The sequence below is a fragment of the Vanellus vanellus genome (genome assembly GCF_965231255.1).
Source record: "Vanellus vanellus genome assembly, chromosome: 15".
Taxonomy (NCBI): Eukaryota; Metazoa; Chordata; class Aves; order Charadriiformes; family Charadriidae; genus Vanellus; species Vanellus vanellus.
Window position 1 is genome coordinate 13,384,304 of NC_138920.1, and position 140,592 is coordinate 13,524,895.

Below are 140,592 nucleotides of genomic sequence, written 5' to 3' on the forward strand. Positions count from 1 at the left end.
TCCCTGACTCACTCAGCGGTCTCAGTGGAGGGAAATAAACTGCAGCACAGGGGAAGATACCAGCAAGATCCTCTCCGTTTCCAGCCTGCACCTGAACTAATTCACTGTCCTGCAGCAACCTGCAAGTCTGCTGTGGGACAAGCAGCACTGCGGCTGCCTGTGCCTGCATCTGCTTCCAGTTAAAGCCATGCACAAAACAGCAGTTTCTGCGAGAAAGGCATCACAAAGCTCCCCGCAACTCACAGCTTTACCCGCAGGTTTTCAGCTTGCAAAAACCCCAGTGTTTTTCTGCACTGCATTTCGTGCAGTCCTGTGTGAGTGACTAGAACCAATAACGAGTATAGGCTGAGCTGTGTGTTTGGGAAACAGCTCGGGGAATCCCGCTGGCAAACCTGGGGACAGTATTTGCATATTTATTTTGCCACATATCAGGCCATTCACAAGCATTTCGAGCTTCATCACATGATTATGGTAAATTTGAAAAAAAAGAAATTCCTTAGAAATAATGTTCTGCAGAATATTTAATCTCCTTTTAGGTGGCAGGAGAAGCTATTTCAGGGAGGAAGAAAAAGTCCAAAGGGCTGCTTTTTGAAGACGAATTTTTCTGCCTTACATTTTCTGCTGCCTGTTCCTATTATTTCTCCTTGCCCTCCTGGTGCCAGGGCGGTACCACTCAACCCTATCCGGTTACGGCGGGAGGCAGACCGCGGCGATGCCGGAGAAGATGCCAGGCTCAGTTGTGGGTCAGGAATCCGCCACCCCACCGCGCTCCTCCTCCTGCCCGGTTGGGATTAAGCCGCTCGGGGCTGACGCACGCCGCGGCCTGCTGACCCCAAGCGCAGGGGTCACCTCCATGCTGCTCCACAATCCCCACGGGCATCTCTGATCAGCAGCATTAGAGAGTGCTGCCGCCGCACCGCCGGGACGTGGCGTGACCTTCATGCTGCCACCAGCAGTCCCTGGTACCCCGGGAGCACCCTTTCATCCCACGCACTTGGCTGTGCATGAGCCAAGCTGGCAGCCCCGGCGGGGAAGGGGCACCAGGAGGGAGCCGGCTGCGGCAGCACCGGCACGGGGCGACGCCAAATGTGGGGGAATTGGGTCGCTCTCCCGATCGGGCCAGCCAGGCGCTGGGAAACACAGCGTGACAGCCATGCCTTTTCTGCACAGCGTGGCCCCGGCTTTGCCACCAGCACACGGGGTGATGGCGAATGCCCAGACCCCCACACCGGGACTTGGCGAGCGCAGCCTGGCACAGCTGTGAGGAGGGCTGAGCTGGGAGGGAAGGGGCTGCCACAGTGCCCATTTTGCCCGGCTTTCCAGGCGGCCCCGCGTTACTCAGTGCGCTCTGCCTCTTCCGGCTGCCTGTCAAGCCCAGCCAGCCGAGAGCTAATCTCCACGGGACAGCGGGCGCAGGGGAAACAGGGGCCTCTTACAGCTTGGGGTGAAGCTAACCGTACTCCTGCAGTGGTTTGCCTCCCCGAGGACTTTCCCGGCCCATTTCCCTGGGGGCAGCTGTGCCGCAGCCCCCTCGTGCCTGCCCAGGCCCCCCGCTGCGGGAGGAGACATGGGCTTTCCCGGCTGCAGCACAGCCCCCAGTGTGGGGCTGCAGTGGGGCAGGAGCAGCTCTGCCGTGGCGAAGCTGCAGTGCAGTCACCCCCTCGCATGCTTAGATGCTCGTGCAGCCCCACTCACTGCAGTGGGGGCTCTCTGCCACCTCAGGGACCACCTTATTACACCCCGGGCTGCCAGGCAGTCTCTCCTGAACCCGGGGGATGTGGCAGAGCAGTCCCCAGGAGCCAGGCTGCAATGGGTCCTGTGCTCCCGGGCATCCCACACTCATCCCTGCCAGACTCCTGCAAAACCGCACCAGAGACTCAGAGGGGTCTGTCGCTTCCCGGCACCGATTCAATACAGTTGTGATTCTCAACCGTGGCAGACGCTAATGACCAAGGGAGCCGGAATGTGTTTGGATGCAGCATCTTCTCCTCACTGGAAACAGAGATGCTGTTCCCTTCACGTGTGAAGGAGCCCTCCAAGCCCCGAGAACAAAAGCCTCGGCAGCGCCTGCCGCCCTCCCCCTGCTCGGAGGTGGTGGAGCAGACGCAGGCTCTGCTTCCGCCTCGAGCCCGCGGGCCGGTGGGGAAGGAAGGAACCGGGGCTCGCTGCCTGCTCTGCCTGACCTTGAGCAGGTCGCGTGAGAACCAGCAGAGCTCCTGCAGGAGCCCTCGGCTTTCACAGACCTCGCCGGGAGGCGCCCCACGCCAAGGACTTTGCAAGCTCCGTCTTTATCCCTGTCCCATCTTTCCTGTTTGCAAAACAGGGTGACAAATCTCAGGGTTGGCCAACAGTTGGGAATGAGCCGTGGCAGGAGAGATGAGCTGGGGAGAAGAGCCAGTGGGCAATGGTCCTAAGAGCAGCCCGGAGGTGAGCCCCATGCCAGGCAAAGCCCGCAGCTTGCGGTGAGGCTGCAGCAGCGTGTGCAGGTGCTCGGACCCGGCGCAGCTGAACGCCGGCCCTGGGAGAAAGGGAAAGGTGTTACCTCCATGACGGTGTTAATCCCACACACAGCAGCACGGCTGAGGAAGCCAGTCCTGCCCCACACTGTTCCCCTCCCCAGTTCCTCCAGGTTTTGGGGCCATGTGGCACCCAGGCTGTCACCAAGCAAAACCATCAGCTGCAAACCGCAGCTCCCAAAATTTGTCTGCCTGGGAACAGCAGTCCTGAGCACTTAGGAGGCCCCAGGGCAGAGCCACCACCCTGCAGTGCCATATGAGTCCTTGGGGACAGGGACCTGCAGGGGGTGCATGGGGCTACCTGGGGCTCCCATGGCCAATGCTCCAAGGAGAGGCCCTCAGCGTTTGCGTCCCTTACCGGGAGCGGACAGGCGAGCACAGTGCTCGGTGCAGCACTGTGGCGTTGCTGAGGGGACGCTCCCCAGGAACACACTCCCCAAGGCTCAGCCTGCCTTGGGAGAGGCTTCTCCTGGGCCCACCCTGCTCGGGACATGCAGGGAGGCATCCCACCCTGCCTGTGAAACTGAGCTGCTGCCTCTCAGTCTTGCAGGAAAGAGGGGAGGGTGTGTGGGGGGGGAACTGGTGGTGTCCAAGGCAGTGGAAATATTCCTAGCATGTCCTCGTCTCCTAAGCCTTGCCATCTCTCTAGGCACTTCTTTGTCCAGGCACACTGGGAACAATTGGGCTTGCTCAGCCAGACCGCAGGCTGTCGATCAGCAGAGGGAATGAATGCTGAGGCATAAGGAACCCATCTCCTCCCGCAGCACCAGGAGGTGGCCACCAGAAACAGGGCCTGTGGCACAACGGCACAGGCAGCAAACAATTCCTGGGCACCAGCGCCTGTACCAGCCCCGAGAAGGACAGCGGGAGCTCACCAGCCCATCCGAGAAGCAGCAGACCAGGAGGGGATCACCGGGCTTCCCCAGACCCCACTGCGGGACTGGGGGCTTGTGGCTGCGCATTTGGCATGACATGGGTGCCCTGACAGCTGGTGCCAAGGTCCCTGTGCGCACCCACGTCGCCAGCCCTGACCCCAGCCCTGAGCACCCGCTCTGCAGTGGCTGAGGAGGAGCAGAGTCTCAAGGGCCATTTCAGAGCCCAGCCCAGAGAGGAGCCCCGCAGGCTCTGGGGTCGGGGCTGGGCTGGCGCCTCACAGCACCCTTGGGGCAGCCCTATCCGGGACTGGTAGCAGGCATAGCTTCATTACCAGCACCCAGCCCCGCTGTGACAAACCCACCCTGTCCCCACTGTCCTGGTCCAGCTGCTCCCTTCCGTGACACCCCGAGCAGCCGCCGGCTCATGCATGGCAGGGGGAGTGCCCTGCCAGCCGCTAGCCGAGGCAGCTTGGCTACCATTTCCCAGCGCTCCCCTGCAGCGCTCAGCTCCATTTTATAGGGCTGCTCTGTCCCAGGGGCATCACTGCCGCAGCGCAGCCGCTAACGAGGTTATCCCCAACCTCCACCAAGTTCGCCATGGAAAGAGAGGGAAAGCAAGGTTAACCCTTGTGCTGCTGAGACATCTCACAGCTCTGGGGAATATCTTTGTTTGAACGCAAGTCGCAGTGATGATCGGCTGCTGCAAAACACCAGGCGAGGAGCCCCTGTGCCATACCCATGCCAGCCTCTGCACAACAGCATCCCCCCCTCTCAGAGCATCCCCCACATCTGTAACAGCACTGAGCACTGAGGCAGTGCCAGCCCTTGCACATGGTGCCCTTGGGCTGGGTTTTGGGGCAGCAGACCGAGGAAGGACTGAGCCCAAATCTTTCCCTAAGCTTTGTTTCATGCCGGTAGTGAGTGGGATGGTGAATAACGAGCCGGGCACTTCCAGCCTGCGGACAGGAGGTGTTGCTTGACTGAGGCCGCTGGGAGCACTGCTACCCAGAGGCACCAATGGCACTGCTCCCCTTTCTGCGTGGAAATCTGGGGGCTGCATGCAAGGTCAAGGACCCTTCCCTTGCTGGGACACTGCTTCACACCACCACCGGGCTGGCCAGACCCACCGTCCCCTGGGGATGGGGACTGTCCCTGCCCACTCACCCCGTGGCTGCGGGGTCTGGGTGGGATGAGCGGTGGGTGGGTAAGCACAGGCAGCGCTCCCCAGGGACCACCAGCCGGAGCAGCCCCATTTTCCCCACTCAGCATCCCCGCGGGACCGGGTTTGGGGTGGGGGTCCCCAGGCAGAACCTCTCCCGCCTTCCTCTAGTTTCCCCCGTGCCTCACATCCCCGCAGAGCCCCTGCAAACTCACGGCACCGCGGTGAACCGGGCGCTGCTCCCCGCATGGCCCCCCCTCCCCCCCGCCGCGGTGCGCAGCGCGGAGCAGCAGAGGGCGCCAGAGCACCGCGCAGCACCGCGGCTCTCCCGCCCCCCGCCCGCTCCCCCCCCTCCGGGCATCCCGCCCTGCGCCCTCCATCCTCCGGGCATCGCTCCCTGCATCCATCGCTCCCGTCTTTCCTCCCTCCCTCCCTCCCTCCCTCCCCGGGGCATCCCGCCCTCCATCCCTCGGGATCTCTCCCTGCATCCCTCCAACCCCCGGGCATCACTCCCTCCCACCCATCTCCCCTTTCTCTCCCCACGTTGCCCCCCCCTCTTCCCTCTGAGCACCCCTCCCCTGACCCATCCCTCCCCTAATCCACCACCCCGTCCCCCCCTCCTCTGCCCCATATCACCCCTCCCGCTCCCAGCAGGCACGACCCCCCTCCTCCCGCCCGCCCGCCCCCCCCCCCCCTTCCCCCGCGACAGTCGCCAGCATCATCTCCTCCTCAATCCCCACAAGCGCTTTCCCAGCCGGGAGCCCCGGACTCACCCCGGGCGGGGGCGCCGAGTGTCACCCCCGGACACCACCAGGCTGGACCATCCTGCATCGGGCTCCTGGACACCCCCAGAACTGCCCCCGTAGCTGTGACAGCCCTGACCACTGGCACCCACTGCCCCAAGCTGAGCGCCCTGTGCCCACTCAGCCACCAGGCTGGAGGCAGGAGCCATATCACGACAGTGCACACCCCCCTACACCCACATTCCAGATTTACTCGGAATGCAACAATACTGAAAACTGATTGTCACCGTTCCCCACCATCACCTGGGGATGGTGCCTGAGTGGGCCCTGTCCCACCCCACGCACCCCATGATGTGCCACATCGGGGCGGTTCATCAGTGGTGTTGGCTTTGCTATGAGCAGATTAAAAATAATAATAGGGAGAAACATCGCCTTGCTGGGGGCCACCTCACAGCATCTGGTTACCCAGCCAGGCAGGTCGGTATTTTTAGCTCTCACTATTGAGGAATTGGCCGTGTGTGTATATGTATATACATAAAAGTACCGACTCACCATCTACATGGGGTGTGTGGGACACCAGTGGGTGTCCGAGCCCCCAGCTGCCAGTGGCCTCTGCAGGGCCAGGCCCTGAGGACCGCAGCAGGAGCACAGGATGAGGGGGCAGGCGGGTTCCTGTGGGATGCTGGACCCTTCGCAGCCACCCCTGGCTCAGAGTGGAGAACCCCTGGGGTCAGGCAGAGCCCCTCAGGCTGGTCCAGCCAAGGTCCCGCTGGGTGGGGAGGGACACAAGGCCCACGGGGCTGGAGCTGCAGAGCATGGCAGGAGCGGGAGCAGGAGCCCCTCCACGCAGGGCTGTGGGTGCAGAGCGGCTCTAGCAGAGCACTGCCGGAACAGGTTAAAGAGAGGAGGAGCACACGCCTTTTCACCAGCTTTTCTACTTGATCCATCTCACATATAAGGGAATTCTGAGCGCACAATGCAGTTATTGAATAAAATTATGCTTTTTTTAGTACTTGTATGCATGTCATTTTTAAGGCTCTGCCTAGAAACCACCCTTACAGCCGGGAGCAGAGAGACTGGAGGGAAAAGCCAGGCCAACCCTGGACCCCACGCCGGATTCAGAACATTGTGAGATGAGTGATACAAGCACAGCACCACCGACAAGAGCAGCTTCCAGGTGGCACACCCATCCCTCGCAGGACACAAGCCCATTGCTCCTTCTACCCCAGGGAAGGAGGAAAAAGCACTGCTGGCTGGGGCAGGGATGGGGCAGGGAGGGCAGAAGCCACAGCCAACCCAGGGGCTGCCTCTCCTCTCCCCATCACCATCTCCCATGGTGTCAGCTCTGTCCCCCTCCCCAGTCCCCTCCCACAGAGCTCTGCCTGCACCCGTGAGGACGGGTCCTGCCTTCCCCTCCGCCATCTCGCTCACCCTTCAGGCAGCAAAGCTGAGGCACCGGCAGCTCCATCTGCACAACACAGCGAGCACCGGGCCAAGGGACAGGACCCGGCAATCACATTTTCCTGGAGCACATTGTGCTCCCGCCTTGCTGAGGGTGTTAGAAACTGGTGGCTCTAATAATGGTGCCACAAATAACTGCAGCTCACTCACCGCAACCTCCCAGCCTGCTGCATGCGCCTGCTCTGCCTCCAGCTCCTTATTCCCGAGGCTGTTCCCTGCCATGATGTGCCCCATTTTCCAGCCTGCCTTATAGCCTCCTGCCCCAGCCCAGGTGCCCGCAGTTCCCAATCCCTCCCACCCAAGGGCTCCCCTGTTAACATTTCCCCCCCTGCAGCTGGTTTGGCTTTTATCTATCTCACTCCTCCCAGCAGGACTCCCTGAGCTGGGGGCACAAAAAAAACCCAAAACAAACCCCAAAAAGAGGATCTGCTGCCCCGTGATAGACAGCATTGCCTAAACACGGTGCAACACAAAGGGCTGCAGAGCTGTTATTGCCACTGATCCCTGTGCCACTACCCCAGAGCTGCCTGGAGCAGAGGCTGCCCTTGTAGCTGGAATTTTACAAACAACCCTCCTGAGGGGTCCTTGGAAGGACCAGGGCGCAGCTCCCCGCTCCCCGCCCCGGCAAACCGGCTGGAGGGCAGCAGGTACTCCTCTGTCCCCAAAACCGGCTGCGGCAGTGCTGGCTGCAGTGGTGCCATCTGTTTGGCAGGCACAGCCCCGTGTCACGCTGTGCTGCAGGAGCCATGCCAAAGTGGCCGGACCCCGCTGGGGTACCCACATGGGAACTGGGGTTTGAGAGCGGTGACTGATGCGATTTTCAGCCCTGGTGAAAAGACAAGGGCACGGATGCCAGCGGCACCTCCCCCAGTCCTGTAGATGAGCCCTGCTGGGTGGGGTGGTGGGTGCTGGGGCTGTGGGCACAGCCTGGGGGGGGGAGAGAGGGGCTCTGGTGGGGGGCAGCTCACCAGCCCACCCACAGGTCAGGAAGGTGGGCATCTTGTGGTGTCCCTGTGGCAAGCGAAACAGCGACGTGTCCCAGTGAGGGCACAGCGGTCGCAGGGCTGGGAAGCCTCACGCCAGGCTCCGTCCTGCTCTGCTTGCTCATGAGTGAAAGGATTTGTCAACAGGGAGCTGATGAGTCTCATGGGGCCGCCAACTCGCCCGCCTCCCAGCACCTCCTGCCCTGCGGGCAGCCTCCTGATGGCACACGGCACACACAGGCACCAAGCCGGCTGGCCACGAGCAGCCAAGTGGTCCCGGGGGTCTGCACCCAGTGTCCCACCAAACACCCCGGTGTGGGGTCCCAGACCCCGCTGCCAGGGCAGCACAGCCTCTCTGGAGGTGCTGACCCCACAAGGTGTTTCTGAAAGATGCTCACTGTGACCTGGGAAGTGCTTGGCACATGGAGCAGCCGCACACCGCAGAGAGAGGAATATTCTTTCACCCGGAGAACAAGAAGAGCCCTCTGATGGCTGCCTTGTCCCTTGTAAACACCAACTTTGAGAGCATCAAATTACAGCCACTGCAGAGGCTCCAAACAAGATGGTAATCGGGAGTGCGGGAGGCACTGTGCCTGCACAGGGGGTGCTGCCGGGCAGCGGGGAGCACTGGGACGCGGCCCAGTGGCACTGCTGAGGCCATGACACTCGCCCCTGCACCGCAGTACTGCTGTGGCCCAGTACGAGCAATGGTCCCACTGCCACCTCGACCCCACAGAGTGCAGCGGCTCAGCGGAGCCCTGGGGCGTGCGGGAGCTCCCCTGCCCTCTGCTCCCGGCCCAGCTGCCAGCCCGGGTGGGACCATTGCCTGCATACCCCTGGGCACCCGGATGCAGACGCAGAGGATGGTCGCGGTGGGCACAGGGCCCTCATGGCAGGGGAAGCACTGCGGCTTGGCTGCGGCCCCGTCAGGCTCTCAGCAGCCGTGGGTGTGCGGCTCACATGGCGAGGGCCAGGGTGGACCAAGCCCCCGTGGGACAGAGCTCGGTGTCTTGCTGCCGCCTTCCGTCCCGGTGTCACGGCTCGGGAAATACACCGTCCCCGCAGCCTGGGGGTGGGGTGGGGGTTGTCTCCAAACCCCACCCGCAGCAGGGCTGGTGCCGGGGTGCAGCCCTTGCGCCATGGAGAGCTCTCTTGCCGAGCAGAGCAGACCTTTTGCGGGCGGGCACAGCCTGGCAAGAGCGGAACCATGCAGCTGGCAAAGCTGAAGGCAGCTGCCTGCAGCGCAGGGCTCCCCCCTCACCTCTGCCTCATCCCTCCCTCCCTCCCCCCCCCCCCGCGGCTCCCCGCCGGGGTCCGGCCCCGTGATGCGGCGCTGCCGTCCCCGCTGCGAGCGGCCGCGCTCCCCCACCCGCTCCCCGGCTGCGGGGAGGAGGAGAAGGAGGAGGACGAGAAGGAGGAGGAGGAGGCAGCCGGTACCGCCCGCCTTCCCCCCCCCCATCCCCAGGGCAAGGACCGAGCTCTTCCCTCCGATCCCGGTGCCTCCTCCATCAGCCCTCCCAACCCGGGATGCTCGGTGCCCGCGGGGGACACGCGGGATCGTGGCTACCGCCTATCCACGCCGGTCCCCCAGCTGCCCACGCTGCGGCAGCTGGCGGGGTGGGCGGGCGGCGGATCAGCTGCGCGGTGAGGCCGGGGATCAGCTGCGATCCGCTCCGGCGGGGCCCCCCCGCTCCGCTCCCCGGGGAGGGGCCGCGGCCCCGGGAGCGACGGGGCGGGAGGTGCCCGGCGGGGGACGGGGGGCCGCGGGAGCGGCCCCCCGTCCCCCGCCGGGCACCTCCCGCCCCGTCGCTCCCGGTGTTGCCCGCCCTACCTGCCCGCCGCCCCTCCCGGCCCTCCCCGGTGCTGCTGGCTGCCGCCCAGCCCGGAGCTGCCCTGCTCTCCTTCCTCCTCCTCCTCCTCCTCCTCCTCCTCCTCCTGCGGGCGCTGGCAGCGGTGTGCGCAGCCCTCTCTAATCTCACGGGTGTTTAAAAAAAAAAAAAAAAAATAATAATAATAAAAAAATCCACTTTGCGTCTTTTGCCGGGAGGAGCCGGAGCCGTTCCCCGAGCGGTGCCGGTCTGCGAAAAAAAAAAAAAAAACAACCAACAAACCAACCCCGCCGGTCGGAGGGGGAACCGGAGGATGGAGAGAGAGAGAGAGAGAGAAAGATGCTCTCCGGTGGTGATTATCCGGCCGAACCCTCCCCGCATATCGCAGCCATAGCAACAGCGATGGGCTGTCCCAGCCGGAGTCTGCAGTGCAATAAAAGGAGAGAGAGGGACGCAGGGAAAGAAAGAGCCGCGCGTTGCACTGGGCAATCTCCTAAGGGGTTGGCACAAACAAACAGCAACTGGAAGCAACTGGAGCCAATCCCCCGGCTCCCTTTGTAATGCTTTCTGACACAGATTCCCTCTCCGTGGCTGACTTTGCAAGTTTCCCCATCCTCTTCCCCTCCTTGCGCGGCTCCTTTTCATGCGACTAAATTATACACGAGAGGAGGGACATGCTGGAAATTCGAGTGAAAAAATAAAAATGTGCAGGTTTGTGCAGGCGGCTGCAGCCTGGCCGCCTCCAGGACTCCTCCCGCGAGCGAAGAGGGACAGGACCTGGTCCCAGGTCAGTAGCATTTAAAGCCCGTGAATTTTGAAACCACCAAGAAAAAGGCTTTTCCTGCGGAGAGCAGGAGAGCAGCAGCGTGCAGACTGGGGCCGTGCCTGCGGCGAGCCCACGGTGGGTGCCGGGACTGCGGCCCCTCCACGAGCAGCGGCTGCTGTCCCAGCACACAGCACCCTCGGGGACAGAAGACTATGCATTCACTTCCCCTGAGAAATGTCTTGTTTAGGGGCCAGTAAAAAATATGCAAATCTGGCAGGGCTGGGCCTCTGAGCCTCTAAGGCAGCCTTCCTCCCCCCATCACTGTCATGCGATGGGAGCTGAGCCCTGAGCAGCAGAGGGAAGGGAAAAGGCAGGGCCGGATGGAGCGTGGGGGCGGCGGGGGTGGCTGTAGGCTGAGATTTGGGATGCCATGGAGCAGGATGGGGACATGTGCGCGGGATAGCGGCTCCCCCAGACAGCGGGCATGCGGAGAAGGCTCCTGCTCCCTGCAAGCCCGGGTGGGTGGAGCGTGCTGTCACTTTTTGGTGCTGGGCAAGCCCGGCATCGCTGTCGCAGAATTGCTGCCTGTGCTCTGATGAGTCAGTAACGGCGCTGCCACGTTTTCCTCCTACCAGGCAGCATCCCGTTGCGGGTCGGTCATGCTCCGCACTGGGATGCTCCCGCACAGGCGGTGCTGGTTCAGCTCCGGAGCCACGTGGGTGGGTGAATCTCCAGCAGCGACTCTCCGGGGAAGTCCCTCTGGAGCAAAGGGCTGCGCAGGGCTGAGGACACTGACCTGCAACTTGGGCGAGACGCGGAGCGCCTGGCTCAGGCTGCAATCCCACAGGACACGGGCATGTTCCTGTGCCTGCGTCCCACCTCCTCTGCCAGACAATGAAACACTGCCCTCCTTCCCAACTCGCGGCAGAACAAATAAAGCAAGCGCCATATGGTGCCAAGACATGTTGGAAATGGGGCCAAGCCCAGGAGGTAGGGGAGATGGCAAGCCTCCATCCCCACACCAGTCCCCATCTCGAGCTCCAGGCCAGGACTGGCCCTGGGGGAGCACTGGACCCGCTCCTCCTCTCCCTGCAGCCACTGCCCCACTCCCCAGGCTGCCGGGCACAGCTCTGCATTTCAGCCATGGCTTTGCAGTGACTCACTCACCCTCCTCCCTGCCTGCAGTCTTGGGGAGAATGGAAATGAAAGCTGTCCCCAAGAGTTTGTTTTCCTGTAAGGGCTGGGCTGGGGACACAGGAGTCACCGCTGGACTGGCACTGAGGCACTGTCAGGAGAAAACACCCCGCACCCTGCCACAGGACAGCGCATGTCCCCTTAGCCTTCCCCCGGAATTATGAATAGGAGCAGAAGGTGCAGACAGCTTGTCCCCTAAAGCCCCTGCAGCCCTGGGGCTGGAGGAGAAGCTTCCCCACAGCTGCAGGACACCAAAGAGACAGGACCCTCCTGTGAGCAGAAAGTGGCATCATCTTTCTACCTGCCACAGCAATCATCCCGCCTGGACAGGCTCCCAAAGACCTGCAGCTCATGGATGCCCCGTGTATTTTCAGGCAAGTCACCTCCAAACACATGCACCTAGATGTGAGATACCTCCAAGCAGAGCTGGGCATCCCGATGGCTGGGCTTTCAGAGGTGCTGAGCACCTGCACTTCCCTTACAGCCAGCTCTCTGGAGCAGATGCACATACTCCCCAAGCACCCAGTCCAACCTGGCTGCCTGAGGCTAGGGTCTGGCCCAGGACAGCAGATCCCAGAGCTTCTTCGAGAGCTGGATGTGATGAGCTCTGGGGGGGAAGAGGGGCCCCAGGAGTCCCTTCAAGCTCTAAAAGATTCTTCTTCAGGCTTAGCAAGCAGCCGCCAGCCTTGGCCGTGCCTGGGAGCTCCCTTTGCAGAGCCAGCGTGGTACATACCCGCCTGCCACCCTCATTTGCCCCATTCCCTCTGCAACAGCCTCAGAGAGGGGAGCACTTGGCTCTGCCCTCCAGGCCAACTGAATCAAAATTAGGATCTCTTGAAGGTTTTGTAGCCATGGGGCTCAACTCTATCACTTGCTAATGTGAGCGGATCATTTGCACCTGAGTCATGCCGATGAGAATCATGTAAGTTGTGCAAGCAAAGGAGTTTATTGAATCATACACAAAAATGTAGGGATGATAAGGATCAAACAGGACCGGAGCAGCCCACAGTTCTCTCCCTGCCATCCTCCTTTGTTTAAAGAGGCAGCTCTGCCTCACGGAGAGTCCCACCAACCTGGCCCTGGTCCCTACCTGCCACCAGCCTCCGGCAAGGTGCTCAGCCTCTGGAAATGCTCCGCACTGACTAGTGCTTGCGGGGTGCTCTGCAGATGCGAAGCGCTGCATGAAAATGTTCTGCATTATTATTTATTGCCAGTGTTATAGGTAATGGGAAAAGCAAGAGGCAGCCTTGTCCTGCACAGCCTACCTGGACTTCTGCAGAGGGAACGTGGCCCCGGCGGAGGGCCCTGGCTGTGATGCTGTTTGTTGGCCGGCGGCCGTGGAGGTCTGCGGTCATCGTGGTCCCGGCTCCACTCAGACTTCCTACCCCACCACGTGCCGATAAACAGAAAAAAAACGTACAATAGATGCATTGAAGTTCATAGTTGAGCAGAGTACAGCAGTGTCTGGTCAGAAGGGGAACTTCTGCATTATTTTTTGCTCTATTAATTCAGAGGTGGGAATTGGCTGAAACAAGGACAATCCACAGGGATGGATCTGGATTTTTTAACACCCCCAGGGTTAGATCCAGGGCAGAGTTAAATGTCAGAAGGCAAAAGAACAGCAGCAGCACCAGGAATAAAGGGGATGTGGGTGTTGTGGGCAGACGTTAGTTGCACAGGCTGACTCCTAGGAGCAGAGGGAAGAGTTGCCAGGAGGTACAGGGTCAGGGCATGTCATGTCCCCTGAGATGGGCATCACTGGGAAAGCACGTGCAGCTGCAAGGTGAGGCTGGGAATCCCGGGTGGACCACCAGCCAGCAGCTGGCAATGGGCTCCACCAGCACTGCTCGTGCACCAGAGCCATTGAGGAGGTCATGGTCTGGAGCACCTCTCCTATGAACACAGACTGAGAGAGTTGGGGGTGTTCAGCCTGGAGAAGAGAAGGCTCCAGGGACACCTTAGAGCCCCTTCCAGTGCCTAAAGGGGCTACAGGAGAGCTGGGGAGGGACTGATGATCAGGGAGTGGAGCTATAGGACGAGGGGGAACAGTTTTAAACTGGAAGAGGGGAGATTTAGATTAGATATCAGGAAGAAATTCTTTCCTGTGAGGGTGGTGAGCCCCTGGCCCAGGTTGCCCAGAAAATCTGTGGCTGCCCCATTCCTGGAGGTGTTCAAGGCCAGGTTGGACAGGGCTCTGAGCAACCTGGGCTGGGGGGAGGTGTCCCTGCCCAGGGCAGGGGGGGGTGGAACTAGGTAATCTTTAAGGTCCCTTCCAACACTAACCATTCTATGATTCCATGATCACCCTGCAGAGCAACCGCCCACCTTTCCGCAGCGGTGCCCCGTACCTGGGGCACGTACCAGCCGGTCATGGCACTGACACCGCAGCTGCACGCACAGGACGGTGCCTGGGCACTGCAGGGGTGAGCAGCGTGCACAGCGCAACCCAGCAAGTCACCGAGCTGCAGGCGGTGGCAGCACAGGCAGGGAGTGCAGGCAGCTCTGCTGGCAGCAGCCAGGGCTGCAGGCAGCAGCCTACCCAGGGGGGAGAAGCCAGGGAAGCCCTGGGTCCATGCCACGTCCCGGGGACCTTGCAGCTTCCAAGGCCCCTGACTGGTGCAGATGGTCCCGAAGGTGATGGGGTTTGCACCAAGCGATGCGTGCGCCCCAACACGGCGCCAGCCGGATCCTGCTCATCAGCAGACAGTCCCGGGGCCTGCGCCTGGCAGGAGGTATCGCAGGATTGGGCGCAGAGCAATCTGTTCAGATAGAGGTGGGTGGTAAATTAATGGAAATGGGAGAACAACTCCCCTGTAGCTCCAAAGCGGGGCGTTATCAGCGAGCAGAGCTCTAACAAGCCACAGAGAAGGCTGGAGCCCTCCGTGCCATTTCATTGCTGCTGCTCTGCGTCGGATTTCCCAGGAGCCCTGCAGCCTTGGCCTCATTAATTATGCAAATGAAAAGGTGTTGCCAACGCGCCATCCCTAGGTAGGATCCCTGTGACTGAAGTTGTGCCCCGAATGGCGGCTGCTCCCCCTGCGTTTGGGCAGGGAGGGTCCGGGAGCACATCAGGCAGGATGGATGTTTGCAATAATTATCCAGTCATCCCCTTCAAGTGTACTGCAGCCATAGCAACAGACAGATGTTCTGTCCCAGCCAGAGTCCGCAACGAGCTGGGGAGAGAAGCACAAAAATTAACCCGTTCAGCCCCAGGACGATACAGAATCCACTTTATTCTGGGACCAGACCAGACCTCAACATCCCTGAGAAAATTCTAGGAAATCGGGCAAAGAACCAACCACACACCTCCCAGATAAAATCGCCAGAAATTGCCCCAGCATTCACTCAGCCACTGTCTGACCCAAAAAGTTGAACGAAAGAAGCAGCATCCTGCAGGCTGGTGGCCTGGCTCTGCCGAGAGCCACGGTGCCTCTCCTCCCGTTACGGGTAACGAGCTCTGCTCACACTCAGCGTCTCCCAGGGGCGATGCTGCAGGCGAGGCTCTCTGGGTCTGGTGGTAACGAGCCTTTGGAGACGTACGGCACCGGGGAACCTGTTCAGGGACAGCCACCAGCAGCACGTTTTCTGCGGTCAACATCCACACAGCGGCCACAGCATAGACATCACTGGGCACCCAGCTGGGCAGAGAAGGGGACAGATGAGCCACAGGGATGAGCATCCACTGCTAAGTTAACAGCTGCGTCGAAGCGTTTAAAGTATTAGGAGGTGGGATACAGCCAGGCTGAAAAATAGCCGACATTTCATTATCCCGCTGCCGCACGGGTTTCCAGGATTCAGCTTGAGTCCATTAAATCCCACCCAGAAACATCATCGCAAGGGCCCTCGTGCCCACCAGCACACCAAAAATTTAAACCCAGCTTCTCCTGGGGGCCCTGATGAGCAAGTAGCCCTCCCCAGGCACAAGGTCTCTGCTGCCTCCTCCCTTCCCCACCAGCCAGTGATGCCTTTAAGCACTAGCATTTAAATGTTTTAAGGCCACACCCCCACCTCGCAAAAGGATCTGAGCTGCCCACCCTGGCCAGGACTCACCTCTCCCCTTGGGTGCCAGCCGTGCCCAGAGGTCCCGCAGAGGCAGCGGGGATTCCTCAGAGCCCAGAGCAATCCCCTGACCTCAGAGCAGCGTAAACAGGCTCATGGGAAAGGCCCGTCCAGATGTTTGCAGCTGCAGATGCTGCTGGAGCGCACCCATGGTGAGGATTTCAAAGGACGATGGGACCGGGGGAGGACAGCCCAAGCAGATGTGCCTGGAGGGACAGATTACACCTGGAGGAAAGGAGATAACCCTCTCCTCTCGGCTGGTGGAGCAAGACAACCCACTGCCCTGCACATAAGCACAAGTGTGAGGGGTCACAGGAACACAGTTTCACTTCCCAAACCGTAAGACTATTTTTGGTTCATATTACTTCCCTTCTTGTCCTCTGTCACACAGACAATGAGAGCTCCAGCTTGCAGAGGGCATCCCGTCTCCTCAAGGCTCGCCTGGTGACAGCTTGTACTGCGTTAGCACAGCCTATCCTGGAAATCTGTGGTCTCCCCGTTGGGTTTTTTCTTCTTTCTTCTGAAGGAGAGAAAAAAAAAAAAAGAAGCAGAGAAGGGTAAATTTGCTGATCTTGAGACTGAGGGAGACGTGGCATCATGTGCAGTCACAGAGGATGTGGGCAGGTGCCATCAGACTTCCCCACGCAGCTCTGGAAATGTAGCTCAGTCCTGATCTGCAGCTCCCTGGCTGTTCCTGTCCCGGGCTCCCACACAGCCCTGGCAGCTGGTGGGTATTTCGGTCCTCACCACAGCGCTCAGGCTACTGCACTCCTTCTGTGTTTTTTTCCCCCAAGCACATCAATTGAGCATCCACGTGGTTGGATTCCCAGCCCTCTGAAGCCACGCTGGAGACAGAATAAGAAGGTGAAGAAAATGTCTATTTCCACAAATGCCCATTCAGTTTGTAACTCCAGTTCCTCCGCTTGTGTCCGTCCCAGGCCTCTCCCGAGCGAAAGCCACACCAAATAATGTTTTGGTGCTGTGACACGGACAGAAATCCTACAGCCTCCAGAAAGAATTCATGCTTTTTGCTGACTACCCTGAGCTGCTTTGACTTATTATCTGACCTGGATCTAAATTAGGTTTTGATTAAAGTCAAGAATAATTCTACTTGGAAAAATCCCACTGTTTAGGTTCAGAGTTAGCAAAAACTACAGGAGAATTAAAACTGATTTCTCACTTTGGGGACAGAGACCCCGCAGGGACCTTAGACAATGCCCCGTCACCCGCTGCGAGAGGCAGCCACACTGTGCCATGTCATTCATAACCTGACCATGCTCTGTTTTCACAGCGGCCACGTTCTCTCCCCACTTCTCCTCTGAGATCACTCCCGTAGAGACTGACGGCTCTGGTGCTTGGTCAGCATCTCCTCATTTCAAGCGTGGGTTTATCCACTGTGTGTTTATTCTTATTCATTCTTGTGCCAAAGTGGTACCATGGTTTAGTCCGTGGCCCTCCCTGGTGTCTTATCTCTTCATTGTCCACAAACGTGTCTTCTCTCAGCATTTGTTCTCCTGAGATCAGTGAGCCGAGTCACCTCTGTAAGACACTCTCCTTTCTCCTGAGCAATCCAGCAAAACACTCTCTCTGCACTAGTCTCAGCCTAAATTCTCTCAATATGGCTAACCAGAACCAGACAGGAGACTGGAGCTTCACCAGAGCCTTTATACTTCTCTGTACCTCTCTTGAAATGACTCTCCTGAAACAATTTGGGATCGTTCCCCTTTTTCTTGACCGCATCCTCTTAGTGGATCCCAGCTCTCCCATTAGTGGATCACAGCTGTCCTGCTAGTGGATCACAGCTCTCCCAATGGTGGATCACAGCTGTCCTGTTGGTGGATCAGAGGTCTCCCATCCAGCCTTGGGTAGGCGAACGTCTCAGACGCAGACTGCGTGAGACACGTGGGCTCCCTTTGTGTTTGATGGAAAGAATAAGGCAGCTCCAGTGAGCGATTCATCTCACTCCACAATAAGCGTTTAAAGCACCTTGATGAATGGTTTTTGAAGGTGCTCATCATCGTGCATTGACTGTAGAGGCAGTCGAGACACCCAGGTAACACCGGCTGTCCGGCTTTGAATGACTGAAGTTACGAGAGCCAAACACTCATCCATAGTGGTCCCACAAGTACATTTCTCTATCCTTTCCCAAGGAAGCACTCCCAGCTCCCAGCAGAAGTGATGGTTATTAAACCCTGAGCTCACTTTGCACTGCTCGGTACCACGCTACGTCCACTGATGGGTTCGGTTCCCCCGTACCCACCCCTCTGCCCGCCTCTTTTATCCCACCCAGCAGCACTCAGGGGTATGTGGTAAATGGTTCCAGTTTGGGTCCTATTCAAGTGAAAATCCAGATGCTGACCAACAAAACCAGTGTAGCTGGGGACACTGCTGGGCGCCCACTGGCACGGCACCTTCTTCAGCTGGGATCTGAGGGGCACTTGCTGCTGGCCTGCTGTACATGACTTTTTACATGGTATCTGGCTGCCTTCATTTCCAGCTGATAAACTGTGTTTAAAACAGCTTGGAGGAGCAGGGTACTTTCCAGTTATCACTTTCCCATATAAGCTCTAAAGGTAACTGTAGGGGTGTCCGAGGTGACGGCTGGAAAGCGTCCACCACTGCCACCCCCACATCAACAGGCAGATGCTATCGGGGTGGATGGGAGAGTCCCTGGCACGGTCCCGCATGACTGGAGGGGGGGTCACCGCTCCCACTCGGCCCAGACCCAGCTCTCCCACCGCCCTGCCCCACCGAGGCGCGAGCCGGGCTCTTGGGGAAGGAGCGGGAGCCGGCAGCCGAGGGCTCGCTGGGCTCACGGTGCTGAGCGCACGGCGAGGACCGACTGCTGCCGCTGCTGAACAGGACGGCTGTGGGAAACACGGGGAATGCGGGAATACGGCTGAGCTGAATCAGTCCCTCCGGACTGCTGTGCTGTCCCTGCCCCGATAAGCATCAGACACTTCACAGGAAGGCCCGAGTGCTACAGTGAAAAACCAGGGAAGGAAATATCCTCAAAGGAAGCATCCTTCTCACTCCTAACCATCAGTTTTAGACTTACCTCTAAAGCAGGAGTGCTTATCTCGCCCTTTTCTTTCTTAAATGTGTGCCTTCCCAGGTGTTTCTCCTCCCGATGGGCACCCGGTCCTTTTGCACACACAAACACTCTCTGTGGTGATAAATTCCGCCGGTTAGCTATAAGATGGGTGAAAATGATCTGGTTTAATCAGTCTGGATGACTCATACTTCTGATGATGGTCCCTTTTTCTTGTACCTTGAGAAGGGACCTCTTTGCACACACCATGTACCTTCTCCGGACACTCACCACGCTACAGAGGCACCGCAGCCTTCTCTCTTCAGCTCCCATCTCGGCTAAGCTGCCCTGATATTTCCAGTTAAGCATTTCCTGGCATTAGGATTGCTAATTCCTGATTTCCTTGCTTTTATGTATGTGAAAGAATAATCACAAGCCAATACAGTAGTCCACGGTCTGGAGTACCTCTATCTGAAAAATATGTGACAGAGAACTAATGTCTAGTTTATATTTGTTGGAAGTTACTAAGAACAACTTTTATTTACACAGTATAAATAGCAATGGATCTGGTGTTACCACTTGTTTGTCTATAGGAAAGCCAGCAGCAGACACCCTGTGCTGTACACCACCCAGTACCTGTCATCCAGAGCCAACAGTTTAAGGTCCAGTGCCACCAAACACTTCCACTTCCCCCCCCCCCCCCCCATCTTTAAGGACAAGAGTGGCCTCAATAACACACGTTACAATCTGGCATGTCATGAGATTGCTCATGCAGTGCAAATGAAAATCTTGTTGAATCTTGTTCTGCTGGATTGGGACCTAAAACATTCACCTGAATGCTCAGCCCCCTGTGTGAGTGGTCTTCCCAAAATCCTCATTCAGGGGACAACAGTTCTTGGTTTGGCTGGCCTTGCCTTCCCAAACTGGGGAAACTCCTGTCCATGCTCTCCAGAGAGTAACCCTCTGTATCGCTTTCTAGGTGGGCCCCCAGACCTTCTTAATAGAAGGACTAGACAGATTCAGCTACTCACATCAAAGGGCAGACAAAATATTTAACTGCAACTATTAACAAACCAAACCAGGTGGAGGAGAGAAGAGACCTAGTCAAAGGAAAGGCTTAGCAGGACATAGCTTGCCACATCTGGCGGACCAGGACGCAAAAACATCAAGCCCCATGAGTGCTGTACCCCAGACTAAGGTCATTAACTGGAAATACTGCAGTTTCCAGCAATTTTCTACAGAGGACAGTCACTGTGGGTGAGAAGACCACTGGAGTCCTTTCCTTCCATCAGCCATGCCTACCGTGTGGCTGGAGCACCTGGCTCACCCCAAGCCAGGTATGTGTCCACCAAAACAAACTGCTGTCTGTTTGCAGGCTCAGGGAGTCTGTGACCAACTGACTACCACACGTGGCCCCTCACTCCTCCCTGAGCCCCTCTCCGCCAGTTCCTTCCTCTTTTCTGGGGCAGGCTCAGGCCCTTCAGCTGATGTCTTACTCTGCAAAGCGCCATTCATGCCAAGGAGGGGTGTCTATTAATCATTAAGGAAAATATAATGCGTATCACTCCACTTCGCACTGATGGAGCTAATGTTTGATGGTCATCACAATTTGGCAGCAATAAAACCCAAACTGGTGCTGTTCTTGTGGAAATATCCAGATTCAATGGACATGCAATCTCCTACCTCAGCTTCAAATGGGTGGGCTGAGGCAGGAGAAGACTTCTGTCCATGCCTACGGTGGTGTGAGAGGACGTTCCCTTGTCCCTTGGCTTCTGAGTGGTTGAACTGCAAGGTGGGGAATTCAGTGATTGCCTCAGCCAGGAGGTCCGATCACAGTGAAGAAGGCAGCACCACCCCTGGCTGGAGCAACTCCTCAAAAAAAGCAAAGTGTTCTTTTACTGTCTTCCTCACTCAACATCTCCTGCAAAGCAGCTGGACTCCAGCGCCGAGTGCTTCCCTGCCACTCCTGGACAGCCAACTGCCACCACACCTCCTACGAAGCCTATTCATAGGAAATCCCACCCACCCCTGTGAGCACCCCAGTGCCAGCCGGTTCTGGACACCGAGTTCAGCTGGTCACTGTGTTGCATCATGCAGGTGGGATGCCCACGTGCTGTAGCAGGCTAAGAGCTGAGCCCGACTTAATCTGCAAATTCTTTGTTGAGAAAGTTGCCCACCAAGCCCCAACTGTGCAGAACATCCTTATCTTTTCTGCCATTTCCATCCCCCCAACTGCTCCTTGCAGCAGTCCCCTGAGAAAGCTGTGCTTCCATGGCTGACTGAGGCTTGAAAGGATGTCCATCTTATTTTTAGTGGTCAGCAAAAATACTGCAGTGCACTGGCAAGTTCCTGTAGGCATCCTGTGTTATGTGGTAGAAAACCCAAAACAAGGAAGACCTTCTGCGTTTCACGATTCCCTCTCCATCAGCATCATATTGGGCCCGGTACAAGCTGGATGGTAAGACTGGGAATTTTTTGAGAGGTGTCCAGAGATCCATTGGGGTAGAAAGGGTCAACATGATTTACAATGGTGTATTTCAATAATTAATTTCAATGCTCCAGTGTCACAGACATCCCCTGTTTTCACCCTACCCCCTCTGCCATGGCTAACCCATGGCTCAGCTCCTGCAGCATTCAATTCCCTCCTCGGGGATCTGTCGGATGGGCAAAGTGCGGCTGGCATGGGGCAAGGGAGAGTGACAAAAACTGCCCTTTGGCCAGTGAAGCACCCTCACCTGCCCCCCTTCCTTCAGCCCCGGGCATGTGGCACTGGGGCCACCAGTGCGCTGGGCAGCTCTGCCACCACCATGCACTGCACCTCCAGCACCGGCCTCAGACAACTCCCTGACACATCAAATTCCTCTTTCAGGTTCCCACAGGCTCCCAGTTCCTGCTCCTATGTCCTCACACTGGCCCTACCGCTGCTGACAACACAGGCAGCCCTCGGTATGCACCACTGCCGTGCCCCCATCCGGCATGGAGCAGGCCTGGGGCTCTGCCAGGTGGGCACAGAGCACATGCGTGGCACTGCCAGGAAGGCATGGAGAACACGTGTGGCTCCACTGGGCGGGTATGGAGCACACGCATGGCACTGATGGACAAACTGGGAGCACACGCGTGGCACTGCCAGGTGGCCATGAAGCACATACATGGCACTGATGGACAGACTGGGACCACATGCATGACATTGATGGACAGGGACCACGTGTGGCACCGATGGACAGACCAGGAGCACACGCATGGCATTGCTGGGTGGGCATGGAGCACACATGTGGCACCAATAGATAGACGAGGAGCATACATGTGATACTGCTGGACAGACGGGGACCACATGTATGGCACTGATGGACCTATCAGAAGCACATGTGACACTGATGCACAGGGAGCACACACATGGCATTGATGGACAGATTGGGACCACGTGCATGGCATTGATGGACAGGCCAGGAGCACACACATGGCACAGCTGGGTGGGCATGGAGCACACATGGGGTACTGATGGACAGACCAGGAGCACACATGTGGCATCAACGGACAGACTGGGACCACATGAATGGCATTGATGGAGCACACATGTGGCACTGCTGGGTGGGCATGGAGCACACACGTGGCATCGATGGACAGACAGGGACCATGTGTATGGCACTAATGGGCAGACCAGGACTACATGTGGCACTGATGGACAGGGAGCACACGCATGGCACTGATGCACAGCCTGGGACACCATGCATGGCATTGATGGAGCACATGCCTGGCACTGCCGGGTGGGCATGGAGCACACACGGGGTACCAATGGACAGACCAGGAGCACACACATGGTACTACTGGACAGACAGGGACCACATGTATGGCACTGATGGACAGACCAGGACTACATGTGACACTGAGGGACAGGGAGCACACGCGTGGCACTGATGCACAGCCTGGGACCACATACATGGCACTGATGGACAGCGAGCACACGCATGGCACCACCAGAAACACGGCACATGCGTGTGACTGCCGGGGAGCCACAGCTGCCGACTGGGACTGGCGGCCCCATCTCGCCCCCCCCGGACCAGCTGTGACCGCCCACCACCAGAGACCCCTCGGAGACGGAGGAGTGGGACTGTCGCCCGAGCGCCCCCCCGCTCCCCTGCAGTGGCGGGGCTCGGTCACGCCGCGGGACAGCTGCCCGGCCGCAGCGCCCCCCCTCCCGCCGGGACACAGCGAGGATGCTCTCCCGGCTCCTGCCCGGGGAACAGGCGCGGAGGGCGGGGGCGGCTACGGGGCGAGCGCAGCGAGGCACCGGGGCCGGGGTCCGGCCTTTGTCTCCCGCTCCGGGGTTGCCCCGGGGCCGGATTCGAGGCGGGGTGCGGCTCTCCCGGTCCGGCGGGACAAACCCCAGTCGCTCCGGTCAGCCCCGATCGAGGGCGCTGCGGGGCGATCCCGGTATTCCCTGTTCCGTCCCGTTCGTTCCAGACCGTTCCGGCGGGGCGGTAGAAACCTTCTACCGTTACCGTTACCGCTACACACTCCCCCCCCACCCCCCCCCATCCCGCGGCTCCTCCCCGGTTCTGCGGCGGCTCGGCAGGTGCCCGCCTCCGCCCCCACCGGCCCGTCCCGCCGCACACGTGCGCCCCGCCGGCCCTTTGTCTGGGACCGGCACCTGGACCCGCGCCCCTCGGCTCGGCCGGTCGCCCCCCTCCCCTCCTCCCCTCCCCGGCCCGTCCGGGCCGGGGGAGCGGGGAGGGGAGGAGGGGAGGGGGGGACCGGCCGAGCGCATCCCACCGGCGGCGCTGCGGGAAGCGGTGGGCGGCCGGTGCGGAGCACGAGGGCCGGGGCGGTGCGAGGGGGGGTGGTGGTGCTATTGGGGGGGGAAGCGGTGGCCCCGGGGCGGTCCGACCCGGGGGAGGGGTTGGGGGGGGTGTTGGGGGTGGGGGGCCCGACGGCGGCGGAGCGGCCGCTCTAACAGGTGGGATCCCGCTGAGAGGAGGAGGCGGCCGGAGGGGGGCGGAGGAGGCAGGGACGGGCAGGCGGGCGGGCGGAGGGAGGGAGGGGGGACGAGCCGGAGCCGCCTGTGATCCTGTGACAGGAGCGGCTGCTGCTGCTGCTGGCGCCGCCGGTGCCTCCCTCCGCCCGGCTCGCCGGGTCGCTGTCCGAGCCCCCCGGCCACCCTCCCCATCCCCGCCCCCCCCTCCCCTTTCCCTTCCCTCCCTCCCTTCCCTCCCTCCCCGCTCCATCCCGACCGTCGCCCCCGCAGACCGTCCCGGGCCGCGCCGTTCCAGAGCCGGCCGGGCTCACCGCGCCGCCCCGGCTGCCCCTCCGCCCGCTCCGGGACAGGGCGCGGGGCCGGGCGCCGCCGCCGCCGCTACCGCCGCCGCCACCGCCGCTAACCGCCGCCGCCGCCGGCCGGGCGATGCCGAAGCCGCCGTTGCTGCTGCGGGGGAGCCGCCCCGGGGACAGCGAACTGGGGCGGCAGTTCCGGGACTGGTGCCTGCGCACCTACGGGGACTCGGCCAAAACCAAGACGGTGACCCGGAGCAAGTACCAGCGCATCGCCGAGGTGCTGCAGGGGGGATCCGGCTCCGGCGGCGGCTCCGGCGGGGGGGAGAAAGGCAAGTTCCAGTTCTGGGTCCGGTCCAAGGGCTTCCGCCTGGGAAACGGCACCAGGGAGGCGACGAAGATGGGTCAAGTGGTGGTATATGTGCCGGTGAAAACGGGAACGGTTAGTGCGCTCCGTGCCCCGGGGGCTCTGTGTCTGTCTGTCTGCCTGCCTGTCCGTGTCTGTCTGTCCTCCCCGGGGGTTGCGGGCGGGGAGGTGGGTGCGTGGGTGTGTGGGGGGGTTTACCCGGGGCGGGGGCGGGCACCCCCGGGGCCCCCCGTCCTCGCCACCGCCACCGCCGCGCCGGCCCTGTCCCGTCAGCACCGGGCGGCCCAGCCCCGCCGCGCCGCCGGCCGCCGGGAGCGCGCATGCCCCATGCGGGGCGCGACGCGGGGCCCGACCGCTCCCGCAGCCCCCGCCGCTCCCCGGGGCACCCGCCGCGCCCCCGCCGCCCCGACCCGCCCGGGGATGCGGATGGGGAGAGGCGCCCGCCCGGAGCCTCGCACCTTCCGCCGCCCCCCCTCTCCTTTCCCCGTCCCCGTCCCATCCGGTGCGGTCGCCGTCCCCGGGCGCTGCCGGCGCGGGGGGGGGTGGTGGCGGTGCCCCGCGCCCGCCGCCGCCATGCACCTGCCCCCGCGCCGGGGGAGGGGGGGGGTGCGCCGCCGCCCGGTGCGGGCCGTACCGCCCCTCACCCCCCCACCCCCCCCCCGCCCCGTCCGATCACGTTCGCCCGGCATTTCCCATCCGCCCCACAGCCGGGGACAGGTCTGCAGTCAAGGGCAGAGAGCGGCGGGGAGGGGGCGCCGGCACCCCCCGCCCTCCCCCGCCGCCGCCGCCGCGCCCTGCCCGCCCGGTCGCCGCGCCGAGCGGAGCGGAGCGGAGCGAGCCCGGCCCCGCTGCGGCTCGCCCGGCCCCGGCGTCCCGCGGCGCTGCCCGCCCCGGCGCGGCCGCTGCAGCCGGTGCCCCGGGGAAGGAGGAGGCGGGGGGGGGTGGGGGGATGCGGGCAGCGGCAGAGCCCGGATTAGGGCAGCCGCTCCCCCCCCCCCCCCCCCCCCCGCGCCTGCCCGCGGGCCGCCGTCCCGGGAAACTCCCCCGCCGGAGCCTCATTGTTCGGCGCCCCGCCGGGCCGGCGGCGCGGGGCGCACCGGCCGCCTCCCTCCCTCCCTCTCTCTCTCTCTCTCTCCCTCCCTCCCTCTCTCCCTCCCTCCCTCTGTCCGTCCGTCCCTGCCGCCTGCCTCCCCGCCCCGCCGCCGCCCGGGGCTGCCCCGCCGCCCCATTGTTCCCGTCCCGAGCGCGCTCCGCTCCCCGGCGCGGAGGGAAACGCGCAACTTTAGCGGCCCTACGCGCAGGGGTGCGCCCGGCGCGGTGGCGATGCCCCGGCCCCGCTGACCGGGGATGGGGGGGGGGGGGCGGACGGACGGACGGACGGATGGACGGACGGTCCGCCGCCCCGCCGGGGGACTGCTCCGGGCCAGCGGGCACAGAAGGGCTCCGGGAGGTTTTTTTTTTTTTCTTCCCCCCCCCCCCCCGTCCCCCCCCGTCCCTCCCCTCCTCTCCCCGCTGCTGCTGCTGCTGCTGCTGCCGCTGCTCTAAAGGGTGCAGTGTTTTCTGTGCACACACAGACTCCAGCATTGATGTGGCTGGAGGATGCTTCCATTGAGGGCAGCCCATCTGTGGCAAATGCTTCTAAACGCACTATTTACCTCCCATCTGGTCTGCCTTATTATTGGGGGGAGGGGGAAGGGTCATTATTTCTCCTTTTCCCTTCGTGGTGCTCAGAGGCGCCTTTCTTTCTCCCCTTGCAGCCCCCCTCCCCCATGCCATGCCCCCAAAAAAATTCTTCGCGATTTTTTTTTTTTTTTTGAGACCTCTTTGCAGCCTTTCTCTCCCGCTTCTCCCCACACACACACCAAAGAGCCCCCGCCGAGGGCGGATTAGGAGCGGTACCCCCGTTCCGCGCTTCCCCCGGGTCCTCTCCATCTAAGCCGGCGACTCTATCCCAGATCTTCCAAATGCTGCAGAGTCATGGTACCCCAGAGAGGCCGAGCCAGACTCCCTCGACCCTGCTGCTAGCTAGACGCCCCCTCCCTTTTGTCCGTGAGGGGGTCCCTAGGGTCAGCAGCTCAACCAGGCCGGCGCAAGCCCGCATATTCCCAAAGGGCTTCTGCACAGATGAAGTTTCAGCAAGGAGCATGTCTAGGCCCCCGCATCTTCCGTGGCAGAGTCCCTGCAGGCTACAGATAGGCGATACACCCCTGCTCCCGTAAACCAACAAACAAAAAGCAGGCATGCCCTCGGGGGACAACTGAATTTTCCGAGGGGCAATACCGCTTATTTCCCAGCGCCCTGCGGCGCCTGCCGGACGTCAGGGCTGGGAGCGCTTTACAGAGCCACTGGCTGTAGGGGGTACCAGTCGTTGCGCTCCCCCAAATCCTCCGGTGCTGGTTCTGTAGAAGTTGTTGCCTCTGTCCCGGCCCTCCCCAGCCCACCTTGCCCCTCTCTGCCGGGAATCCCGTGGACAGTTTCAGATGGATGCAGTTGCTGCCTTTTGGGTTTGCCTGAAGTGGCTCTCAAATTTAGAGATAACTTGACAGGGATTTTCTTCAGCTCCTGATAATTCAGTGCTCTCCTTGTCCTCGGTGGTTTGGGCTGGATTTGTGGGTGTATTTAATTTCTCCCATGCATGCAGTCAAATAATTCATGAAGCTGATATGAGCCTTTTGCTTGACAGTAAAGCGTGTATTGTGGTTTAATGCCTGTTTAGCTGCTTTTCCCAAATACTTCTGGAGCGGCATTTCAGTTGCTTTCTCCTGGCTGTGCTCCTCAGCAACCTGATACCGCTCGTCCTGTCCGCTCGTCCTTCTCGGAGCACATCTGCCGGAGAAGCAGCAGCGTGTTCGGGACTGTCCCACCGCCAAAGAGTCAGGCAGAGCACAACACCCAGGCGGGTGCAGTGCGGGGGGAGGCGGGGAGGTGCGCGCCGCTGCGCCGTATCTGCAGGTCGCTACAGGAAATCCGAGGTACCGGGAGTGCAAGCTAGAAGAGAGGTGGTAAAGAGCGTGTAGAGGGCAGCAGTGGGGATAAGATCTTTCCTTCTCCTGACGGGGCTGGGGCCACTCCTCCTCTGGAAAAAAAAAAAAATAAAAACAATCCCAAATGCAAAAAAGAATAACCCCCCAGCAGCAAGATGGTAGATTTTTTTCCTTTTGGCTTACACATCCTGAGCTGGTTTGTGTATTTTCTGCGCATCTGTAGCGCAAACATAATTAACATGTGGTTATTATTTTCTCTCCTGAGTAACTTTCCCTTGCCCTCCTCCAGGCCTCTCAATCAGAACAGGCCTAATCAGATTTGGGTGGCTTGAGAGCTGGGACTGTGCACTGAGAAGGGGGCATCTGCCTTAGGTGGTGGTCAGAGCAGATGGTGGTCTTCTCAAAGAATGCACTGGGAATAGGAACAGCAGTGCGGACGGATGTCTGGCACAGAGACTGTTCAGATTTCTTTTTCCCAGATGAACGTCCCAAAGATGCTGGACATTTAACACATACAATTAAAAAACCCCTACGCAGATAAACACGTGAGGTTTAGCAGTGTAGGACATTGTTGCCTGACAGCCCTATTCAGGTACGGGCTGGATGCTGCATCCTTTAGGTCAAGGAGTTGAAAAAAAAGCACATTTAGGCTGTACTGAGGAGGAGGGTATCTTTGTGTGCTACTGCAGCACAGACAATGGATACAGCCCAAAGTGCCCAGGTCTGCCCTTCTTTCACGTGGATAATGCATGCTAAGGTGTAAAACACCTCGTTACCTTCGGGCTGGACTGAACCCTGGTACTGAATGTGCAGCGCTCTCCCTTCTCCCCAGATTTGCTAAGAACTGTGGGAGAATTTGTTTGTGACAAGGTGCTAAGATGCAGTTCATTATAATCTCGTGTCCCTCTTGTCCTAAGCATTTAGCATCATTTAGACAGTCTTTCTCATACAAATGTAGAGTGAGATGGAGACACGGCGCAGGGAAATGGACAGCGCTTTGGTGACAAGGGACGATGCAGATGGATGTGGCTGTAGCAGCAGGGTGTGCAGGGGAGGGTTTGCCTCAGACTTCGGTTCGGGCATTAGCTGCGGGAACGGTTACGCACGGTCTCTAAATCAATGCCGTACTTCGCCCGTGCGTGCTTGTCACAACTCCGGAGCGGTGGCCAGCCTCGCAGGACGGATTCATCCTGGCAGGCCGTGATGCAGGCTGGAGGACTGCGGGATGAGGCAGGGGGAGCCCGGTGTCAGACCGGCCCTTCGGGGACTGCGCGGAGGCTCGGGCATCGGGTAGCCTCTTCAGCGCTCGCCTGCATTTGATTTTGCTTTCCTGCTCTCTCCCTGTCCCCGGCAGAGCTGACACGAGGTTCTGGGGTTCCCGTAGGCATTACTGAAGGGCTGAGGACATTCGTGCGGGTGGGTTGCTGGTGTTGTACAAGTACAGTTCACCTGTGCTGGCTCCCCCAGAGCCACCAGATGTTCGAAATTATTTCACTGTCATGCCTGGTGACACTCACCCGAGGAAAGATACTATCGCAGGGGGAGTGCTGTAAAGAGAATTTGATGAGGCCAAAAAGCAAAATGGATGGAGGCCTTTCACCGACAGCAGGAATAGCGTCACACGGGACATGGGATAAATCTCACAGTACAGCCCATCCCTAAATACATTTGAGCTCCGGAGACAGGGAGCGTTGCGATGCGAAAGCCGCGGTGCCAGGCCTTGGGACAGCACGGCACAGTGGCAGAACGCTTGAGCTGAGAAGCCGGGCATGTTGGAAAGATGCTGCTCCAACAGCTAATAGAGGCTACATTTTTCCTGGTACAAGTACCCTTCAATGCCCATATTCAGTGCCCCCAAAAGCTGCACATCTATAACCTCTAAGAACATTAGTCAACAGAAGGTTTTCACTATGTGAATAACCACTTAGACTTTCTGTGGACTTCAAGTGATGAAAAAAAATAAATCAAGCCCATTCAGAAGAGCCTTAGACAAGGCAAATGGGCCTGAGGGTATTATCTGAGAAACTGTCTATTAGTTCTATAGCACAAGCCTTCCTTAGAGCACGCAGAGCCTTCACCTGCTATGAAATAGCCCACCCCTGCGCACGCGGGGCAGCGCAGCCTTTTCCAAGGAGCTGAACCGATGGCAGGTTTACATTTCAATGTGCGCTTAGGAGACTGGCACGATGCTGGCCCGGGTGCTCGGTCCCATCCAACCCCGTCTAGAGGAAATCTCCTACATCAATATCCCTTCCAGATTCAGCTCCAAGTTCGCACAACATCAGGACCAGTTTTTACTTCTGAAGCTGCTCGTGGTACAAGTCACAGCGGTGACACCCAGTCCTCCGGGCCCGAGAGCTGGCAGCAGCAAAAGCCTCCGGTACCTTTGCAAGGTGAATTTAAAGAGCTCTGACGATCTGCAGTTACGCAGACTGGCAGAATGAAGTTCCTTGCTGAGCTGGGAGCAGGAGAGTTGGCAGCGGAGCCCATTTCCAGCTCCTGCCCACTCCCACCCCTCCGGGACAGCCTGCTGAAGCCATTTCTAGGGATAAGGGGGGAAAACAGCATCTAATTCAGTCCTTGCTTTCTTTTTTTTTCTGCCAAGGCTCCAAGCCTGACTGTAAGGCAGCCCCACCATGGTTGTTGGTGGTGTGATACAGCGCACATGGCGCAGGTCCAGCGGGAGATACCACTGTCCCCAGACAGCCTCAGCCTCAGGGACTGGCTTTGGTCACCGGTCCTCGCAAGACCTGTAGTTGCATCAGCAAAGGTCCTGCATCCCATCTCTCATCCCAGTCCCTCGATACATGTCTGACTGAAGAGTTTCTAAAAGAATAATCTCTCTCTACCATCTACACTGTATGTCCTACGTGATTCCAGAAACACCGACAGCATTGCTGATCCGAGAGGGACAGCGTTTTTTGGATAACTTTCATCCAAAAGTTATCTCCCTCACCCCACAATTGCTTTCAGGTTTGTGGTTCTTGGTGGGTATTGTTCTGAAGAAGGTAAAAGAGCAAACAAACAAAGCACAGCTCTGCAAGGCCTTGTTAAATGAAGCTAAAATGGAAAGAAATCCAGGGCTGATGAGGTGCCGTTATTCCGACTCTTCAGGTTACGTCACCCCTTTGCAAAGGAAGAGGGGTCCAAGCACTCAGATCCCTGAATTAAAGAGGAGCGCAGAGGACTGTCTGTAAGAGCGACATGTAGGCTGTTCTCACCTCTCCTCATGGGCTGTGACTCAGAGGGGAATTCAGTCGCTGACCAAGGACAGCCGCAGAGACTCGGAGAGGTGACCACACTCCTTTCAGTGAGGACTTTCTCAAGAATCTCTTTGTCCAAACCATTCTCAGCAATAAGCTCTTGCTAATATAATTTGTACAGTTTTGGTTTTGCACTTACGTTAGGCCTGATATGAGCAGTCTGTGAATTTATGTTGTGGGCAAACAAATGGCGGGGAAACCACAGAGGCGTGGAGGAGGAGCATCGATGGGATGTCCATTCACCTGTCCCGCGCGGATGCTCTGGCTTCCCAAAACCTTGTCTGCATTGCTGTGACAGAGGAATTCATATTCCTCTCTCTTTATTTAGTGCAAATTAGCAATTACCTTCCCCGTATCTGATATTAGCTGTGCCCCACCTCTAAAGAATTGCATCAAGATGGGCCAAAGCCACCACCGAGTTTCGGTGCCTGGTTTAATTAGCTGATTGTAGCGAAGGCCGGTACCTGTCGGCCAGAATCGTCATCTTTGTTGGAATGCTGCTGATTTCCACTTCTGTGGCTGGTGCCAAAGAGTAGCAATTTATTTGAGGAGAAATAGCTGCAGACTGTGTGTGCGTGTGTATGGCAGCAGACAGTGAGAGCAGAGGTTTGGTGTAAGGGCTTCTTCCCTGCGTCTCTGAGATTAAGGCAGCGGAGTTAAGTTAAGGGGAGGCCAGTTGTGTCCTACCAGTGCAGTACAGGGCCCTTCATGGAATGACAGGCGGGAAACCGAGCTGCTGTGTGGATGGTTTCTCTCCGCCCATGCTCTGCTTCGGCTCGGCAGCCCAGAGGAACACGTTTCCCTTCCGACACGCAGGCAGAGGCGATGCCGGTGGCTCAGATGGACCCGTTCCTCACCGAGAGGGAGGGAGGCGTTCTGGGGAAGATGGGGTAACGCACTCTCTTCGGCTCAGAGTTTGGGCTTTCTGCTTGCCAGCTACGGTGATGGGTCTCTGTTATAGGAGTCTGTGGGCTAAAAATGGATTTCAGACTCATCAGGAATCCCCCCCAAAAAAAGGAGAATAAAGTTTGGGACTCCTGGCTGGCTTGCGTGTGAAGGAGTGATCTCAAAGCAAACCCTGAGTCATGCACTCATCCACGCTGCCGAGACATCCCAAACCTTCTGGGTTTTGGTGCTGCAAGTACCGTCCATACTGGTGCCCAGTTACCAACGGGGCATTCCAGTTTGCTGTCTCACGGCACTGGGACAAGCAGCCAGCCCGGGGGAGCTGGTTCCTTGGGGCTGCATTCACGTTTGTCATTCCCATCAGTCGTTTGGATGCCGGTCGTGCGGCTCCCTGAGCCGGGACCGGGCATCTTTGCCGGGCTGGGAGGAGGCCTGCCTGCTGCCACTCACCTGCGTTGGGCGTTTTGATCCAGCAGAAAGCCCTTGAGCTGGTGACAAAGGTCTGGATGTGGGCTGGAAAGTACGGTCCTGTCTCTTAGCAACTGGTTCCTACCTCTGAGCTCTCGGAGCCGTGTGTGGGACAGAGAGCATCAGTCACGCTCCCGCTGCAGCAGCAACGCGCCGAGGAGGGGATGGGGGATCAGGCCGGCTCCAGCCACCGCCAAGACGCTTAAAGAAGCTCAGGCATTTCTAACACAAGCAGTCATCTGTGAGTCCTAATCAAAGCTTCGGTTTAATTGCTTTCCTCGTGCCCTTCTCTGCACGGGGAACGGAGCGCCGATTGGCTGGCCGCGGCGGCTGCCTGCCAGCTACCTCAAGAGGCTGCTCCGCACTGCCCCGGCTTTTTTGGTCACAGGGGTGGGGACCAGGGAGGGAGGAGGAAGAGGGAGGATACGGCCCATGTATTTCTAGAAAAATTAGATGTCATAGGGTCCTTCCCTGAACTCCTCTGCACTGCACTTGGGAATCCCCCGTCCCTCTTACAGATGTTTGCATTGCTATTTTCTCTCTCGGTGCTCGGTTCTGCTGTTTCACCCTCATGTTTCCTCCTCCTAACCAAAAGCAACTCCTCTCTGATGAGCGTTTCTCAGAGGCTCCTTTGCCAAGCACCATTTCATAAACATTTTCACGAATCCTCAGCTTTGTCCTCCTAATTAACCATCCAATTGGCCCCCAATGGAGACTTCACCTCTCCTGTGAAGATCCTGCTTGCACAGATTATAACCTGTCAGCTGCCAATTTATTCTTCATGCAGAGGGCAGGTTATATTAATTTTCTGGCTTCCCTGCCCCATTTGGTTTGCCCTCCCTTTCTTCTGCTCCCAGTAGCATCCCTGTTTGGAGACACAGACTCACAGAAAACCAGGGGGACACAGATGTGAAGCAGCTCCATATGACCCATGTGTCCAACCTGCGGTGATGCGGCTGTTAGACCACATGTGGTGGGATGTTGCTGACCTGTGTCAGACCTGGGAGAGGAGTCTCTATGGATGGAGTCCCATGATGGAGCGTTAAACAACATGTTTGACTTCTGCTCCCCCCATGTGTAGTCTCAGTCAAGAGCTCAAGAAAATCCACGTGGCCATCCCAGGTTAACGTGGAATCCTTCCTGGGCATTATTTACAAGTCAGAGCTCAGATTTTGGAGAGTTGGGGGTCCACCTTGTGCGCTTATGTTGGAAACATCCAGAATACAAAGGAGGGTTTACCTCAATGCAGGGAGAGACCTAATGGATTTCCATCAACATCTCTCCTCCATGCCCCCTCAATTCCCTGTGTAGGACACCCCACCCCTGCAGAGCCGCATGCGCAGCCCAGAATAAATGCACATGGTGACAACAGTAGGTGCCTGCTGTCACCGAGGGTAGCTGCCTTGTGTTTTGCTGGGTTCCCATGGTGGGAAAGGGGATGATGGAGTCCAGCATGACCGTCATGGTTCATCACCAGCCGCATTTAAGGCACAGTATTCTTGAACCCAGCGTGCGCTCACAGGGAGCAGCAGTGAGCGACGTGGTGTTGTAAAGCGGGACATCGGCATTTCCAGGCAACGGCGCCAGGGACGGGCTGTGCTGAAGGCACCGTGGCACGGCAGGGCTCAAGTCCTGCAGTGCCCTTACCTGGTGAGGAGGCTGGGTTTTGGGACGGAAGGGCGTGCAGGCATTTTACCCCCCTGTGAACAGCTGCTGAGCTGTCAGCATTTTCCTAGAGGCACATCTTGCTGTTCCTGTGGGAGTCTCCGAGTGTGGCCCACATACTCCAAATTGCCAGGGAGCAGGGAGCTGACACCAGGATGCCGTGCATCCCGGGCTCAGCCTCTCAGCCCAGCCTGACCTTGATTCACTGTAGCATCATTTGTAACTTATTTTACATAATTTTGCTTGCCACTGACGAGCTGAACTGCCGCTGCTGCTCTATGCCTCCTCCTACTTAGTTTCGTTTTGACATCCCCGTGTCCTCACTGTAGGTCTGGTGATGCCGCGTGGCTGCCCAAACTCTGCTGGGTCTATTCCCAGGAAGAGAGGGGTCACCTTGCTGTGACAGGTAACCTCATCACTTGTTACAGTGCCTTGTCCCCCTCCAACTTGAAAGGTTTTGCTTTGGTAGTGATCTTTGTTAGATTAGTGCCTCGGTGCTGTGGAGATTGCTCACAGTGATAAGTTACTTCAACAAAGAGCCATCTCTAAACGTGTTCTGAGTTTGTGTTACAGGTATATATTTTCAATATTTTTTAGATTTCTAGTTTTAGATTTCTTTCAGGACACTACGGAATATAAATTCTCTTCTAATTATAAATGCAGTCTACTATTTTCCCCCCTTCTTCCCCCCCCTGCAGCATATCCCCCCCAATAATGTAAAACAAGATCCAAATGACATTAAGCAATAGCTAGCCATCTTTACAGATTTATTAAAAAAAACCCAAGTCACATTATAACTCTACCTATTTCAAAATAGTAAAAAATACTGCAACATTATCATAATCCACAAATAATATTGTCTGTGACACCTTCCCTGTTAGCAAGCTACCATGCGACGCTTCTTCTGCGCCGGTCATGGCACACCGCAGAGCCAAGCAGTGCCGTGGTTCCCAGTTGACGGGTGGGAAGACAGCGGCCCCAGGGGAGCGATTTTCCAGGCAGGTCAGTCGGGTGCTCTGCTCACGAGGCCACAGCAGCCTTTCTCACCAGAACTGAGAGAAACGGTGCTCTGACAGCAGCTTAGGCTGCTCCACGGCACCCAGTGTTTTGCTACCCTTCAAACAGCCTGCTCGCCTGCCCTGTAACGCTGCCCGCAGGCAGGGCAGCGCTGGCTCCCCGCTCATTTCTGGCATGCAGGCACGGGGTCACATTTATTGGGGACCGCTGCGCTTACCTCTGCGTGCCAGATCCAGCGGCTCCTGCCGGCACACAGCCCGGTGCTCGCAGGGAGGCAGCTCTGCTCTCCTGCACAGTGCAAAATGTCCTCTGCCTCCCAGGCAGAGCAGGCATCCCAGCAAGCCTCTGAGCAGGCATCCCAGCAAACCTCTCTGCCTGCCGGGCTTCTCCTCCAGGCCCCAGGATGGATGGCAGCCCCGTTCCCCGGGGGAGCAGCCATCCGCCAGACCCTGCTGCCCACCCGCCTCCCCTCGGCACCGGCCAGCGAGGAGCCCCCGCAGCAAAGCCCGCAGCCCACCTGGGCCCTCTCGGCGGCTGGAGGCAGGGCTGCCATTTCCAGGCTCGCCCCTCCCAGGCCGCTGTGTTTTCATTCCCAGGGCTGGGAGCCGGGAGAGGAATAAGTCGAGGTCAGAGCAAAGGCCTGGACCCATCTCGACAGCTCAGCTGCGGCTGCTGAAAGAGCAGCTCGCTGGTAAGAGGCGCCTGCCCCCCACTGAAAGACATACACCTCATCTTTGTTTGCCATCTAAAAATAATGCGCCCGGCTCCCCCTCACAAGGAAGTATTTACTTTGCAAAAAAAAAAAAGTATTGTGTACAGTCCTGGATAGAGAAACAATGCGAATGCACCCAGCGCAGGCTGGTGGCTGGGGCCCTCGGGCACACCGGTCCGCCGGCTCCTGGCCTGAGTCAACGCGTAGCTTTGGGCAAATGACTTCTTCTTTGTGCTTTGGTTTCCCCTGGAGAAATTAACTCTCCTGGGCCGGAGTGAAGCTCATCTGATCAGCAGAGTCAGGGCTGTTTTTACTGCAGTAAGTAGGGCTGTAGCTGTAAGCACAGGATGGGACTTCATGTTTGCTTGGTGGTTTGTGCAAAATGACATAAATACTTAGCACAGAGAATCATCATCAACATTTCAGCAACGGCTTTCCCCCAATTTTTCAACCAGAAATTATCAGAAAAATTTCCCAGCAAAATATTACTGGGAGGAAAAAAGAGCAAAATCTGTAAGTGAGAGCATTTCCCATATTCTTCTGATGGGTTCTTTTTATTATGAGCAATACAGCTGATATTGTTCTCAGCCTAGCATTTCCCCAGTGCCTATTTCTAAGACATGCACTGTGCCCGTGGCATGAGGGACAAGAAGAAGAGGGAAGTTCGAGGAATTTAGCTCTTCTTTCTCCTCGCAGCATTAGCAGAGGGAGCCTGCTGTGGTTTAACATATCCCCCGCAAAAGCTGCTTTCATCCTACACCTAAATACCATGAGGAGTGAACTTCCTAAAGCCCTGGAGAAGTCTAAATATAGAAGCCAATCAAGGGCTGACTTCCCAGAGATGAGAAGTACCAAGAACAGTTTCTTGATCAAAAGTTGTAAGAGTCCATATTGAAATAAAACGTCTGTTTTGGTACTGAAGCCTGTGCAGGAGGAGTAATTGCAGAGGTGGGCTGTGCTGCCTGTGCTCGCCGCTCTGTCTGCCAGTGGTACCCACAGCACCGGGCGCAAGAGGCGGCCGGGGAGGCGGTGGGCTGCCCAGGGAGATGGACTCGAGGTATCATCTCTGAAGCACCTGACAGGGATGTCTCTGACAGCACGGCAGGATTTCATCCCTATCTGTATGTCGCAGTTTTTGTCCAACTGCTTTTTCCTGTGCACGTCCGCTCCTCCTTACAGCTGATAATTTTTTTCTAAAGAACAGAAAATTCCTTAGAACAAAATACAAGTTGTAGAAATTGGAAAGGCACCTTAAAGAGAAAAGAGAGCAGAGTGCTTCCGGTAAAACACAAACACAAGTTTGCTAATCTCAGAACAGGTATGTGATGGCACTTTTGCGAATGCAGCAGAGGGAACCACTGAGGGTTTGCAGTGAGGGTGAGGGACGGCTGATTGCCGCAGAGATAGCGCTGTCGGGCAAGGGCTGGGGAACCCGCGGTCGCGCCGTGGGGCGGCTCGCTCAAGCGTGGGACCGGGGAACCCCAATCCTGACCCGTCTGGGGGAAGGCGGTCGTGCCCCACTGCCAAGGGGCAGCAGGAACGTAGGCTGAGCGAACGACGCCGCGTCTCTCCTTCGTGCAAGGGAGGTGACCTTGAGGGGCAGCTCGATACAGATAGCCCCAAACCTCCAGTTCAGGTGGCTCAGGGATGAGGATGACAGCAGCCCTTCCAGACAGCAACAAGAAATTAGAGTTTAACGTACTGGGGGGGAGATGCTGTGGTTGAGAGATACAGAGATGAGAGCTTTCATGTGAGAAGTTCGAGAAGAGGCGAGGGCAGAGGGTCTGCTCCCCGGCCAGAGAACAGAGTGCGGCCATTATCAGGCAGGGCTCTGCCGGCAGGAAGCAGCTTTTGACTCACAGGAAACTGAATTCGGCTGGTATCAGCCCCTCGCGTGAAGGCCAGGGGAGCATTTTATCTGCCGTTGAACACAGCAGATGGGGAAGCAGTCGGCACTCCCTCCCATCCTTCTCCTGCTCCAGCAGCCCCTGCCCGATGGCCCTCCTGTGTGTCCCCCTCTGAAAAGGGCAGCTTCTCTGTGGACCAGCGAAGCAGGGCCAGCTTCCCGGTCCCCAGGAGAGCTGCCAGCGCCGCTGGAGGAGGCAGAGATTGCTCCTGCCAGCCAGTGCCAGGGCAGAGCCAGGACCCTCCAGGCCTTTGAGCCCAAGCCCATGCAGGTAGCGGCTCCTCCAGCAGTACCCACACAGCGGAGCTGGGAGCACGCAGGCTTTGGAGAGCTGGCTCCCTGGCTTGCAGCTCACATGAAATCCTCCCAGATTCTCCTAAATCAGAGAGTCTGCGGCAGGGAAGGGCTCGCAGGGACGGGGATCCCTGTGCACAGAGCCTGCTGCTCGTCCCTCGGCCTCGGCGTGGAGAGTCTGGTTTCGCACGGGGTGGTGGCAGCTCGCAGGGTCTCAGGGTGGGTGAAGGTCACCACCGAGGGGATCGGATGGCAGCTGCTGGCCTTAGACCTGCTGCCCAGCAGAAAACCTAGCTTGCTTGTCAGTGCTGTAGTTTAGCTGCAAATCCCTCTGGTTATGACAGTTTTCACACACACGCGCCGGGGCAGCTGAGGAATGGTGGCAGGGGCCTGTGGAGACCCGCTGGGAGCGGGAAGGAGCCGGCTTGGGTGGGGGGAGGCCGGCCATGGAGTCGTGCGGATGCCGCTGTCGGGCTGTGAGGCAGGGAACGTCCGTGTGGGAGCCATGGCAGGGCTGCCGTGGGGGGTGAGGAGAGCGGCAGGGAGAGGCGGGATGGCTGAGGCCTGGGGGTAATGGTAGCCTGCCCCGTCCCCGCGGCCTTCCCACACCCAGGGTCTGCAGGGTGCCTGCGCCCCGGGGACCACCCGCAGCCGGGAGTCGGGCATGTCGGTGCCCTGCCCATGCCCGGTCGGTTCCGGGAGTGAGGAGGAGCCGGCGGCGGGCCCGGCCCGGCCCGGCCCGGGGGAGCGGATTACCGCCGGCAGCGCGCGGCCCCGCCGGTTGCCATGGTTACCCCGCTACCTGCCGGCGGGGCCTCAGCCCGGGCCGGGCGGGCGGAGCGGGGGGGCGGCCTCGCCTCTCCTCCCTCCCTCCCTCCCTCCTTCCCCGCCGCCGCGGCAGATGTCACCGGGCCCCGCCGCCGTACGGGGCTGGCCGGACCCCGTCCCCTCATGGCGAGCCGGTCCGCCCCCGCCCTGAGGACTCGGCCCCGGGCAGCGTTGGGGCTGCCTGCGGAGCGGGACGGAGGGGAGAGGGCGGGAAGGGGGAGCGGGCCCCGGGGGACGGGGGTTGAGCAGGCCCGCCAGCCGGCAGGAGGGAGGGCAGGCCGAGGGCGGCTGCCGAGAACAAAGATACCGGGGCAAGGGCTCGGCGGGCGAGGGCTGCCAGCGCCATGGCCGGTCCCCACGCCTGTGGTGGCGCAGCCCACCCTGGTGCCTCGCCCCAGGACATCTTCTCGGCCTGAAATGGCTGTCGCCTCCTTGTTGCTCTTCAGCGGCCTCGGTGATGACGGTCACTGCTTGCCGGGCGGTGAGGTGACCCCGGCCCCAAACAGCCCCTCCCAGCACTGCTGTGGGCTATAAATAGAGCCCGGTTGCCCGAGAGCAGGAGGTGGCTGCGATGCGCAGGAGAGCGGGAGGTGCGGGAGCCGAGGGGGCAGGGTGGGCGAGATGGAGCAGGGGAGGCTGAGGAGGCACAGGAGGGACGGAGGCACCAGGGCCGTGCAAGAGGCCAGAGGGGGCGGCTGCAGGGGGCTGACGCGGGGGCCATAGGGATGTGGGGCTACAGGGGCTCATGAGGCGTATGGAGGAGGCAAGCGAAAAAATGTGGGACTGGAGGAGATGGGAAAAACAAAGGTCACTGGGAAGGAAAAAGACCTGATGGGGAACGTGGAGGAGAGGAGGTGAGAGGAGAGAGAGTGCTACCAATGCTGGGAAGGTGGGGAGGAGGCAGGAGAACAAGACCTGTGGGACAGGGAACGCAGAGATGGAAAAGGAGAAGAGTCTGGGAAGGGGGAGAGACAAACTAATGCTGGGCAAATGTAGGGAAAAGGAGGATGCCTGTAAGGTGGCAAAGGGACTTCCTCAGCAGCACCCGAAATGCCATCTGCGCCCAAGCGCTTATCTCAAGGCTGAGCTTTGCTCCTGAAATTATTTACTCATTTTAGGGGCAGGTGACTTCCAATACAGCCCCAACACCAGGAGGGGGTGAAAGCATCCCTTGTTCCCATCTTTCTTCCCAACGGAATTTTTATTGCTTTTTAAACCTCAGGGTTTTTAAGCCTGAGATATTATGGGCTCTGACTCATGCCTTGAATACTCGTGAGCAATCCTGGGTGTGGAAGGAGGAACCAGAGGGGAGTGGGCCCTTCTGAGAGGTAGTCTGTAGTGTGTGTGTCCTCTTAAATCCTAGGTCAACATTTGGTTATATTGCCAGATATAAACCTCTGTAATCCTAGGAGCACTGACTTGATACAGCTTCTTATATCCAGTGGCTTTGATACCGCATGCACCTCACCTGCTTCCCAGAGCTAAATAATCATCACGGGGAGAGAAGTCACAAGGCTGACGAGGGGATGGAGAGATGCGAGGAGTCGGGGAGGGTCGCTGCAGGGAATGGGATGTCGAGGAGGCAGGTCCGGCATCCAGCCCGGCATCCAGCCGGGGTGAAGAAGAAGGCAGCGCTGGATGAGCAGAGTGGCTGTAGCGATTCCCAGACCTTGGGGTTACCTTAACTGCATTCGTTCTGAAATCGAGGAGGAAACAGGGAACCACTGGTTATGCAAGGAGGAGGGGGTTAGTTGGTTTGGATGGCCCTGGAAATAGTGATTTGCGTATGGGGTTGGTTACAACCTTAATTTTGAAGGCTCTGCTTGTTGCATCTGACTGTGCTTTTCTCCTGATGCATTTTTCTTTGTCCTGTTTCTGTAATTATCCTCATTTCAACCCCGCTCTGAGGATTATTGGTCAGTAGGAAGCCTCCTAATGCCCGCTTCTCCTTGGCAGGGGAATACCCATGCCCTCGATTAAAGTGAAACTCCCTGAACAGTGACAGAAGGAATTAGATCTATATTCCTCAAAGACGCTCCCTCAGGGGAAGTTTCCCGACCCTCACCATGGCAGCACTGCCACCCTGCCCCTTGTGTTCGTTCTGAATATTCTCTTTGTTACAGCCACCTTTATGTATGGCTCAGGGCTCCCTGGGGAAGGCAGAGGTGGTTTGTGTTGGAAAATCCTCATGCCCGTGTCCTGAGTGAGCACACCGACCCGTCCCACTAAAGTCCGTGCCCAGTATGGCACTCTGTTCCAAAATTGGGGTGAGGAGCCAACTTAAACAGGCAGCGCTTTACATTAAAAGTCTGCTTCCACAAGAAAATAGTCTTTAGCAGAAGGCGGTCCCTCTAAATGATTGATTTTTGAGAGTCCCTTGACTGGTGGCTTAAGAACAGCATTTATTCAATCTATAGACTGTATAAGAGAGACAGAGCCCAACCTCCAATAACAACAAAAAATAAAGGTTAGGAAATTGGGTGTTCCCTTTGCATGCAGACACCTACCAGTCTCTGCTGGTGTTCACAGATGTGTGAATGCACGTGAAAAAGATAGTTTGCTGGTCATTGAGATGTGCGGGTTGCCGCTCACCAGCCTGGTGTGTACCAGCTGGACGGCATCCATGCACACCTTTTCAGAAAGCAGGCCTCAAAGGGGTGTGTTGTGTGTGTGTATATATATATGTATGTATATCTGTATATAATATATATATACTTATATATACACAGCTGTCTATGCAACAATGGCGTTTTTTCAAGGAAGAAGCTAAGCGACCTCCCGAAGCCTTGCCCTTTTTCGGTCTCCCCTGCCATTACAGTAGCCACCGACTGTCTCCATTAGCACTCCCCGCTCTGGTGCTCTGTGCCGGAGCGCCGTTAGCAGCTGCCGGGTACCAAAGGCTGCCTCCCCTTCCTGCCGCGCACCCTGCCAGTATGAGCTGACACCGTTGGTGCCAGTCAGCTCGGAGGAGCACTGCTCCCCACACTTCCCACTCCCACCAGTCTGTCACCACTGCCGTGTGGCAGAATTACTGCCTCCTGCTCTCCAGCACATCCTAACACACAAAGAGCTCTGCTGCTGCTGCCAGCGCTCAGCTGCTCTGCGTATGCGAGAGAGGGAGGGTGCCTTGGAAAGGTCAGTGCAGGGAAGGAGGGCGATTCTGTCTCCTTCCTTTAAGGGCCGTATCCTGGCATCACAGTGAAACCTTGTCCTGCTGGCTGATCCACATCCACAGGCACTGCAGCCAGCGAGGGTGCCTCTTGTTGTGGGGCTTCCCAGGATGGTTTAGCACCATGTGCAGGTCCAAAGAGCTTCCTCTTCCTGTTCCCTGCCTAGCAAAATCACCCCAAATTATGAAAATTTAATTTCTTGATTGGTTGTGACTCCACTCTGGACTCTTCCCTTGTTTTTGTTCCTGGCCCAATTTCACTGGCAGCTTTAGCAGCACAACAGCAGCAGCCGCCACTGCCCTGGCTACAGCAAGATCCTCCCTGGAGCACTGTTTAATTTATCCCCCGCATGCCCCATGCCCAAGGCAGCCCGGGGCTGGAGCACTGCAACTCTGCCCCCTCCAACCGCATTAGCCCCGGGCCGATCTTGTCACCCCTGTCACCCATCGCTGACACTAACTCAACTTGCCTGCACTGTTGTAGGGGGCAGATGGACTGTCGGAGCCCGAGGGCATCTCTCTGAAACGCGTGGCTGTGGTGGAAGATTTCTTTGACATCATATACTCGATGCATGTGGAGAGCTCGTCGGAGCCGGGCAAAGCACCCAAACATGCCGGGCAGAAGAAAACCTACCGAGCGGTGAGACTCCCCCTTCGCGTGCTCCGGGCAGCGAGGGGACGGGAGCGAAGGGGCAGAGGGGCTGTGGGAGCGGACATCGCACAGGGATGGGCACAGGGATGGGAGGGCAGGTAGGTAGAAGCAGAGCCGCTGGCGGGAGGCAGAGGCAAAGGACAATCCTGTTTGCCTGTGCGGAGAGGCGTGAGAAAGCAGTCATTTAAAGGCAGAGTAGCTCTGCTTGGGAGACGGGAAACTGGGCTGCAATGGCAGCACAACGGTGCAGCTGCTTGGAGAGGAGAGACCCAAGCAAATCACACAAAGGTAACTGTACATGTACATAGGGAAAAAAAGAAAAGAAAAAGAGAAATGCTCAGTATTACTGATGGGCATGGGGATGTTTGCCCAGTCCCTGTGCACTCTGCCCTGTGCCATCTGCCTCCCTGTCTGTCTCGGCCAGAGGGAGATGTCTCTTGTGGGCCTTGAAGGGCAGGAGCAGCCAGAAAGGGGGACAGACAGAGCCTGCCCCTCTTCCCCAGTCGGGTGGAAGCTCTCACCAGCCCATGGCTGGGCTTCCTCCGTTACAAAATGGAGGCAGGCACCAAGCTAAGTCTCGTCAGGTGCTCCATGGATGCTGAGAACCAGCTCTATCCATCCTGAAACCACTCTAGTTAGGTCAGGAATAATTTAGCTTGAAGTGTGCTTCTCCAGGGAGCTTGCTCTTCTCCTGACTCTGCACAGCCCTTCGATGCAAACGTTTGGGCTCTCCTTTTACAAGAAGAGCTGAATTTACTGTCCAAAACTGAGCTACTCCCTTGAATCCTACGGCCCTAAGGACCAAGTCGCTTGGAGACAGAAGTGGCTGGCTGGCAGCGCGTGTCTCTGGTGTATACATCATCTTGGAGAGGTCTGTGCAGGCTGCCCTGGTCTCTGCGATGATGCCTGAGATTATGCAGGGCTCGATGTGCTGCCAGAGCTGGCTCAGGGGTGGAGTCTGTCCTGCCTGTCCTGCCCGCGTATTACCCTGGGTCCATCCACGACTGTGGTGGTGATGCCGGAGGTGCAGCCCAGTGCCCTGCAGACCCGCCGGCATGTGGTGGGAGCCCCCAGGGAGCTGGGCTTTGAACACAGAGCTCGTGGCACCGCTCCATGCCCTGCGCACTCAACTCCTGCCCCTGCGGCACAGCCCCTGCAGCCAGGGGCAGGTGACCTCTTTATAGTACGGGGGGGGGTCAGCCCCACCAGCACGACCACAATTCAAAAACTTTCCACTCATTTCCCCAGCAGACCGCTCCGACCCTCCCCTAATTCCTTCAATTCAGCTCTCTGGAGGACTAATCTGTGCCCTGCACAGCCTCGGGGGAGCAGGCTGGATCCGTCTGTTTTCCCAGGCCTGCTCGCAGCAGTCAGAGAGCTTCACGCTCCACCCCTCCGTCTCCCTCTTGAGCTGAGATCATCACATTAGCAGCGTGTATCCCCTCCTGACCTGGCAGGACGCTGCTGGCTGGGCTGGCTGGCCTCGCTCATGCCCTGTCTCCCTGGAGCGCCTTTGCAGCCGGGTCTGGAAGGTGAAATGCTGCATAGCGCACCCCGCGCTGTGGCTCGGGCGCACAAAAGGATGCTGCTGGGCGGTCAGCTTGGGAGGTTTCAGTGTCCCCTGCCATTTCTCTCCCTCTCCCTTTCCCCACCATTTCTGATTAGACGCACCGGAGAGTTTGCCCTTGTCCATGACCTCCGGAGGGAGGCAATCAGAAAGGGAGTTTGGATGGGAGATAACTCATCAAGGAAGCTGTCTGCTCTGCAGAGCATCAAATCAGCTGAGAAATAACAACTGTATCACTAAAATTAGCTGAACATTTGCAGCAGCGACTATGGGCTTGCTGGAGCAAAAGAGATGGGGAAACTGGCCTCAGCCCTGCTGGCAGCACCGAGGGACGGTTCCCTGCCTACGCCACAATACCATGTTTGCCACCAGCAATTTTCAGGCCCCTAATTTCAGTGTTTCTGTGGGAGTCCCTAGTGCTTGCACATTGATAAATATCGCACAGAGGCAAAGGCTGAGCTGGGCAGCCGCTCAGTCACAACAGAGCTCGATGGGGCTGGAGCTAAATAGAAGGAGAATCCCGTGAGGACCAGGCACTGCATCCTCCATTTGAACGGCTGGGACAAGGTCCCTGCCTGAACTTTCCACCCATCTGGCATTAGCATGCATGTAAAACCTCGGGCTCTGCTGCCGCTCAGTGGAGATAAATGTCTCTCCCTCCCACCGCAACGTCGGGTCATGGGGCTGCTTTAGCCATGATCCAGCAAACCCTCTCCCCTCTGCCCCATCGCACGCCTTCGATAAGGTTATTTTATTCCAAGCTTAAGCATCACCCTTTCCTGTAGGGTAGAAAAAAGGCTTGGAATTTAGGTATTTTTAGTTTTTATTAACAAAATAAGGTGGGAGAGTGATGCCCACTGGCCAGAGGAGGGGGACTGGGACATCCTGGGCTGCTCTCCTGGCTCAGCCGCATCACCAGCCGTCACTGGCGAGGTGTCTGGTTGCAGCCCTGCTTCCCGTTATGAGCCCCACTTCTGCCGGGCTTGCAGCCCCAAGGACTGGCACAAACAATTGAATTTCTGTCTGCTTTATGACCCCACTTGTAAGTGCTGTGACCCCTGCTGGGGTCGCGGCCCCTGGTTTGGGAACCGCCGTGCTAGGACAAGTCACTTAGACCAAACAGGATGGGTGATTAACCGTAGGAACAAACCCCAAAGTAAGAGGTGGACTCTCCACCTCTCAATGCCTTCCAATTAAGACCAGATGTCTTCCTGGAAGATGTTTTAGGCAAACCACAGGGCTGCGGGAGAACCTGGATGAAGTTCCCTGACTTGTGCTACACAGAAGGTCATACTCCATGATTTGATGGTCTCTTATGGCCTTAAAGAAATCTACATTAAAATTGCTTCATTCCTTCTCCAAAGAACCTAGTCTTGATCTTTAGAAATACTGTAAAATTGCTGCTGGCAGGGATTAATTGGAATAAGAGGACTCTGTGATAGTCAGGCACCTTCTGTGGGTGCTTAGGTCTGGATATAGTGTTTAACTTCAGGCATCCAAGTTTTAAATATTTATACTTAACTTTTCCTCATCTGTAAAATACAAATATCCCACAAAGGTTCAGGAGACTTAATTCATTACTGTTTGTAAAAATGTTTTCAATTCCCTAGATAAAATATGTCACAGAAGTGCAAAGTATTATTAACAGTAATTGATTGTCATTGTGGGAAAAAGTGACCTGCCCTTACAAAAGATTAATGGATTCTTCAGGTTACTGGTGTGATGGTAATTAACAATGCAAACAGAGCTGACGAGACCTTACTCTCCCATTTGATTCTTACACGTTTGTAGCTTTGCTCTTCCCAGGCTTCGAGGGGGAATGGAAAGGAGTTTCTGGAAAGGAGTGGCTACGCAGGGAGTCCAAAGGTCTGTTCATTTGTGTCCCGGTGCCTTTCTGACACACCAGTTACCCTCCCAAAATGTTCCTCCATCGACACTTGTTCCAGAGGCGGGGATTCAGGGATTCCGTGACCGGGCTGAAGGGAATGGTGTGTTGCTGTGAGTTGTTGATGTTCTCGACTAGGCTGAGCAGGCGAGGCGGGAGGGTGCCCGTGGCATCCCGTAACCTCCGCCCGGCTCTCCATTAGACATTCTCCCTCACCCGGGACATACAGCCATCTCATTGTTTTCCCAGATTGCAGAGACCTATGCTTTTCTCCCGAGAGAGGCTGTGACCAGGTTCCTGATGAGTTGCACCGAGTGCCAGAAGAGAATGCATTTCAACTCCAACGGACTGGAGCCCAAAGGTAAAGGCAAATGAATTCTGCTAGCAGAGCTGACGCAGCATTTCGTACCAGCATGGTATCACTGATAGCTGTCAGGATAATGCCCCATCGATGAGATACTTCTTAACCTAACCTGTGTTATTTTTCATGCACTTTTATAGCCAAGCTGAAATAATTGCTTAAATCTGGTTTGTCTTTCACTGTTTTCAGCTTAGAGAGCAGAAGCAGTCTAGCTTTCTTTCCGAGCTTCCCCAGTGCAACTGTACAAAGTTTGGGTCAAAAATATTGCCAATGTGCCTGCAATCAACCTGTAATAGTATGTAGGTGGACACTTTGATTTCTGAAAAAAACATGACCTGAAGTTTTTCCTTTAAACTAGTAATTTTGTTATGAAAGACACTGAAATAACTGAAGTTTCTGATAAAGAAGTAATTTGCAGTAATTAATAGATATGCACATCATGATCCTATTTTTGATAACAGAAAGTGTTTTGGTAATCACAGTTATATTATGCCTGTGTATACAACCAATTAGTGTGGCCATTGTGGTGGTTGGCTCATTATGGTTCTTTTGTAAACCAAACCAATCTGTAGCTCCTAGGCCTAAAAGATATAAGCGGTGCATAAGATGGGACCAGGTTTTCTTCCAGAGTAAATGGTTCAAGTTGATGTTTGTGTAGTTTTTTTCTGAATTACAAACATGATCAAGTGCAAGGCATCAAACTGACTTAGAGAGGTTTCACCTAACAAAATTGCTTCTTTAAAAAAACGTAAGCAAACTGTGGAGAGTTAGACTATTTCAAAACTGTTAAGGCAAACAGGCTCCTTTGCCAGCTCTTATTAAGCAGAGAAGCAGAATTAAATGAACAAAGGACCCAACAATAGAAAATTTCTAATATTAAATACAGATTTCCGACTGTTTACTGCTAGGAGCAGAGATAGGGACAGCCCAGAGGTTCCATTTAAGTGGATTATGTGTGCCAGCTATCCAAAGCTAGTGACTGAAATGCTTTGTACTTGTTATATTTTTTAGAAACTCTCCAAATAATCCTATGTGACATTTATTAGTCTAAGCTCCATTACCTCGGCACTTCCCACTGCCGGCTAAGGGCCCGATCCCTCTTTCCAATTAGGTCAAGAGAAGTTTTGGCCTTTGGCCTCACTGGGAGCAAACCTGACCTTTACACTGATTGCGCCGCATCTGTCACGGGTGACATTCCAAGTACTGCGGCTGAAGCCGTTGGCTCAGTGGACGGGAAGGGCCATGGGATGAGTTAGACCAACAAGGATGTCATGTCACCTCTTGGCTTGACCCAAACCAGGACACTGCACTAAACGCCTGGCACTAGCCGAGCCGTCCGCCCTGGAGCTTGGGATCCCTTTTCAGGAGGCAGCTGATGAAAAGGGTCATTGTTCCTTCAGGGACTCCCTCCTGCCCACCCACCATCCCCATGTCTCCCATGCCTCCCCAGCGACACAGCACCGGCTGCTGGGTGCCCTTCCCAGAGCTGACCTAGCTGTGGAAACTGTGATAAGGCCTGAGATCTGGCTGTCCTGAGCAAATTTATAATTTAATATCAATTGTCAATTACTTTCATAAAGCTTTCTCCCTTAGCGATTCTCTTAAAAATAAATCAAACGGGAAAACAAAGGATCCCACAAGTAAAAAGTCCTGCTTCTTACCCACCAGGACTGGAAGGACAGAAGTGCCTTTCTGCTCAGAATAGTACCTAAATAGTGACTAAGTACCTGTGAAAATACATAGAGTAGATTAGATAAGGTAACTTTTACTGGGGAAGAGTGTCTGATTTCACTAATACATATTCAGGAATTTATCGAGAGCAGATCACCTAAAAAAACATTGGGATCATAGAGGAGTTCCCTAGGTGTATGCACATGCATACGCACATACAAATATATATAGGTAAAGTTTAATTCAGTAAGATGAAATAAATTTAGTCATTCCCATCTCTTGTTCATTAAACAAATCTCAACGCATTTCATTTGTGATCACAAAAATCCCTAATTAAACATATCTGACATCAAACCCTACAGGGCACCCACATAACTCATAAAAGCAAATCGTCTTGCTTATGGGAAACTTTGAACATCACTGGACTTCACTGTGATCTCTTTACACTGTTATTAAATTAGGACTAATTCCGGTGGAGTTATACAAGTGTGGAATTAGGATCGAAACTGTTTTGCTTTAAAGCATTCTGCCTGTTCCATCTGTATGTCAAACACAGGGGGCATGTGATATAGATAACTTTTTGAAAAATGAGCTACAGGATTCCAGTAGCCCCCTCTGGTGACGTAGGATATGAGGATTGTTCCTGTGGAGTCCCCCAGGCCTTTTAAAACAAAGGTTTTCTTTCTTTTCCAGTTAGCTTAAAAAAGAAAAAAGGTTTTGGTTTCTCAGGCTCAAGCTCTTATCTGTTGCTGTTGCACAAATTCACAGTAAATTTGTGGCTGCTAATGGGATTATTCCAGATTTACATCAGGATGGTTTCAGGCAGAATCTAAGCACCAAAGATCTTTTACCTCCTTCTTCCTCCCCTTGTGAGGATGCTGAGCTGCTTCTGTTGAGCCTCATTCATTTCTGCAGGGCTGAACTATTAAGCAGGGGATGGCAGGAGAGCAACATATCATCCTCAGAGGTCTGAAAGACTCACCTCATTCACACCTGCGCTTCAAGGAAAGAGCAGCTCTATCTTTGTTACTCTTAGCAAATGCTTTCTTAAGCTCTTCTTAAAGACTCAGATATTGATGACTCCAGCCAGCCTGGGTAGGTGGCAGATTTTGTTGCTGGGAGCTGTTTCCCCTTTCACTACAGCACCAGACTGTGAGAAGCACCCGTTGCACTGGGATTTTAGCATCTTTTCATCACAAAGTAACATCCCTGCACAGTAGAATAATCGTTTATTTTGGGTGCTTAATAGGTAGAGATGTAGAACTGCTCTTAATTAATCTGTAGGTCAAAGAATGACAGAGACCCCTGACATACAGCCAAGAGAAAAGAAGGGAAGAATTAGTTTATAAGGTTCCTAAAAGCTTTGCACTTTCATATTTGAGCGAGCTGGTGGGCTGAGTAGCTCTGGCCACCCTTTCCTGCAACCACAGGCAGGAATGCTTTGGGTGCCCAGGGACGTATTAGATGGACCTGGGGAAAAAAGCACTGTATTTCCATGGACCCACTTACCATCTTGATACAGAAGATTTGCAAAAACCTATGTGATGTTTAAGTCAGTTACAGACAGTTTTTGAGTCAGGTCATTTCTTTATCAGATGTGATAGATCCGGTATTTCCAGAGGTGTGGAGTGTCTTCAGGTCTGCTGAGTTTCACTGGGGTTTTTTGATATTCAGCATTTCTGAAAAGCAGGCCCATTATGTTTGGGTTGATGGGTTTTCTAAGGTGCTGTAAAACATTTTGTGAAGGCTCTTTCTCAAGGGGCTCTGTCAGAGGTGCCTGTGAAACCAGTGACCCAGAAAATGCAAGCCAGCCAGGGAGATTCGGAGACGGGAATGGAAACCTCCCACCATCGGTTCACCTTCAGCTCCTGGAAATCCTTCTTCCCTGTCTGTTGTTGCATAAGCTCACTTTCCAGTGGACACCACACATCCCTTCAGAGTCTGCTGGAAGGCTGGATTAATTCTCCACACTTGTGTCTGCCTGTACTGAGGGCAAAGAAATCCTCCTTTTAGCCGGCAGCCATCCCTGTGGGAAACGGCAACTTTCCTCTTGAACAAACCCCTTTCACAAGCCTGTAAATTCAGTGTTAGATGATCCTAACGGTCTTCGTGTCCTAAGTGGAGAGCTCATAAGCTCCACAGTGATGATGGCAGAGCTGACAAATCTTTGAGGATTCAGAAAAATTATTGAGAATTTGCGTTATGGGGAGTCCTCTGGTCTGGCTAGACAAAACGATCTGCAGGAGCGGTCTGAATCCAGAGTGATCTCTAGAGCTCAATATGATGCAGCCAGAGGAACCAACAGGAAGAATTTAAATTAAAGTTCTTTAAAATTAAGTTTGTATTTTAATGAGTGTGTTAAAAATAATCTTCATCACCAGATAGAGATACTTAATAAGTTGCCTTAATGTTAACTCCTACCTGAGGGAATCCCAGCAAAACTGGCAAGACTTTGCAATGCTAAAGCAAGCTGCAAATATATTCTTGTTCATCAACCTCTGCATAAATCCCATTTGCATGGAAGTGCTTCTGAGGCATCAGCAAGACTCAGTTCCTTTCTCTGCTACATTCTAGTTTGGTAGACTGAAAAATCATATATTATGTGTAGTCTTTTCTGCAGGTGACAGCAATGCTTTTTTTTTTTTTTTTTTTTTCCAAAACAACATCTGTTCTGTAATTATGTTCTTGGTGGGGTCGTGTTCTTATAGGAACCTTAGCTCAGCGGGCACCAGCTCTAGCTAGGGATTTTAAGTGTTTCTAAATACATATGTTTAACGATTATGAGAACACATCATAGCTTTTTGCTTCCACATCCCTATATCTAAATAAAGGTTTTCGTCTGTTCTTCAGAGAGCGAACCACCTTCCTCTTTGGTTTCTGGGATCATTGACTACAACATGCCCCTCACCTCTACTTACCTGAAGCAAATGAAGCTGCGAGTAATGAATTCCCAGGAACAGGTGAGTCACGCTCCGGGCGCAGGGTGCTGCGAGGTGCAGAGCAGGTTTCTGCCCGTGCTGAAGGGGTGAAGGGAGTGACTGGTGGTGGCACATCGATTTTTGGAGGATGCTTTTGGAAATGGCCAGTTTGTTGGGGCGGGTCAGGCTCTGACCCAAGTTCAGCAAGTGTTGGTGCATGGCAGTTGGGAGGGCAGCATGCCTCTCATCTTCTGGCTCAGAGAAAGCAAAGAAGGTTACTTCAGAGTCGTGTCAGTGGAGGGGAGCAGAGATGGAGTTGATGCAGTTATTGCTTATAACAGTCTGCTTGTTCTTTAGACATATAGTTCTTCTAAGAAATTGTCTTAAAAATAAATATGGCAAATAGGAATTTGTTTCTTTACCTCCTCCTAATTGCCTGGGAGCTTTAGCAGATGGGGTCTAAAACCCAAACCTTGCTTCAGTTGCTCTGGTGCTCTGTTAAACTGATTGTTAACTTGAGGCAGTTCAACGGCAGCTACTCAGCTCTCGTGTCAAAGTGGGAGAAGGCTCAGTTGTTTGATGAGAGCGTTAAGCCACTGGATTTTGATTTGGGAATGGATGGGGCAGAGTGCCACAGGATTATACCCGGGCTGTGCAATTTTCTGAAGTTCTGCAGCTGCAGAATTAGCTATGGGAACCTCTGTGCACCATGGAAACAGTCTATAAAAAGAAAAGTATGTTTTACTTGCTCCCCACAATCTGCACTGGAAGCCAGTGTTGGATTTTCTTTCCAGCACACTGAAACCTGAATCTGATCTCGTACATTACTGCCAGTTGCAAGAAGTGCAAGAGTTTGTATTGCGTAGTGGTAGAAAACACTGCTGATAGCTTGAACTGTGAAGTTGCGCCCAGTGGGTACTTTTATCTAAAGGGACATGGGTTAGAGCATCCATTGCCAGGGTGTAAAATGCCAGATGGGGGTTTGCTGTCAGGAGCTGGAGAGATACCGAGCTCCTCCATCGCTTCAGCAGTGAAACCTTCTTGCTGGAGGGTGAAATGGAAGCACTTCTGTGTTTTGGAGCTTTTTTCCTTTGCGCATGTTGGACGCTTGAGTGTGTTTAAAGTTTTGTTTGCAATAGATTATGTTATAGGCTTTTGAAATGTGAATGACTGCGATGTGCCAGGTTTTGTGCTTGGGCTGGATCAGGTGGTAGAACTATGGAGGGGTGGCTGGACTGGGGTAAACTGGGCTGAGCTGGGATAAAGTGAGCTAGGCTGTGCGGGCTGAGCTGTGCTGTGCTGGGGTAAACTGGGCTCAGCTGGGCTGGGCTTGGCTGTGCTGGGGTAGACTAGGCTCAGCTGGGCTGGGGTAAACTGGGCTCAGCTGGGCTGGGGTAAACTGGGGACGTGGAGTGGATGGATGTGCTGCTTTGTGGCATCTGATGGCTGCTTCAGGACCACTTTTGAATAAATAGGATTGAAAGTTGACATATTCCAGCCACCTTTGGCTTGTGCAAAGTGTTTGCTGGGTCTTGGTACAACTCCTAGCAGAGAGGCGTTGAGACTGCAGACCCTGCTGTTGTCTGTACCAGTGAGTATCAACCTGTTCTTCACCAAGGTTAAGGACTCAGTGGGCCATGAAGGCTAACTGTGCTTTTCAGCATTTGAGGCAGTTTGATGTATAAAAAAGGATGGTCTGAGAGGTTTGTCTAGTTACCATTTATGCATTTTCTAATTCCTCTTGGCTCCAAGCCTCTGTTCAAGAGATGTGTGTTATGAAGCTTCATTAAACTCCTATACCCAGTTTCTACAGGTAGAAAACTGGACTTGCAGTTTGATTTTACTTCCATAATAAAGAACACTCCAGGAGCTGGCAGATTTTAGGACTGAATCCTGAATTTTGAAGCTGCGTGCTTAGGGATGCTTGTTCTGAGAACTTTCGTTGGTAATTTTGAGATTTGAGAAGTTTATATGCTGAATTTTGGTTTAGCAGTTTGCACTGGAGCTATCGCTAGATAGATAAATATAATGTGCTGCTGACATGAATACTCTTGAAGCTAAGATCAGAATAGAAGCATATGTCATATGGGAACAAAAAAGGGACCAGCTGAGGCAACCAGCAGTTGTTGGTTTAGATCATAAATCAAACGGCTTGATGTTATTCCCTGCCTCTAAAGTTTTTCTTTTCCTGAGCTCTCATTGGTATGTTGCAGTGCAGCTTTCTAAGCTTTTCAAGCTGTAGCAGCTAAGGGAAAAACCTATTTGGAAGAAGTAAAATTTGCTGTTCGGTGTGTTATTGAAACTGATTCCTGAGAGCAAAATAACAAAAGATCAGACTTCTGAAGTGTTAAAGCTTTCCATCAGATCTAGAGTTAACAATCTGGAGAGGATACAGGTGGTTGGACCTGGTGGAGAAAATCCAGTGGGACTTGGGTGCTGTCCATTCTGAGCTACGGGACGCTCCCCGACTTCTCCTGCAGAAACAAGTGCCGCACTCCTAAGGCAGCTGTGGCTGTACCTGGAGCTGCTAACGCTGAAGTCTGTGTGAAGGAAGAGAGGAAAAGCAGATTGAGCCCCGGAATTACCTGTTCAGCAGAGCTCAAACCATGCTGTTTCCTATTGCATGTGATAATATCAATACCAGACTTCAGTTCCCCCCACCAAGCATTTTCCTGCAATTTTTTTCCATCTTCATACTTTGCACTAGAAACACAACAGTACCATCCTTTTTTCCTGGAGGATCCTGGCAGTCTTTGTGGAGAACGGGCTGTGAAACGCAGGCTGCTGCTCCCCCTCTCCCCAGGGAGGGAGCTTTAGGGTTAGAGGGTTGCAGCTGTTGGGGTTCCAGGTGTTTATGAACTGTGAAAGTCTTCTAAAGATGATAGAAATAATTGTGACTTTGCTACAAATGCAAAACAGGCAGAAAATACAACCAGCTTTTAAAGTTTGTTTGCACTACACAAATATACAGTGTGTTTTTTATATATCAGCATTTACAAAACGATGTTGGTTCCTCTCTAGCTCAGCTTTGCTGCTGTGCCACCTTACTGCCTGGCACTCACCAACATTTGGTGGTGATAATAGAAATAAATTACAAAACTGCCTTGTGTTCTACTCAGCTTTTGCCAAAAGCAATTATTTGTATGCAGCAGCACCAGGAGGAACTTGCTTCACTTGGGGTAACAATGAATGAATTTATGCCAAAGTGGCCTTTTAACTTTATTATTCAGGGGAAAAAAAAAAAGTGTGCGTGTAACTAATTTATTAGTGCTGTTAAACATGTCAGTATTAGGGCAGCAGTGTCTCCACAAGGAAGCACAGCCAAAAGAACCTTAGAGAAAGCATTTTATCTCTGCTTAGGGACAAAAAACAGTCAGGAGAGGAGCTCTTTACATGGTTGCTCACAAAATGAAGAGTTCCTGCAGAATATATTTCAATATATTTCTTGGAGTCAGTACATTTATTCTGGCATGATGGAAAACAACTGTGACCCATGTTGCTTAAATTGGGTTCACTAGAACACGCAGGAGCTTCTGGGGTGTGAGTCTTCCTTCACTCCCGTTTTCTACCAATTCTCACATGTGTGAGAAAAATCAGGCCCCTTATCCTTTCCACACAGTGTCGAATTAGCCACATTTCAGGGTATCTGCTGAGGCATTAAAACATCTCTGAACTTCTGACCTTCCCAATCTAGCAGCAAAAAAGAATGAAAAGAAGATATTTGATATTTGCCTATAATGATCCTTCCACCTCATTGTTAAACTATAAATATTAGCATTTTTAAATGATTGGTTATTCGAGTTTATTGCAGTCATTTTCCAGACAATCTTTTCTGTCTTATTCAAACCCAGCCTTGGATTTATTGTTCATGCCACACTGTTGGGTGTGATTTCCACTGATGGCTGGTAGAATATGAAGATTTTAAAAGAAGAAATCCATTAAATGCCAGGCTCACTCTCTGCTCTGGAGATGTTGCTGCTACCTTGGCAGACACAGTCCAGGGCCAAGTAAGCAGGTTTAAATGATACAGAAACATTTTCAAAGGTTGCTTCAATGACTGCTGACAGAAGGTCATGCAATCAGTGAATGGCAGGAGCTGCTCTTGGATGGGAAATAACACAAGCGCTTTTCTTGTTGCTATGGCTTTGCTACACTGACTTGTAAGTGTTTGAAAGGGACAGAGCCTTGTCCTGCACCGTCACACATTCCATCCGTCCAGCAATTTCCCTGTAAACCTGGAGTGTGTGACGGAGTGTGGATGTGAAGTGGTTTTCAAAACATGATTTCAAGCAATGTTTTAACCCAAACAGCAGAGTAAAGGGGCGTCAGGGTGTTCAAATCCCACAGATGTACAGGGAGTTGGCTTCATCTAATGCTGGTGAGGATGGAGCCTCCTCTACAGGATTTAGGAGCTCACGGAGCCTTGTGACCAGAGGCTGGTTTGCAATGTTAAGTCCTCCTCCTTCCACTCTCCTTTCTCCCTGGCCCACGCGTTATTGTGCTCACACACTTCAGTGTCTCAGAGGGCTCCGGTATTACCAGAACAGCTAAGGTGCATCTTCCCCTGGCAGCTCGCTTGCTTCCTTCTGCTTCAGATCCATCTCCAGGCTAATCCTGGGGGTGCAGGACTGGCACAGGCAGGCAGCAGAGGCAAGGAGGGGAGCGAGCGGCTAGAGAAGAAAGCACGCTAGAATTTAATTTTCAGTCTATAAGTTCACTAGTGAGAATTTCAGACATCTCTTTTCACATAGTCCAGAGACCAGAACCAAATCTGGCAGAGCTGGCAGCTGCTGTGTGAGATCCAAGACCTGAATTTATCTGTTCGAGTGCTTAGTGAAGGGATCCTGAAGAAACTCTGTATGTGTTCATAGATGTGCAGAGAAGGCAGAAGCATGCAGTCAGTATTTGGAAGGAAGTGGGATGATGCGTTTGCATCACATGAGGGTGATAAGGTACTTCCCAGTCCATTAAAGAGGGTGTTGAACATCATCAGGAATAAATATCTCTAAATCAACCTGACAAGATAACTCTTATTCAAGAGGCCTTTCCTTGGCTTGGAAAGATCTTTGTTTCCTGATGTTAATTTTTAAGACATTCTGGAGCACTAGAGAAGTTCCCTAAATGCACCCTAACACACAAAAGAAAAGGGAATATTTGCTGTACGCACAGAGTGAGGCACCGTGACCATAGCTGTTTGAAATACAGATTTAATCTATGTGATAAAGGCTTGCTCGTAGATCTGCATCAGCAAAGCCCTCTAGTGGAGATGCAGCTTCTGCTGGCAGAAGTGGGCTTTGCCTGATAAATTTAAAGTCTGCCCTAAATGAGAGACTTTGTCCAGGCAAAAGCTGGGGAGGCAGGTCTGGCCGTCATAACGGCGTTCTTTACTGGTAAAGACAGTTTAGCAAAACTTTCATCCTTGGCCTTAATGGCTCATGAGATGCAGGAGGTCAGATGATCAAACCATTTAGCCTGGTTTCAAACTCGTGTGAATGGTTTGCTTTCAGTGAAGGTCAACTCATTTCTGTTATTGGAATTCACTCTGATGTTCCCAGCTAGTAAAAACTTAAGAGCTTTTATTTCCCGTTGTGTAGATCTTTCGGTATTTTTCCCAGAGTAGCTGCATTACAGGTGAGCTTTGTGTTTGTTCAATCCAACACTCGATGCAAGCAAACAATTTGAGACCCTGACTTGGACAGGCTGGGATAAATTCTGCCACTGCATCTTTCATCTTCAAATGAGATGGGATGGCAAGGCCCCGACTCTTTGCAATTTGGGGGAAAATCACGTTATTTTCTGTAAGAAAAGAGGTGTTGATTTAAATCAAGTGGCATTACCCGATTCCAGTGATGCTACGCACAATTCGTCCTTCTCAGCTGCTTGGGTATATTCAGTTGCTGCATGCAACTGGTCTGGTCCATTTTCCTCACTGGCCGCTGTGCACCAGTGGAGAGAAGCCGGTCCCTTTCTCACTCTCTGTTCGCTTGCCTGTGATGTTGTGCAGCTTAACTAAGGTCCTGGAGAAGTGGCTGGGGGATGTTTACAAGTTTCTCTCACTCTCGGTGGAGCTGTGGTTAGTGAGGGTTAGGTCAGATCAAGCAGGAGCAGGACATGGCAGACCACATGTGAACTGAGCAGTAGGAGCCTGCAGCGGGAGTGCCCAGGAGGAAGGACGGGTCGGTGGCACTTGGCTGGGCAGCGTGGAGTCCCCTGGACTGGTGACAGTGACTCCCCAGAGCTCAGCACTGCACAGACATGGCCAATAGGTTCCATGTAGACTGGCCCACGCAAAGCCCGTGTGGGTTCCCTGCTCGCTCCGCAGCAATGCTCTTCTGCACTGGGGCTGATCCACCCGTGGGGGATTGGCACCGGTTGCCCTTGGTGCATGTTATCCAGCCTGCTAAAGCCAAGCTGCTTGAGCCTGTTTCTGGGAACACTGAATGAGTAGGGCCAGAAGCCACATTATATGTCTTTAATTCATCATTTATTCAAAGTACCTCCCCTATCGGTGAGGAGAGACGCTGCCTGTTCCCTGTGCCGTAACCAGTATCAGAGGCAGCTGTTCCCAGTAGAACTGGAAACAAAGTTTTGGTTCAGGTCCTGTAAAGTGGGCCTAGGAAACATTCCCAGGGGGAAAAGTAGAGGCCTGAACCTCAGGGTGATGAAAGCATTTAACATCCATGGAATAATCTCATGGATCCGGTTAAATTTATCCCATATCTACGGAAAGCTTTGCACGGTGAGGTTTTCTGCATCATCTTCGGGTGCTGATGTGCTGTATGTTGACTTTGATCAAGTCACACAAATGGCTGTTTCTTAATTGCCTTCTCCCTTTAAAAAGGGGATAATACCTTAGAGAGACTTCTGAGGTCTCACTCACTAATAAAGCTCTTCAAGAGCTTGGATGGCAACTACTTTGAGAGTGCAAACTATTATTAATGATTTCCGTTATTACAGAAGATGAAGCTGTGTGGTTCAGCTTTTTAACCTTGAATCATGTACTTGCTTTTGTTTCCGCTGCTGTTAAACCTGCGCAGGCAGGCATGCACCTTGTCTGGTTGCACAGACTCGTCGGACCCACATTGTGAGCCTTGTGTGCGTGAGAGGAGTGTGTGTATCTCTGAGGAGTCAGTTCTACCCACAAAGATGGATACTGAAAAACGCGGTATGGCTTGAGAATGGCTAAAATTGGTTTAGTGGTGGTTCTGTTTAGGTTGACTCGATTTGGATTTGGGTGCCCAAGAGATAAGCTGTGAGGGTCATCTTCAATGTGTAACGCAATGCAGACATTTCTGCCAGTGCTGTGGGTTCAGACTTTGGCAAGAAATGTTAGGGGATATTTGACTACGATTGACCCAGCCCTTCAAACGCCCATTCCCTGTACTCCAGAGGAAGGTACATTCCATCCATAGAAACAACTCCTTTCCTACTCCTTTACTTGGCAGTGACTGGTGTAACCCGTGAAGTACAGAGCTGTATTTCCTTTCCATCTCTTGGTCTTGGCTCCTGGGAAAATAAACCTTTTATTCATGCATATGCCAGATGCTAACAACTGCTGCTTTTACAGAAGGAGCGACTGAGATGAAGTGGGAATACAGCCCTCAGCCCACAATAAATCTGGTCTATAATAAAGTTTCCTAAATCTTTACTCTCCTTTTTTTACCTGACCCTGCTCTAGATGCCAGATAAGTTAAAATACAATGTTGATAAAAGCTGCATATCCCCCTTGTGCCATGCAACTGGGGCCCTCCTTCAGCAGCTCTTCTTGCCCCCTTTCCTTACTGGCCTCACCCCTGAGATTCGCATTTTAATGCTTTTTACCCAGTAGAATTTGATGCTCACGGAAAACCCGATGCAGGAGGTCCCATTTGTTATTTAACCTACTTTGCAGAGGCACAAGAACATCAAGTGACTTGCACAAGGTCGCCCATGAGTCAGTGACTCCTCTGGCGTGATGGCCGGATCCTGCTGTCCTGCAGTCCCCTGCTCTCACCACTTGATCACTGTGCCCACACTCCTCAACAACACAACTATTCAATTAAGCTCCTACAGTGCCTTAAATGTAGTTTATTCCTGGGTTTGACAGCAGCCCTGGTATTCTTGCAGAGCCTTGCCTTAGGAAATTACAACAGATGAGGTCAGGGCATCGTTAGCGATGCCCTTAGAAGCATCACTGCCTGGTACACAGGCCGGCTGCACCGTGCAGGGGCCATTACAGCCACAGGGCATGGCTCTTCTTGGGACCTGCAGCTCAGGCTCTGGTGGCATCTGACAGGACCCTGTGTGGGAAGCAGAGCTTGACAGGGAGCCCCAAGTTTTCTGTATGGGCAGATCTGTGTCCCTGTGAAAGGGGTTTGCAGGGACCAGAAGTAATGAACACATTGCAAGGAGAGAGGGAAGGAAGCAGCTTATAAATAATATATTTGATGTGTATTATATATATAATAACAGTAGTACTGGTTTATTATGGCTTTTTTTTTAACATGTAATCCCGTAAGGCACTAACCCCTGTTCCTGACAACTTGATAAATTATTATTACCAATTCTGTATCTAATTGCCAGTTATTTCCCCCTAGATAATTTGAATCCAAAAAATACCCACTAGAAAGGAGCTTGGCATGCCGTTCCCCAAAGCTCTTTCTGGAGGCAGCCCCTCTTCTGCCAGTGAGCCCCATTTCTGCCAGCCTCGTGACCCCGAGCGCTGGCACAAACAATTGCATTTCTGTCAGGCTCATGACCCCACTTGTAACGGCAGTGACCCCCCCTGGGGTCAGGACCCCTCCCCTGCCCGGGGAAAAGCTCCTGCCCAGCAGCTATTGCTGAATTGCTGTCCCTCCCTCGCTCCCTGTGTGGACGCGGCTGTTCGACACTAAGTTTGCCGATGTGAAATTTAGGTTAATCCATTTCCAAAGTGGATTAACCTAACCCACACAAAGGCACTTAGTATAAAATAAGAGTGTCCACATGGTGAGGCAGCACAGAATAGTAACTGAGCTTCCAACTCGCACCCTGGCTGGTTTGTGTCCCCTGTGAGCTCCCCAAACGGAGGGGCGGGCTCCTCACTCCCAGGGGGATGTGCTCTCCTAAATGGCTTTAAGCCCGTCTAGCTCGAAGCTGAAGGGAGCGCAAGGAGTAAACAAAGCCCGGCAATGGGAAGGGGTTAAAAGCCCGCTCCACTGAGGTCCACGGCAAGTCTCCTGTTCACCTTAAATGGTCAGGATTTTATTTTAGCTTCAGGGAGGAGCAGCAGCCATTGAGCTGGAAGTGAGCGCAGAGCAGGCCCCCAGGCTGGGGGCTCGAAGCCCGCTGCCCTCCTGGCCGGCTGCCCTCCTGGCTGGCCACTTCCTGCGGGAGCGCGGGAGGCCCCCAAGGCTCTGCTCTTGCCCTTCAGCCGCTGGCTCCACTGAGCAATGCAAAGGAGATGGAAATGAAATACCAAGTGATACCCATTTTCACCTCCAGCCTCCAATCTTCCTGAGCCGCCCCTCCTCCCTAGCACGCTTTCCCTGGCAGTGAAGTGGTTAACGCTGGAGTAGAAAACATCATAATTGGACATCCGCACTAACAAGCCATAAACACGAATGTGGCAGTTCCCATCCTCGGCTCTGGCACTGGCCTACCGCAGGCTCCGCCGCCAAATCCGTTACACTTGGTTTATTTTGTAAAAATTTCCTTCATAACCATTAAACAGCGAGAGACATGAGATAGGCTGGGGAGGGGGATGCTGAGACGCTGGCATCCATCGCAGCGATCCCTGACCGGGCAGAAGGTCACCGACCCGCTGCCCTCGGGGCCCTGCCTGGGAGCGGGTACCATCCTGGGAGATGCCAGGACACCACACGATGGCTGCCTGGAGCTGGGTCACAGCATCCCCATCCCTCCCAGGGACATGGCAGCACAGTGCCCTGCATAGGGCTGTGCTGGGGGCAAGGGCCGAGCTCAGTGGGCGGCCTTGCTGTCAAGGAGCTGCCCTGAAGAGCCGCTGATTTAACAACAGCCGAGATCCAACGTTCAGACTGCAGCATTGCGTGATGCTGCTGCTGGCAGAGTAGGGTCCTCTTCTGCTCCCACGGTGCGAAAGGGAGAATCATCTGAAACAAAAGGATTCAGCAGAGGAGGAGGCAGCGCTGGGCCCGGACACCGCTGCACCCACCAAGCACAGGGGAAGGGGGGCTGCAGGACACCCACCCCGCTCCCCGGGGACTCACTGCCGGGGGGGTCCCGTTAAGTCGCGCCCCGCGGCACGGCGTTCCCGACGCTACCGGGGCCGGGCTGAACCGGAGGGTCCCCGGGCGGGCTGCGGGTCACCGAGACGTGCCGGTTACATCCCCCCACCCCCCGTGCTGTGCTGAGCTGAGTGTCCCCGGGTCGGTTGCGACCCCCTCCGGGCCGTGCTGAGCGCAGGATGCCCGGGCGGGTTGCATCCCCCCCGTCCCCCGCCTCCCCGGGGCCGTGCCGTACCGAGCCGTGCCGTACCGAGCCGTGCCTCCGGCCGTGCATTCTCGCTGTTCTCCAGCAGGAGCCCGGCCCTGGACATTGTCTCTTCCTCCCGGGAGGAAGGGCCCTCCCCGGTCCTCCACAATGTGCTCTTCCAGGCGCGGCTCCCCCGCGCCCCCCGCCGCGCCCGGCCCGGTGCGCCCGCCCCCCCCCGCTGCTCCCCCCCCCCCCCCCCCTCCCGCGGCCCCGCTCCCCTTCCCCCGCCCCCTCCGCCCGCCGCCGGGCCCCGCTCGCCCCCCTCCGCCTCCCCCCCCCCCCCCCCCCCTTCGGGAGCCGGGAGTGACGCGCTCCGCAGCGCCGGCCCCTCTCCCCGGGCAGCAGCTGGTTGTCAGCCTCTCCGGAGCGCCGCCAGCCCGGGCCCCCTCCCTCCGTCCGTCCCTCCGTCCCTCCGCCCCGCGCTCCCAGCCGCGCCGCCGGGCTGGCGCAGGCCGGCAGGCCCCAAGCCCCGCTCCAGGTAAGCCCCCCCCCCCCCTTCGCGGGGCTCCGGTACCGACCCCCGGTACCGTGTGGGGGGGTATGGGAGGGGGGGAAGATGGGGGGGATGCGCGGGGGCTCCACGAGGCTGCGGGGCGGACGGAGGGGGGGTGTGGGGGGGCTTGGCGGGCGGGGCGGGGCGGGGCGGGGGGGGGGGGCGGCCGCGGGGCCCTGCCCCAACTCCGGGGGGAGCGGCCGCGCCGCCCCCGCTTCCCCGGGAAGTTGCCGGTCGCTTGGCCGGTGGTGGGGGGATAAGGGGAAAAGGAGGCGGGGGGAGGGGGGGGGGAGGTTGGCGCGTCCTTCCCCGCTCCCGGCGCGGCTCTCCCCTTCCCCGGAAGAGCACAAAAGCGCAGAAGAAAGTGGGAGGAGGCGGCGGCGGGAGCGCTCCGGCCACATCAATTCCCGGGCACCGGTCCCCGCGCCGCCGCCATCGCCACCCTCCCCGGCCCCGGCCCCGGGCGGGGATTGTGCTGGAAATAGCCGCCTCCCTGGAGGTAAAGCCCTACTTACGTGTCAATCCCCGCCGCACGCTGAGCCCCGTGCGCCGGCCCCGGTTCCGCGCAGGTCTCCATCGCGGGTGTATTTATTTACCTGAGGGACGCGGGGGACCGGGACGGGGACGCTCTCCCGCTTCCCCGGCACCTCGCTGCTGCGGGGAGACACGCGTGGGAACCGCGTCCCCACCGGAGGAAACGCCGTCTCCCGCGGCCGCCGGGGGCGGGGGGGGGACCCCCGGCCGCTCAGCTCCGCTCGGCCCCCTCCTCCAAAACGGGGACACCCCTCTCCCCACCCACCCACCCACGCCCCCGGCACCCGCTTCCCGGTGCTCGTAGAAGAGCAAAGTGCCCTTTCACACCGCGCGGTTTATGGGCATCAAGGCACCATCCCCGCCTGGCGTGGAAAACCGAACGCCTGGCCGGCTTGGGAGCAAGTTCAGGTGCGGGGGGGGGGGGATACTGGAGGAAGGGGACGACGGGGCCGATCCTCCCGGGTCCCGTCGTGTCCCCCCCGCCCCGTCCCGGTGGCCCCCGCGTTCAGCACCTCCCCGCTGAACAGCAGGAGCTGCGGGAAGGGGCCGCCGGGGCCGCCGCCTTCACCCGCGGCAGCGTCGCTCCGCTTCGGGGCGGTGGGAACACTCCTCCGGAGAAGATGGGGGGGGCTGGGGGGGGATGTTCCCAGAAGAAGAGCTCTTTGAGAAGGGGGAGGGGGGAGGAGGTGATGATCCTGCCTTCCTCTTCCATTTGCTATTCGCCTTTTAAATTAACTCTTTTGCCCGTTTTGGGGAACTAAGAAATACTTGGGTGTTTTGTTTGTGGTTTGTTTGTTTTTTTTTTTTTCTACGTCCCATAGAAATCAGCAGAAATTGCAGTAAATAAGGACGTAAGTGACCTGACAAAGAGCGCTGGGGATGTTCTGTTTGGTGTGTGAATTGCACACACGAGTAGGCAGCGCAGTCACAGCTCACTGCCACCACAGCCAGCGTACACCCTTGTGCTTTAAGGCTTCTCGGGCTCTTTGAAGCAATGACCACCACAGTATTTGTGGCTGCAGTATCAGTCTTTGACCTGGAGTGTTTTATCTTCCATTAGTAAGCCTTTCTCTGCGCTGAACTGGTTAAGTTAGGGTCAAATCTGGTTCAATACCTTCTTGGCATGCTCAGAGGGCTGGGTTTAAACAGTTGCTGAGACGGAGATGAGGCTGCTCGTCCCCGAGCGCCGTGTTGCTGCCACGGGTTACGGCGGGAGGTGCTCTGCCCCAGCCAGGTTTGGCAGGTCTGGGGGCTGCCTGTGCCAGGCAGGTCGTGGCTGGCACAGTGGTGGAGCAGCTCTGGGGGCTGGCGATCACGCGTTGTCTTTTGTTGACTCTAAAAACACGGCTGCTTCTGGTGGGAAGCTAGCGTGGCTGCGTGCTGGGGAGGTTGCACAGCGCACAGCCTTGGTTCCTGCTCCGCGGAAGGAAATCCCATCGGAATAGTAGGCTGTGGCGTGAAAGGACACGTTTTAAAATAAAAGGACTCAAAAAGAAAAAATAAACCATCCTGAGACTCAGAGGCTGGAATACTAAGCCTGAGGCACAGCGTGTAAATGACTGGAGAGTCTTGCGAGGCAGTCCCTGAGAAACTGAGCCTGGCTGTAAAATAAGCAGGTTACCGATAGCCTTGCATATATTTACAAGGTACGGTTATAAGAGTAGCTTCCCTCCCTGCCCTGCTCGAGCCCACGCTATGGGAGGTTGTTCTCCAGGAAGGAGAGATGCCAGTGAAGAAATCCTGTCTAGCAGTTAAAGCTTTGCAGTCCGGAGGTCCTGATTGTGTTCCTGGATCTGCCAGCGACTCGCTGTGTTCTTGGGCCAGTCAGGGCGGCTGTCAGTACCCGGGGTTTCCAGTTCTATAATAGGAAGAAGACTTTTCTAACTTGGAGGAAAGTTGAGAGGCTCGGCAGACGCACGCACACGCGGTGCTCCAAGATTGGTGTATGGAAAGTGGGACAGAAATGCCGAATGCGAGTCCTGCACATGTGAGTGTCTGCCTTTGCCGGTTAGAAAATATTGGCTGCGAGTATCTGCGGAGCAGCTGTGAATGTTGGACTGTAGATAAGGAGAGGAGCAAGGATGTTGTTTTCCAAACCCTGCGCGGTGCCGGGAGCCCTGCTCCGATGTTTGGGTGTGGCCTGTGAATGCACCAGCAGGATCCGACTTCCCCTTGCAGAAGAGGAGCTGCACGCACGTTGCCTGACCCTTGATCGCTCAATCTCTTGAACGTTGGAAACAAAGCAATGGGACTTTACTGCGGGGTGAGGAGATCTCTCCGGAGAGCTGGGAAAGGCAGGAAGGAGGAGGGCGGCAGCGGTGGTGCCGGGGTTCGGGGTTTGGCTCTGGGCTGGCTGGTTGGGGCAGCCACTGTCACTTCCATCTGTGCCACGAGTGGCGTGGAACTGGGGAAAAGGCGGCCGGTCCTGAGACAGGCGCTGGTAATGGATTGCGTTCTGTTTCCTAATGAAAGTTTCATTTGAAGTTTGTTTACAGGAAAGAAGAAATTAGCAGAGAGAATTCTCCTGAGAACCCAGAGAGGAAAAAGAATGAGCTGCCTGACTTGCAAGCCAAAAGAGGGTGGAAGGGTAGATTAGATTTACCGTATTGCTCCGAGTCATAGCTGTTGCTGCTGTTGAGAAACGCTTCCTTGTTTGGCTGGACAGTGGAGCCCGCTTTGAGGCTCAGCCTTCGTCCAGGTTATTGGCATCCAGGGGAGATTCAGAGCTTACTTTTTGATCCTGCTCTGGTGTCCCCTGTTTTGACACCAGGACGTGTGCTGTGCTGCCATCCCTCCACTCCAGCAGGCTGCAATGGGGCTGCTCCAGGGCTGTTGCTGGGCAGTCAGTGCTCCGGGCATTGGTCTGAGGCCTCGTGTCCCTGGGATTGTCCCTGGGATTGTCCCTGGCATGAGCGGGGCAGTGCCAAGAGTCACTGCTGGCACTGCCAGGCAGCACGAGGAGGTCCCAATGCTCAGCCTTTGGTCTCCGAAGGGTGTCCTGAGGAGGGAGCTTGCTGGTGGCCCTGGGTATCCCAGCGAGTAGTGAGGGATGCAGCCGAGGGGCAGTGGAGGATGCGAGAGCCACAGTGATGGGGATGCCACAGCCATGCTCGAGGTCAGGGCCTTTCTCTTGCTTTAGAGAAGAAGCACAAAGGTGTGAGGAGCTGTGGGGCACCATGGCATGGACAGATTGCTGGGGCTACCTTAAGCCAGCAGACAGCAGATGCTCTCTCAGCATTTCCCACCGCCAGCTTTGGCCGTTCTCCGCTGCCCTGAAGGGTTCACCCTGATGCCGCCTGCACGGTCGGCTTTGCGTTCCCTTGGGGTGGGCTGTGCTGCGGGAGCTATGTGCTGCCGGGAAGTTTGTCCCATTGGTGTTTTGGCTAAGGGTATTAGTGCTGGAAAGCAGAAAACTCTGGCTGGAAAGCAGGGGGTGACACTGGGGATATGGGGACAGGGCTGCCTGGCAGGGTCCCACAGCAGGAACCTGCTCTTTCTGCTGGTGGCTGGATCCTGGACTGGTGAACGTACGATGGCCTTGTTTGACTTGAGTCATTTATAGCTTATCAGTTTCTGGTTTGATACCCAGAGTATTTCTAATAATAGGCGAACGTCATTACACCTCGAGAGAATTGTACACATTTATAAAGCACTTTACATAGCATGTGCATGCGACGCATCCTTCATGTCACGGCTTTTCCACCTTGCGTGAGTGCATGGAGAGCATGATGCCTCCCCAGTTGCGGTTTGGGTTCCGAGGCTGGGTGTCCTCTGCAGCCGAGCCCTGCAGATGCTATGCCTGAGCCACTTTCTGAAAACATCACGGGTCGCTCCCAGAGCTCCTCCTCCTCACTGGACAGGTGAGAGACTGTGGGCAGCAAGGACCTTGGCATTTGTGTTTGTCTCTTAAGCTCTGACAGTAATCTGGAGTAAGCCTTGTGAAGAAGGCCAGATATTAGGGTGGCTGCCTCCCTGCAAATGCTTACAATAAAGAGACTATTTATAGTTTGCAACAGGGAGACCTTTGCAGTTCTGTTCCTGTACGTACAAGATGGAGTTTCTGGAGAGGCAGGATCGCTTCGTGGCTGGTGCTGTGCTGAGCCGGGGGACGCCATGCCTCCCCCCTGCCTCCCGCCTCTCCTGCTCTGCCCGACCTGGGCACGGGGGGGGCTGCAGGGGGGCACCTGGCTGGCAGCGCAGGTGGGTCTGGGGCCCAGGGTGTCCCCCGTTCCGTTGGCGGGCATGCATGGGGCTGCTGAGCCCCGTCCTGCCGTTGGTGCGTGCGGGGTTTCACAAGCCGTAAATTCCAGGAAACTCCCCGGGAGGCACATCGAGGGAGTGGGCTGGGGGCGGGCGCGAGCCCCGAGCCAGCAGATGTGTCTGCAGGGATGAGGAACGGGGAGGAAAAGCACAAACCTGTCTTTAAAGACATTTGTTTGTTCACAATAAAAACTGTCAGCCAGCGGCGGCCAGACAGGGCAGTTTTTATGAGGCGCAGGCGTAGGTTGGAGGGGTGCTTGCCAATTGCTTCTCACACAGAAAGGGAGCGGGGATTGTATTTTATCTCAGGACCAGGGGGAGCAAAAAAAAAATAAGAGCAGAGCGTTTACAAGCCTTTGAAATGTTTCAATCAAAGGAAAGCGCAGTTGAAGGTGGTTCTGGAAACATTTTTGGTGTTCCCCTGCACCCCAGGGCTCTCTCTGCCCGTTGCTTTGGGAGGGGAGCGGGGAAAGGAAGGCAGATAAAGGGATTGCCAGCAGGACCGTGTTAATACGGGGACACGTATCTGCTTCCTCCCAAGCTGCATGTTCGGAGAGTTCAGCCCGGGGAGGTCCCACAGCCCCTCCTCTCATTCAGGATCTCAGTGCTGCCTTTATGATGATGGTTTTGAAATCCTGTGGCTGACCTTTCCGGCGCTGGAAGCAATCCAAGGGCTGTGTCTCGAAGTACTGTAAAGGTTAGCAAGAAGGGAGCGAGAGGGAGAGAGAAAATGTCCTTTCAGCTGCAGGAGTGGGAGAGAGGAATGTCATCTATGCCGTCGTGGAGCAGGCGGCTGGCTGGTCTCCTCAGCCCGAGCTGGGATGTCCTTGCCTCACTGGGGACCTCACTCCCCCAGTCCTTTCCCAAGGTGTGTGTTGTCATTTTTGATCTGGGTACAGAGGCAATTTCCCTTCAGAGAGGGCTGGAGGAGCAGTCCCTTGGGGCTGTGCTTCAGGAGCCTTCTCTGCAGCATCAGGCAGTGCAAGTCTATGGGGATCAGTGCCGCTATCCGGATCTGCCCTACCAGCCACTCCCTGCCGGTGCCAGTCCTCTGGTGATTCCTCTTCCAACAGATGATTCGATTTCAAACAAGTCCAAGATGGTTTATGGAGCCGTTTCAATGGAGTTGCACTCCATCCTCAGCTCCCACATGCCGCTGCCTTGCCAGAAACACGCTGGGGTGGATGGAGATTAAAGGGTAAACTCCAGGGCTCAGCCATCCGCTCCTACAGGATGCGAGCTCTTTCTAATTGTCCTCAATTAGAGACAGTGCCATTGCTCAGGCACGTCTTCAGGCAGGAAGCAGAGCCTGGCTGTCCCTCGCCCGGCGGAGGGAAGGGCTGCTCGTCGTGGCCTTGGGGAGCACTGAGGGGCCAATGAGCATTCTTGGGGGACAGGAGCCGCCGACCAAATTGTTTTTAGGAATGAGTGCAGTGAGGAGATGTTAAAGCCAGAGAAAGGAGGAAAGAAAATAGCTCAGCGAGTTAACCCTTTCCTGCTTGCCTCCAGGATGAGACATCGGTGAGCAGCGAGGACTTTGATATGAACGACTCCACATGGATCTCAGCTGACCAGCACCTGAACTCCAGCCTGAGCCCCAGCCAGGACGAGAGCATGCGCAGCCCGCAGAACCTGCATGGCCAGGAGGACGGTGAGTGCCCCAATGGGAGGGAAGCGCTCTGCGCCTCTGCCACAGGATGTTTTTGTGACTTATTAAACATTAACCAGTCCTTTCTGATCAGGTGTCCCACCTGTAGGATGGATTTCATATCAGCACAGGCTTCGGAGCAGCGCCAACTCCCATTCCTTCCCATTCCTTCCCATTTAGCCTCTGGGTTCCTGCTCAGCCTGGGCCCTCTCCAGCCTGGAGCTGATGGTCCTTGTAAGGGGGACCTGGCTCCCAGCTCTTCCAGAAAGAGGTCACCAAATCCTTTCCTAAGGTGTCAGGTTGTAGTTCCCCAGATGTGATGAAGAGAGCCCCATTAGTGCTGAACCGTGGGCTGGGCATTGCTCTGCCGCAAAAAGGATGCCAAGGCTTCACAATACAGGTCGCAGCTTCCCATGCTTGGAAAGCTGCACCTTAGACAGTGTCTTGGATCCCCCAGGCAAGAAATGTGTAATCTTCAATAGCCGACAGTGATGAGAGCGCGGGGTGGACGTGGATGTCTCCTCACTCAGGGCAGGCAGTTGAAAGGGGCTGGAGGCGGCACACATGGGCTTGGGGGGAGGAAGTGTTTGGTGAGGAGAGGTGGTGTGTTACTTCTGTGAAACATGCTAGTTTAAAATAAAAGAGCAAGTAAATAAATAGTAGAAGTACGCATTCAGGTCAGAGTTCATCTCTGTGATGCTTGGAAGGATTCGGTGGTTGGACTGTTACTGGCTTTTGCTCAAGAGGTTGAAACTCTCATTGTCCCCAGTCCAGCCACTGCTGGAAGAGTGGGAAGGGAGTGGAGGATTCGAGGGACAACCCAGGCTGGGTCGGTGCTGCTTTAAGAAAGGGGACTGGAAAATCACCCTGGGGGAAAGAAAGGGCTTTTGTGCTGGCAGGTCTCCCTGGGGTGGCTTTTAGCTACTTGTGTGGCCAGCAGCAGGGACAGCAGGGACAGCGGGGATGCTGCTCTCTTCAGTCCAGTGCATTGTGGCACTTCAGTTTCTATTGCAACTCTGCAGTTTTGAGAAACTGCTGTTTTTAACTAACCGGCACCAGCCGTGGAGTCAGGCAGCCTTGGTGAGGATGTGAAACCTGCCTGTGCTGCACCCACGTCCCCGTCCAGCGGGACAGGCGGTGATACTTCTGCTTGTACAGGGCCCGGCAGCAGGGCCATGCCCATGGCAGGAGGGTATTTTGGTGACAACACAGCTGCTCACATTAGAAGTGTTTGGCTCTTCGGATCCAGGCTGCAACCTCTGCCCGCAGTGAGTGCTGCCTCTTATGCATGTGGCCTGGCCGGGTCTCTCCGTACCCTCTGAAATTTGCCATTCTTCCATTGGGACATTTCAGACTTGCGTCTTATCCCTCACCACTGAATTCCCAAGTCTCATTTACAATCTAGAATGACATGGTTTTGATCCCTTTGCTGAACACCTTTATTCAACAGGGCAGTAATTTAATAAGGGACTCACGTATTTAGGCAAATCAAGATGTTCTCACTAAAGCTAAATCCTCTCTCTCACTCTCTCTCTGCCCTCCTAGGAAATGCTTCCAATTTTTCATGCCCTGTGGTTTTTCTTCAGAAGCAGGTGTCCTCTTTGGGGCCCTTCTTGGCTCCTCTAATTTCTTTTGTAAGGTTCAGTGGTGAGCTATAAAGCACAAATAGTCCCTTCCTTTTTGTGAGAGACATGAGTGTCCCAGGCTGTCCCCGGGATCAGCAGAAGGCTAAACCAGGTAGACTTTGGCAAATCAGAAGTGATGGAGTCAAAGAGTCAGCAAAACAAGCCCAGGGTTACTAATGAGACCCTTCAAGTAGAAGCCAGGCATTGGGATTTTTATCAGGCTGTCGTACTTTAGGCAGTATTTTATGGGACTGAAAAGAGGTTTTTGTCACTGTGGTGAATATTCCTGTCCTGTATTGGAGCTCAAAAATAGAGGCTAATGCTGCTGGGGTGAAAGGGCTCATGTCAGTCCCTCTGCCAAACCAACACTCCCACCCAGGACTGAAGCACGCACAAGGCTGAGAAGGGAAGAAGGAAGATGGAGCAGCCCAGGCAACCCAGAAAGGCAGCGGGTGATGAGAGGAGAGGAGCACAGAGCAGAGAAGGACCACATTGCAAGAAGAAAGGCAAATTACTGGCACAGGGAAGGGAATGTGCACGCATCAGAGTGTTGAGCACTCTTCAATTTCCTCTTCTCTTGACCCATGGAAGCTCTTTATTTTGGAACCAAATGTGTTTTACCTGGTTCACACTGGCTTGCTAAGGCTGTGCACATGCAAAACTTTCCCAAGGAAATCATCTATATATGAGTAACCAACCCGTGTGAACTGCGTGCTCCTCGGAGCCCAGCTGGCCAGGATGCCCTGTGCAGAGCCCCCGCACCGGGGCAGCCCAAGGGCTCTGGGTCAAAGTACTCCGTGCCAAACCTGGATGTTTATCCGCATCTCCTGCGCTCAGCTGTCTACGGTGCCCCGCAGCAGCCCTGCAGAGCTCTATCTAGCCTTCTTCCACCAGCTGTGGAAGATGCAGCCAGTGCGGCAGCGAGCCCCACACCTCCCCTGCAGCCTGGCCGGGCTCAGCTCCGAACATCCCGGTGCTGCAGCAGCATCTGGTCACACGCCACCTCCTTCAGTCAGGAGCTTGTTCAGGACTCGGTACTCTTCTCCCTCTGGAAATCCTTTTGAGTTACTAAATTGCTCTTGCCTGCTGCCGTCCAACGGGTGGGATGCTTGGAGTGTGTCTTCTGTGAAAGGCCTCCTAAGTATAAAGTTTTAATGAGGAGTTGCCTAGTAGGAGAGCAGTATCGTCTGACATGCTTGTTAAAAAAAAAACTTGTTTAAACTACCGAAGCACCAACTCTGGGTCTGTCAGAGGCGTGGGAGGAGCAAGTGCTCTCTTATGGCATACGAGCAGAGCGGTATGAAATTCAAAGAGGCGGGAGAGCAGGGAACCATCGTCCCATGCTTTGATATGCAGGTATCCGCTAAATCTTCAGAGAGCTAAAAAGCAGCTCGGACAAAAGCCAACCACCTTCTTTTGTCTCTGTGCCCAGAAACCTTGGCCCAGTATAGCCATGCTGCAACCAGCTTCAGCCCTTGGAACAGCAGGGAGAACAAATGAGACCTAATGACTTTGGTGGGTAAGGGACAGAGAAGGCACCGGTGGGAGTGCGTCGGCAGCAGAGCCGGGGTTCCCGCTGGGTTGTCGGGTGCACGGCGGGACGCAGGATGCACCGGCCAGCTTTGAGCAGCGATGCCGACACGCACACACTCGCTCCTTCCAGTTTCCTTTGTTACTCATCCTGCAGGCCCCAGCACGGAAAACATGAAGCTCCCTGCAACATCCCTTCCCCGTCGGATGTTGCTCACAGCATACGTGCCCGCAGGAAGCCGGTGGCTACCCAAAGCGACAGCAAGATCAACACGAACCCTTTGCTGCTGAAGCAGAGCTATTGTGCAGGACATCCTGGAGGGATGCGTCTGCGGGAGCCAGCATGTGCTCAGAGCAAAGTGACCCTGAAAGCTGTGCTGTCTTGCTGTCCCCTGTGCCCATTGCTATCCCTGAAGGTGTCCCACGCCCGCTCCCAGCTGAGCGCAGGTCCTGGTGCCTGGCCCTGTCTTGTGGCAGCAGCTTCAGCTGGGGTCTGTCCATCTTCGGAGCCTGTCTGTGTCCACAGGCAAGCGCAGCATGCCAAAGCCTCCTGGTTCAGTCTGGTGCATGGGTCTGAGTGGGGTCTCATCATGGCAATGCAGTGACCTGGCAGTGAGAGCAATGGCCTTGAAAAGAAAGCATCAGACAGACCCTGAACCCCCATGTGTGTGAAATGGCAAAGCACTTGAATTAATGTAGAAGATGCCTCCATCTTTCCTGCTAATAGGATATGTCTTGCCTCATCCCTGGCCGTACATCCTGCTCCATCACCCACAGGCAGGTGTTACTGCTCCTCAGCCCAGCCTGCCTGATCCTTATGAAGAGCAGAGAAAGCTCCTGGGTGTAAGATCTGCTTTCCCTGCATGGAGGCATTGGGTTGCTTCATGGCACCGTGTTGGGAGAGATCCCCTTCCAGCTGAGGTCCCTGCGCGCAGTCCTCACTTGACTGGCAGCGTCCCCGCTGAGCCCATTCTGCCTGGAGCAGCAGTGGCTAATCCAGACCTTGGAGAAAGGACTTTCTTAACCTACTTAACTGCGAAGGCATGCGCTCCTCGGGGCATCCTTCCAGGTGGCTGGCTGGGAAGGCTCCTGGGTGGTGGGGACATTCCTCAGGAGTGCTCCAAGGAGGGACCTCAAGGACATGCAGGCAGGCATTATTTCAGGATGCCGTTCTGGGAGTGGGGAGGGCATGTTGCTCCTCTGGACACTTTGCCCTGGGACCAGCAGGGACAGCACTGACCCATCTCCAGCACAGTCGTCTCCTGACACGGCACGGGTCCCACAGCTCCAGGTCACACCGCTGTTATTTGGCGAGATGCCCACGATGTGCTGCACATCACCAAGTTCCTTGAAGCACCAACCTAGCGGAGCGCTTTCTGGGGAGGAGGGCAGCCCTTTTGCCAAGTGCAGACCAGGAGCCAGGCCCATGCCTGCACAGCGAGCTCAGGACCCCGTACACCCCATGCACCTACCTCACTTCACTCCAGGGTCTGTCCCCAGGGCAGCCGTGATGCCCTGCTCTACACCTGCCCCTCCCCGACAGCTGGTACCCGACCGCAGGGCGATGGCACCCTCCTCACTTCGCTGTAGCAGGGTCACTTACCGCCGGTGGCGTCGGGTGTCGCCCGGTTCCCAGTTCCCCATTCCCCCCTGCCTCGGGGGCTTTTTCTTTGGCCAGCCCCATCCCTGCTCCAGGTGAACACAAACGCACCTTTGCTGCAGGGAAGGCCCGGCAGACGCATGGACAGCCATCTGACGGCCGGCCATTGCAAGAGGTGGTTTGGAACACGTTACCCAGGGCAGTGGTGGAGTCCCCATCCCTGGAGGTATTTAAGCATCGTGTAGATGTAGTGCTCAGGAACATGGTTTAGTGGTGGGCTTGTCAGTGTTAGGTTAATGATTGGACTAGATGATCTTACAGGTCTTTTCCAATCTAGGGGATTCTGTGATTCTGTTCGCGAGCCCTGAGACCCTTGCTTTTCCCAGGCTGTAAAATCCTCACTGTTTTCAGGGCTTCCTGCACCACCAGTGTTGGGTATCACCCTCGCAGAAGCCCTGTCTCAGAGCCTAAACAAGACTAGGACCAGCATCCAGGCCTTACAACAGCTAGGTGTGACTTTATCTTATTTTTCTTCGGCATATATTTCCTCTCTGCCTGGGGTGTCCCCACGCCGTGCTGTCCCCCGCAGCAGAAGTCAGCAAGCATGTCCCTACCCTGCCTGAGCAGTCTGGGCTGGTGGCTCCGTTCCCCGTCACCTCTTCCAGGGGCACATCTGCTCCTCCTGAGCAAAGGCCCTCGCCAGAGATAAACCACCCTCCTTTCGGCTTCTTTTGAAGAGCTGCCCTTTCCTGCTGCAAGGCTGAGAAGTGCAGGCGCGGACGCTGCGGGGCCATGGTGGCTTCACCAGACCCTTGTGCTGAACTTGGCTTGGGGCTCCCTCCCGGCTGGTGCGGGCTCTGCCGAGTCGGTCGGTTCATCCTCCTTGTGCACGGAGCACAGTTATGGGGGGGCTCTTCCCTGGTCTAGAGCAGAATCTGCAAATCTGAGCACCCCCAGCCTAAGGGGTGAGCAGGGACAGCGGCGTGAGCCCAACAGTGTGTCCCTTGCCTGAGAGGGGTGCAGAGCCTGGTGGCTTGGGGACTGTCCCCCCTGTGTCCTGCCCAAAGGACTCAGGGTGAGCAGCAGGGTCTCTCTGGTGACAGGTCTGTGCTGGAGGCACCAGCTCAGCATCAACCCTGCCCAAAGCCACCAAACCCGTTTGTTTGGCATGGGGAGAGGCAGTGCCCGGGCAGCACAGGGCCACAGCGTGTCCCCTCCCTGCAGCAGGATCCGGGTGGTTGCCAGCAGCGGGTGGCACAAGGAGAGGCTTAGTCTGCACCACCTCCTTCCCCGCTGCTGGTGAGGCCAGCTCCTGGCTCAAGCACACCTTGAGCAGCGAGGCGGCCAGAGGAGCAGTCGTGGGAAGGACAGGGGTCGGGAGAAGGGAAAACCAAATGACAGAGTGCATTTGTGGCAAGGCTGGTTTCTGCGGTGGGAGCTTCCAAGCTTCGGTTCATGGGAAAAATTTCCGTCATGGGGCTGGACTGGTGAGGTGCTGGTGCCAGAGGGAGCTGCTCCCATGGGCTGGGCAGTGGAGCTGGGGGGAGATGGCACTGGGGGGCACCTTTCATGCTGAGGGAGGGGGAGGTGGCCGCACAGCGCTGCCTTGTCCGGCCGAGCTCGCCTGCGGACGCGCATTGTGTCCAGCCGTGCCAGATGTCTGGCTCATCGAGGGCTCTGGTCGAAGGCAGGGACCTAGGGAGGGAGGGTGGAGGGTGGACACTTTGTCTGGGACATAACGAGGTTTGCATTAACGAAGGAAGACAGGAAATAGAGCGCCTTAACTGGACACTGGCCAGCCCCGTTGCTCCTTGGCCCCCAGCGACACTTCTTTTTTCTTACGCATCTTGGAGGCAATCAGCCGGGCAGGACCTGGAGAAAATGGGATTCATGCTCCAGCCGTGTGAGCGGTGCAGAGCTGGGGTGGCCATGGCAGCTGGCATGGCTGGGGCCTCTCCTGCCGCTCACTGCCCGGTCATGGGTGCAGAAGCCTCGGGATGCCGCTCTCTTGGGCGCTTAATGAATGCGGCACTGCTGCCCAGCCATGGCCCCCCGTGGGGCCCCCGTTCCCACTCGGTCTCTCTAATTTGTATTAAGTATCCCTTCCTCACAGGCTTTCCTCCTCCCCTTCTTCCCCCTTCTCGTCTCTTTTGTGAGTGAATAATTTATGGCACTTTTCATCTTCCTGGCTGTTGTTCCAGGCAGGCGGCGGTGGGATGCTCTGCACCCTCCTGACAGCCGCTCTCAGGCTGGGTGTACAGCTCCAGCCCGTGCTGCTGCCACGGCAGGATGGAAACAGGGCGATTCCCTCCCGGTAGAGATGCGGAGAATCAGCCGTCAGCATCAACCTCTGCCATCACCCCGCCAGCCCATGGGCTGGCGGGTCCATGGCTGGTGGGTCCATGGTGGTCCATAGTGGACCAAGGGTCACTGGTGGGACATGGCGGTGGCTGCAGCACCTGAGGCCGCCCAGGCGGGCAGGCGGCCACCGAGCCCGGCTGCCCCAGTGCTGGCCAGGGACTCCTGCCGCAGCGGGACGCGGGCAGGACCGGGCAGCCCCTGGCCCGCTGTGCGGTGCGGGGCTGCGGGGAGGTTTCCGTGGGCCGCTGGCTCTTATATAAGCTCATTGTTTTCTGAGTCAAAAGAGGTTTTGTCTCCGCTCTGGAGATGTGACAGGAGGAGGAACAATTTGCCCCATTCATCTTTAACTCTGCCTTTGGAGAGTGGTGCGGTGGCCTTCGCCGACAGAGACGTTAAACCCAACCACTTCCCCGCCGTAAAATCTCCTGGGGAGCAGGTGTTGGAAATCGCCCCTTCCCCTCCTGATCTCCGCAAATCCAGCGCCACAGAAATCAAGGATAATCCAGCAGCCTCTTCAAAATGAAAACGCTGAGCCCTGATTAATTCATTTAATAAGTGACTGATCCCCTCCTCCCCTAGCACCGCGGCCCAAGAAGCCATTTTACTTCTCGCTCTCCCGGGCTCAGTGCCGCTGGGGAGAGGCTGAGGCTGAGGCCGCAGCAGAGGCACAAGGCAACTTCCCTGTGGCTCCCTTGCCGGCCTCGCCACTGGCCCAGCCTCAGCCTGGCCTCCACGTTGGGCTAAGGAGGGCAGTGCTCCACAGGCCTCGGGGCTGGGCGGCCTCTCTTGGGCTCTCCAGCCTCACCGGCATCCCCTGCGCGGTGCCGGCATCTCCTCCACCTCCAATCCGTGAAGCCCCAGCTCCAGGGGATTAAAGAGGAGAACGAAATATTCCGTTTTCCAACCCAAAGATCAAACCGGTTAGAAATGACATTGTTTTTACAGTTCCATCTGCTTCAATTAGGGCATGGGGGTGGAGCAGGGGGGCTCCCAATTATCCTCATTAGAGGGGCTCCTCGTGCAGCCAAGCTCCAGCCGTGAGCGGGGAGCTCACCAGGCTCGTGCTGGTTGATAATGAATATATTCATGGCTGCGCAGCCTGGCCTTGCTCGCCTGCTGCTGCCGGAGCCCTGCTCGTTACGTGTGTTTTGGGCACTCGCTGGGAGTCTGCAGAAAACCTCTCCAAGCTCAGAATTTTGGTGGGTTTTACCAAAATGGTGATCCTCTAGGAGCGTGGCCAACATGACCCCACTGCTTCTCCATGTCCTGCCGCAGCTGCTGTCGGCAGAGCAGGAGCATAAACCCGGTCTCAGCACCCAAGGCAGGAGGGCTCCTGCTGCATCTCCCACAAATCCTGCTTCACTGTGGGGTGCCCCGGCCACTGCTCAGGGATGGCCACAGGCCGGAGATCCCGCAGCAAAGCTGCCTGGGGAGCGGCACCGGCCCCGGCACTGGCACCAGCCCATCCATGCCAATGAGGAGAGCGCAGTGTTCCCTCCCGAGCCCATCTGTGTTTTTAGGCTGGCTGAGGGCACTCCTGTTCGGACCCAAGGACCTTGGAAATCTGAGTTTGTGGTCATTTCTCTGCTCACAAGACTGAGATTAATTCACCACTTTATACACGGAGCTTCTGGGACAGCATAAACTGTAAAAATGTAGAAACAAGAAAATTATCTGTAGCTAGTGGGTTTACAGACCTCGTTATTTACTTACGTTCATCCTCAGTTTAAACTAAATTGTTCTTTTAGCAGGTGCTAGTCCCGTATGTTAGATTACTTACTGTTTCATTTTCTTGTTTGACCTGGACAGGTTCCTAGAGACATCTTCCTCTTTGTTTTCAGTATTTTTTGGCTGTAGCAAACCCAAGGTTTGTAAATGCAGCAGAGTCAGGTAGAAACCTGATTTGCAACTGCTGTGTGTGTTTTGTGCAACACAAAAGAAAACCCGAGACATTGAGAAGTTGGGGGGACCAGACTGCACCCCCAGGATCCTGCCCAGTGTGAGCAGCCAGTGCAGGACTGGCACTGCTGATAGGGATGGGACCTGCAGGGACCAGGGGCACAGCTGGTGGCCATGGGGAGGCTGGAGTTGGATGGACAAGGGCAGAGTGGGACGTCCAGGGAGGAGTGGTGATGCTTAAGGCAGTTTGGGGATGCTCAGAGCAGGTTGAGGGTGCTCAGGGCAGGTTGAGGATGCTCAGAGCAACGCAGGGATGCCCAGGGCTGGTTGAGGATGCTCAGGGCAGGTTGAGGATGTGCAGAGCAATGCAGGGATGCGCAGGCAGGTTGGGGGTGTCTGGGGCAGACCGGGGATGCTCAGGGCACCTGCACAGTCTTCTTCCAGGTGATGCATCTCTTGGTGCCCCTTGCCTGGTAGGGTTTTTGTAGCATGGAGGGCCCCTGGCCACAGCTCTGTGCAGGCAGCCGTGCCGGGGGCTGCCTGCCGCCCCAAGAGCTGGCAGGAGGTCCCTGCCATTGGCCTGGGGGACAGGCACTGATTGGCCCTGCGGCGCTGTTGCTGTGGCTATGCCCGGGCTGACAGTGGGGCCTGGTGTGTGGCTCGTGCCTCCATGCACAGGAATAATTCTTCTTAATCCTTCCGAGAGGCATCACTGGATGAGGCTGGAGCCTCCCTCTGGGAGCCCCGTCTCGCCTGGCGCGCAGAGCGGAGCAGGGGGAGGGACGGCCGCCATCCCACGGGCAGGGAAGCCTCCATGCCCCCAGCCACCTGCCTGCTGCTGCATGGGGCTGCGGCCGAGCCAGCACCGCTCCTGTGCCCGCGCCGAGGGCAGAGAGTGCCGGTGGTGGGTCTGGCTGCACACCCTGGCAAGGCATGTATGGGGCAGAGGTGCAGCAGCCTGGCCGGGGCAGAGCGCCCTGAGGAGCATGCGCTGGTGTAGAAGCCGAGATGCTTCTCCCACAAGGTGCAGAGCAAAACCCATGGGGGCCTAAGAGCCCCAGCCCCCTGGGGACAGGAGGGGTGTAGGGGCAGGAGGTGGCAGTGCCCCTGGTATCCTGTCCCTCTGGGCTGGGCTGAGCCAGTAGCAAATGCCCTGCTGTCATGGTCCGGGCTGCAGCCACCCGCAGGAGCCCCACCACCATGGCACGGGGGCAGGAGACTAGATCCAGTGCCAGGGGGGCAGCTCGGAAGGTGCCCCAGGGTAGTGCTGGCTGCTGAGCTCCCCCGGAGCCCTGTGCTCCAGAGCCAGTACTGATCCCCAGCCAGCAGCGAGGGCTTCTGCCTGGAGCCGGGGAGGATGACGCCTGCCACGGGCACGGAGCACCCGGCACATAAACACCACCCCGGGGATTAGGTCAGCTCTGGTCATTGCTCAGACGAATAAGTGGATCAGCGCAAGGGAAAGGAGGGGGAGGGAGCTCTGCTGAGCGGGGAGCTTGAGAGGGGACCTTTTAATTTCGGGGCTCATGGGGCCAGGAGCAGCCTTGGCGCAGGCGCGAGGCTGGGCAGCAAGCACTGGCTCCCAGGGCGGCTGGGGACACGTGGCAGCAGCCCCGGCCAGCCCCCATGGTTGGCTTGGATGCCCGAGTGTCCTCAAGTCTGTTTATTTTAAGGGATACAAAGTCCTGGGCTGCTGCAGGGTCACAGGAGCCCTCGCCGAGGCTCTCATTAAAGTTTGCCGTGGGTGCCGGCGGGGGGAGGAGGAGGGTGGGTGGCAGCAGCTGGGCACCATCCTGCCACCCCACACACCTTTGGACCCGGCACCCATGCACCGGGAGCCGTTGGTGCGGTGCCGGGGCTGCCCCGCAGTCCGACCCCATTGTCCTGCAGCGGCGCGGGCTGGGCGCGGGGACCGCCATCTGCTTGTCGCTGCCGGCGGCTTCTTTGTTCGCCGCCCGGCGCACGCTCGCGCAGGAAGCGGCTCCCCACGTGCTTCGCCCTTTCCCTCTCGCGGAGGCACCTAATGAAATAAAGGATTTACTGCAGCGAGGGGGAGGGAAGGAAGGGGAAACAGGCTGAGCAGTTTGAAAATGTCATGCCTAGCCCCGGGGCTGGGCTCTTTGGCCGGGTGCAGGCAGGGCTGGGTGCAGGCAGCGCCGGGCACGGGCAGGGCCGGGCTCTCTGCCACGGCCGGACTGTTCTTCAGAGCAGCGCAAGGCGGGAGACCAGCGTGGTGGGAGCCATGCATGGGCAGGGGATGGTGCCAGGACCTGGAGGTGTGAATGTAACGGAGAGTGAGCAGGAGCCGGGCTGCGTGCCGGCTGTGCGTGGCACCACCATGGCCGGGCCCCTGGGCCATGGGCTCTGCCTGTTCGGGTGGTGAGGGAAAGGGGTGGCCATGCAGCTGCCGTGGGGATGGCTCTGGGGCATGTGGAAACAGGGAAGCAGGAGTGTCTGTGTAGGGTGAAGGAGGTCACTTGGGCTTGAGTAGGACAGGAGTGATGTCCGTGCGGTCCCTGCCCCATCCCGGCAGCTGCGTGCCAAGGAGCCTTCCCGGGCGGCGTGTACGCTTTGAACGGAGTTCTTAACGCTGCTTCCAGGTGGCGTGAACTCAGGGTTTTCCCATCCAAGTGAGCCTGTCCTCGTGTGCCATCCCCACACCCCAGCGTGTCCCTGAGCCCCTGGTGCTGGAGCTCATTGCCTCCCGCCACACCCAGCTCCAAACGGGCCGGGAGGACTGCACCAGGAGGCGAGAGACCCAGCAGGGAGAGGCAATGCCCCTTTCTCCTCCCTGCAATGCAAACAGAAACCAAAAAGGACCAAATTCCAAAGTTCTTATTCAATCCAAACTGCCGTGGCCCCAGGTGGAGGCGTGGGGACCGTCACCTGCTGGAGGAACGAGTGGCCCAGGCATGGGGCACTGCAGTGTCCAGCGTGCTTTGTGGAACGAGGGAGCAGAGCTGTGTGATGGCCCTGCAGCCGCAGGCACCGGTGTCCATCCCTCCATCTGCTGCATCCCAGGGTCCGAAGTGCCCCTGCGCTGGCCCAGCTCTTGGCGGCGCCTGTGGCAACTCAGCCACCAAGTGAGCCCAGAGCTGCCCCAGCTGGGCAGGGGCTGTCAAAGCAGTGGCACATCCACGCTGCACGTGCCCGTGGTCCTGCAGGTGGGCTCAGGGGAGGCTGGCACCATGGGGACATGGTCCCGTGGCACCACTGGAGTGACCACATGCCCTTCCTTGCAGATGACTCCTCGTCAGAGAGCTGCAGCGGGAATGGCTCCTCCACCCTGAACCCCTCCACCTCCAGCAGCACGCAGGGCGACAGCGCCTTCCCCGAAATGAATGGAAATGGCACCGCGGCCCCCATGGACTTCACCACCTCCGCCGATGACCAGCCCATCAACCTCTGTGACAAGCTTGCACCTGCCCACGTCACCCCATCCTACCAGTCGGACAGCTGCAGCGCCGACGGGTTGCGCAGCAGGGTCAAGTACGCGGTGAAGACCACGGCAGAGGTACAGCTCAGGCTGCAGGCGGCCACCACTGGGGCTGGGTGAAACAGGGCAGCCACGCATCCCGGTCAGAGCTGGCATGGGGCATGGCACACTGGGAGGAACCACATGTGAGATGCCTGAGGCCAGGCAGGGTTATGGCTCCTGCCCCCATGCCAGAAAAGCTCAGGAGGGTAGTGGGGCCGGGAACCTTTCCCTTGTAGGGAGAGAAGGACAGACAAGTGCTGCGCTCGCCTGCCACCGCTGCGGCAGAGCTGCTGTGCCTGGCCACGCTCCAGCCTCGGGGCTGCTGCTGCTCAGCAGAAATTGTCCCAAGCGCTGAGTGAGTTGTTGGCAGAGGGAGAGAGAGATGGAGGGATGGTTTGGGAGAGCTGGGGAGCATCCCCCGTGCCCTGTCTGCCCCAGAGCCAGGGCTCTGCAGTGGGCTTGCCTCATCCCACTGTGCCACTGCCGCCCTGCTAGAAGGAACCCTTTCCTGCTGGGCCAGTGCAGCTTTTCCCACAGGGTCAGGCAGAGCCACAGCCCCCACCAGCCAGAGCTGCGGTGGCTGCGCTTCGGGCCATCGCATGGTCCCTGAGGCTGCTTTGTCCTCCCCACCCCGAGCAGGCAAGAGCTAGCATTTGGAGGAGCCCATCCATGGGTTCATCTCTCCAGGTTGCACGGGAACACAAGGAGATGGGCCCAGAAGCAGTCAGCCAAGGAGAACGGGCTTTTTCCTTGTGGCCGTGGGCAGGGATGGGCAGGTGAGGGCTGCTTGCAGTAACTCCTGTCTCCTCTCAGTCCCCTCCATACAGCTCCGGCAGTTACGACTCCATCAAGACAGAGGTCAGCGGCTGCCCTGAGGACCTGACTGTCGGCAGGGCCCCCACGGCTGATGAAGATGACGATGACCATGATGACCATGAAGACAACGATAAGATAAATGACTCGGAGGGGATGGACCCGGAGAGGCTAAAGGCCTTCAATGTAAGGAGGGCTCTATGGGGAAGGTGAGCTCACCCGCCTCCCATCTTGGTGTTCCCACCATCTGTCTTTTCCTTTGCAGATGTTTGTGCGCCTTTTTGTGGATGAGAACCTGGACCGGATGGTTCCCATCTCCAAGCAGCCCAAGGAGAAGATCCAGGCCATCATTGAGTCCTGCAGCCGGCAGTTCCCCGAGTTCCAGGAGCGGGCACGCAAGCGCATCCGCACCTACCTCAAGTCCTGCCGCCGCATGAAGAAGAACGGGATGGAAATGGTGAGCATCCACCCCACTGCCCTTCTGCTCGCCACCACTCCCGGGGCAGCAGGTCCCTGAGTACCTTCTCTGCTTGTGTCTCCACAGACCAGGCCCACGCCGCCACACCTGACCTCAGCCATGGCAGAGAACATCTTGGCCGCTGCCTGCGAGAGTGAAACGCGGAAAGCAGCCAAGAGGATGCGGCTGGAGATCTACCAGACCTCCCAGGTACGGTGCTTGCGGCCAGAGGTGGGTGTGGGGAAAATAAGAGAAGTTTCTGAGCAATTTGGCAAAGCATTTTTAAAACCCTTTCTAAAAGTCAGAGGGCTACAGAACCGGGCCCTGTGGTGCGTGCTGAGACTCAGGCCAGCGGGGCTGGGGACACTGGTTTGTGTTGGCTGTGCTGCAGCTGCAGGAGACCAGACGTCCCCATGCTGTCCCTCCCACCAGCTGCAGAGGACGGCCGGGTTCCTCGCTGGAGTAAGTCTGTGTTTCCCCTGTGCAGGACGAACCGATCGCTCTAGACAAGCAGCACTCGAGAGACTCCACAGCCATCACCCACTCCTCCTATTCACTGCCAGCTTCATCTTACTCCCAAGACCCAGTCTACATCAATGGAAGCCTGAACTACAGCTACCGTGGCTACGGGTCCTTGGGGGGCAGCCTGCAGCCGCCCACCTCCCTCCAGACGGGCAACCACAGTAACGGTAAGCGGCCCCATGCTGCACCAGGGCCTGCGGCAGCACGGGGAGCTCACCCAGCCATCACCTCCACCCTGTGCTCGGGCACAGGTATCCTGCGCTCTGCTGGAGCTGGAGCTGGGCGCTGGGGGTGAGGCAGGGGCTGCTGCTGCGGCTCACGCCAAGCCTGGTCATGGCAATATCACTCCCGCCGCCATGTAGAGCTGCTCCAAAACCCCACTTCTCCTGCAGCCGAAAGAGGCCTCTGCCCGGCTGCTCAGCTTGCCTCATCAGCAGGCAGTTAATTGTTGAACTGAACTTGGAAGGACGGTCTAGGTGGCACTGGTGGAGGGAAGGAGTGTCACTTAAAAAAAAAAGAGAATCTGTACCAGCTATTAATTATTAACAGGAGCGGGTGGCTATCGCTGCCCCGATCTCGTTGCTGGTATGAGCCGTTCCTTTCCCAGCCTGCGTTGGCTGCTCTCAGAGATGGCAACGGGGATGGGAACAGGGCTTATGCAGTTCCGGGGATCCGCAGCAGCACCCAGGGCACAGCCGGGTGCTGCAGGTTGGAAGGGTGGTGAGGGGCTGGGGACTGTGTGGGAAAAGCAGCCGGGGGACCAGGACTGAGGCTACAGGGCGGGAAGGCAGAAGGAGAGAGCAGGCAAAGCTTGAGGGGGCAGCTGAGTTAGGAGCAATTGAACAGAACAGAGTAGTCTGGGGCCAAACAGGGCACTTGGGGAGGCGCCATGGTACCTGGTGACTCCCTGGCACCCAGGCAAAAGAAGTGTGGGATGGGTCTCCCCTTGGGCAGCAGCCGTCTGGCTTTGCCCTCTTGGCAGCGGTGGCAGGAGGGGCTGGAGCCCACGCTGGTCCTTGGCCAGTTCTTTGACAATCTCTGGGCTGCCTTCGCTTGCCCCGGTGCACTCTGGGCTCCTGCCCTGCCCCTGCCCACCCCAACAGGAGTGAGGATTTGGAAGGATGTGATTTCCGGAGCCCTGAGAGATGCCTGTCTGGGATTAACTCTTATCATCCCTTCCTAATGCTTCTTAACCCTGAATAAAGATCCCATCCCGGCTTCCAGCTGCTGAGACCTAATCCTTGCAGCCACGGTGGAGGCAGCTATGGTTCCTCCCCAGAGCAGCACAGGCACCCCTGGCCCCCTGGGCTGCCCGGCACCCTCCTCTCGCCCGGCCCAGCCGCGAGCGCTGGCTCCTTGACAAGAGGCAGCAAACTTGCAGAACTGCCTGGGAGCAGCCCCAGTGAGCAGGGGCACCAGGAGCAGCAGACGGGCCATGGGTGTAGCACACAGCAGCAGCACACAGCAGCAACTCGCTTCTTTCTAATGAATTTTTAAACCTCCGCTTCGCAATTATTTTTTTTCCCCTTTGCCCAAGCTTTTTGCCAGTCCTTTAGAGCGCGCTGGCAAGGAGCGCTGCAAGGAGCTGCGCCTTCTCCTCCCTCCCTGAGCACAAAGCCTGCAGGGGTTTGCTGCCCAGAAGTGTCTTCTCCCTCCATCCCCCAAGGCGATTCTTGCTCAAACCCACATCCCCATTCCCAGTTCCTTCCCCCTTGGTGAGCCGGGAAGCGGGCTCCGTTTACTGCTGCCTTTTCTGTCCGGTGAAATCACTTTCGCATGAGAGCCTCCTCCTCCCCTTCACCGAGCGCTGATTAGCCTGGCGTGGAAGTCCTCTGCTGGTGCCACTCCTCCCGCAGCATTTTGCTGCTCCGGCATTGCTTTCCTTGGACGCTTTCCTTCCCGTCCCAGGGCCATGCACTCCCCTCCCTGCCACCGTCACCAGCGGGACCCACCTGGTCTCGGGGGGGCTGCTGAACTCTCCTGTCCCTGTTTGCAAGCTGCTGCAGCACCCGGTCCCTGCTTCATCTTCCTGCGTGTCCCACCGCTGCGTCAGGCCACCCAGCAGGAGCTCAGCCCTCCTGAAGCCTTTCTCCGGCATAACCAACTGCTCCATCAGCCTGCAATGCTCCAGCTCACAGCCAGGGGATTAATTAGTTCAGTGTCTTCTCTTTCTCCTTACCCCCAGGCTGCAGCCTCGCCTGCCCCCTCTCCCTGACTAGTATCATGTCTCTAGTACACATCTTTCCTCTTCTCTCAATTTCTTCTCTCAATTTCTAAGTTCTTGCACCTTGTATGGCTTCTCTTAGTCCAACACGAAGCTAAATCCAGTTTTTCCCTGCCTTTACCTGGCTGTGTCGCTCCTCGAGCTGTGTATCAGCTTTCCTGCCAGTCTTCCACCTGCAGCTGCCCAAACCCGGCTGCACACGCGTGCATGTGGTTGTGTGCTTGTATTTGCCAGGGCAGCGGCTGAGAGTGTTCCCTGGGTTTTGGACAACTCGATCATTTTTTGACTTTTTGCAGGTTTAAGATCTGGAGCGACATGGGGGGATTTGTGAGCTGGGGCAGCTGTGTGTCCTGTTCTGCAGAAGACAGACACACATACGTGGCCAGAAGCTGATGGCATGCGATGGAGGTGGAGCAGAGAAGGACTTAGGAGAAAAAATTATGCCTGCCTCTCAGGCAGATCATAAATTTGTCAGGACTTTATTTCATTTACAGACTAAGCCACAGAAATGTGCAGCCTAGTAAGGCCATTTAGCCCCCCCGTAAACCTTCGACCTAAGGCTGAGCACGTGACCGCGTTGGTGGCCGGGGTGGTGTGCGAGAGCCCGGGCAGGACAGGTCTCCTCCTCACAGTGCAGCGCAGCCTGGCCCCGCAACGTGCTGGAAGGTTCCTCCCAGCTGCTGTGCTGGGCAGAGAAGCTGTGTAGTTACCCAGCGCTAAACCAGGGAAACACGTCCCGTGTGGGATGTTACTTGCCATATGCAGAGGAAAAACCAGAACCTGGTGGGTGATTTTGATGGGCAGGTACCCCGGGCGCAGGTTTAGCTCCTGGCATGGCACAGCCACAGACCGTCCCTTTGTGGAGCAGATGGGACAGGCTGCAGGATGGGATTTTTTTGTCATGTTGACTCTGAAGTCCTTTTCCTTGTTGCGGCTGTTGTAGAGGCAGTGACTTGCCTGCACTGGCTGCCTGTGCCGGCTGCTGTGGGACCTGGGGCTTCTCACGTTGTCCAGGGCACCGCGTTTTGCCGGGACCTTCCTGCCGGTGCAGAGGTTGAGGAGCACAACGAGGGGGGTCTCGTCACGGCAGGATGGACACAGACAAGGCTGCTCTGCCTGAGCTTCCCTCTCACTTTTTCTCGGCAGGTCCGACCGATCTCAGCATGAAAGGTGGGGCCTCCAGCACGGCCCCCTCCAACAGCACCAGCAGGGGAATGCAGGCTGCCCAGCTCAGCCCCACAGAGATCAGCGCAGTGCGGCAGCTGATCGCCGGCTACCGAGAGTCGGCGGCGTTTCTGCTTCGATCTGCAGATGAACTGGAAAACCTCATTTTACAGCAGAACTGACTCCCTGTGTCTGCATCGCTCCTCTGTCGAGAAGACAATTTATACCTGCTAGAAAGAGGCTCCCAGCGGTGTCCTGCTCAGGACCACCATCGTCCTCCCGTGAAACGGCGGGTACATGTAGTTTTAGAAGGTGGAATCCAAAAGACCTGTTTTCTTTTACACTCCAAGCACCTGGGACTTCCGGCACAAGGACACGTTTTTGAACCGTACCGACACTCGTGCGTCCGGCCGACCAGAAGCCAAACCTGTGGCTTGGAAGGATGTGGGACTTTCAAGGGCAGAAGGGAGCCTGGGGAGGTTTGGGACTGCAGATGTATTTAGAATAACCTTTGTGGACCCAAATGTTAGATTCCCGTCCCCAGATAATTTCCAAGTCTTAGGTGAGCTGAATCACATATTTATTGAGAAATGGACCCTCCTCTCCCCTTAGTAATTTATTTTTCTGAAAATGGATTCTTTTGAGTTTGTACAGATTGCCAGTTTTTTGTCTGTCTGATCAGAAGGAATTTATTCCTGTGAAATAACACATTCCATATCACTACACTACTAATTTCCAGGCAGCTCTGCCTGTTTCTCTGGGCAGCCCTTGTCCCCCAGGGAGCGAGTTTGCCATCCAGCCTAGACTTCGGGGCTGCTCGACCTCCAGTAAGCATAGGTGGCAGCTGAGCAACGGAGCAAGCAAGCATCCTGCTTAGACCTTCGTTCTAAGCGGTCCTGTAGCAGCAGTGGGGTCTAAATCTCCCGAGAGACTTGGCAAGCTCAGCAGACCTCCACCTAGAAGGACGTCTCGCACTCATTTAAGTCATTGCAGATAAGAGAAGGAAGGAAGGAAGGAAATACCTGAGAAACACTGTCTTGCGGTCACCATCCGTACTCTACCTCACACTCCATTGTGGGCTTCTTCCAGGACTGGCCGAGCTGGGCCTGGGGGACGGTGAGGGTCGCAGACGCGTGGATCGCGCCGAGGAGGCTGGAACCAACCTGGCAGGTCCGCCGGATCCGCCGGGGTCCTGCTGCTGGGCGGCAGCTCGCCCCCCACCCCGCTGCGCCCGGCTGTTTGCACCGGTCCCGGTGAAACCAGCCCTGGGGTAGCACCAGGAGAATAAACCGTTTAGGAACCACATGGGTGTAATAAAGGCTAATGCCGAGTCTCCGCCTGGAAAATGAGCTCAGCGCGGCGAGCCGCTCGCTGCTCTGCAGAAGACAGAGATGGGCAACATTGAGCAGCAGAACTGACAAAAGTCCTCTCCAGGGCCCAGGGTCCTCCCCGCCTCCCTGCTCACAGTCCTGGAACAAGCCCACAATTCCCAAAGTGTGGAAAAGCCGTAGTCTGATGACCATTTTGACCCATTACCACCCCTCCCACCCCCACCCCCAATAATGCACTTCGTTTTGCTCAGTGCAATACCTACTACCAGTGCTGCTAAACCCAGGGACTTTGCTCAGGCACGGAGGTGCTGAGCCGAGCCGAGCAATGGAACGTGCTCCGGAGCCACGTAGAGCAGCAGAGACAGCTGCCGGGGATCCCCGCTCCTCCTCGCCCCCCGCGCCGGCGCAGCTCCCCCCACCCGGGCGGGAGTCCTCACCACAAGATATAGATTCGATAAGTGTAAACCCCTACACGCTCCTTTTAAAGGTAGATACTTTCTCTCGTTGAACCCAACTTTTTTCTTCTTTTTTTCAGCCGCTCTGAGCCGGCGGCGGGAGGCTGCTGCTCCATGGGGGGGCTGACGCCGCTGGCGTGGGCTCGAGCTTGGTGGCAGCGGCTGGTCCCAGCCAGGAGCGGACCCGGGCAGTTGACTCAGTAGCCTTTATACCCGATTATACTCCCCACACACTGGAAGAGAAGCAAAACCTCTACCCTGCTCTTAGTCTTAGTATGGAAAAAGTCACCGGCTCCTGAGGACGGGCTTGCCTGGCCCGGCAGCAGAAGGGATTAACCGTTGCATTGACTGTTTTTCCCCAAACCTTAAACTTTCCACAGCATTTGGAGAAAAGGGACCGAACTCCTGGCCATTTGGTGCAGTCAGGGTGTCCGCGCAGAGATGAGGTGGTGGCTTGTTAGACCTGAGCCGATGCTGGAGCCGGGAGCATGGCGGCCGTCCCGAGGGGTGCCCGGGCTGAGCGCCCCGTCCCCTCCCTGCCCGCAGCAGGCAGGAGAGCGGGTGGGGGCCAGCTCAGGACATCAGCCCCCCCCTCCCCGAGCCAGGGTTCAGCCTCACGCTTTCCCCAGCACTTCACAAGCCTGCTTGGTTTGTCCACTGCATCCTCCCATACTTGGAATTTATGTAAATATTTATTTTTGTGTGAATACCATGAAGTAACAAACCTTTGACAAAAATATGTAACCGCAGCCATTTGTGAAAGTCTTAACGTTAAGAAAGGAGAGGCAGAGACAATCGCTGTCCCGGAATTCTCTCTCTCTGCGATATCCCACCCGAGTCGGTGCCTCCCTCCCCGTCAGAGGCCATCGAGAACATTTAGCCATAAGTTTGCCATCCAGTTTACTGAAAAAGAGGTTACCCAGGGGCTTACGGACAGATCACCATCAGCTACACTTTGTTTAAAGTTTTATTTATACAAGTTTTAGCTGTTGTTACCAGATCACCTTTGAACTTGTCTTAGCATGTATTGAAGTTTAGTAGCTCTTACACTTTGTTAAACTGCTGTAGAAGACAGATGAGGCTCATGGTTGTATAGGAAGGTATCCAACAGTCTGCCCTGTCCTCACAAGTGATGTTCATAACTTGCAGCTGAATGGTACAGACTCAGATTTCCAAAGCCCCGGTGACAGCCACATCTGTGACAAGTTATGAAACAAATGGGATTGACTATGAATTTCTGTCAGGGATCTTTTTCTCTTTTTTATTTCTATTTTTATTTTTTTACTTTGGTGAGCCGCAGCTTTATAGTTTCTTTGGAGTGAGCTCCACCGACATCTCAGTGCTCTTCAGCTGATCCATGCTCAGTTGCGGCTCTTCTGTGCTCCAGGACTGTTTCATAGCCACATTCCTGTGCTCTCTCTAGGCAGGACGGGGTCAGGAATTGCTAGTCCGGGTTCTCAACGAGAAGGAATGAGCAGGAGCAGAATACACCGGCTCTCCAGCTATTCTGAGAGGTGGAAGGAGAATGCTGGGTTAGCAAATGGTCTGGATGTTCTTGGTTTTAAGAAAAGCTAATCACTGGTCGAGAAAATAGATTTTTTTTTTTTAATTTAATTTTATTTTGTTTTAAACACAACCATCCTGCCCTGGATGTGCGGTTCCCATGACAGTGTTCCTACATGGGAGAGCGTTCCCGGGATGGCGAGCAGACGTAACTTGTACCTCCCCGATCCAGAGGGCCACTTCCCTCCCACGCGTGGCCGTCGGATTTAGTACCAGTTCATGAAAAAAAAAAAAAAAAATGCTGCTTTGAACTCAGAGGGTTAATATACTTTTGATTTGTAATTTTTTGTAAAACTTTTTACAAGTTAGCATAGTATTTCACCAGAATACCGACTACAATCCGTCCATGGTCTGATTTTTATATAATTTAGTGGTGCTTTAGAAACTTTTGTTTGGTTGTTTCGGAGCTGTACAGCTCAGTTTTTCGCCTGTATCTACCTAAGACCAATGTGAACCTTTGTATTTTTGCTCCTAATTTTGGACTCAGTGAAAGTGTACTGTTTACATGTACAGAACTCCCGGCCCCTGTGTGTTCTGCAAGACCTGCTGTTGAAGAGGAAGATGCACCTCACCCAGTTCGTCTGCTTAACCCAGCCACAGCTTCACTCACCCACTGACACACGCACCTACCCTAAGGAAGACCCCACAAAATTGAAACGCCCTTTAAGCAATTTTGGGTTTTGCACAAGCTATTGCAGTTTTGTTTTGTTTTGTTTTGTTTTGTTTTGTTTTGTTTTGTTTTGTTTTCCAGTAGTCAATTTACGGATTGGCTGCAATTCAAAACGAGACCTGAGATGATGCTCAGTTAACTCAAGCGCCAGAACTCAAAACAGGCAACAGCGCTGCTGTTTCACCATCCTCCTCCTCCTCCTGGCATCCCAGGCAGGAGGGCGAAAGCCGCCGAGCTCAGCGTAGGGTTCAAACAACACAGAAGAGCACTCGAGCCGAGGGGGCTTGCAAGGAAGCAAGGGGGGGTTGGGGGGAAACATTCGTCAGCATAATTGGAAACATACTTTAACGAACCTGGTGAAATCGCCCGAGCTGGCCGCTGATTTCAGATCGAGAGGGTGGGAGCGCGTTCCCTCGGGAGGCGGGGGGGGGCTCCGAAACGAAGCAGAAGGAGCTCTTTGGAAGGGCCCCTCTTTCCTGAGGGCTCGGATAGAAAGCATATGGCACTTAATCCAGCTTTTAAGGTGACACTTTATTGCTTAATCAATTGATTCATTTTGAAATGATATTTTTGCAGATAGGCACCTATGCAACTTAATGTGGCTCTTAAGCAGATGAGCACTTCCTCCTCAACGAGCTTGATAAGAGTTATTTGTGTTATATACTGTGGATTTTTCCAGTAAATGTGGCTTAATATTTTAATTCTTAGAATGTGTGTCTATTATATATGTGATGCAACTTAATTCTGTTCTGTTTGTGGAATGATTAGCACAGGCCAACTCCCTGTTCCCCTCACTTAACAAAGACCAATGAGCTGTTAATCAAGCTGTTATCTCCATGGTATTACTTGCTAAATGCACTGATTTCATAAGTATGTGGAATCCTTTTTTTTTTTTTTTTTCTTTTGAATCTGTATATCATATATAAGACTGAATCTACTTAATAAACACTGTATAACAAAAAGGGCTTTCTCCTCCGCTCTCGAGCACCGCTGGGTGCTGCCGGCAGCGGCTGCTGCCCCTCGCCCCATCGCCAGCCCACCTTTGCTCCCCAGCCCCAGCCTACGCGCTGTGCGAGAGGTCAGTGCCATTGGTCACCAAAGCAGGATCAAAATTTAGGTGTTAAAAGAAAAAAAGAAAAAAAAAATTGATCGTTCCATAATTTTGACATAAGCTGTGCTTTCCATTCCTTAACAGACAACCGCGGGTACCATAGAGAGCAGCGTTAGCACTCACGAGTGGGGCTAGTCACAAATTTTATGCTTAACATATTTTGACGAAATTAATTTTGTGAAGTGTCTGGTTTTTGTGGAAAAAATAATAATGGAGTTTTCATTGAAGTTTGTGGAAAGTTCTCCCTCTCCTCATGGAAAATACTGATTTTTCGTTATCAGTTTTATTCACTAAGTATAATAAATCTTTGCCTCCATAAAATGTTTATCTCAAAGCACTGTGTAGATAAAATCTGCTTTGCATCAGTGGCTGGCTGACAGTCAGGAAGACCCAGGAAAGATGAGTCAAATCGGTTCGCAGCTTTGGTGGAAACATTGCATAGGGGTGCCAGCGACACGGCGTGGGCAGGACCTACCCCAGGTTTGCTGCTGCAGCCTTCAACTATGGCCAAAAGGACCCACCTGAACGTTCGTGCCTGTATACATCCAGCCAGGATGGCACATCCATAATAATTAGTTCACCTCTGTGTGTACACACACCTCTGCGCACACAGAGCTAACACGAGGTTTTTGCAGTACACACAAAAAGCATCTCCCGTGTGTCCTTAATGCAGGTTTAATAACATGAAGCCTCTGGATAAGTTTGGCTCCCAAATTTCAAACCGAGCAAGGGAGACGGCTGCAAACTGTGGGGATTAGCAGTGCTCGGTCACAGTGGTGTGCAAAGCCGTTTGCAGTACCTTTGGAAATCCCTGCTGGCGCTTCCACAGCTCCATGGTCCCAGGAGTCTTGGCTGACTTGGGAGGTCCCCTCTGTCCGCAGCCGGCTCCACCACGCAGCCAGGATATTCCAGAGCACCGCAGAGCCGGACCCAAACAGCAGATGGTCTGTGAGAGAGAAAATCTATTATTTATCAGATAAATATCACAGAGAAAAAAAAAATGTTCGTATTTGCTGTGTGTGAAATTGTGTTATTAATACAATTTTACTCTTGAAACCCCCAAACTCCCCGTGCTTCAGGTAACTAATCCTGACATTATCATCCACCACGCCAACAAAATAGAAAACTTGATGTCAGTTACAGAATCATAGAATGGTTTGGGTTTGAAGGGACCTTACAGCTCACCTAGTCCACCCCCCCTGCCCTGGGCAGGGACACCTTCCCCCAGCACAGGTTGCTCCAAGCCCCGTCCAACCTGGTCTTGAACACCTCCAGGGATGGGGCAGCCACAGCTTCTCAGGGCAATTTGTTCCAGGGCCTCACCACCCTCACAGTGAAAAATTTCTTCCTAAGACCTATTCTAAATCTCCCCTCTTCCAGTTTGAATCCGTTACCCTTCATCCTATCACTATATGCTCCTGTAAAAAGCCCCTCTTCAGCCTTCTTGTAGGCCCCTTTCAGACACTGCAGGCCGCTGTGAGGCCTCCCCAGAGCCTTCTCTTCTCCAGGCTGAACAACCCCAACTCTCTCAGCCCGTCTTCATAGCAGAGGTGTTCCAGCCCTCGGAGCATCTTCATGGCCTACTCTGTACCTACTCCAACAGGTCCATGTCCTTCTTATGTTGAGGGCCCCAGCGCTGGATGCAATATTCCAGGTGGGGTCTCACAAGAGTGGAGTAGAGGGGCAGAATCTCCTCCCTCGCCCTGCTGGCCACGCTGCTGGGGATGCGGTTGGCTTTCTGGGTTGGCTTTCTGGGCTGGGAGCGCACATTGCGGCTCATGTTGAGCTTCTCATCAACAAACATCACCAAGTCCTTCTCCTCAGGGCTGCTCTCAACCCATTCTCCATTCAGCCTGTATTTGGGCATGGGATTGCCCTGGTCCATATGCAGGACCTTCCACTTGGCCTTGTTGAACTTCATGAGGTTTGCACAGGCCTACCTCTCAGGCCTGTCCAGGTCCCTCGGGATGGCATCCCTTTCCTCCAGTGTGTCGAGCACTCCACACAGTTTGGTGTCGTCAGCAAACTTGCTGAGGGTGTCACTGAGGGTGACACTGTCCATGTCACCAACAAAGATGTTAAACAGGACCAGTCCCAGTACTGACCCCTGAGGAACGCCACCCTTCACTGCTCGTCACTTGGACATGGAGCTGTTGAGCACAACTCTTTGAATGCGACTGTCCAGCCAGTTCCTTATCCACTGCGTGGTACATTGGTCAAATCCATGTCTCTCCAATTTAAAGACCAGGATGTTGTACAGAACAGTGTCAAATTAAGTGGTTTTAAAGCTTACCTAAGTAACAACTCCACTTATTTTCTGCATTACTTATCCTTAGCATGTTTAAATTATCTGGCTATCTTTAACCACACCTGTGTTTGCAAAGTCTTCCAGAGTCAGAAGAACATCAATGAACTACCAAAAACCACAAAAGCCTTTGTTCTCCCAAAAAATCTGGTGCCGGAGCAGGCACTGCCCTGGCCACGGCTCCTATGTGAGTACAGCCCCTCGCTCGTGCCACAGTCCGCCGCCGGTGCACAGGAGCCCTCCGAGGTGGGCAGGCTTCTGATGGGTCTGTTCCTGCCACCAAAGGGCTGTGGCAGGTACCAATGTTCATGTACAGAGATATCTTGACTCCCAATGGGAGCGATGTAGAGTTTAAACCATAAACCTTCTCCCATGCTTGGGACAGAGCTTCCCTTTGCACTCAAACGCAACAATGTTCAGCTTTGCCCACCCTTTTCCTTTTCGTGATTTTTAAAGCAAGCAGACCAAAGATGTTGGGCTTCATTGCTGCTGCACTCGTGCCCACCAACCCCCCAGCATCAGTGATGTGGAGGAACTGGGGGAATGAGGCACCATTGCCGCTGAAGTGCCACACTGGAGCGCTGCAGAATGTAAGGAAGTTAAATATTATATCACCGTACAGATCTCAATGCTCCCAGAGCCCCGCTGCCCAACTTAGGAGATCACCGTCTGCCTTGCAGAAGATCCACACAATAAGACCAGAACTGTGAAACAAACATCATAATTCTTGTTATTCTTTTAAAAAATTCTTACTACCTAGAAATGAGAGAAAGGATAGATCAATAAACTAAGTTTACAGATAGTTTCAAAAAACAGTATAATTGGTTACACTCTTTAGAAAACATTTCCAGATCCAATTATTCAACAACTGAGTAAGACAGTAACATAAGAGCCATGGAAGAGCAGCAGCAAGACCTGCCTGGGCCAGTCTGGGGGCTGCTGCCTGTAGGTGTTACCCCAGCAGGGCAGGTATCTCCCCACCATGACTGCGGGGGAGCTCCCGCAGCATCCCACAGCCACGCTGCTGCTCTCAGAGCCCGCAGAGTATCTGTTTCCCCAAGAGCCACACAGTGTCTGCAGTAGGTGCGCTGTCTTCAGTTATCTGCAAGTGTATGAAAAAAAACAATTTAACGAAGCCGAAACAGCTACGCTGCCCCCCATTTTAATCATCTGAGCAGAGCTCTGGAATGCTGCCAGTTAAAAAAGAGGAAAGGAAAAGCAACGTTGCCTTAGAGAGCACAGAGGATGGGTTCAGAAAAAGAGGATTGAAACCATAAATGTAGGTTTTACAGAGTGTTTATTTTTCCAATACCACAAGGGACATACATGAGCAGGGCCCCCCCCAGAGGGCTCTGCAAACCAGACTAGTTCAATCTGTACACTACAGTGGCCCCAAAGGAGGCAGAGCCAGACACACCCCCCCCGGCTCCGCTCCCTATCTTTGGTAAGCAGGTTTCACACCTCCATTCTGCCTTCACCAATACTGCGGTTCTGTCCGTGCCAGGAGGCGTGCACGCGTGTGCACACGCCTGTCAGACTCCCTCTCCTTCCCACAACACAAGGCTGTCAGATACACTAAGGATAAACCATCGCAGAGACTAAACTTTTTGCATCCCTCAGGCTTGCATCTCAAATAGGGACTTGTACGGTTAATAATAATAATAAAAAAAAAGTGCATGGTCAAGGGAGGTAGGATAGAGCTAGAAAAGGGACAAGAAGAAAAAATAAAGATAAACCCCCTACAGTTCTTGCTAGTGCTGCTTAAATAAAAACAGCTGACTTCTCCCCCCACTGAAGCAATTCACTCATGATAAGCAATTGCTCCAAAGAGGAAGAGAGTCCTGTTTTTCTCTCAATCTATGGATGCACGAGGATGTTCACCTTCTTGCAACGCAGCTTCAGCCATGCTCTAGGACAGCAGTTACAGCAGCAACTGGCAAACGGCTTCGAGGAGCGCCCAGGGAAGTACACTGGACTCAGCGAACCCCACCAAGTCAACCTTGAGTCCGCACACCGCAGTCTGCCGGCACAACGCGGCACGGAGGCCCGGGCAGAGGGAGGCTGTCGGAACCGAGAGACACCTTTGCATGTTGAGTCTTACGTTCGGCAAGACAGAATACAGCGGCTCTGACTACAGATGCAGATTAATAACTAACACCACTTTAATGCAATACTGCTGTAGAGCCTGAAAATCCAAGGGGAAAAAAAAAACCACACCCCTTTATGTTTTATGTACATTACATCAATTTACAGAGTTGGCCAGTACTGTGTACAACATATAAATACATGATCAAACAGATGCATAGAGGATACTTACAGGAGCCAAATAATTCACTTTATACATCCAAGAATGAAAATATAAAAAAAAAGGAAAAAACACTGCTTTAAATGTTAGATGATCGTCACACAGATGCACAGCTAGACGCCTGCAAGTGGTCAGATGCTCGTGTTAAGGTCCTCATTGCAGGGCTGCAATGCAGAGATCGCTGCCACACCAACGAGCTTCTAGCAACCTCTGATGTTTCACACTACATTATGGCAAGTCAGCCAAAAGAGGCAGTCACATCAGCTGGTCCAAGAGTTTAGCCAGGCGCACAGTTCCCCGGGCCACACATCTTCCTGCAGACCAGCAGAAGGCATTCGGTTGGCACCTGCCACTTTTTTTTTTTCCCCCCTCTCTTCTTCTTGCATCCTTCAAGTTGGCTCCATCCAATATATGGTTAGCTGGATACAGCTCTACAGCCACCTCCAGAGTGCTTTACTGGGCAGCATGTTCTGCTGTAGCATCCGAAGACCGTACAGAACCGTCACTGCAGAGCAGCTCTTTGCTCATGCTTACTGTACAGTGGTACTTCCCACACAAACCAAGAATGGAGATGGCAGAAGGGGAGAGTGGAAGACTGTAGGGCTTCACCTAGGGCAGCCCTGAAATAGAAAACACCCTGTTCCAGTTCCTTTGGATATAAAGATCTCCTCGACGGAGGGTCCACAGATTGCCACAGCAAACTGCCTCTCACTCAGGTGTTAGCCTCAGCACGGGTACCAGAGCACAATCAGTATTTCAACAATAGCACTAAGCAGAAGGATCGCTCCAGTGGGGCGCAGCCCACAGAGGTTGGAACGTAACCGTGATCAAGAAAAGGTTTTGCACTGTAGATTTGAGTGGGAAGGCAAGTCAACTTTCCTCCCCAAAACAAAGTGTAATAGCATTTCTACTATAAACAATAGTATTTTGTGTACAGGTTTTAGGATCAGTCGTTATCAAAATACACACACTGAATATACAATTTGTCCCATGGCCATAATTTATTATCTCACCACAAGGCACAATACACAAAGCTTAGAGGGTCCTATACAGTCATCGTGACAAAATGCCCCGCAGCCTTTACACATGATCATGGCTTTAAGGCTGCACGAGCACTTGAACGATATCTCGTCAACACTGCTGCTATCAGCAAACATCTGCACAGAAAGGGACGTATTGTGGTTTGCAGCAAAGTTCGCTTTGTGGGTTAGCTGCATCATGCTTCCAGCAAGACTTCTGGGAAAAGCTGGAGTGTTGGATGAATAATTAAAGCTGGTGGAATTAAGCTGCAGCTTAGAAAGCTTCCCATAAAACGCTTGCTTGATATTGAGCTGAGAGGGTATGGAAGAAGGCTCCAAAGGGTGATTGTGTCCTTTTCCTGGTTCCCTCGAAAACTTAAAAAATGGCAAGTCCATAACCAGCGGAACACTTTGCAAATGCTCAGTCAGCTCCACGGGGTTTTGTGCTGCATCCTTCTGGTTCTCCGCATTACTCTTGGCTGGGCTGCCACATGCCAACACATTCTCATTTTTTATTCCTCCCAGGGTGTTGGTGTGCTGCTTTGAAGTCCATTCTTCCCTTGCAGCTGCCATTCCTTCTCCTGACGCACAGCTCTTGTTCAGAGGAATCTGTTTGCTGGGAGACAAGGTTCCCGTGGCTGAAACTAGATCCAAAGCCCTGGAGTGATGTAGTCTAACACTGGGGTTGCAAGGAAAACCAGAACCAAAGAGTTTTTTGCCTTGAGCTCCAACGTAATTTTTATTGACCGCTGTACCCTCTGTCTGCTTTGGACCAAGAGAAGTTACTGTTGGAGATAAAAACCGAGGCTCCGCAGAGGCATTCAACTTCTCCGGACTTTTATTTGTGATGACACTTGTTAATGGGTTGTGCTGTGGCACCCGATGGACCTTGGGCAACTCTTTCTGCTCCTCAAAGCTACAGGAAGAAAATGTTCTTTCCCGAGGGCCCATATCTTCAGGCTTCTGAGAGGCACTTGCCACATTTGCCAGTTGGTCTTGGCAGCTTAAAGTCGAACCAACTTTGGAATGTTTTTCTGGAATAGACCGATCCTCCGCATCCTCTGCTCTAGGCAATGCTGCCCCTGATCTGCGCTTCTCCTGGGGATCTATGGAAGGTCTCACTGAGTGGAAGTCATCACTCCTGCTTAGGGCACTCATCTTTATTCCTACATCTGGAGAAGATTCTTTGCCAAAATAGCAACTGCTACCTCTCTCCATTTGCATGGAGAGGCTTTCTGACTGCTTTTCCAGTGGTGGCTGTGTGATTTCCAGCTTGATGTTGGCATGAGATACTGGGAGAACTTCTTCCAGCGGAAGGTTCCCCTTAAGCAGCTGCATCACCAAAGGGTTGTTGGTTTCAACAGAGGATACGGGCTGAGCAGAACCTGTCAGGCACTCGGGTTCCTGGGGCAATGGTGTATGTGGTCCCCATCTCTGAGACAGAGGTGCAGTGCTCCTCACTGCGACTGCAGGGAAGTCCACAACGTAGGCCAGACTATCTGTTTCCGCAGATGACTTTGATCTAATCCTACCACATCTCTCATTGCTGCTGTGACATGAGGAGTCTTTGCCAGCCATATCCCTATAGCTGACACTTCTGAAACATATATCCATCTCTATATTCTCATCAGCTACGTCTCCCTCAAAATCTGAAGCAGTATCTGTTGTTTCACTGTATGTACTTTGTATTTCATCATCTCCATTTGTCTTGAACTCTTGAGTCTCTCGCAGTGGCTGATGTGCATTTTCTGGTTCTGTTCTGGGGCACCTCTCCCTCAGCTGCAGAAGTTTTTCAGAGCTATCTATGCTATTCTGGGAAATAAAGTCATCGTGTAAAGAGTGTTTCCCCAGAGACTCTGCATTCTGTTCTTCATTACTTACTTTGCCATCGCTCTCTTTCTCTGCCTGCAGGTGTGAAAACTTATACAGTAGGGGTACTGCTTTCTCCACACCAGTAGTCGCTGATTTGGAGTTATCACTCTCAGAGACAGATTTTTCTACAAATGTTTCAGAGCCATTAAATCTAAATCTAGATACCATTTCTGGCTCATGGCATTCTTTACCACCTGATGACAATTCTGGCAGAAGAGGAGGATGACTGGAGGAATTTTCCTTTATGTCAGAATGATAATCCACCTCTACAGCAGGAGCACTAACATCTTTGAGTTCTGACACAACCGTATCTCCTGTAGGACTGATCACAGCTCCCTGCACCTGAGAACACGACAGACCGTTCACTGGAGGAATCACACATTTCAGCTTTGTAATTTGCCTCTCCTGTGATGCAACACAAGATGGGGTTTCGGTCCTTGGGTCACAGAGGAGCTGCTCAGGGCTTTCCTCCTGCCTCTCAGAAGTTGCACTGTGTAAGGATGACCCAGTCAAAGCATCACAGAACCGCCTTCTAGGTGAACCATCACCAGGATGAGCTTCTGCTGAGCTAGTGCCGGCAGCACGTTCTAGAACACCACTTCCCTCGCTCTTTGAAGAAAGGAGGTCTTGTCTTGAAGAAACGAAGGAATTCATGTTAGCCTCCTCAGCAGCCACCTCAGTGTCAGTCTTTTCTCCGTTCAGATGGAGAGACGACAGTAATTGTGTTCGTTGTAGATCTGACGAACGCTTTCCATGAGTTCTCTTTGATTTCCTGTGCTCTGTATGGCTGCTGGATTCCCCTCCACCACCTCCTTCATCGGTGCTTCTCCCTCCACCTGGGCCACCCCCACCTCCAATGGCAGCTGTAGCAGCTTCTCGCTGGGCTCGGGCTTGCAAAGCACGGGCTTTAATGTCTGCGAGTGTTCTGGCCCCAGTCCTGCCCCGGCTGGAGGACTCCGTGTTGGGGATGATCCGGGGGCATATCTGGTAAGTGGGCTGACCTTTAACCACCCAGGGTGGTTTAATACGTGAAAGTTGAATCTGAAAGAAAGGGAAAAGCAATTAGATCTAACAGCTGACCATTTTCGGGCAATGAAGTGCCTTTTACTAGCATCTGTTCATCACAATTCTTATCACAAGAATTCAACAAAAAAATTAAAATTCCCACTTAAAAACTAATTTTGGCCAAGTAGCGTGCGCCCCATAACCTCTGTTTATGCACTGTCATGTGATACGTAAAGCTTACTTAATATTAACATTGTTTTACCAAAGCCAGCAGACAAATAGGAAATGAGTGATTTGCATTCAGATCTTCAGAAAACAAAATGGTCTCCTTTACATCAGGATGACTACCTTGAAGCTAACAAGATGGATACCTCTAGCCAAAATGGGAAAAGTCAGAAGGAATACTAAGATTCTGCCCCAAAGGAAAGAAACTGAGAAATTACACAGGATAAAGAATATGATTTGAAGGTCTCTTTTGCAACAACTCAGCTAGTTTCAGGAAAAGCGATTTCTGTATCCACAGAAATGTGAACTAACAGAGTAAGTCAAGGTTACCCTGTGCTCTTGTGCAAAGACCTTGGAATGATTTTCCATTCTTTGCCTGTCTAAATACGATAGTAAACTGGTAATCAGAGGTACTTAGCCAGCTCTACCAATGAAACCCTTCCACTTCTTCCCTTAAGATGCCAACACTTGACATTTTAATAATGTTTTCATGCTACTGAGCATGACAGCCCTGAGATACCAAGCAGCTATAATTCTCTTTCCTACCCGGATGGGTGGGACTTTTGGCTCCTCTTTAGTAGGCTGTGGCTTTTCTGGGTGAACACTTTCAATTGTGTTACGAAAGGACTGACGATCTTCAAGCCGGGGCTTCTTTTCGGGGAAAGATGCAGAGGCAGCCTCCTCAAAGCACTTCCTCTTCTGGTCCTTGGTCTCCCGAGCAGAGTTCTCCTGGGGCAAACTGGGAATTCTGTTTGCAGCTGACAATGACAAATCTTCCGATTTACTGTGTAACTTGGAAGTCTCTGCAGAGAGGTGAAATTCTGAACTCTCTGGCTTCAGTACTGCAGCCGAAGGGCTTGTCAGATCATCCTTCTTGAGGTCTACCTCAGGCTTTGTCTCTTTATGAAGAGAGGCATCTGGTCCCACAGAAGCAGTCTCTTTGGAAGCCTCCGTTTGCTCAGATTCACGCAATTTGTACAGGCTCCTCCTGGCTCTGCACCGCAGGTCAGCCCGGGTGCGTTTCTTGAAGTGCCCATCTCTCTGCCGTGTAGAAGGACCGCGTGGCAGTCTTGCTTCTCCTTTAACAGACAGTCCTGTCCTGTTCTCAGCATCTTCTTCCACCAAATTCTGCTCCTGGGATTCTTCTTGGGTCAAGCCCAATCTATGAGGCAAACAAAAACTAGCTAAGAGCTAAAGCCCATCCTAATTTAAGCATTTAATCTTTTACTTACAGCTGTACTGTCACCACTATACATAGTAACATACAGATTACAAAGCACAGACTCATCAAAACTTCATCAAGTCAGTCTGCAATGAGTTAACCTATACATTTACTATCCCACATTACTATCACAGGGAATGAGAAAAATAAGAAAATGTAAAGATCTGTGATGGAAAACAGGTAATATTAACTTGTCTTGGAAACAAAATAGACAGGCTATAAAAAGTTCTGCTGTGACCCAGCCAATTCCCACGAAGGATTTCCCTGGAGCAACAGTCTGAATGATTCACTCCACAACCTGTATTTTTTCAAGGAGTTCATGCTGCATCTTCTCAGGTATCCACAAACAGAAACACACTGCCACCTGCACAAACACAGATAAAACAGGACAGATGAGGTAAAATTTCTCACTTTTGTCCATAGTAGTCCTCAAAGAACTTCTCTTTCCATTGCTCCACTCTCTTTTCTTTTTCCATCTCCTGCCGAATTCGAACTTGCATCTCATGGGTAAATTCACCTACATGGAAGCAAGAGACTGAAATTCAGTTCCAAACAAAACTGATTCTGCAAACGTAACCTTTTGTGTTGTAACAGATTTTCTGTTGTCACCCTACTCTCCACTTTAGTATGGATCCATGTGCTGCCTGCAACTCCACAAGGGCAATGGTCACACAGCCTCAAAAAAGTCTGAAAACACCCCAGTGTTTTACGAGACATAGGCCACCGTTTAAGGAAAGATAAGTTCTGGCACTACTTTACACCTGCACCACTTCGTTTAGAAGGTCCCATGGCACCAAAGGAAACACATCTTTGATTTTAAAGAAAAAAAAAAAATGAAGAAAAGCTGGGGGCAACATAGCCAGGTATATTGCAAAACTGGACTAAATTCCCATCCATTAACTGTAAAAGAAAAACAAAAAAATCCTGTAAAATTAGTACCTAATTCTCCAGCCACTTAAGAAAGCAAAGCTACTCACCATCAGCTAGTCGTTCTCTCCAGCTCTGTGCAGCATGGGTGAAGAACTCATTATTCAGAGCACTGCCACTGAGACGCATCAGCCCATCAGCCCCAACCTAACGGGACAAACACAGGACAAACAAAACATTTACTCCAGCTGTTCTGCAAGCGAGAGGGGATGCAGTGAATGGAAAACACCCAAGTGCTGCACCCTCATACCTGTCTGTCAACTTCTGGAAGGAGGTAAAGAAGCTGCTGCTGGAAGTGTGACGGGAGCGCGTTAAAGGTTCTGGAGTTTATCAGAGCTCGCAGGTTTGTATTGACCAGAATGGAACCAGGTGTTTCAAAGTCAATATCCTCACCCCTGTTTCGTTTCATTTGCCCTGTAGTTTAAGGACAGGCAAATAAAATAAACATTGTTGTAGAAAAGTATTTCAGAATTATGGGCAAGGAATTAACGTCAAGCTACTACAGCAAAAGGAGCAAGACACACGAGAAAAGACTGTAGTATTCAACTACAAAGAAAGGCTCTCAAACACACTAATTAATATACATGCATCTGGAACTTTGATACGAGGTCACTTTTCTGTCACATTCAGGTGCAATTCTCAGTGCTGCTCTTCAGAGTAGGCAAACTTTTAAACAACTGTCCCGTTAACGTTTGGGGAGGAAGGTCTTGCTTTGCGAGCCTTAAGATTGTCATGTACTCTCTGAAGGAAGAGAATCTTGGCGTTTCCTCGGATATACGTGGACTTCAGCATTGCTTGCGTTTATAGCCAATTATTCTTCTAACTTTAATTCGAAGCACCTACCAGCTGTCGGCTTTCGGATACCTCTCAGAAGCTGCGGAGGATCCCTGTTTATTTCTGTTCTACTACGCAAGGTGGCTTTGCACAGGGCCAAAGAGCTGCTGCTGCTGCTGGATGTGCTGCTGCTCTCCCCATCAGCATGCCTTCCTGTGAAGCCTAAAAGCAAAACAATTTCATAAAAATACGCAAAGAACAGCAGAAGCCCAACTTGGGAGAGTGGTTTAATATACAAGAATTATCTACTAATAAGAGATCCACTAGTACAGGGTATTGCCCAGTTACTGACTCCTTTGATGGAGTTAAACATACACACGCATTCTCACCAAGTGTTAAAGAAATCCTCAGGCAAACTTATAGCTAACTAGGGATAACTGATTAAAAGCTATCTATGCAGTCATTAGAAAACTGCCACAACAAAAGCAATGCTCACCGGAGGCAGACTCCATGTGTGCCCCGTTTACTTTCAGTGGTGTTAAGACAACACGCGGCAGCATTACACCAGTCTTTTTCTTTTGTTTGGTTGCCTGCGGTCCAGAAAAAAATGAAAAACAAACCAAAGGAACAAAGACATTACGGAGGGGTAAAATAAGATTCTAAGCAGCACATTTCCCAGTTAAAGAACTACCTAGCTCCTAGGTGAATCTTCAGGTGCCATTACATTTATGAATAGCAGAGAATTACCTCCCTGTTTATGATCCCTCCTCCATACAGCAAACTCCCCACCTAAGGGGACAGCCCCGTAACTCTGAGGCACCTGTGCGCAACTAGTCCCTGTCACACTAACCCAACTATCCCGCAGTAATGAAAGCTCCCCTGGAGAGGGTTCAGGCTCTCACTTTTTCCTACCTGGGAGGCAGTTCTGTAGCTGTCCCTGGTAGTGGCGGGTCCCCTGCTCTGAGATTCGGTGGAACACGAGGCATTAGAGGAGGTTTCATCAAGAGACACTGAAAGAGACAGGCACTCAGTCAGACACCGAAGTAGATCCTACAGTTTAAGATTAATGTCATTAGACACTTACCATCATTATCACCACTCACAGTGCTTGCTTCATTGGACTCGCAGCTTTCTGCATCGGCTGTATCCTCCAGCTCCTCCCCTTCTGGCACAGACAGGTTCCGAGACCACTGCAAGGCATCCTTCTAAACGGGCAAACAGAACCGGGGTGGCTACAGTCCTCCCTCCCAACCACCACGACTTAAACCAATGGGAAGAGACGGTTTAGTGGACTTAGTTTTTAAGCTTTGTTTTTTTCATCTTGCCTATTTTAAGCTTTGATGCAGAAAGACATTTTTAAGTATATTCCAGCTCATGGTGGAACAGAAGTCTATTAGAACTATTAGAACGCTTCATAGACACCTCCTAGATGAGTAACTCAAACACCCAAAATACATAAGGTTAATAATTCGTTGCACTATTCTGCAAACAAGTAGTTTCTAATAGAGAAATATTTAATTCTTACTGCAAAAGAACAGGCGGCATCAGAGTAGCCAGCTACTAAGATAGTAAGCTTAGGAGATGTATTTACTGCTTATATAATCAAAGCCATTTAAATTCCATCTGTTTTCAGCAAAATATGGCAATTCAACACAATTTTCTGACAGCAGAAAAAAAGATGCAAACGAAAGAGCCGAGATACCTGTTGTCTATCAAGCTGATATTTATCAGGGAATCCAACAGTACAAAACAACGCAAAAGAAAAGCGTAAGACCAGAAACATTTTTAACATTTAAGATTACTGGGACAATAAACTAAAAATAAGAAGTGTTCCAGAGAGACCTCAAGATCTGAGGAAAATGTTTACACTAAATATACACAGAATGCAGTGGAACACAAAACAGCCAACCAGAAGAACAAATATACGTTTTCCTATCAAGATTTTACTTGTAGCTATAAGCTCTTGGACCAATTTAATTTATTGGTTGTCTGCATTCCCTTGTGGCTGGCAGAAAAGGAGTGAATGGGACTGTTTTGATAAGCAGCCACCTGAATTAGACACCAAGTACTGGAATAAGAGGATTTATCTTGCTTGTGCAATTCAAGAAGTAATATGGTTTCTTTTAAAAAATGAATTTATCATATATACGGCTGAATATAGCTGAAAGGTACAAGCTCTAATGAAATAATGAATTCCAGACACTCTTTCACATGATGATCTCACATGCAGCACATTCAGCTCATAAGATGCTCAGTGACAGTTTAACACTCAGCTATGCATAATGAGCAGAACTCGCACCTCGGCCCTCAGTTGCGAGCGGGAACTCGGCGCTTACCTTGAGCGTGAAAAGGCTGATGCGTCCAGGCAGTTTGTAAAAGAGTCCGTCACCTCCCCTTGAATTGGAATGGAGCATGGCGTTGAGGCAGGCGAGGGGAGAAGTGCCACTGGAACAGAGAAAGAAAGAAAAACAGTGAGTTTTAGGAATGGCCTTATCAAGAAAACAGTCTGAAAGACTTGTTTGAACGGACACCGTTTAGCTGAGAGGAACAGAGATGATGCTCATTAACTTTACGGGACAGACACTTCAGTCAGAGCAGTATTACTGTTTTCCTTTTTGACCTGTACATCAGCCTCAACACATCACAGCAATCAGCAGAAATCAGGAAATGTTACGCCAATTTTAAAGTCACTCTCAGCCATTTTTAGACATTTCTAATTTTAATTACCTGTTTCCTCCCTTTCTCTGCTAGAAACTTTCAGAGTTGGATTGACTTTTACAAAAACACAGATTTATTCAGCAGTAGAAAGATGTAAACAAAACCAGCATAAATTGTACACATACGTGTTTCTGGAATGTCTCCCCTGACATGTCACAGACAAAACTGCACTAGCCGAGTTAGATATAAAAGGTCCGATGCACTAATCTGTCAAGCCCTATGTAACTCCCTGGTTAAAGCAACAATCCTACGCTCGCACTGATGGAACTTCTGTGCCACGTAATCTCATGTTTTCCAATACGTCACACACGTACAGGCAAAAAGTTACCTGGAAGAGACATCAAAGCAGTATCGATTTCATTATTACTAAAAGTGAAACTGAAAACTGGGTTGAGACAGAATATTTCAAACAAAATAATTTCTCAAATTGAAAACTCAAACCAATTTCTGTTTCCACCCTGAATGCACTTATTTTTTGGACATTTCTTCACAAGCCTTGGCAAGAGATAAAATTACCCTGTATCACTTCTAGATACTACAAAAAAAAATTTCCAGCCTTCTGTCCTGTTAGACAGTGGTTTCCCGTCTGTATTTAACGGAACGCTCCAAGCACGCTAACCAGCCGCAGAGCACACTTTCTTAGAACAGCCAAATTAACAGTTCTCCCCGAATTGAGGAAAAAAGCAAACAAAACTCTCCTAGGAGTTAGAACTCCACTATGCTGCTGGGCCCAAGCGTCCTGGCTCGAGCATCAGCCACACGGGACCATTACTGCCGCCCATATGGAATACGGCTCTCCCAGCAGACCAGCGTGACCCCCGAAACCAGGAATACCAGCTCAGGATTGATTCAAAGGGAAAAACATCTCGAGCCACCAAGCTATTTCCTTCAGGAAACGGAGTTTCAGGAAGGGCTTCTATACAAGTACCAGCAAAGTCCGCTGCATATTTAGCCAGGCAGGATCACTGCCTTTATTCTGTGAACAATTGCGCTCGGAAAAAAAAATCCCAGCCTTTTCTTATAGCAGAGAATTAATGACCAGGGAAGGAAAAGCAGATATCCTGAGGGGAAAACACAGACCTTTAAGGAACGATTTAGCTCTGTGGGATTTAGCTTGACACACGTTCCAAAGTCTGGTCTTTAGTTACATACAGGGACGGGTCACTTGTCAAAACTGGGAGAGCACCAGGATAATTCATATGTATGTGAAAAGAGACCTGCTATTACCTTTAGCAGAGGACAGCCTATGCACGTAGACTTTTAACTATCTACTCAAATAAAAGGACTGATAAGAAAGGTGCAGAGTACCGATTAAAACAAAGCTATATGAAGGTCCTCATTAAAAGCCTATCTGAATTCTACTCAGAGCTGTGAAACCACCGCCCATATCTAAACCAGGGATGATCTCCTCGGCAAGGATAGCCAGTGGCAGGTGGGCGTTCTAACAGCTCCAATATTGATGCAGCAACACACGCCGGCATCATCCCTCTCCAAACAATGGCAACTCCTACACACCACACCTCTGTATGCATCACCAATTTTCACTATTCAAACCACCCCAGCTGTTTCCTGATTTCAGGCACAAATAAGGAGCAGAAACAAGCTAACATTTTGAGTTGTTAGGTCCCAGCAGAAATTAGTTTACCTTCTGCAGCTAGGCGAAGTACAGGTTCAGGAAACGCAAAGACCATGGTGGAAAACTGTCCACAGAATCAAGGTGAGAGGAAGCAAGACTAGAAACAGCCCAGGCATCTGGATTCCCCAGAGGTCAACAGGCAGCACCCACAAGAGACTCCTTTTTTTGTCCCTGGTACTCAAACTTCCTTTTGCTGCCACGCAGCACTAAATGAGGCATTTGGACTAGCATGGTTACCTACTTTCTTTGACCTGCAAGATACTCTGTATTTCTCTTCTACTACTGTCACAGAAGCAGATGGAAATTCACAGGAACTTAACCAAGGAAAACAGTCTCCCACTCCTGTCATTTCCGAGGCTCCATATCAGGTTCTTTTCCATACAAACACCACCTTGAGATGGGCATCTCCTCCATACAACATCAAGAGCCACAACAGTGTGAGCTGTGCTATCACAGTGCTCGAAAATCTGAGCAGAAGCCAGTATAGTAATACAAAATAAAGACCTTTTTCAGTCTCCTAAAACATAATGTCTGCTCTAGAAATGAAGCATCAGAGGAGACAAAACACAAACTGTTCTCAAATGAGAGTCACCATAGCAGAAACTACTGGGAGGTACTTATGAGAGAACTATCCAAGTAAGTGGCAAGTACAACACAATGCCGGAGTCTGAGCTGTAATAGGCATTTATTTTACAATAGGTGGATGAAGGGGACTCTGTATGTTATCAAAAAATCCAAGAACAGCTTCCAGTTATTGTCAAAGAAAAAACCCAACGCACATAACCTGTATATAAGTGTCTATACTGTCATCTGAAATTGCCATGCTGGAAAGCGAAAAAAGGAAGAAGAATAGAGGGCTGGAGATTGAGACAGAATTGCACAAAGCAACACAAGCCTTCATACACAGCCTCCCCCATGCTCCACATTGTGTTTTAGACAAAATCATCAATACTAACCTCATTTCCTTTAGTCCTTCAGCCTCTATGACCTGCAGAATCTGTTTTGGGGTCATAGGAGCATCAGAGTAATTTTCCAGCACCTGAAAAGAGAGAAAGACCATGTGTCATTACAGAATTTGCTTCTGCATTCACAGAACTACTCCATAAGCTGCGGTTCAGACCCAATAATATGTCTCTTAAAACTTTATTCACCTGCAAAAGACATGCTAAAAGTTTCAGGCTACCTCAAGATTAAATCACAGTAAGCATCACAAAAGGCTTACCTTAATCTGATCCCTAATTAACTGAAATACAAACACGAAGGAGAGAAAAAGCAGCAGAATTTGGCCTTGACCCCTTAGCATGAAACTGGTGGAAGCTTTACCACAGACTTCAATATACATTAGCCCGAGCTGCTGCCACATACGGCCTTCAAAACTGTACAGTGGTTAGCGACCTTTAATGATGTAAAATGTTCTCCCTGCCATATACCTCCCTACCTCTCCACAAAGCATCCAGTATTTTTCTGCCAATAAAAGTATTACTGTACAACTATAGAATTCAATAGCGTACCTTCCTTGGATTACTGCGTTCATTTCATCTTCACTCCATCTCAAGAAGGGTACCACGGGTAAGAGTCAGAATTCTTGTCAGAGAAGGACAGAATTCAGAAAAGGACAACAATAACAATAAAGGATGTGGAAAAAAATTATGGCTAGAGACACTAAAAAGATTTGGACTGCTTGCCTTTGAAAGAAAAATGAGTAAACCCAGATATTAAAAAGGCAATACATAAATAACAACTCATCCTTTCATATATTATACGAAGAACAGAAATTGCCATTTACATGAGAAGAACCAAAGCGGCTATTACTTTTTTTTTTTTTTTTTTTTTTAAAGCCTGTGGAACTCACTGCTCCAAAATGTCTAGAAGCAAGAACTCAAGGATTCAAAAAGAGGACCGGACATTTCTGTGGATAAGAAGATTACCCACATAAACAGGAAACAATGAACAAAAATAAGCTGCAGTAGATGTAAACCATGATGTTTCTTTGGGAGCAGATTACCCTACAGCTGCCTAACATGCGCCGTCTCCTGCGCTTTCCATTGAAGCAGACAGTGCTGCTCTCTGAATGCAAAAGACACCGAACTCAACAGACCTCAGGGTTTGATCGAGCAAAGAGGCTGCCATGTAGGTACAGGACGTGGCCTGAAACGTCCAAAAAAAGCAGCAGCGGGTATTCACTCGCGAACTTTTTGATCGTAACTGTGGTCTAAATTCCCCTAACCTAATGGCCAATGATGCACAATCCTCATTTCATTTGTCCCCATGCTTTAGAGGAGTCAGCAACATGATGCTGTCTTTCAGTTTGACTTGTGTGAGAAGCCAGTGGAGGAACCCAAATGCCCCATTTATATCAGCAACATCTAGAACTGAGTCACTGCAGCACTGTGGCACGGCACAACGTCTGCAGGCTGCCTCCTGGAGTCACGTGAACAAGACACTTACAAAAAAACCCCAAACCCTTGTGTAGGGCACTATTCACACCTCTGTACCATCTCCAACCTCCGCAAGTAAAGAAATACCCAACCCATGTCACTGTAGTTCTGTGCTTCAACTATATTTTGTGATAAAAGGAGTTTCTTAAATCATATCCACCCAACGTGTATTTTTCAGATGCTTCAAGATCATAAGCATCGGTGGTGCTAATCTGGTAGGGGATGGAAATTTGAGAACTACGTAACCTGAAATAAAACACAATGAAAACACAAAGAGTTTAAAGAAAAGATCAAAGAAAATGATAAGCCATATTCAGAGAGTGAACAATTTAAATTCCGAGTCAATGCAGCTCCATCACACTTTTTCATTTACTAATCAAAAAGCCTCCATAGGTTACGACGTTTCCGTGCCTTCCTCGTGAACTGTCGCCCCTTGTCACTCAAAGGGAGCAGACAGCTGACAAGGGGAAACACATCGCTCCCAAGCCGAGTGCGAGATCCACAAAATGGAATATGCCTGTTCTGAAAATAAGGAAAATCTTCACAGCTTATAAAACCTCTCTCAAGCGGCAGCCACGGCAAGCAAAATACACAGCCTAAAACTGAGCATGAATGGGCATTTACATAAAGATAAAAGAATCTACGCTCAGGGGAACAGTTTCCAATCAACAGCTATATTAAGTGTACAGACTGCTTAATGGAAGAACCGGGGGAGAGAAGATGCTGTGGCTTTAGCCACCAAAGCCCAGTCTCCAGCACCGGCCCCCCCATCCCTCTCCAACCGCCAGCGCCATGTCAACCTTCCATCATGAGCTATGACTTAAACAACGTTGGCTATTCCTCACCCCCAAAAAGACCACACACGCCCCCCTTCCACTATTTATAATACTGATGGTCAAGGGTTCCCAGATCTCTAATTATGGAAGTTTACACCACTCCCCCTATCAATTTACCAGACATCCAGCTCTGACAGCACTTGTTGAACAGTCCTATGGCTACGAGTGTTCAAATGAATCTTTAAAGGCTTATTTCATGGAACACGCGTAGTATTAGCTCTGTAGGAGCAGCAGAACTGAAAAGCACTTTGCCTATGATTCTCAGAAACATCGAGAGGAATACAAAATACAATAGTGCACGTCAGAAAGGAAAATTAAAAGCATTTTGACAGGGAGCATGTGTAAGACTAGTGTTAAATAAAGATCTATTTTTAGTGGATTTACAATCAGTCCTGCAAGCTGGAAGTGCAGCTACGCGACTGTAGGTCTCTCTAAGTGGATAATCTAGCATGAGATCGTTCTATTTCTGGTTCATCAATGGCTCTAAGGTGCTGCTGAGGCTTAGACATCTCGTGCACCCACTGTGCCTGAGGGTCCGGCCAAAAGACAGGCGAGAGGAGCTGTGTGAAGAGATCCCTCTGCCATCACACAGTGAGGGTGAGGAGGTGTATTAGGAGGCAGCTTTTGAGTCACAGTCTCATGCACTGCTTTGGGCAGCCTATAAATACTGATTTTTTTCACCCATTAGAGCTCGGGACATTTGAATGAGGTGACTTTGTGCAAGGTGCCCTAGCACTGCCTCTGCCCCTGAGGAAAGCATCCCTGCCACCTGCAGTGACGCGCTTGGCTCCCAGAACCAGGGCCTCAAAGAGAAATGCACAACGAAGTACCAGACCACCCGATTCCTGCAGTGAAGTTCTCCAGTGGCTGGCTTACATCCTTTGCCAGTTTTTCAGGCAAAGTCATGTGGGTCTGAAATATTATAATTTACACACAAAAGACTATACAAGTTGCTGGAAGACAGATGCTTGTCCGATTAGGTTTCCTCCTGGCAAGGAGTAGGAAAACACTTTGACAGCCAAACACATCTTACTCAGGAGGAGCACCGAGACCTAACTTAAATACCCTCAATACCAGACATGAGTCTCAGCTGGAGTCCCCCATACTGCTCCTTCTGAACATTTATGTGCTCCCATGCATAACCTGGCCAGGCAAAACCAAAATAAACACGCACACAAAAGAAAAAAAACAAGGAAACAAAAGAGCCTCAAACCCTGTAAATCCTTTTCTATAGATATCCACATGCTACATAGCGAGCACAGCCGCATCCTCACAAGGTGAGTACCACTGACAGGGCTATGGGGAGGAAACCGCAGAGATCCGTTCACGCCAGCCACAGGCGGTCAGATCATCCCATACTCCGTGTACCGGCACTCCTGTACCTGCACAGATCTGCGTCACCGTGTCACCGAGAGCAGCTCCGAGGCAGAGGCCAAAGGCAAGCAAGCTCCTTCCCGCCAGCCGCAGGAGCAGACAGCGGTGACCATAGCAAGCAACGAGCCTGAACACCTCCAAATGCACCCCTTAAACACAACTTCTGGCTGCTCCAGGCTTGCTGCCTGGAAGATGCTGAAGTTATTTTTCCTTTTTCTATTTCCAAGTTTATAACTGGGGCTCAAGACAGACACAACTCAAAGGCTTCGTGGAGGGAAATTACCCTTCTCCCATGGCAATGGCCAAACGACAGCAGCGTCCACCAGACCTACATGACCACCACCAGAGCAGAGCTGGGTTTGGACGTTCAAGCATTCAACAAGCAGATTCCCAAAGACAAAAAAAAAAAAAAAAAAAAAAAAAAAGAGTGACTAAAGACATACCCGCAGCGACGTCTCCTAAAACCAAAAGTGACCGAACAAGGCCTGACCACAGCAATGCCAACCCCGAGGCCAGGCACAGCCGCCCGCGGTTTTGGACACAGAAGAAACCTGCAGCCTCAGGGATTAAACCCAAAAACTTTTGACAGCCGCGCTGCTGGCCGGGCCCCTCTCCGGAGGCTCCGGTTCCTCCCTCCGAGCCTTAAGTCACCTGAAAAGAAGAAAACGACCCGGTGCCCACCCCGAGAGCCCTCCCCGTGCACCGGGGGCACTGGGGGCACCGACCCGGGCATCAAACACCGAACCGCTGCGGGACGGCGAGAGCCGGGACCCGCCACAGCCCGGCCCCCCGCCGGCGGGAGGCGGCGGTGGGGACGCCTCGTCCCAGAGTCCCCTCGGCGGGCCGGGGGCCGCGCTCGCACCGCCCCGGGAAGGAAAACAACCGGGGAGTAGACACCGGCCGCGGGACCCGGGTGTGGACGGGTGTGGCCCCAGCTTCGCCCCCCATCCCACCCCGCCGGCCCCGTTACTCCAGGAGCCCGGGGGAGGCCCCTCGGGGCCCGGCGGAGCCCCCGCGCCCCTTCCCCAGGGCCCGCCCCGGGCCCGCGGCGGCGCCCCCCTCCCCCCGCCTCACCAGGCGGGCGGCCTCGGCCCACGTGCGCTCCTTCTTCCTCCGCTGCTTCATCTCCTTCATCCTCCTCCTCCTCCTCCTCCTCCTCCCGCGCGGGGCGGCGGGGCGCGGCGGGCGCGGACCGTTAGGCGCGCGGGCAGCGGGCGGGGCAGGCGGGCGGGCAGGCAGGCGCGCGCGGGCGGGCGGGCGGCGGGGCGCGCGGGGCGGGGCGGGCAGGGCGGGCGAGGCGGGGGCGGCTCCGGGCGCTGCTACGGGAGGCGGCGGCAGCGGCGGCGGTTCGGGCCCGACATAACAACGGGGTCAAAGGGCTGGGAGCAGGGGGGGAGGGGGCGGGGCTCGGCGACGGTGGCCGCGGCGGGACACGGAGGGAACCCGCGCGCCGCGACTGGAGGGGCGGGGCCGGGCGCAAGAGGAGCGCGCGCGCGCGCGGCGGGCCTGGGCCTCGTTTGAAGGAAAACAAACCGCAAGCGATGCCGGGAGTTGTAGTCCCCTCCCTGATCGCCCCCTCGGCAGACTACAGTTCCCGGCGGGCGATGCGCGTGCCGCGCGGCATGCCGGGAGCGGCTACTGCCTTCCCCGTCGCCTCACGGCCGCCGGGCTCCTGCCACTGGGCCGCGGCGGGAGGAGTGGCACCGCCTCGGCAGGGAGGCGGCTCCGTGACCGGCGTCCTCGGCCCTGGGGGACCCGGCACCAGCAAACCGGGGCGGAGGGGCGGGGGTGGCCCGCGGCTGACCGCAGCGAAGAGCGGGAGGAGGGAAGATGTCGGCCCCCTTGCTTCGCCTCAGCTGGGGGCTGCGGCTCTTCGGATTTCGGGGCCCTGAGGTTACTTCCCTGAACCGACATGGGTAGAGGTCGCCAGTGTTACATAGAACCATAGAACGGTTGGAGTTGGAAAGGGACCTTAAAGATCATCTCGTTCCAACCCCCACCACCCGCCCTGGGCAGGGACACCTCCCACCAGCCCAGGTTGCTCCAAGCCCCGTCCAACCTGGTCTTGAACACCTCCAGGGATGGGGCAGCCACAGCTTCTCTGGGCAACCTGTGCCAGAGGCTCACCACCATCACAGGAAAGCATTTCTTCCTTATATCTAGTCTAAATCTCCTCTCTTTAGTTTAAAACTGTTCCCCCTCATCCTATTGATCCACATCCTGATCAAGAGTCCCTCCCCAGCTTTCCTGTAGCCCCTTTAGGGACTGGAAGGGGCTCTAAGTTCTCGCCAGAGCCTTCTCCAGGCTGAACAACCCCAACTCTCTCAGCCTGTCCTTACGGGAGAGGTGCTCCAGCCCTTGGAGCATCTTCATGGCTTCCTCTGGACCTGCTGCAAGAGGTCTGTGTCCCTCCTGTGCTGAGGGCCCCAGAGCTGGAGGCAGCCCTGCAGGAGGATCTCACCGGAGTAGAGCAGAGGGGCAGCATCCCCTCCCTCACCCTGCTGGCCACACTGCTGGGGGCGCAGCCCAGGATGCAGTTGGCTTTCTGGGCTGTGAATGCACATTGTCAACTTATGTTGAGCTCCTCATCAACCAACACCCCCAAGTCCTTCTCCTCAGGGCTGCTCTCAATCCATTCTCCATTCAGCCTGTATTTGTGCATGGGATTGCCCTGACCCACTTATTTAACTCAACACTGCTTGCCGGTGGGCTCCTTGTGCACGCTCGTTACCACAGCCGCCCTCGCTGCATCCCTCTGGCGAGGAGCACGGGGGGCTGCAGGCCCCTCTGGCTTCACCCCCCTCAAGTGAGGACCCTGGCGGCCAGGGCTCTTGCAGCGCTCCTGGTGTGCCATGTGCCGGACAGCAACACAGCATTAGGCAGTTCCACTCTTGTTTACATTTTACCACTTAATAATAATTTAGTTTGCCCAGAGACTCTTTTTTTGGGAAGAAAAATAACAGAAGGGTTTGTAAAACGTGAAGTTAATGACCCCTGACGTTACTTAGGAATTAAGAATGAAAAACAGGCATGTTTTGATAGATGCAATAAATCTTATTGACCGTATTACACGTTGTATTTTAGGATCACTTTACATTCCTAGACAAAAGAGATGATACAAATAAATATAAGCTGTAAAACTATGGACAGAACTATTGACAGGTTCTTTGTCTACAGATCACCTAAGAGAATGTGGAGATCGGTGTATCTCCAGGAGCTGTGAGTTCTCATATGGACAGATGTACCCGCAGGAATGGAGAGCCTCGGGCACTCTGTTTCAAAAAGAAAGGGGACTGAAGAAGGGAGTAAGCGCCTGGACCACAGAGTTAAACCCACCATTGCGTGGTGCAGCGCAGACAGGACTAGTGTTCGCATTTCAGTTCCATCTCTGCATCTAATTATGGCTTTTGCAGGTAATCTTTTCCAATTTGTGTTCTAATGCAGCAGAAACAGTCACACTGAACCGTTTAAAGCCTGGTGCACGTTAACCGTTATAGACAGGAGTTAGAGGACAGATCCAGGTTTACAGGTGTCTCGCTGACACTCGGCAAGCACTCTATGCTTAGTGAAGGCAGACTTACTACACTTAAAAAAAATACTGAACACAAGTCTGATCTGATCTGTATAATGCATCAGCGTAGCCCAAGATGCTGTGACAGAGGTATGTGTTTTAGAAGATTCAAGCAGCATGCAAATAGTTTAAAAAAGGCGCTAGACCTATGTTAAGGATTTGAAGAAAGTGCTTTAATTCCTATGCTTCAGTGTTACGCGGTGCTTGCTCACAGAGTCAAGGGCCGACTTCTGCTCCATGTCACTTTTTAAAAAAAGATCCCATTATACAGATCAGAGCAAAGATGAGAAGGACGTTAAACATTCCTATCGAGAAACTATGACGGCACACACTGTCCAAGGGCCTCTTCCAGGAGTCGGCTGGATTTCCTGTCTTTGGCCATTAACCTGCAGGAAGCCCAGATGGTTCAGATAACACCCAAAGAGAGGCAAACTCGGCAGGAATGTTTCTTAAAAACTTCAACCCAGAGCTCAGTATGTATTGTACAGCTTAAGACAATGTTTTTTATCTTAATATCAGTGCCACTGAGTATCTGGTCAAGGGTAAGTCCATCGGAATGAGACTCTAAAAGCTTCTGTAACAATCTGAGATTGCCTGTGAATACACTAACCAAATCTCCAACCACAGCTCCAATTTAAATACAATGACTAAATATGCAGTTTTATTCTTTTTCCACCCACCTTGCTAATGAATTTCTACTGAATTAAAAGCAGAGCCTTTCTGACATATTAACCAGCTAGCTTATCAACACTAAAACGAGAACAGTTCAGGTTTGCACGGTGATTTCCACTGTACCCGTCCTGCCACAAGGGGAGTTTCCAGCATATGAGTTTAATATAGAATTCCCTATGGAATAGTAGTGACTGAGGAGGTGTGCGCATGTGCAGAGACAGATGTGTCTGTGTACCACATAAACCGTACATGTACATTGCTATGCACATATATGCGGTTGTATATTTTGTTGCTATTTCAGGTTTTAGACCCCCCCCTTGTTTCATTTCAATTCTCTGAGCATTTACACCATACAATCATCTTTTAAAATGTCAATGTACAGAAGATTATGTGCTAAAGAGAAAGAGGGAGGAGAGGGAAGAGAAGGTGACATTATATTACGCAACAAGAGCCAATTAAAAGGCTCTCTGTACATAAACAGTGCTTTATAAAAAGGAAGATTATGCCAAGTTTGCCAAGTTTCCATGTTCAGGTTGAAAGAAATTTGTCAGATGCCTGCTCCCTCAATTATAAGCAAACTCCTCTTTCCTCCACCAAAACTAATATATATATATGCATATATGTATATATATATTAATCTTGTGGTCCAGAAAAGCACTCCATGAATCAAAGCAGCCGAGTTAGCGTTTAACTGGGCCCACCTGGGCAGCTGGCTCACCGAGGCACCGTGCCTGCAAGATGCAGAGGTGAGCTGTGCTGAGGGTTCAGTTCCTTCTGCTCATGGGTGTCAGAGAGAATGGAGTTCTCCAGCCTGGGTGAAGTCACTCAGTGGATACTTAACGAGCATACAAGGCAGAGTCCACACATCAGAGCATTTCTAAAACCAGGCAAGTCCTCATACACTCACACATGTCAGTCTGGAGGAAGTCATCAGTGAGGGAGAGGAAATAGGTAAAAATGTTCATAGGATGACAGCCAACAGCAACCAGAAAAAGTAACATCCCAAGGCTCAATATACAGTGAACTAAAACTTACAAATGAGCTGTGAGACACTAGACAGGGACACCTTACTCTGTCCTCAGCATGGCAGTTGCACCTCCCTTTCCCCTGCCACACCAGCCTGCAGCATTACAGGAGCCTGCTGTAGTCATAGGACAGCTTTGCAAAGAGACCGTCAAAAGCAGGGGTTCTTCCTCCCATGTTTTCAAAGTAAAACCCCTGGAATTAATACCAGATTCCATTACTCAAACTCAGTTACGTGTGCTTTCAGTCCCAGTGAGCTCTGCAGGCACTGGGAGGTTCAAAGGGAAAGCTTCTAACATGGAACAGGAGAGGCACAAAAGGTACCAAATGCTGAACCTCCAAGAGAAGGGACCGTACTTACAAGAGTGCGCTCAAAGGCAGCTCCACATCATGGCGCTCTACACTCTACCCAGCTTACAGGGGAGAGCAGAGTCAGCCCTGTGAGACTGCTACGAAGATAGCTCTGAGCCAATGCTACATTTCCCGTGAACAGTGGGAGACATGAGAAAATGGCCATAATGCCACCCCACAGTTTAAAGACTTTGTATGGACACTGATTTCAAATGCCAGGGGTAAAGACGGAGGCAAGAGAGAGGAAGAAAGCTGTGGAGCTGATACTGGTATGCAGATGTATTCTTTGACAAGGTGGTTCCTGTTGGTAGGGGTGAGGTCTGTAGGAGGTCAGTTTAGAGGAGCTCTTACTTATGCCTGTAAACAAGGAAAGGACTTCAGTTTCTATTGCTTCCTTTCTAGAGAGCGCAAAGTTGCTTGCAAGACCCCTTTTTTGTCCTACAGTTCTAAAGGGAGGCACAGCTATCTGGTGGTGAGTACAGGCTGACTGCTGCCATCCTGTCTGTTCAGACCAACTTCTTAACCCCAAATGATGATGCCAGTCTTTCAAGCAGGAAGAGGAAAAACTATGCACCTAGCCAAGTTTGAACAGATCCTCTGCTTTTTAACCTCATTTGGTTCTCACTATGGAGCTCTGGAGTGGTGGTTCTGTTGAGATGGCTTTCAACTCTGTCTTCTTATTGCCCAACAGCAAAAAAACCCAGTGCAGCAAAAGGGCTAGTGCAGAAGGAGAGACGGTGATGCTGTGAGGTGATCCCCATGCTTCCCATTGCTTCTAATACACTTTAACGTACCTCATGCATTTCTGATTTCCTAACTAAAATCTGTTGCCCAAAGAGGCCAAATGCTGAACTGCAAGCACGCATTTTCCTGTGGTTCAGTGCATCTGGACTGGCTCAAGTCAGTTAAACGGCAAAGAGGCCATCTCCAGGGGAAAGGAGCTGGAGTCTGGCTGGGAGTTCTCTCTGCAGGTTTTTACTTGTCTCTGCTCTCAGAAGGCAAAGGCTGTTCGTGCCCCGGAGAGGAACTGCTGGTTTTACTTTGGAACCAGCCCTCGGGACTGTGGGTAGAGCTGAGAACTATGGGTGCCTGCTGAAGAGGATCCCCCTGATTTCCTTCCAGTTTTAGGCCTGAAGAAGTAAAAATGAAAAAATAAACAAAAAACCCCAACAATGTCACCTGCTAGTCATCAAAATTATTCTTCCAAAAGCTGAACTTCTTTTACTGGTTTTATTCTCTAATCAGTCTCAGCTTTCTCTTCTGTCCTATGTTCCTTTCCCTCTCTCTCTGCTTTACAGCCAAGCTCGCCTTAACTTTATCGACGAGAAGCGCTGACAAATAGCAACTGTACTCGTACCTTTACTGTTGGCTAGTCTGCTTATTAAAGTCCAACTCACCTGGGTTTTGATTTTTTATTTGAAGTGCTCTCGAAGGTTGAAGCATCCACCTGTATCTCATCTTCATCCTGCAGAGCTGCTTCTAGAGCTGCCTGAACTTTGGGAGCAATGGCTGGACCTTCATAGTCTCTTGTTGTTCGGCTGGGCATGTCAAGTTCCAGTAATACGATGTTCTCTGCCTGAGACAGTGAAAGCAGAATCAAAGCCTGCACACTTTCATACAAATTGTTTCTTTTCCCTCCAAAAGCTTATTCTGAAGTACTTAATAAATGTATGCAGCATACTGTAAAAATTTACATCCCTTTGAAAAACTAAAAATCCTCTGAAATTCACATTCCCCTGATCAGGAGAGTGAACACATGAAAGTTGTAACCGCATCTGGGCTTACCCTGTACCGGGCCTCTGGACGAATCATCATGGATGTCCTGGCGTGTTGGCTCAGTGGCCTTTTGTATCCTACAGCAGACACTGGTCTTTTCATCATCTGCTGGTTACTAGAGAAAAATGGATACTCACGTCTATTACACACCAAACCCAAAGATTCCTCTTAGAGTTTATAAGCTAAAACATCTGCAAATTCCACACAGAAATATGTTTCAAGAGAGCAGAAACTACCTAGGCTGCATTTGCAGGAACAGGTCCCTACAGTCAGTGAGAAGAAGATAAGATAGTTACCCTGTGTCACCTGTTCCCTGCACAAAGGGGAGGATTTCTACGTATTTCTACTATACAGACGGCAGATGCACTCAGCTGCACCTGACTTTCTAAATTAGCTGTAAAGAACTTTCTGTGTAGAGAGGCAGGATCAAGCCACATCTCTCATAGTAATAATTATTTTTGAGAGCTCCCTTATCTAAACCAGGAAAGAAATATGATAGGAATTTACTGCTTATTTTAATGGTGAATGCACTAGTACTTATATTTTACATGTAATTATTGGGCTCATCTAGAAGAAAAATCCTAATATTCCAAGAATTTTCCTAACTGTACATTCCTACTTTATTCAATCTACCAAGAGGAATATTTTTTTTTATTTTATTGTGCAGCAAGAAGCTACAAACTATCTAGAGGGCCAATTTAAATCCCCAGTTCAATCCCTCTTTTGGGGTACCTTGTTCTTGACAGCTAGAGGGTTTTCTGTGACCTATAATTCCATCCCAGGAAAAGATTAGAAGTACACTCACTCCAGACGGGTTATGGGATGCAGTTTCCACTGGTCTTCCTCTTCATCAAAGAATGATCGGTTCATGATCTTATTCTTTTCTTCCAAGGGAATAAAATTTTCGATGATCAGGTGCCTACATGCAACCACAAAAATGGGAAATACACAAGAAACATAATTAGCAGATGACTTTCTCCACTTCTCCTCTCCCACTGACTTAATACACCCCTGGAAAAAGAGGAATGTTTTAGTTTTATCCTGTTTAAATCTTATCCCACAAGCATGTGCAATGCAGTCCTTCCACTCCCCACCCAAATAAACCATTTCTGTTACAGATAGTAGCAGGCAATGAAGCGATGGGACTTACTTTAGCTTTAGTTCCCTGGTAAGTTCATTCTGGGTCTGTTCCAGTTCCTGGCGTTCCTTGATGTGCTCTTCTTGGAGATCATGGATCTCTGCCTTCACAGCTTGCAGCTTGGAAAATAACTGAAACGGACAACAAGAGCCAAAGTCATAACTTGCCAATATTCCTCTCACTTTCACATGCAAGTTGATTTAATTCCTAACCCATTAGACATGAAATCATTTTCTTTTTACCTTTTTGAGTTTTTTGGTCTTTATGTCCACCTCTTGCTGAAGTGAACTATAGGTCTCCTTCAGCTCTAGTGTTTCCTCATCTCGACTTTCCATCTGTTGCTGGATTTCTCGTTCCCGACGTTTCTGAAGAAGGCGACATACAATATTAAAGACCACAATTACATTGCTACCTCCAGGCTGACATACATGAAACCAACACTCAGGATGCTTTTACTTCCCTGGGCTCCAGGCCTTTTGCTTTAGCTTCTAGTTCTTCCTATCTCTTGCCTTAGAAATACCATCAAATGTCATGTTTAGATCCTTTTCTTCTTATCAATTCGTACTAGCCATTGCACTTAAAGAATCACCAACAGGAAATGCATAACAGGAAAAAAAAAACTTTTAGCACATAGTAAACATCCTTCCCTTGAGCTAGTGGCTGAACTGTCACTCTCTGAGGTCTTCCAATCATTTCTTCACTTACAGACAGCTCCAATCAAGATAGAACATAAATCTTTAACGTGAAAAGCTGGAAGAAAACTATTATAAACCTTCTTTACATATTTCATACAAGAAGAAATAGGACACCAGCCCTTCCCCCTTCTGTTGAGATTAATGATTGCCATTAAACCAATTTTAGGGTTAACCCTGGGAAAATTTTCATATACTTTCTCTTGATGCAATGTTTTATAAAAGTTCTGCAGCTAGGCTTTTTATACAAAATAACAATTGTTCTTCCTTGTACCTGTTCTGCAATTTCCTGTCGTTTCTGTTCCAAGATTTTCTGCTGTTCGTTTGTGTGATCCACAATATTTTTCCCTCCTACCAGAAGCTTGCTTTCCATTGCCTGAAAGGAAAAAGCAAGGTCTGAAGTTTCTCTCAGTGACCACCTAATCAGTCTTTTCCACAGAAGGCAACTTTCTCTTGTATGGATACAACTTCTTCAGCGCAGCTCCCTTATTTAACATTATCTTTCAAGTCAGCTGCTACAAGAATTACTATTTCTTAAAATTCCCATAAAACTGTGGGATTGGTGAAACTGTAACTTGCTTAGAATGCACATTGTTGCAATGCATGGCAAAGCTGCAGAACCAAAATGCCTGCTCTCGTGTAAGAGCTTGTTAATGATCTGTGGCAGAATAAAGCATTTTTTGTGCTACAGCTTGTGAAAGATGTATCATTTATTGTGCTGATTGCCTAAGAGCCTACAATATCAGCACATAAGAACAATGCAACAACTCATGAATATTGAAATATGTAATTAATAGTAGAAATTTCAACTTCTGTCCAGAAATAGTTTATTTTAAAATCTTCCAATCTAAACACAAATCACTATCATGGAAACTTCTTGTGAAATATCTTTCCAAATTGGGAAAGCCTCTATTTTCCCCACAGCCTAAATAAATTGCTGTCAAAAAGTATGACAAGGAAAAATTCTACCTTAATTTTAGCACTCAACATTTCTGTTGCTTCCTTCTCTCGCCTCAGGTCCTCCATTTTCTTCTCCTTCTCTTTCAGCAGTCTCATCTTTTCTTCTGCTACCAAGCTGTGATCCTCAACTATAGCTTTCTTCTCAATCTCCAGCTTTTCTTGCTGCTCCCTCCAATAGTCATCTTTGTCATCTCCTTCATCCTCACCCTCCTCAGTGTCCTCCTCCTCTTCCCCACCATCTCTCCTCCTTTCCCTCCTCTTTCTTTTGCCAATAGACCGTTTTTCCAACTGTGCCTTGAGTCGAGCAATCTCTTCCTGGAATTCTCGTAGCAGAGCATCCTTAGGATCCTCATTCACTCGTGGCTTGTTCTTGATGTTTTTGGCACGATTGGCGTATCTCAGTGTCGTGAGAGTCTCCTCTACGTTGTAAGAGGCAGGGCCTATATTGGCCACCATCACAGTTTTGGCATTGCCACCTAATGAGTCTTGGAGTAACCTAGTCAGCTTTGAGTCCCGGTATGGAATGTGTGTGCTTTTGCCATCTACTAGGGCAGAGATAACATTGCCCAAAGCTGAAAGAGAGAGATTGATTTTAGTGGCTTCCTTTAACCTTTCCCCCTGTGCTCCAGTCTTAGCTTGCCTCTCGCTGCCTGCAAGGTCTACCAGGTTGAGTTTCCCAACACGGATGTGATTCTCTCCATCAAGTCCCAACTCACTGCATTCGATAGTGATCACAAAAATGGCATGAGATCGAGAGCTGTGTTCATTCATGTTGGTGGCACCTACAGAGCGATTTTGGTTTCCCACATTCATGACGTGCTCTATCTCTTTGACGCTTTTTGTAACAAAGGAGGACAAATCCTTAACATATACACCTGTATCTGGTCTCTCCTTTAACTCCAGCCGCTTGGACTGATCCTTTGATAACAAGTCTCTGATTTCTTCTTGGTATATTTCCAAATAAGATGCTCTAACTAGGTATTGCTGATTTTGAGATCTAGAAATGTGGGTGAAGATGTGATCGAATGAGTTGGGGATGACCCCTCTTTTCTCAGGATCACCACGCACCCCTTCCATCGTATATGTCTTCCCTGTCCCAGTCTGCCCATAGGCAAAGATTGTCCCATTAAACCCTTGCAGAACAGAGTCCACAAGAGGTCTGAAGGTCTCATCGTAGAGTTCAACCTGTTTGGAATTCCAGTCATACACAGCATCAAAGGTGAAAGTTTTAGGCAGTTCGTGAGATGTCCCCCGTGGATTCTTCACTGAGACCTGCCCTAACTTGACATCCACATTAACAACTTTCTCATACGAAGCTGTCTTCTCTTTGCTATTCATTGGCCGGCATCGTACCACCACCCTAACAGACTCAGAGCTCTTTAACTTAGACATGACAGCAGGTCTGTGGCTGGTGTGATCTGATCAATGGATGATCCCGTGCTAGAAACCTAAACCAGAAACAGAGGAGGAATATGTGAGGCACTTTTCTGCAGGTGACAATTTTTCATAAAGCCAAAGATATATTCAAGCACCATTTCACATTCAGTAAGTTGCAATGGATTTTGAAGAATGAAAATAATGTACAACACGAAAACTTTAAAAAGGCCTGAATTGAGACAGTGTTATTTTACCAAACTTGTCCATCAAACAGTATCATTTCTACAAGCTCTGCTGCAATAAATCTTCATCAAATTACATCTTTACAGTTGGAAGAGATCCTTTTTTTGACCCTTAAAAGTAACCATAATGCTTTTAAAACTATTTATAAAAATAATGTAACACTTTGCCACTGAATCCTGTTGCATTCAGGCTTTTTATTTTAACTCTCATACTTTGAAAATCCAGTACAGGCTTGCTCTCTCCATATCGCTCAGGCTCTTGAAAGGGAATCAGTCGGGTGCTTTGATTAAGTGCTTCACCTACCTACCAAAATTCAAGAGAGATTGTAAATTATAAATACAGTATTTTCAGAGTTGCCTCTTCTTACACCTCCTATGTATTGACAAAACCGTCTCATTTTTATCAGACATTTATGTTACATTCCCCTCACATGTGATGTGTCATCAGGACTATTCTGCCACAAAAGGTTTAAAACTTATGCCTGGCTTTTCTTAAATGACAGCAGTTCTCTGGAATGCTGCCCAAATGTTTTTTTCCTCTCGCGTGTTACACTTTTAAAGTCACTTTCTAGAATCCTCCTTACAGAATAATATCTCTTTAATTGGGCTGCAGAAGCTGCCAGGATTCAAGATAAAATCATTAAATAGTTTGTCCATTTCCAGGCATCACATCCCCTGAATATTCTGCATTTCCACACTTGGGAAAACTGATCTTACCTTTCCTTTTTGTCAAGAATCAAGTGAAAATAATTGTTACAGAAAAGATATCACCCAATCTTGCAATCTAGCTCACTACAAAGGAAATCATTAAAGCAGCCAAACGTAGCAGTCTTCCAACGCTTGCAAATATGGTGAAACAATCCACCAGTGAGGTGGGCTCTGAAATCAGTGGACAGCGAAGAGGAATATTTCCACCACCCAGCTGCAGTGAGATGAGGTCACATCCCAACATTCAAAGTCACCTCTGGTCCTGTGCTCGCCCTGGGGGACACCCAGGCAAAGGGCAGCTGCTCCCCCCAGTGTCGATGGCCGCTCTTGGAATGCCCGTGGCCCCACAATTCCTCATCTTTCTGTTCCACTTACAAACTGCCCAGTCAATGTTGATCTTGCATTCGTATTTTTTGCACAAGTATCGTCAGCACACTTAAAAGAGAGCAGCATTCCCCGCTCGTATTCAGCGGGGAGCAGAAGGGGAAGTTATAAAGGTGGAGTAATCTACATTATGTCTCGTCTAATGCTCAAGCAACCAGAGGACATCAGGGTGTGAACTGGACACCTGCCAGGATTTGCCCTTCTCAGGCTTTTGAAGGTGAGTGTAAGCTCTTTTCGCATCACTTCTTATAAAAATTTCATAAAGCACTCAGTCCTTTGAGGTCACCCTCCTCTTTCTGTAATGTGATTGCCTCCTGTGAAAGGATCCTGCAAACTAGCATTAGTGTCTTCCTCAGCTAGAACTTGCACATCTGCTTTTATGGGGAAACTGAACACAAACGCGCTTGCTTGAGATATTTCAAGCACAACTCTTCACGGAGATCTATGCTCTTATTTTTTCTTTTGGCATTATACTTTTATCAGGATTTCCCATAAAAGCCAGCTCTGCCCAAGCACACTAACCTACTGAAATACACTCCACGCTCCTGCTCTGGTCTTCTACCTGAATTAGGTTGACAAGATTCAGCATCAGTCTAAACTCATGTTGCATAAACCCAGTTCACAGATCTGAGTCCTTTGTGACTCTGGGTAGAGAGGAAGAAACATGCTGTTGCATCCACCAGTCAGTAGCTCTATGAGCTGCCACTTAAAACAGAACAAAAAGACTGTGTTACTGCTAAAGTGACAGCCTTACACAGAAGATCTAAACGGCCCAGCTTGTGGAATTCAGTGTGATTTCTAATAGGCTTTTTTAAAAAAAAGTATCTTTCAGGAAGAGCTCTGAGATTCTTCTGCCAATTGGAATCAAATGTAAAACTAATATACACTGGAAACCCCAGGTAGCGCTGGCACACATTCAGTCTGGCCTCCTCAGGATGTTCCCACCGTTCCACTACCAGCTGGACCTGTGGCAACCCATTGATTTTATCTAATTGTTTTTTACTCAATAATTGCATGTCTCAGGAGAGCTTCTCAAACAAGGTGACAGAGAGCTTCAGAGCAGAGCTAAAGGACTGAGAAAGGAAGAAGAACATTTCTAGCCCAATATCCCAACTGTCAATCTGCACTACAAAGAACACCACAAAAGCAACAAATAAACATTCAAGAATTGTACAGAAACCTCAATATGGCCTTTGGAATTTCCTTGGTTTTGTGAGGAGAAACTCCTTGCTCCTCGCTATTCCCATGAAAGCCCGTGGTAGCTACCAGGAGGAAGATGAGGAACATCCATTGAATTCACCAAACCGGACACATCATCCAGAAGAAGCACTTTACAACCTGCATAGTGAATTCAAACTACTACAGGAATTTTGGATCGCTACCAAATAAAAACATTTCCCTCCTAACTGACAATTCCAAATAAAGATGATCTTACTGCCTGACCCAGAAGGAATATGTATTCTAGAATACCAACAGAGAAAGAATATGTGAAATGGGGACAAGCCTCGCAGAAACATAAAAAGCAACACTCCTAATCATCATGAGTAGTTGTATATACAAATACACACTTCTTCCATACTTTCCTGAGGTATTCCTATAATTCAAATTCAGAAGACATTTTTTTTCAAACAAGCTCACATAACAACTGCTGCTTCATTTATCTGTATTATTATAGTGAATGTTCACATTGGCAGATACTCAAATTAGGCATGAAACCTGAAAAGCAAAGCACTGATTTATTCGATACAATTAATATCCAAAATACTATTTTGATGAGCAGTGCTGCTTTGTATGCAATGCTGGCTCACAATAAATGATCAGAATTAAGAGAAACTTATGATAAACTGTTTTTTACAAGAGCATATATTTCTGTCCACAGGCTCACCTGGAAGTTAAAAGTGAAATACCCAGCACATTCCCTCTGCGACAGCTTTGGCAGAGATTTACGATGAACAAAAACTATGTTGCATATTTGCTGTTCCTCTGGGCATATCTCATCCACATGAGCTTGACAATCTTTTGACACCTTTCCCCATTTCACTCGCGAGTCTCTTTTTATAGTCACAGATAAATTATTTTATCCCTGATTAGGGCTATTTTCACAACAATCTATCACAAATCATCACCAATTATTTTGGTTACTGCTGTGAAGTTTACTGGAAGCATAACAAATGATGTTTCTCCTCAGACTTACCCAAGTGCATAACAAAACCAATTAGTTGGCAATGTTTGTATTCCCCAGAAACTCCACAACAACATTTGAGCTGCCTGGAGCAGCCGGACAGTGATGGCCAGAAGACCTGGGAAGGCGTCGTGCCACCCACTCTCCTGCCATGGGGAGGGGGCTTTGTTCTTGAAATTAGTTCAGCCTGAAGCAACGTGGGCCATGTCCCTAAGAGTCAAAGTCAAGGTTGAGATAAAGGCGTTTGAAGATGTGCTTCAGATGACAAAGAGGGGATAGTGGGCAGAAATCCAAGCATTTTTGTTTACTTCAGTCAACATAAGGTTGTGCCAGAAAAAATAAGCAATGACACAACCTGAAGGTAAGCTAAGGTAACCACTACTCCTCAAAAACTTTCAGGAGTCAGGACAGGAGAGCTCTGCCAGCCGTACCCCAGGATCATTGCGCTCTTACTGGGCACCATCACTTATTCAATCTGCCTCTGCCAGGCTGAAGTCCCGAGGCCTCTCGGTTCCCGGCTTAAGTTTAAAGATTTCAGGAAGATTTTCTTGGTATACCGGCTAAACTCTTCCCTCACATCTCTCTGCACATCCCCCAGGTACCACTTAAAAAATTCAATCACTTTCTCGCAGTTTAAATCTTTCAGGTATTTGGGGGTTCATAATGTTATGGGTTAATTACTTGTGTCTTTTACTCCTTCATAAGCCACTTCTTCTGTTGCTATTCTCCTCAAACCTCCCTGACGAACGCACCGCGGACTGAACCAGACAACCCCAGTGCCACTGGTGGAGCTGGGCCAGTGTGTGCCAGCTCTGCTGCAGCGTGTCCTCTGCTGCCGGGGCCCCGATTTCACTTAGTGTCGCGGTCACCTCCATCTGCTTCAGCACGGCGCCCCACCGGTGTCCACCCCCCCCTACCCCTCCGGGGGAGGCGGCGGGTACGGGACCCCCGCTCCAACTGAGACTCCGAGCATCACCCGCCGCCCTGGCAGCCGTGACACCGGGTGCAGCAGGGATGGGGGCCCGGGGGCACCCGGAGACCCAGATCGAAGGACGGGGGGAGCGGGCCGTGCCGGAGGAGGGGATCAGGGACGGGGGGGAACACCCGCCCGCGGCCTCACCACCGGCAGCCTGGCAGCGGGCATGGCCTGCCGCTCCCGGCCGACACCCCCGCAGGCGAGGCCGTGCCCACGCGTGCAAACGGAGAGGAGGCCACACGGGCAACGGGTGTCCCGGGCTGTCACTCCCGCGCGGCACCGGGGGAGCGGGGTCGGCCCTCGGGTGAGGGTGTGACAGCCCGGGGCGGGTCGCCGCCTCACAGCCGGGGGTGTCGGGGCGGCAGCGGGGCCCACACACCCGCGGGCCGGGTCGGGCCAGGCCGGACTCACCTGCGCCGTCACCATGGAGCCGCGCGGCCGCCTCCTCCCGCGGCACCGGAAGCGGCGGGGGCCCCGCCCATGACGTACTTCCTTGGCAACGCGCGCGCCCGCCCCCAAGCCGCCACTTCCTTAACGACCGGCCCCGCCGCCGGGGCCCGGATGGAGCCGTGACAAAGGGGCCGCCGCCCCCTCCTCAGCCCCCGCCGCACCGGGGGCACCGCGAGGCGTGGAGGCGGCGCCGGCCCCAGCCAGGTCGCACCTCGCCCTTCACAAACCCCAAAAGTGGCATTTTTTGCCCCAGCCGGGGAGGGCTGTACTGCCACTCCGCCAACCCCGGGCCGGGGAAGGCAGCCACCTCACGGGGGGCTCAGCCGGGAATACAGTGACAGAGGAAGGAATACTGGTGCAATACAAATGAATATAAAATCAGGGTTTTATTATTACAAAAAAATACTTAAAAAAACCAAGCAAAACCCCAAACATTTTCTTTTAATATACCGTCTTCCCTTGCTCTGCAGTGAGACAAGGCAGCCCTGATGGCATCATCCAACATCACTAGCAAGGAGCTCCCCCAGGATGCGGCTAGAGGCCCCAAAACCACCAAACCCCACACATTTCTGGAAGCCAGCACTGAGGAAACAACAGACAAGTCTTTGCCATCCTGGCACTTCAGGTACTGTCTCATTTAGCTCACTCCCTTGAGCCTTCAAATACCTTCAAAGCTCAGCAACATTTCCGAGGAGGAACACCCCCACCCCCCAAAAAGACATTTAGAGTTAAACACTGGTAACTGCTCAGAGACAGCAGCATTTAGACTGTAGTAGTGCACTGGAGGCAGCCAGCCCTGGTACCACAGGCCCACCTCAGGGGCATTTTTTTAAAAAGGAACAGTAGGTTCTGTATGCAGACTTTGGAGGGAAAAAAAAATAAAATAAAATCACAGGACTAGCAGAAGGCATTGGTCAAGTCCCACCACACCAGGATTATTGGTGTTACCAGCACTAAACTGCACTGGGCCAAATTAAGGAGTTTTGGGCTGCGTTTCACCATCAGCGAACACTCTCCACAGTTATCTCCACTAGGAACTACCCCCACAGACAGAGGTCTGTTGTCAGAGGGGTTATTTCACAAAGTACAAAAACAGACAAAAAAATTAACAAAATAGACAAAGAAACCATTAAAATAGACCTAGGTATGATGTACACCAACTCCACTATGGCTACTTTAAAAGTCTTAGCTCAAAACCAGTTTCATTTCTACCACAGACCTCCACCTGACATCAACAGCTACAAAGCTACAAGCCCTAGATCTCCAACTCTCGACTGGCTATGAAAGATCTCTTGCATGTGGCCCTGCAAATGCCTTCTCCCCAGTTCCACACAAAGACAGGCTGAAGAGGCAGCTGCCACACTATAACATGCCCCTGCTGTGCTTCAATAGCACTGCTAAAGAGATTCAGGTGCCCCAGAGCTCTGCTGCAAAGCAGATATGAAATCTCTTGACAGGGGCATGGAAACTGAGGCACTGAGGTGACATGGCTCTAGTAAGGCAACAGTGGTACTCGATAAAACCCAGATCTTCAAATTTTTTGTCCTGAGCTTTATCTTGCACTCCTCAGGGAATGTGATATTCCTGACAATACTTTGCACTTAAAAAGAACTTATGGTCAGTTTTGGAGAAGAAGCTTCACAACATCTCCAGGTAAAATTTAAGATTTAACGGAATAGAAAAAATGGAAAAAGAGGAAATCTGAGCAGCTGCTTCATCGTGATTGCTGGCAAACCCAAATAGTGAGAATGGAGAACTATATAAACTACATCTTAAAAACTATATATAGTTTATAGTTTCCTATAAACTACATGATTTAAAATTACTTTTCTGTGTGACCTCATGCTGGAAATACAGGAAAAGTCAGACAGAACAGTCTGTGAGGAATATCACAGGCTGAAGCAGCTCTGCAGGCAGCAGAACACTGTTAGCACCAAGTGGTCCCTCAGCAAGGTACCAAGCTCAGAGTCCTGAGAACTATGGAGCTTGTTCCTCTTTTGGTCAGAATTCATCCCGTAATCTTGGTGGGTGGTCCATGCCAAAAAACGAAGAGGGTTTTCCATGCACGTCACGCTCTCTTTTCACAAAGGCAGTAAATGAAGAGACACAGTTCCCGATAAAATGATCAGACTGGCCAAGAACATACAAATCAATCTGAGGCACTTCTGGCTGCAAACTAACAACCTTGACCTGCAGGGAAACAAGGAAAGAAAATTAATCCAGTCATCTATTATTACAATCCAAGTGCCTTGGCATAATATTAGAAATGGAAATAGACGACAAAAAGAGTGGATTCTGTCTTAAGTCGCGCTATAACTCATTTATGAATAGATAAATGTCAAAACATTTTTGAAAATCACTCAGGTTTATTTAATTGAAGTATTTTTCAAGAAAAAACTTACTAACGTGGGATAACACTCTTCAACCTCTAGGAAAGGAAGAGTTTTACAGTATAATTTTTATTGCTATGATAAAAATTTACTTTGAAATGCCAATATTTGTCTGTGAATAACATATTACACAACTGCCTGCCTGCTGTCTGTGGCAGCAATGGGCCAGAATCCAAGGAAAGTTTTTATTAAAGCACTCTTGCCAGAATGGGTTCCTGAAAGACCTACCTTTCCTTGGAAGAACTGCTGGATTTCTGTCGTGTAGGGCTCAGAATCGGTAGCAATATAAACAGATTTAGCTTCTGTTTTTTTCACCCAGAGCTTGAGAGCACGCTTGATCTCTTTGAGGTCCGGCAGGCACATGTCCATGGTAAGAGGGACTGCAGCGCTTCGGTCATAGCCCACACACTGAGGGGAAGCCATGAAGTGTGGCCCAGCCGTCCCGTCCTTTAACATATTGCAAGCATTTTTCTATTGGAAGAAGAAAAAGAGAAAATATCCTGTTTGAATGGAAAGTGTGAGAAAACACTACCATGTCCCCCACCTCTGCCAGCAGCATTACAGCCTGTTTGAAAGATGAATCCCAGCAGCATTTTTTAACACACTGAGTCATCACATGCCAGCGGGGTTCAGGCTGCCACCACAGAAGCACAGCTCCTCTTTGGGCAGCTTCTTCCACAGGCGTTAGCCACCAGCCTATAGCAACTGCACGGGCTACAGCAACCAGCCTCACACAGGAACCATACCCAGTCTGAGCCGATCCTCAGGTGAATTCCTACGTAGGGCCTGACCAGCAGAGAATTAATATAGGCTTCTCCTTTCTTCACCATTTCATCAGACCACACCATATACTTCTGGAGAGGCCGGTGCTCCTCCAAGACTGGAAACTGGGCTGGAGCTCCAGGTAAGGCAAGTACAGGGTGCTCAGATGGTGAAAACCTACAGAAAAAAACCTCAGCAGACTGAAACACGGCACAAGCTTGCATGCTTCGTCTTGCAAAGACTACTGTGAAGTGAATTTCGTGAAGGTTAGGATGGAAAGTAATGCTGAAACACGCAGCATCTATTGCTCCAAATTTACCCAAGAGGAATCCTAACCATTTAGCCATATAAACAGAACACTGAAGCAAAAGTCAGGTACTGCATTTTACCTCAGACAAACGAATTAGTATTATTATAACACACAAAAGATAAAAATCTTACACACATAGCCATGAGCTACCAAGCAATGAGAACTTACGCTTTCATCCCAGACTAGAGCAATTCTGTCACTTAAACTTACTGACTAAAGTAGCTCTGAAAACGAGGTAACCAGCAAAATATAGTTTATGATTAGCAACTGAGAATGAAATTGTTTTTTTAAGAATAAATACATATATAATCAATAAATACTGCAACTAAATATTACTGACTCAGAAATCTGACTGACTCAGCCTAACAGAGTTCACACTTAACACTGCCCACAGGAAGAGCACGCTCAGCAAATATTTAATGGAAAAAGCATTAAGATTTTTAATTATATTGTTAACTAACCATTTCATTTTCTCCCCCAAACTGCAAAGGCTTTACACAGTGACTCACACAACTGTTTTCATGAGTTACTCTAAATGCCTACAGTGGTATGCCAGTGCTTTTCCATCTTCTTGCTACCTTTGGATCCAATGGTCCTTGTATGCAGAACTGAAGGAAATTCCCTTGAAGAGCTCAGACTTATCAAAATTCACTTGGAACTGATCCCAGAAGGGACCAAATGGATTTCCATCCTGCAAAGGAAAGAGAAGTGTTCATTCAGCGCACAGGCAGAGCCTGAAAGGCAGAGTTAGCAAGGCCCTGGGGTGCAGAGTCAGAGTTTTTCTGTTATAGGAGGAAAGCACCAAATACAACAGCCTGGTTTTCGCATACCACCTCCACAGGAAAAAGAGTGAAACACATTAAAGAAAGTTAACTGAGAACTAAAGCATAGGCTGTCTTAAATGAAGAACACCACCACAGCTCTCTAACTTGTATTTAAAAGAGGATGCTTTAAAACCAGGAGGACAACTGTACCACAGATGCGAAATGGGCAGAGACTAGTAAGCTTTGTTGCTACAGATCTCCTCCCCTTACAGTGACAATCAAATCTGAAGCAATACAACCTTACACAAACCATCTTCCTGAACCCCAAGGATCTGCTGACAAAGAAAAGCATGAAAAGCCAGTGAAGGGTCTTGAGCACAAGTCCTACAAAGAGCAGCTGAGAGAACTGGGGTTGTTTAGCCTGGAGAAAAGGAGGCCAAGGGGAGACCTTATCACTCTCTACAACTCCCTGAATGAGGTTGTAGCAAGGTGGGGATCAGTCTCTTCTCCCAAGTAACAGGTGATAGGACAAGAAGAAACAGCCTCAAGTTGCACTAGGGGAGGTTTAGATTGGATATTAGGAAAAATTTCTTCACCAAAAGTGTTGTCAAGCGTTGGAACAGGCTGCCCAGGGAAGTGGTGGAGTCACCATCCCTGGAAGCATTTAAAAGACATGTAGATGTGGTGCTGAGGGACATGGCTTAGTGGTAACTTGGCAGTGTTGGGTTAATGGTTGGACTCGATGATCTTAAAGGCCTTTTCCAACTTAAATGATTCTATGATGGCACAGCATGTGTGATAAGCTGTGAAAGGAATGCCACATTAACAGATTTGGGGTAGATAACTCCTAAGTTTGCAGCTCAATGGCCACCTGAACAAATCAGTCAATCTCTTTGGAACAGCAGCAAAATTAAACTCTGCCCACAGGGACACAGGAGGAACTCACCTTCATGGGACAAGTGCTTTTGTCAGCACTTCTCTGAGCCGCTGCTTCAAAGCAGTAAGCCACGCGCTTGCCAGGAGGCCAGTGAACAGGTGCCAGCTCCTCCATGAACTCCTCCAAGCTGATAACGCGGTGGTACTGCAGGAGCGGCTCCAGCCTGAAATGCTCCGTGTAGGGGACGTGCAACTGGAGAGGACAGGGACTGCCTCACACACAGAGCCTCGGGGCACCATGCCTCCCCCCGAGGCCCACACCTCACCCCACGGGGGAGGCCGCAACCCCGCCCGCCGCCCCCTCCCCGCCTGGCCCCCGGGGACTCACGTTGGTGTAGGGCGGGCGGTGGTGGCGGTACTCGATCCACGGCGGCACGGCCAGCGTCCGGTTGAGGGAGCGGGCGAAGGCCAGGGCTCCCAAGAAGTGTTCGGCCTGGTTCCCGAACCGGCCTGCAAGAGGGGGCGAGAGCGGGGCTCAGCCGGGGCCTGCACCGGGGGGCGCCGCCGGGGGCCCGCCGCGGCGGGAGGGCCTCACCCATGCAGGGACAGTAGAGCAGGTAACCGGCCGCATCCCAGGCGGGCCCCGCGCCGCCTCCCGCCGCCATCCCAACGAGAAGAAAGAGGACAAGGACCGGCGGCACCGCCATGGCGGCTGGGTGGAGGTCAACGAGAGGCGGCCCTATCCCGGCATGCCCCGGGGCCCGCCGGAACGGCCTGTCTAAGCGGGAAACGGCCACCATCGAGGCGGAAGCGGGAGAGCGACGTCACTCCCATAATGCCCCGCACAATGGGGCCGCCGGGGCCTGGGCCGGAGCCGCGCCTGGCAGGGCCCGGGGGAACGGGGTGAGTGCGGGGGGGGAGGTGGGGGGTGAAAAGGGGGGCGAGGGGCGGTGTCACGGCGGCCCCCTCCCCTCGGCGGCGGGGTCCCCTCAGGGGAGAGGGGGGGCGTGGGAGGAGGAGGAAGGATGGGGGGGGCGTAGGCCGGGCCCGCCTCTCCCCCTCCCTCCCTTCAGGGCTGCGCCATGGTAACGGGGGAGGGGGGGGGGCGGCACGTGTGTTCCCCCTGGCACCGGCCCTGCCTCATCTACGGACCCTTCCCTTGGGGGGGGGGGCGGGGCGGGCTCCCGTTCCCCGGAGCGGCAACTCCCCACCCCTCCCCGACAGCCCCCCCCCGACACCTCCACCGTTTGCAACCAGCACAGCTGCACTCTGTCCTGGGAACTTTGCAGCCACTTTGGGGCTGAGTGAGTTAAAAATTTGATTTTTTTTTAGCATAAATCAGTCATTCCCTAGCCGTGTCGGCGTTTGGGGCTTTCCCGGTGGTGCAGGGAAAGGGTTGGGGCTTTTAAAATCCCCTGTCTGTTGTCATGTCAGGGAAGTGGGTGGAAAAATCATACTCTGGCAGTGGTGTGTCTGGTTACATCCTATGGGAAAGGTGCAGCAGCTTTTCACTGGGCTTTGAAAATAAGTGCAAACTTTACGCAAAGTTCTTCCAAAATCTGTAAGTGATCAAGCGGGGCAAACTGATACTGAGGCTTGAACAGCTCAACTAGAAAAATGAGTCTGTTTGGATGTAAAAACCTACATATCTAGAAACAGCCAAAATCACTCACTGCAAGAAAATAATGGTTTTCATAGGGGAAATCAGGGAATCATAATGACATGTGAGTTGGTGTTTGTGACTGTAGGAAAACTTTAAAAAAAAAAAAAGGTCAATACAAGATGCTTAGGGAGGTGGGAGAGTGATTTTTACATCCAGGTGTGGCATTGACAAGGCTGGTACTGTGCATCTAGGTCTGGTATCCACTTTTCCTCCCTTATAATTAGTAAACCAATACTGGAAAATGGCAGAGAATGTAGAAAAGTCAAAAAGTGGTCTGAGGTCTGGAAGGAGAGCCTTGTGGTCAGGAGTTGGAGCTGGACTTGATTAGAACATCGTAAAGAAAAGTAAGGGGTGATTTTGTTATGCTCTGTGGGGGCTTTGAAAGACCAGCTCTAAGGGATGTTGCTGTAGCACTTTAAGGTGTTACCATCGTTGGTTGCTGTGTAGGAAAGTCAATAAATGGACGAGTGCACCCGTGCCCTGGCCGGGCTCGTGCCAGGCCTGACACTGCAGCTGGGATCGCTGCAGAAATTGGGTTTGAGGCACAACGCTAGGCTAAGGCTGAGTGCCCACCGTGGGTTCTAGTCTCTGCTTTCTGCTGCATAGCTGGTACCTTCTGCTTCAGCAAGTTTAAGCTTTAACAACTTAAAATAGCTTAGCAAACCTGGCTGGGGGAGGGAAAATTTAAAAAGAAGTTACTTTTCAGCTGGGTAAGTTCCTTCAGGCAGACCACCGTGCAGCTGTAAAACAGCCTGGCCAGTGCAGTGCAGAAGTGAGTGGTGAGGACTGAGGGGATGCAGGAGTTCTGGCAGTCCCTAGGCCAATTTCTCTGTCCCTGCAGAAAGAAAAGTGACAGTACTGGAGCAGCTCCTTAGCTAAGGCAGAGCAGGACTCAGCAGGTAAAAGCCAAGGGCAGCCAAACACAAATCAGACAAAAGAGATGCCCTTTAGAAAAGAGAAACCTCAGCACCACAATCCAGGGGCTGGTCAGGCAGCCTGCCAGGCCCCATGTCCCTGCCTCCCACTGCTGCTGCATACCCGCTCTAGCCAGATCAGCACAGCTTTGCTGTTGATCGGGTCAGAGAACTCATCCAGGCTCCTTTTTGTTTATTCTTGATTGTTTTTAACTTGGGCAGTTCCCTGATCTGGTTCCCAGCGTAGGCCACAAGGTTTTCCCTCCAGCTGAGGAATGGTGCTCTATCTAACAGGAGTGAGTTTGAGGGGCAGAAACTGCAGAAATGCTGTATCATTGAACCATACTTTGTGAAGGATTAAACAGTGGGGCAAATTGTCAAAGCAGGTGGCAGACTATCTCAGGGACTTTCTGTGAAGCCCAAGAGCATTTTTGTACTATGTACCAACTCAGACATACCTCATTGTTTTCTGTGCAGTGACAAGTGGCTGGAATCTCATACATAGCATGTGATCCATCAGCATATGTGAGCTCTTGTAGCTTGAACTTGCACAAACTTGATGACTGTAGTAATGAAATATTTCATATAAGTTGGCATCCAGTGGGAATCCAGTTCTCAGGTGGATCGTATTTTTTTCCAGCTGTGTTCAACCCACCAACCTCTTAACCTCTGTAGAACCATAGGAAGATTAGTCTTGTGATGGGAGTTTTCTGTAACTGACTTATCTGAGATTTCTGGAGCTGCATAGGCTAGACATATTTTTCCAGGACTAGTACAAAACTTTCTGAGATAACCAGGTTTTCCAGTCCTGGAACAAACTCCACAACGTACAAGATATTCTCTGAACAAATGTAGGTGAAGCGTTTCTACACAGTGGTGACTGTTTCTCTCTGGTGGCTACGGAGTTATAGTGAACAGGGAGCACATTGGAAACATTCTTTGGGGAACTGTTACTAAGAAAACTACTCGAGTTTTTTAAAAACGTAAATATCTAGATCAGGCAGAGAGTTTCCTAGTCAAGTATGAATTACGTTGTTAACCTTCCTCGGCTACTGTGTTTCACTGATACTATGCGAGACCCTCATCTTGGTTTTTCTTTCTTATTCCACATCTGTCAGAGTGACTTAGGACACACGTTTAGACTTAGAAACAGACCCAAATAGGTAGAGACCTTTTTCTTGCTAGACCCTTACAGTTTTAAAGGAAAGTTGATGAAATTTTACAATCAATTACAGAGATTACCATATCTTATCTCATTGGTATTTGGGCTTCTGCTCTGAAGGTGACAGTTTATGTGCCTTACTGTCAAAGACAGCGAAATTCAAACTCTGTCTTCTTTCAGATAGCTTTGAAACTGGCACAGATGGCTGAGCTTATTCAGAGGGAAAGAAGCAACTACGTGGCGAAAGTGGCAGAGACTCCCGTAACGTGTGCACAGCTCTGAAGCAGGAGGTAGAAAACACTTGTCTTTTGTGGCACACATCTTGTACAGAGGTGAAATATTCATGGTCTGAGACACCTACAAAGGAAGACTGCTCTGAACCACAGGAGTCCTGCACCCTGAGGAACAGGAGCATCCGTCCCATTACGCTGGGTTGTACCAAAGTGGTGCCTCAGTAGTTCTAGTCCTTTATTGTTCTGTCCTGCCCGAGTAGATTCAGCCTGCACAAAACTGAATTCTGTTCTTAATGGATGTTTCCAAACCTCATAGTGACACATTTTCTTGGAGTCGTCCCATTTCCCAGTGTTTTTCATCCTGAGGGAACCATTCACAGTATTGTGAGTGATGGAGCAGTTACAGTTATTGTTATTTCAGCTATTCATAACGTTCAGTAGTGCACTTTCTTAATGGGGGTTGGTTAGTTCCCTCGTAGTTGCACATCCTGCCCACAACTGGCACTCGTGTTGATGTGCAGGCAGGAAGTTCCTCCCTCTGAAGCAATCACGGAGTGAGAAAGAACTTGAGGGTTTGATGCTATTTTAAGAAGAATTTCTCAGGCAGCTAAATTCAGTGAAAGAGATCTTTTCTGAGGTTTTTATTTCAGCTAACCGTTTACCAGTTCAGGTGTCGGTAGAACCATATAAAAATGCAGTACTTTACCAACAAGACAAACACAGCTAAAGAACAACCCAAGAGAGGTTAATGTAGATTTTCATCAACATGAAAGCCAGCAGAGCATCCAGGAGGTATATTTTGTTGAACAGGAAACAGTTTGAGCTTCCATTATCAGTGGATGAGTGTGTAAAAGAAAAAAAAATATTAAAAATTGCTCATTATTGTAGAAAACTTGCTAATCCAGAGAGGCAGAATCTGCCCCAAAGTTAAAAAGAGACAATACAATGACTAATCACACCCTGAAGAGAAGCAGCACCTGTTGCCTTCCTGAAAAAGGTGTGATGTTGTTGATAATAGCAAGTTTTCTTCCCCAGCCCTATTGACCCATGTGTGGTAATTCAGGTTGGTTTCCTAGGAGATAGTCTTACTAGTGCACCAGGTTCGTAGCAGAGTGGATTAAAAAAAAAAAAAATAATTGCAAGAGAACCTTAGTTTCTCTGAGAAGCTCTAGAAGGGAATTCCATGTAAGCAAAGATGAAGAGCAAGTGAGAACAGGGTATGAAGAACATGAAAAAAAGGGATGAGAAGCAATCCACAAAACACACGGGGAAAGGTGAGGTATTTGGTGCTACAAAGAGACACCTATCTACAGTATTTCAGGAGACAATGCATGTAAGAGGTAACACTGGCTCTTAATAGTTGCAAAAACATTCAGAAAGAGTTTTAACATAATTTTTTTTGAGGTAACAGGGGTTAAGGGAGAAAAGAATTAAACATTCTGGAGATGGGAGTTTTCCATGTCTGTGAACACACAGATTCACATGATTATAAAGCTTGTTGAATGCTCACATGTGTTTATGTGCACAAGTGAAGGATGCAGTGCCTTAACACCAACGCTTCTGTGATTTCAGATGAAGATGTTTTGCTATTAAAGCAGTTTGGTCACAGAGGGCTCCAACAGAAAACAGCACCAGGACAACATCTCAGCGAGATGCCTGCAGGATCAAGTTCTGCTTGACATGGCCCTGTTCTACTAGACCTGCCATGACGGCATTTTTTCCTAGTGTTCCCAATTGGATTCAAGATGCAAAGCAGGAGGAGGAAGAGACAGGCTGGAAATTAGTCCCCAGACCAAGAGGTGAAGAGACCGAAAGTCAGGGAAAATGCCAATGTGAAATATCGGAGACCTCCTTCACTAATGTGGACAAGCTGAGAACTCACACGCTTTCTCATACTGAGCAGAGACCATACAACTGCCCTCAGCTGCACTGTGGCAAAGCCTTTGCTTCTAAGTACAAGCTATATAGGTAGGTAACTGCTGAACAGTGCTCCCCTACCAGAAGAGAGGGGAAAACCCCTCCATCATGTTTTTTGCTTGAATTTCTGAGAAGGTGGAGGAGGGGGAATGCCCATGTTACTTTGCAAAGCAGTTGAGTCCCAGACGTTACCATACTTGGCATCTCTTTAAGCACCTTCCAGAGAACCTCAGATAGTATTTTATCCTGAGCTCAAGCTGTTTTCTATTTTGCTAAGGAGGAAATTGAAGCAGAAAGTGAAGTTCATAGATTAAAAAAACAAAATGAAAAGCAAGAATAGCATTCACATTTCATAAGCCCTACCTCTAACTTTAATCACAGGATTATTTCTATGGCAGCTATTGTTCTAGCATGAAGTAAACTTCTTATTTATGTACTGAAATAGAGCAGAGAATACTTAAATGATATGATCGCGAGCAACTTGAAACTAGTTGAACCACAGCATCAGAGAGTGTAAGATATCAAGGTAAAGTCTGTCCACGATGGCTGTCAACAGACATTGCCACAGTCTGATGCCTCCAGATGAGATGAAGCCATCTCGCCAGCAGACAAGCATTTCTTGTCATAAACTACCCCCATTTGATAGCCTCAACAGACAGAACAGGAGCAAAGTAGATGACTGAAGTATACCTGTGCAGAGGTGGTGCGTTCTAGGGAGGACAGGCAACTGCTGACAATGGGCACTCTGTAACTGTTGCTTGAAACATTGTGCTTCTGTGCCTGGAGGGTCCCCGCTGTCCAGGCTGTCAGGGCAGCATCCTTTAGCGTGGTAAAATGCCACCTGGGATTTTTGTGGCATAAAGCGTAGAACACAAGGAAAATTTTGAAAAAGCACCGTGTGTTGTCTTAGGGATTGGGCACTACTCTAAACTTTCCTGCTTTTCTCCCAAAAGGCATATGGCCACGCACTCTGCTCAGAAGCCTCATCAGTGTATGTACTGTGAGAAGATGTTTCACCGGAAAGACCACCTTCGCAACCACCTCCAGACCCACGATCCCAACAAGGAGGCCCTCCACTGTCCTGAGTGTGGCAAGAACTACAACACGAAACTTGGCTTCAGGCGGCATCTGGCCATGCATGCAGCTGCCAGCGGTGATCTCAGCTGCAAGGTATGCCTCCAGACGTTTGAAAGTACCCAAGTCCTGCTGGAGCACCTCAAAGCTCATTCTAGGCGGGCTTCTGGTGGAGCAAAGGAAAAGAAGCATCCGTGCGATCACTGTGATAGGCGCTTCTACACCCGGAAAGATGTGCGGAGACACTTGGTAGTGCACACAGGGCGGAAGGACTTCTTGTGCCAGTACTGTGCTCAGAGGTTTGGGAGGAAAGATCATCTGACTAGGCACATGAAGAAAAGCCACTCTCAGGAACTGCTGAAGATTAAGACAGAACCAGTTGACATGCTGGGTCTCCTAAGCTGCAGCTCATCTGTCGCAGTGAAAGAAGAGCTGAGTCCCGTCCTGTGTATGGCATCCAGAGACATGATAGGTGGTAAGAGCTTCCCTGGCATGTTGCCTGTGGGCATGTACAGCACACATCTCCAAACCATGCCAAGCTCAGGGATGCCACATTCTTTGGTTCCTAATTCTCTTCCAATGGGAATGAGCTATCCTCTGGAGTCTTCTCCTATCTCCTCCCCACCGCAACCTCCTCCAAAGTA

General features: G+C 52.5%; 5 protein-coding genes across 6 annotated transcripts in view; 2 read left to right on the plus strand and 3 right to left on the minus strand.

The window, feature by feature from the left end:
- Positions 1-24,014: 24,014 nt before the first annotated feature.
- NOL4L (nucleolar protein 4 like) lies at positions 24,015-86,448 on the plus strand (the record flags this gene model as incomplete). The annotated part of the gene is made up of 11 exons (XM_082491314.1): positions 24,015-24,323; positions 41,945-42,100; positions 45,814-45,925; positions 50,447-50,556; positions 67,784-67,925; positions 80,180-80,451; positions 81,229-81,414; positions 81,494-81,685; positions 81,773-81,895; positions 82,173-82,374; positions 85,578-86,448. The coding sequence occupies 11 exons, from the start codon at positions 24,015-24,017 to the stop codon at positions 85,775-85,777; spliced, it is 2,004 nt and encodes a 667-aa protein (XP_082347440.1). The 3' UTR covers positions 85,778-86,448.
- Positions 86,449-94,030: 7,582 nt separating this feature from the next.
- ASXL1 (ASXL transcriptional regulator 1) lies at positions 94,031-108,441 on the minus strand. 2 transcript variants are annotated; one of them, XR_014269730.1, is made up of 14 exons: positions 108,245-108,441; positions 107,690-107,772; positions 104,716-104,824; positions 103,464-103,584; positions 103,292-103,389; positions 102,876-102,969; positions 102,449-102,601; positions 101,856-102,019; positions 101,656-101,752; positions 101,090-101,195; positions 100,003-100,618; positions 95,348-99,267; positions 94,912-95,091; positions 94,031-94,132 (listed from the first exon to the last, which is right to left on the minus strand). XR_014269730.1 is itself a non-coding variant. In XM_082491037.1 (12 exons), exons 2-12 carry the CDS (start codon positions 107,743-107,745, stop codon positions 96,340-96,342), a joined length of 4,542 nt encoding a protein of 1,513 aa, XP_082347163.1. In that variant the 5' UTR covers positions 107,746-107,772; positions 108,245-108,441; the 3' UTR covers positions 95,171-96,339. The 2 variants fall into 2 exon arrangements, 1 of the variants encoding a protein (XP_082347163.1); XM_082491037.1 differs by lacking the exons at positions 94,031-94,132; positions 94,912-95,091 and having other exon boundaries at positions 95,171-99,267.
- Positions 108,442-118,034: 9,593 nt separating this feature from the next.
- KIF3B (kinesin family member 3B) lies at positions 118,035-127,886 on the minus strand (the record flags this gene model as incomplete). Its single annotated transcript, XM_082491064.1, has 9 exons — positions 127,845-127,886; positions 121,574-123,012; positions 120,879-120,980; positions 120,155-120,277; positions 119,925-120,043; positions 119,580-119,693; positions 118,784-118,889; positions 118,396-118,574; positions 118,035-118,128 (listed from the first exon to the last, which is right to left on the minus strand). The coding sequence occupies exons 2-9, from the start codon at positions 122,954-122,956 to the stop codon at positions 118,035-118,037; spliced, it is 2,220 nt and encodes a 739-aa protein (XP_082347190.1). The 5' UTR covers positions 122,957-123,012; positions 127,845-127,886.
- Positions 127,887-128,250: 364 nt separating this feature from the next.
- On the minus strand, positions 128,251-133,775 carry POFUT1 (protein O-fucosyltransferase 1). The gene is made up of 7 exons (XM_082491132.1): positions 133,581-133,775; positions 133,374-133,495; positions 133,056-133,238; positions 131,924-132,036; positions 131,020-131,212; positions 130,502-130,744; positions 128,251-130,073 (listed from the first exon to the last, which is right to left on the minus strand). The coding sequence occupies exons 1-7, from the start codon at positions 133,690-133,692 to the stop codon at positions 129,885-129,887; spliced, it is 1,155 nt and encodes a 384-aa protein (XP_082347258.1). The 5' UTR covers positions 133,693-133,775; the 3' UTR covers positions 128,251-129,884.
- Positions 133,776-138,641: 4,866 nt separating this feature from the next.
- PLAGL2 (PLAG1 like zinc finger 2) overlaps positions 138,642-140,592 on the plus strand; it is a gene marked incomplete at its 3' end in the record, with an annotated part of 2,405 nt that continues 454 nt past the window's right edge. Inside the window, exons 1-2 of the mRNA XM_082491222.1 lie at positions 138,642-138,925; positions 139,828-140,592. The exon at positions 139,828-140,592 is cut by the window's right edge and continues 454 nt beyond it. Of these exons, the coding sequence (XP_082347348.1) occupies positions 138,663-138,925; positions 139,828-140,592 (1,028 nt within the window). The 5' untranslated portion in view covers positions 138,642-138,662. The remainder of the gene's footprint in view (positions 138,926-139,827) is intronic.

Bases quoted from the DNA above. Each gene is read 5' to 3' on its own strand.
- ASXL1 (XM_082491037.1), bottom strand. From the start codon at position 107,745: ATGACCCCAAAACAGATTCTGCAGGTCATAGAGGCTGAAGGACTAAAG. The intron at 102,020-102,448 runs GTAGGTGCTTCG...CTTAAACTACAG, and splicing joins TATCCGAAAGCCGACAGCTG to GGCAAATGAAACGAAACAGG. The intron at 99,268-100,002 runs GTAGGAAAGAGA...CCTTTCTTTCAG, and splicing joins CAAAAGTCCCACCCATCCGG to ATTCAACTTTCACGTATTAA.
- POFUT1 (XM_082491132.1), bottom strand. From the start codon at position 133,692: ATGGCGGTGCCGCCGGTCCTTGTCCTCTTTCTTCTCGTTGGGATGGCG. The intron at 131,213-131,923 runs GTAGCAAGAAGA...TTTTTTCTGTAG, and splicing joins AAGGACCATTGGATCCAAAG to GTTTTCACCATCTGAGCACC. The intron at 130,745-131,019 runs GTATGGTTCCTG...TTCTTCCAATAG, and splicing joins TGAGGATCGGCTCAGACTGG to AAAAATGCTTGCAATATGTT.